General features: G+C 42.7%; 1 protein-coding gene across 2 annotated transcripts; it reads right to left on the bottom strand.

Annotated features, from left to right (window-relative positions):
• Window positions 1-47,697: 47,697 nt before the first annotated feature.
• STIM2 (stromal interaction molecule 2) lies at window positions 47,698-129,443 on the bottom strand. Of its 2 annotated transcripts, XM_038752353.1 has the most exons (11): window positions 98,534-98,574; window positions 92,317-92,369; window positions 75,328-75,439; window positions 73,309-73,424; window positions 69,764-69,941; window positions 69,006-69,183; window positions 61,855-62,022; window positions 60,986-61,086; window positions 60,470-60,708; window positions 54,855-55,146; window positions 47,698-49,419 (listed from the first exon to the last, which is right to left on the bottom strand). In XM_038752353.1, exons 4-11 carry the CDS (start codon window positions 73,397-73,399, stop codon window positions 48,942-48,944), a joined length of 1,725 nt encoding a protein of 574 aa, XP_038608281.1. In that variant the 5' UTR covers window positions 73,400-73,424; window positions 75,328-75,439; window positions 92,317-92,369; window positions 98,534-98,574; the 3' UTR covers window positions 47,698-48,941. The 2 variants fall into 2 exon arrangements, with proteins under 2 accessions (XP_038608281.1, XP_038608282.1); XM_038752354.1 differs by lacking the exons at window positions 47,698-49,419; window positions 54,855-55,146; window positions 92,317-92,369 and adding an exon at window positions 129,316-129,443 and having other exon boundaries at window positions 60,526-60,650; window positions 98,534-98,648.
• Window positions 129,444-144,179: the final 14,736 nt, after the last annotated feature.

Here is a 144,179-nt window from a genome sequence, read left to right as displayed (position 1 = left end):
CTACCCAACAATGGGCTCACAGTCTAGAAGGGGAGACAGACAACAAAACAAAACAAGTAGGTATAAATGCCATCAAAATACCACTCAGTTCCCCTCCCCAGTCTGGGAAACGGGAGGGGCTTCCCAAGTGATGGAGTCAGTGGCAGGATGCTTGGAGCTTCAAATAACAGGAACAGACCTAAAGCCATCTTGGTCCTTATCCTTTCAGTGGCCGGGGTTGGTTGGCATATCCCCCCACCCTCTTTGGCTCCCCTGAGCCAACGTCTGGACCTGAATCATGGAATTAGATAAGTCGCAGTCACGGAAGATGAATTTTAGTCCCTCACTTTAATCCTCTCACAAAAACCTTGTTATTAATTGTCCAGACGAGGGAAGAGAAAGAACACTCAGCAGGCTGGGGAATTTGGATTACACTCAACCCCGGAGAGACGGGCCAGAGAGGGCTCCGGGCGGTGACCGCTGTGACTGCTTTCCTGCAGGCAGCGTGTTTGAAACAGCGATGCCATTTAGACAAATCCAAGGGGCCAGACCAGCCAGAGAAGGCTGCTTAGAGACAGCCTGGTGGGGGAGATTCTCCTTTCCTAGAGAGTACCAACCCACTGATGCCATGTCTGCAGGACTACTAGGGGCTCCCCCTCAGCCTTCCACTGTGCCTGACAGCCAAGCAAAACCACCGGGACCCTCGTGGTCCCTCTCATGATACCATATGACTGGAGGAGCAGTGTGACCTACTGGAAAGAGCATGGGCCTGGAATTCAGAGGAACTGGGTTCCAATTCTGGCTCTGCCAATTTTTTTTTAATGGTATTTGCTCAGTCAGTCAATCTTATTTATTGAGCACTTACTGGCTCCAGAGCACTGTACCAAGAGCTTGCCTCCTGTCTCTCCCCATTCCAATCCATACTCCCTTCTGCTGCCCTAATTATTTTCCCACAAAAATGTTCAGAACATGTTTCCCTACTTCTCAAGAAACTCCATTGGTTGCCCATCTACCTCCACTTCAAGTAAAAACTCCTCACCATTGGCTTTAAAGCACTTGATCACCTTGTCCCCTCCTACCTCACCTCTGTATTATCCTACTAAAACCCAATTTGTTCCTCTGGTGCTAACCTTCTCACTGTACCTCAATCTCACCTAGCTCGCCTCGCCCACATCTTACCTCTGATCTGGAACACCTGCCCTCCTATATTAGACAGAGAATTGCTCTCCCCCACTTCAAAGCCTTAATGAAGGCACATCTCCTCCAGGAAGCCTTACCTGACTGAGCCCTCCTCTCCTCTTCTCCCACTCCCTTCTGCACCACTCATACTTATTCCTTCATTCATCCTCCCTCCCTTCCCTATAGTACATATGTATGTATCTGCAAATATCTGCAATTTATTTATCTATTTATTTATATTATTGTCTGTCTCACCCTCTAGAGTGTGAGCTCACTGTGGGCAAGGAATATGTCTGATGTTATATTGCACTCTCCCAAGCACTTAGTACAGTGCTTTGCACACAGTAAGAACTCAATAAATTCGATTGAATGAATGAAGTGGCAGAGATGGTCCTTCTGGGTCCTTCTGACTCCCATGCTGCCTGACTGTGGGCAAGTCTTTTAACCTTTCTGGGCTCAGTCTCCTCATTTATAAAATGGGGATTAAATATCTGTTCTCCCTTCTACTTTGACTGTGAGTCCTATGTGGGACAAGACCGATGTCCTACATGACCAACTTGTATAAACCCCAGCACTGAGAACAGTGCTTGACACATAGTAAGTGTTTAACAAATATAATAATAATAACAATGATATAATACCAATAAGGAATAATAATAACACATTGACTCAAAAGGTGCGGTAGTGACAGGAAAATTCAGATATACTACAGACTGTCTCATTTTCCCAAACTCAAGGCCCTGACTTGAGTTCTGCACTCCTGACTTCCAAAGTCTGAAACCTGTAGCCTTCTCTCCCTCAGTAGAAACCTCAAGCCATTCTTTGAAGTAATTTGAAGAACTCTTAGAGAGATCAATTTTCCTAATGCAGCCACAACACAATAGGAGTTGGACTGTAGTGAAAGGATTTTTTTTTTTACTGGGGAACAAGAGCAGACATTAAAGATAGGGTTGGAGCTCTGGAAGTGAGGCAGCATCCCTGTGGATTAACATTTCCTGACTTTGCTCGTCATGCAAAGGTTACAACTATTTATGCTATGTGTCGGCGATGCATAATAATGAGAAACAGCCACCCGGTTTAAATCATTACACTTGTTAGTGTTTCAATGCAGATATTTTTATTCCCTGAATTTCTAATGACAGCAGTAGCCTCGCAAAATTAGCTGCGAGATGTTTAACTGAAGCAGTTCATCTGGGACTGGAGAACACATTGTTCGAAGGATTAGGACTTTGTATTAGAGATTTCTAAACTCCAAACAGACATTCAGTCACATTCTCAAATAGCCTTATGGTCTAGCAGTGATTAACTGAGATGCGGGAACCTAGTTTAATTAGAAAGCAGATTGGCCTAGTGAAAAGAGGATGGGCTTTGCAGTCAGATGACATGGATTCTAATTCCAGCTCCACCAATTTCCTATTGTGCAACCTGGGGCAAGTCACCTCCTCTAGACTGTAAACTCCTTGTGAGCAGAGGACATATCTATATAATAATAATAACTGCGGTATTTGTTAATTGCTTATTATGTGCCAAGTATTGTAGTAGATACAAGATTATTGGGTTGGACACGGTACCTTGTCCCACGTAGTGTTCCCAGTCTCAATCTCCATTTTACAGATGAGGTAACTGAAGCACAGAGAAATTAAATGACTTACCCAAGTTCACACTGAAGATGAGTGGCAGAGTGGGTACTAGAACCCAAGTCCTTCTGATTTCCAGACACAGAGCCACTAGGCCATGCTGCTTCTCTGTATCTACCAGAGAATCTGTATCTGTTGTATTGCATCACCCAAGCTCTCATTACAGGGCCCTGCACTCAGTAAGCACTCAATAAATAATAATAATGGAATTTATTAAGTGCTTACTATGTGCAAAGCATTGTTCTAAGCACTGGGGAGGTTACAAGGTGATCAGGTTGTCCCTCAGAGGGCTCACAGCCTTAATCCGCATTTTACAGATGAGGTAACTGAGGCACAGAGGAGTTAAGTGACTTGCCCAGAGTCACACAGCTGACAGTTGGCAGAGCCGGATTTGAACCCGTGACCTCTGACTCCAAAGCCCATGCTCTTTCCTCTGAGCCACACTTCTTCTCAAATTGACTGATAACTTCTCTGTGCCTCAGTTTCTTCATCTTTAAAATGGACATTCAATACCTGTTCTCCCTCCTTATTAAACTATGAGCCCTGTGTGGGACAGGACTGGGGGTGACTTGATTCTCTTGTTCTACCCCAGTACTTGGTACAGCCTTTGTCACATAGTAATCACTTAACAAAAGTCACTGCTGTTATTCAATGAAAGGCACTGGACTTACTTAATCTTCTATTTGAAACAATTTAGCAGTGAAATAAAAGCTGGAAAGGATGTGTTTGGCCGGATTTGAATCATCAGGAAACAATTGAAAATATAAAGGGCTCGCCTACCCTGAAAATAGATGGTGGGTTGGGAATCAATGTTTTGTGGCTCTTTCCTTAGTAATAGGTGATCCCCTGAATTTATACCAGCACTTTCATTTTCCCCAAGAGCTCTCACATTACATATCTCCTTTTCTCCTTCCACCATCCCAGGGAGACAGGAAGAGGCATGGAACATTATCCCCACTGAACATAGAGAGAAACTGAGGTCCCGAGAGTTTAACTGAGAGGTAAAATGTTCTAGGGGCTAGAGCCTGGGCCTGGAAGTAAGAATGATCTGGCTTCTAATCTCGACTCCACCACTTGTCTGCTGTATGACCTTGGATAAGTCACTTCACTTCTCTGTGCCTCAGTTACCTCATCTGTAAAATGGGGATTAAGACTGTGAGCCCCATGTGGGACAGGGACTGTGTACAACCTGATTAGCTTGTATCTACCCCAGTGCTTTGAACAGTGCCTGGCACACAGTAAGTGCTTTATAAATACTGAAAAAAAAAAAACCTGACTTGCCCACGATCACCAACCAAGTCAATGAAGTGGTGGGAGTCGCACCCAGCTCTCCTGATTCCCTGACCTGCGCTCTTCCCACTAGGCCCCCCTGCCTGAGCTCTCTTGGTCCCAATTTAAAATTTCTCAGTGGAAAAGTCTGGCCTTGGATATTAAAAATACATTCAAATTGACCTGCCAAAAGATAAGTCAGATGCTTGCCTCGGCAAGGCACATTCAACCTTCCATATTCTAAAGGATATCATTTGATAAAGTACAAGTCCAGAAGACCATCACTTCTCCCCAAAAATTATGACTGTACTTGATGATAGAATTATCTGAACAGGCTCAGCCTTGAAGACACTTCCCGGCTCACACTAGTTTTTAGATTTGAAAACACCACCCCCTTTCCCCATACCTCCGAAGAAGGGCAAGACCGTGGAAGGCCTAATTTGAACATCTCAAAAGTGTCTTTTCCAACTTCTGACACAGAACAGGGTTTCCTCATCCTACAAAGTAATGATGTTTCTTGCAATAAAAGTAATAATAATAAGGGAATGTGTCAAATGCTTACAATGTTCCAAGCACTGTGTTAAAAGCTGGGGCAGACACAATACAATTGGATCAAACGCAGTCCTTGCCCCACATGGGGCTCACAGTCCAAGCATGATGAAGAATGGTGTTCTTCTCTGCATACAACAAATGCTCAATACATGCCATTGATTGAGAACAGGTATCAAATTTCTATATTACAGAGGAGGAAACTGAGGCCCAATTGGGGGACTTGCCCAGGGTCACACGTTAGGTAAGTGGCAGAGCTGCAATTCGAACCTGGGGCTCTTAACTCTCAATCCTGTGTTCTTTCCATTAGGCCATGCTGCTCCAATAGAGAGAGGTTGCCACATGGCTCAGATAGATATCATCATCAGTGGTATTCACTGAGCCCTTATTGTGGGCAGAGCACTGTGCTAAGAGCTTGGGAGAATCCAATATAACTGAGTCGGTCAACACATCCCCTGTCCACAATGAAGACACAGCCTAGAGGAGATCAAATCAGGGACAGGTGGAGCATCTCCAACTAGAAACTGACTCATTTCCTCAAAGGCAACCAGTTAACTGAACCAAGAGCCGTCCTCCAAATGAGCCTGCTATTCTCTTCTCAAATGAAGAAATAGACCTCGAGTTCCACATCATGCAACCCAAAGCAACAATGCTTGAGAAGATTTGCAGATTTGTGATCTAGAAGACACACCTAGAAGACACCTCTCCCCCAAAATTATGACTGTACTCAATGACAGAATTATCTGAACAGGCTCAGCCTAGAAGACACTTTCCGGCTCACACTAGTTTTTAGATTTGAAAACACCACCCCCTTTCCCCATACCTCCTAAGATCTGTCCCCGGATCTTTTCTCTCCAAATACATAAAGCCCTTAAAAATCAATGGCATTTATTGAATGCTTACTGTGTGCAGAGCATCATCCTAAGCACTAGAGAAGAATACAATTTATTCATTCATTTATTTATACATTTATTCATTCATTCATTAATTCAGAGAAGCAGCATGGCTCAGTGGAAAGAGCCCGGGCTTTGGAGTCAGAGGTCATGGGTTCAAATTCCAGCTCTGCCACTTGTCAGCTGTGTGACTTTGGGCAAGTCACTTAACTTCTCTGTGCCTCAGTTACCTCACCTGGAAAATGGGGACTAAGTCTGTGAGCCCCACGTGGGACAACTTGATTACCTTGTATCTATCCCAGCACTTAGTACAGTGCTTTTCACATAGAAAGCGCTATATAAATGCCATCATTATTATTATTATTATTCAATCATATTTATTGAGAGCATACTGTGTGCAGAGCGCTGTACTAAGCACTTGGGAGAGTACAATATACCAATAAACAGACTCATTCCCTGCCCCACAGTGAGTGCAAGGGAGTTGGTAGATATTCATTAGTTCATTCATTCAATAGTATTTATTGAGTGCCTACCTTGTGCAGGGCACTGTACTAAGTGCTTGGAAAGTACAATTCAGCAATAAAGAAAGACAATCCCTGCCCACAGTGTCCTTACAGTATAGACCGGGGGATACAGACATCAAGACATGTAAACAGGCAACAATAGTTTCAATATAAGTAAATAGAATTATAGATAAATACACATCAAACAAGTAAACAGGCATTAATATAAATAAATAGAATTATAGATCTATACATATATACACAAGTGTTGTGGGGTGGGGGGTAGAGCAAAGGGAGCAAATCAGGGCAATGGGGAGGGGAGGGGGAGCTGAGGAAAAGGGGGACTTATTATGGGAAGGCCTCTTGGAGGAGGTGAGCCTTCAGTAGGGCTTTGAAGGGAGGAAGTGTGACTGGTGGATTTGAGGAGGGAGGGCATTTCAGGCCAAAGGTAGGATGTGGTCCAGGGGATGATGGCGGGACAGGTGAGAAAAAGGCACAGTGAGAAGGTTCCCTGCCCACAAGTACTTCACAGTCTAGAGGGGGAGACAAACATTGATATAAATAAATAAGTTATGGATATGGACATGAGTGCTATAGAACTGAGGGTGGGGTGATTCCTACCAGGATACAAATCCAAGTGCAGCAAAACAAAAGGAATAGATGGAGGGATAGGTGAGCCCATTGTTGGGTAGGGACCGTCTCTATATATTGCCAACTTGTATTTCCCAAGCGCTTAGTACGGTGTTCTGCATACAGTAAGTGCTCAATAAATACGATTGAATGAATGAAAGAAGGAGGTTTGGTTAGAAGTGTGTTCCTTTTACAGATGCTTTTTTTGTGATCTACATTTATTAGACACAAAGGGTTTGTTTGGGTTTTTTTTTTTATATATTCTCCTAATTCCCCGATCCTAGTTAGATTGATTGTTATGGGGGTAATGCCCATATGAATGCCTTACTGAGAATTAAATTTAAAATTCAAGATCTAGAGTGGCCAGCACTAAGCCATTCAAGCGGCAAAGATTCCACCTCATCTAGTCAGGCCTTTTTTTTAAGCTCAGTGGGTGGAAAGAGGCGTAGTTGTTGTCAGAGAACAGTACTACCTCTGTCTGTCCTACCTCTGTGAGATCACCTTTTGGGGTTTCCCCTGCTTCTCTGCCCTCTGCTTTTTGAAAACGTTATGTTGGTGATGAGGTGTTAAAGGCATTTGGGGAGACAGTTCAGAGACATGCTTTATGCATTACTTACGAGACTCCACTGAAATGTAAATCCACGTGAGTTTAAGGGCTCCCTTGGTCTTAAATGGAATCATGAAGCATTCATCGGCCCAGCGAATCCCTTTCAGAACTCAAACTCCAATTGAATTCTACAACCGAGGAAGGTTGCACCAATAAAAAATAAATAAATACATGTCCAGGAAACTTATGCTTTTTGCACCCTAAAACTGCCCATTCTGTAGGTATTAATGTTTAAGATCCAGTGCTTAGAACAGTGCTTTGCACATAGTAAGCACTTAATAAATGCCATTAAAAAAAAAAGACATTTGTAAAAAAAAAACCAAAAACCCAACCCCCGGCCCCAAGAAAACAGTACTCTTTTGCCAGAGCATGTGGACTAAAATGCCCTGCAAACCATCTGTACTTAAAATCTCAGCAGGACTCCACAATGCTTTGTTAGAGATGAGTTATCCATGTCGGGTGCGGGGGAGAGGAGAGATAAGTAGCTCTATCTATTAGAGCTACATTAAAATGCTCCTTCACTAAATAGGAAATGGATAAGGGAAGGGAAACACAGCTCTGTGGGAGTTAAAATTAGCCACAGCATATCTTTCGTTTGACTTTTTCGTTTCTTTTAGACTGTGAGCCCACTGTTGGGTAGGGACTGTCTCTATATGTTACCAACTTGTACTTCCCAAGCGCTTAGTACAGTGCTCTGCACACAGTAAGCGCTCAATAAATACGATTGATTGATTGATTGATTGACTGGCTTATAGTGCTCAGGAGAAATGTCAATTGGGCCTGTTAAATGTTTTCAAAACTAAATCTCTTATGACCTAGAAAATGTTTTCAAAGAAACTGGCCAGATATCTGATTAAATCAATCAATCAGTCAGCACTTTCTGTGTGCCGAGCACTGTACTAAGCCCTCGGCAGAATACAGTTAGACAGAATTGGTAGATACTTGCAGGAAAGAAGTGGGATGCTTTCTGAATAAATGTGATGATTCACACCAGAGCAATGAAGGAACTTTTTCCCTCAATTTTTTCTTAAAAGTATTATTCCGAATTGGGCTAATTGTTCGTTCAGTAGTCAACCTGGATTTCCTTCTTTTCACAGTCACCAACTTGCAACACTCTGCAGCTGCTGGAAGAAGAGAAAGGCTTTGAATCCCCATTTTGTGGATGAGAGAACTGAGGGACAGAGAAGTGAAGTGCTTTGCTCGAGGTCATACAGCTGACAAGTGGCAGAGTGGGGATTAGAAACCAGGTCCTCTGAATTTCAGGCTCAGATTCTCTCCACTAGACCATGCTGTGTCCTGATCATCCCACCTTCTAAGCACTTGAGTTCTCCTCCCTCCCCCCTAGAGTTTATGGACCGTTCAATGCTGTTGCTCCCCGCAACCCATAATGTATTTTCATGGTTTTCACCACCCCCTAGACTCTAAGTTCCTTGTGGGCAGGCATGTGTCTACCAACTCTACTGTACTGAATTCCTTTAAGGGCTTGTCGACGGCCCCGTGGTGTAATGGTTAGCACTCTGGACTTTGAATCCAGCGATCCAAGTTCAAATCGTGGTGGGACCTAAAGTTTTGAGAAGCAGCGTGGCTCAGTGGAAAGAGCACGGGCTTTGGGGTCAGAGGTCACGGGTTCAAATCCCAGCTCTGCCAATTGCCAGCTGTGTGACCTTGGGCAAGTCACTTAACTTATCTGTGCCTCAGTTACCTCATCTGTAAAATGGGGATAAACACTGTGAGCCCCCCGTGGGACAACCTGATCACCTTGTAACCTCCCCGGCGCTTAGAACAGTACTTTGCATATAGTAAGTGCTTAATAAATGCTATCATTATTATTATTAGTGGTAGTAGTAGTGCAATGCCCTATACCCCTTAGCACTGATTAACTGATTGATTACCAGCTCCATTGTACTCTTCAGGGTGCTTACTACAACACCGGTCCCAGGGAAAGTACTCAATAAATCTACTGATTGATTGATTAATTGAATGATATCCCAGATACCGCAGGAGAGGCAGGAGATCCCGCTTCAGTAGGACAGCAGGACTAAAACCCACCTCCTAGCTCCAACCCCATAAACTCAGCAGGCAACCCTGAATGAGAAAGCAAAAAATGTCTTACACCTCAGTGTGCAAACTCCAAATTCTCAATCCTAAGGATCGTTATAGAGAAGACTGCAAATACCGCAAAGTTCATTTTCTCACCTGGAAAAAGCAGAGAAACAGCATTGAATCTTTTTGAGAACAAGAATGTTCCTTTCCTTTGCCTGTTCCACTTCAGGAAAATAGTCTCTGAAAAAAAAAATAACACTCATAGAAATTGAATCACAGTTTCTGCTAAATGCATATTTAATTCCTTATGCATTTTTTATATTTTGTTCGGAACCGGACTGTTTACCTAGTTAATGATGAAGTGGAATCGGTTGACAGGAAGGCTCCACGTTTCCTTCGTCGGTCTTGAAGCGCCTCCTTGTGCTTTTATTTGAAACAGTTGAGGAACACGTGGGAGTTTTACAGGGCTGCGGAGAAAATCTGAGAGCCGGATTTAGAAGCAAGAATGGGGGAAATGTGCTCCTTTGTCTCGGATGGATTTCGGGAGGATTCAGTGAAAATCCACTCCTCCACCTTTTGAAGACCTACTGACAGACCCATCCCAGATACCTGGGAGATGGGGGGGACCCTCTGGGCATTGATGATACGTGAAGAAGATGGAGAGGACATCAGCAAGTGCTAAGGGCAAGCAGAGCAGGGCTAGTACTTACAGCTCCCCAGACAAGCAAACTCTTTATCCACTGAATGGAAAAATCCCAGCCAAAACATCACCCCCGTACATCTTTTTAGCAAGGGTACGTTGCACGGCGGAGATTCCAGTGGGGCCTTGTTAAGGAGGCTTATCGTAGAGAAAGCCGGCAACTTTTGGTTCCCCTCAAGCTCAGGTAATCAGAAGAGGTCTTCCCTCCACAGTCACGAGCCAACATTAAGAAGTCAAATATGTGGCTTCGGTATCAGTTCCTGAACCTGGCTGACTTCAGAAGACAAGTTCAGGGGTTGATGTTTTCCAGGAATCCAAATAGACCTGCTTGGTTTTGAAAACAGAACAACCAGTGCCTCCTGGACACTTTGGAGGGGTGATGTTACCAGTGTAGTATGCTTGATGAAATCCCCACATCTGATGTGAAGAGCCTTAAGGTCCTTGTGGACAGGGAATGTGCCAACTAAAGCTGTTGTAGTGTATTCTCCCGAGCCCTTAATACAGTGTTCTGCACACAGTAAGCGCTCAATAAATACCACTGATTGACTGAGGCTTGAGACCAGGGATGCCCACATTCCCCTCAGGTTCTTCCACCACTTCAGAGATAATCCCCAGAAGGAGAGGCTACCCAGAAGTCAGGGAGTGTGGCTATCAACTCGGTTGCATTATACTCTCCCAAGTGCTTAGTACAGTGTTCTACACATAGTAAACGCTCACTAAATATCATTGAGGATGATGGTGAAGTCAGAATCTGACTCTGTGGATGAGGGCACCGAGTGAGCAGGAAAAGAAAAAAGCTGTAATCTGTGAAGATTTGACTTCACCCTTGGTCTGTGCTGAAAATGAATAGTCCATCCCCATAGACAGATCGGGGCAATGCAGAAAGGAGCTGCTCCCTTTGAGCGGAAGCCTTGTAAGGCCCATGAAACACGGAGGACCATGACACAAAGCAGTTCCAGGACCTCAAGCTACAAACATGTGGGCACAACAAAGGACAATCTTTGTGAGTGCACAGTGCTGCTGAAATTCTGGGGCCTGCATTTTCCTGGTAAGATAGGCACATACCCATCTGTGAATTTCACTTTCATCAGCACCTTCATCAAACACAAAGAATTCTACCTAAAGAGGGATGCCAAAAAGTCGTGTTGGGTAAATAGAAAGTGTGCTATTGCTACAGATATGAGGTGTGCACAAGAGGGGACAGAATCTGCAGGTTAAAAAGTAATCAAAAACAGACTCAAAGCTAAAAGAAAGCTGACATTTCCTGTCTTGACTTAGGGCTTGGGGGCCTTTTTTAAAAATGGTATTTGTTAATCACATAGGACATAGGCACTGTACTAAGCTCTGGGGAAAATCCAGGTAAATCAGGTCGGACACCGTCCATGTCCCACATTTGGCTCACAATCTTATCCCCATTTTACAGGTGAGGTAAATGAAGCAGAGAGAAGTGAAATGATTTGCTCAAGGTCACACAGCAGACAAATGGCAGAGCTGGGATTAGAACCCTCGTCCTTTTGAGTCCCAGGCCCATGTTCTATCCATTAGGTCATGCTGCTTCTCTTGAGAAATCTGAGTAAAGGTCTGGGTCTATGAGAAAGATCCTATGACCTTGTATAGTCTTCAGAGCAAGGAATCTGGGTAGCTCAGTGGCAGCAGCAGCAGTGCAATAGGTGCCAGGTGCCTTTAGAAGTAGTAGTAATAGTAGTACCACCACCACCATCATTCATTCAATCATATTTATTGAGGGCTTACTGTGTGCAGAGCACTGTACTAAGCGCTTGGGAAGTACAAGTGGGCAAAATATAGAGACGGTCCCTACCCAACAACGGGTGAATCTGTCCCTGCTTGGGTATTATGAATAAATACTGCTATTTCTACTACTACTATTACTACCACCAGGCCTGGAATGTTCCAAAAACAGACATCCAAATCAGTCATTTGTAGTTCAAACCTTGGAACCAGGCCCAAGCTCCATAAACTCCTGAGGATCCATCCCCTCCATGTGAAAATACCCCGACCCACCCTGCCATCTTCTGCCAGCCTCCGAGAGCAGGGAGAGGGAGTTTCCCAAGGCCTGGAGTCCAGGTCTCAATCAGACGCCAAGCCTGGCAGTCTATGAGGCTCCTGGATATTAACCCCGCCACCTGCGTAGGGGAGAGACTGATCCCCGACAGCTGCTGCAGATCTGTTTAAGCGCTACCCGGCTTAAACGCCGGTGATGAACTTGAAACTGTTCCTGTGCAGGAAGCCAAAGAAATCAATCACCCCCTGGGCCCCCTTCCACCTCCCACAGGAGAAACAGAGCAGAGATGAACGGGTACCGCCAGCACAAGCCCTACCAGCTACTTCTCTCCCATATGAGCCTCCGTGGATTACACCTTAATCTCAGTGAGCAGTCACATCCTCCCGAAATGCTCAGATTTGGCCACAAATGAACAAGCATGAGGAGAAAGGGGTTGAGGAGGCTTTGTGTTTAATCTCCCAGCTGCTGCTGGGGCGGGGAATTCCTCACACACAAAGGTGAATGTTTTCTACATGCTGCTTCACACTGGCAAAATTTCCCTAAGCCTTGCTCAGATAAAAATGTGCAGATGATCGCAGCAGGACATTCAAAATGGCCCATTGGGTTAGCGACCATCAAACATACACAGTCCAGATGAAATGTAATGCCTGGGCAAGCATTTTCCTGCCCTGCCTTAACCAATTTCTCCACCTTGAATGTCGAGTTGAAGGGAATGGCCAATTACCAGAGGCAAAGTGGATATTTTTGTCATTGGGTTAGAGAATGGAATCAATAGAGTTTACTGCCTGATGCCCCGACTTACAAAAATAATCATTTCTACGTAATAATAAAATGCCCCAGAAAATGCCTTCCCCCAAATTAGCATGGGACTCTGCCTAGAATGGGAAAACAAAACAGAATCAAAGTATCCTTTTCTGTGGAAAATACTTAAATATCTTTCAGAAAAGATTGTTCCTTTTCCTCACTCCAGGTGATTTCCCCGTTCTTCCTCTTCAGTCTTGCTGCCTTCACCTAATTCCAGACTCAGTTCCTTCCCTTTTTTTTTGTAATGGTATTTGTTAAGCACTTACTATGTGCCAGGCACTGTACTGAGCACAAGGGTAGATACAAGATAATCAGGTTGAACAAGCTCTTAGTACAGTGCTCTGCACACAGTAAGTGCTCAATAAATACGATTGAATGAACACAGTCCAAGTCTTTCATGGGGCTCACAGTCTTAATCCCCATTTTATAGATGAGATAATGGAGGCACAGAGAGGGTAAATGACTTGCCCGAGGTCACACGGCAGACAAGTGGTGGATCAGGGATTAGACTCCAGGTCCTTCTGACTCCCACCCCTGTGCTTTATCCGTAAGGCCACGCTGCTTCCCTTCTGGTCCAACCTGTGTCTCTCTGGAAGAGATTGTTCTCAGATAATTTCACATGGGGCCATTAACATTCCTTCCCCATAGTGTTGGCGAAAACCCATGACAAACTATCAGGACCATAAACTTGGGGTCTTCTGGTAACCCACCCCCTGGCTTCTCTTGTCAGCACAATAAAGTTCCTGGAACTTAATCACCCCTGGAGCAGCCAAAGTCTCTGTAGAGAGGCAGTGTGGTGTGGTGGAAAGAGCACAGATTCTAGGAGTCAGAGAACATAGGTTCTAAGTCCAACAAATACGATTGAATGAACTCTGACACTGGCTTGCACTGTAACCTTAGGCAAGTTAGTTTCTCTGCTCTTCAGTGTCTTCTTCTGTAAAATGGAGGGGTAACTACCTACCTCACAGTGGTGTTGTGAGAATGAAAATAAGATAAGCAACACGGAAAGTGCTTTGGAAAATTAAAATGCTTTATAGAATTCAAAGTGTTAGACTGACTTTATTTCCCACGGAAGGAGGAAAGACCCCAGCTGAGTTGCAGAGGCCACCAGGGTTACTGCCTTCACCAGGAGAAAGGAGAACGCTGAGAGGGGAATCAAAACTTGAAAGTTCAAAGGGGAAAACAACCCACCTGAGTGCAAACCTAATGTACTTAAATTTTAAGTCACTGTTAACTCTGCGCCGGCCCCATTAGGACAAAGGTGGGGCTTGGGGAAAACAGTTTCTATTTTGACTCAGGCAAAGAAAGCCAGTTGACTAATATAAGTTTGTGATTTCTGATCCCATCTGTCTGCAAGTTGGTATTCATGGCCAGAAAACAATTAGGCAGCACAGACTCTTTGGGTCTCCTGGAGTGGATCAAGCGGAGTTCCTGCAGCCTCGCTGTGGCTTTTGTCAGCTGTGTGACTTTGGGCAAGTCACGTAACTTCTCTGAGCCTCAGTTACCTCATCTGTAAAATGGGGATGAAGACTGTGAGCCCCACGTGGGACAACCTGATCACCTTGTAACCTCCCCAGCGCTTAGAACAGTGCTTTGCACATAGTAAGCACTTAATAAATGTCATTATTATTATTATTATTATTAAAGCTGGGATTAGAACCCACGTTCACCAGAGACCAGGAAGAGTTTCTCCCCTCAGTCTCCAGGTACCCCAGGGAAAACAGGCAGAATGAGATCCTTTTTACTCATGAGGAAACCAAAAGCAAATCAAACCAAACTGTCAGATCGCTAAAGGATTTGGATGGGAAAATTCTGGGAACCAGAGTGGGAGATTCCTCAGACACTGCTCCCACAGGCAAAGCTGCTTTGAAAGGAATTGATCTCAAAGGCGTACTTAGCTCCTGTCATGTTAAAAGCCCCTTCAAAAAAAAAAAGAGGCAGACGGCTCGTGTTCGAGTGCAATGAGATAGCCTGGCAGTAGGCTTGTATTTAGTTTGCTCAAGTATTAATCTTTACATTCAACCCAACCTGGCTATGGCTGAGTCAGCACTGTTCCTTTAAGTGACCTGATTCTGTAACTCCATTATTAATATTATGAAAATGGCTTCCCTCTACACTATTTTGTGCTATCAATGGAAAACCACACTACAAAAATGCATTAGCCCTTGCAGGGCTCCCGCAAGATTACTGGCATCAATACAAACCGAATTAATCATAGGCATATTTGAATAATCAGGCACAGAGCCGCATCTAAACCATGTTGGTGGCCGGTTCACCCCACTCGTCAGACGTTGAATCTCATCTGTGGCTCTCCTTCTTCCACACACTGCAGATTCTCAAACTCTCAATCAGGGCGGCACCTGGCCTTTCTTTTTAACTTTTCCATTTTTCTCCCCTCAGTCCCCATCGGAGATGCAAGCTCCGTTTCACGCTCCGCGATCGACAAGTCGGAGGTTATCTGAGGCACATGTTGAAACCTATCTGCTGAGCAGAAAACGTTCATCACAGGAAATAAGCAGGAGAATAATAAATGTCGGAATGGTGGGGGATGGGGTGAGGGGGATCTTCTTTTTGCCAAACCTTAAAATGCCATTGATAGCTTCTGGATCCTCTACTTTGAAGAAATTATTTTGAAGTGGTTTGTTTAAAAAAAAAAGAGGGAAAGGGGAAAAGAATACATTTCAAAAAGACTTCTCTGTTTTTCAACCCAGGCTGCTGAAATTCCTGAATTTTCCATTGACTGATTCAGATTATTTCCCCCATCTCTGTCATAATATAGACTTCTGGGGTTGTAGATACTGTCAGTAACTAGGTGGAATAGAAGCCAGAATGCCTGGTATTAATCCTCCTGATCTGCTTGGGTATAGTTCATGGATATAGTTAACCATGTCCTCTGCCAGCGTATGCTGTGCCGACATAACGACTGGGTAAATGAAAGACAGTGAGAAATTTCGAGGAGGCTGTTCCTAGTGTGGTTTCATGGCAGAGACCAGTATCATCCTCAAGAACAGCATGGAAAAGCAGCGAGGTCCAGTGGATAGAGCACGGGCGTGGGAGACAGAAGGACCCGGTTTCTAATCCCAGCTCTGCCACTTGTATGCTGTTTGACCTAGATCAAGTCACTTAACTTCCCTGTGCCTCAGTTACATCATCTGTATAATGGGGATTAAGACTGTGAGCCCTATGTGGAACAGCCTGATTAGCTTGTATCTACCCCAGGGCTTAGTGCAGTGCCTGACATATAGTACACACTTAACAAACACCATAAAAAGTCAAAAAAAAAAGCCAACAAAAAAAGCTAGAGAATTGTAAAAAGGCAAATGCTTCCAATTGTCAAGCATGTACAATTCCACAGAAGTCAATGCAAGCTACAAGCAATATTAAAAGAAAACTGTTTCTGTAAATGAGGCCATATCTCCCATAGAAAGGAAAATCTAAAAAGCCTTCCTACGACACAATGGATGGAAGGATGAAGCCAGCACTACATATGTACGGGAACAATGGTGTGCTGGAATGGAAAGCTTTTAGCAGATGTAATTAAATTACAGCAAACAGACACTGAACGTACAAATGCAAGAAAGTGCTGTGGAAAACTCAACATTCAGAATTCACGAGAAAGAACCTGATGCCTTAAAAAAGTTACTTCAGGCACAAATCTCAGCCGCTGAAACACACAGTGGAAGACTGCCAAGAACTAGAAGGGGAAGTATCGGAGGCAGCCAAAGGAAGGGAAATACAGGCAACCCACGTTCATAGAATGATATCATCCATACTTCGGAGGGGTCGGGCCACCATTTATGAGTAGCAAGATGTCTCTTCAAAGGACAATGGCCAGTTTACATAAACGTTCAGCAAGACTACTTTCTCATTAAATTTTCTCCCCCACAAATGTCTTCCTTCTTTGTGTGTGGAAGACATTTCACAAAGACCTTCACAGGAGAGAAAAAAAAATTTATTCTTGTGCCAACTCCACTTCTCATAAGAACCTGAAGTAACTTGTTTCATGATTGATTTAGCATACTGAAACCATATAAGTCATCTTTAAATATCTGGCAAATAGGCAGGGGGGTGGATGGGGTTTTTTTTTATAGTATCTGTTAAGCGCTCATTATGTGTCAAACACTGAGCCTGCTGTTGGGTAGGGACCGTCTCTATATATTGCAAACTTGTACTTCCCAAGCGCTTGTACAGTGCTCTGCACACAGTAAGCGCTCAATAAATATGATTGAATGAATGAATGTTTTAAGCACTGGAGGAAGGATAAGTTAATAAGATTAGACACAGTCCCTGCATGAGGCTCACAGTCTAAATAGCAGGGAGAACAGGTACTGAATCCCCATTTTTAAGGCAGATAGAATAATAATAATGATGATGATGAAGTTAAGTGATGTGCCCAAGGTCACACTGCAAGTAATTGGCAGAGTCAGGATTAGAACCCAGGTCTTTCTGACCCCTAGCCCATTGCTCCAGTGGAATCTAGCCATACCCTACGGGATCGAATGGACTTAGTGACTTCCCAAAGGATGACACTTTAGTCTTCTGTAGCCTGTGGGATCAGGTGCTAAAAGTGGAGACCTTAAAGCTCAATTCATTTGCCCCAATGGCAGCCACTGCACTCTCCTCAAAACCCACTTTTCTTTGCTTTTGTTATCCTTTTAATTCATTTCTCATTCACTCAGTAAGGTTCATTCCATTGGTGAGGCTCTACCAACCCTGTCGTATTGCACTCTCTGTCCCTTTCTTGCTCTCAGATATGGATAATCTGTTGGGACTGAAGGGAAGACTCACTCTGGGCCCAGCCTCAGCTTCTCTGATCACATTGCCTTTTTCTCATCTCTCCAGACCCAATCTCTTGCTCACAGTCTCCCTCCTGCTGGATCGCCCTCCCTCTTCACATCCGGCAGACCAAGGCCCTCCCCATCTTCAAAGTCCTCCTGAAATTACAACTCGTCCAGGAGGCCTTCTCTGATCAATCTCTCAACTCCCCATCCTATTTCACCCCCAACTGCCACCTCAGCACTTCTGCACCTCCTAAGCACTTTGGATGCTTAGACACCCTCAGCATCACACTTAAGTACATATGTTTTTGCACTATTGCCTGTTCCTATCTGTAATTTATTTTATGGTCTGTCTCCCCAACTAGATTCTAAGCTTGTTGAGGGGAGGGAATCACATCTACTAAGCATTTGCTATCCACTCCACCCCCCAAGCCCCACACCATTTATGTACATATCTTGATATTCTCCCACTTCCCTCATCTGTCATTTATTTTATTGTCTGTCTCACGCTCTGTACTGTAAGCTCTTTGTGGACAGAGAATGTGTCTACCAACTCTATTGTACTGTATTCTCCAAAGTGCTTAGTATAGTGCTGTGCACATGGCACTCAATAAATATCATTGATAGATTGATTGATTTCTAACTCTATTGTACTTTCCCAAGTGCTTAGTACAGGGAGCTGCACACAACAAGCTCACAGTGAATAGGATTGACTGATTGCTTGATAAAGGCCAAACTTGGAAGACAGTGGGCTCTGGTTCAAATACTTCAACAACTTTCTGGTTCTTTCAGCATAGTTCTTCTGTGCTCTCCATCTCAAGTCCCTTGCTCAATAGGAGGATTTGTGGAAATTTCACATTTGGTGGGCTGCCTGTTTGGCACTTCAAGATGAAAAGATAGTGTCTCTGGGGACTGTGAAAACTCCTGAATAAAGGTGGGAAAACAGGTAGGAAAACTCATTCTTTCAATCATCCATTCATTCGATCATTAGACATACACACACATGTAACCCCATCAGCCAGAAAGTGCCTGGCACCTAGAAACGCTTAACAAATACCACAATTACTATTATTATTATTAGGGAGCAGTCCGATGGACTTTCCATCTGCTTCAGAAATCCAGACAGGAGATCACAGAAGCCGGGGTTGCTATTGACAAGATTTGAAGAGTAGCAATTCTCCCTGCCTGTCAGACGCCCAGGAGAGAACTGTGGGTGGAGAGGTAAAGAGCAATTGGGGATTCAAAATGTCTGTCATCGACAATACTTTTCTTCATCCTAACTGACTGAATTTGCTGAATTTGAAAGAAATTCAGAATCATTGATTAACTGCCCAAACAGCAGCATTTTCAACAGGAGCCAAACAAAAAGGAGATTTACAATCCATTCTTTTGTCACAAGCCAGCAAGAAATGGTTGAAATTGATTTCATCGAAGTCCAGTTGGGAGGCCAATTTCTCTGTGCCAGTTCTCGGTTCTGAAGTCTCAGGACAGATGCTCATCCATTGTTCCTAACGGGAGAGACTCCATTATCATCACTGTGGATGTAACTTGGGGATCTATGCCATGCCATTTGTTTCTACTCTATGTTCACTGTCCGTGTCCACCTGTCTCCCTCATAAAATCATAGAAAATTTAAGGGCACAGACCATCACTTCTATTTCTGTTGCTACTCCCCAGTGCCTGTACAGTGCTCTATACCCAGCTGATGTCCAGAACAATGCACTGCAGTGTCCTACCCACAGTGTCATTCAGTACAGTGCTCTCACACAGTTGGGGTGCAAAAAATATGAATAAAGGCAATGATAATGACGATTAATCAATCAATACCATTTATTTAGTACTTTGTACTTTGCACTTGGGAAAATACTATTGAGTCAGAAGAAAAACCCCTGCCCTCAAGAGCCTACAATCTAGCAGATGTTATGGAATGTTTTCATCCAGTGGCTAAGGGGTGATACATGAAATGGAATGAAAAGACTACAAAACATCTTTTAAAAGGGCACAAAGGGCTTTTTTAAAAGTGCAATTTAAGCTTTTGATTTTTGTCTCACTCACTGCCCCTCAGTCCAAAGAGCAGTAGGTCTGGGGAGACAGGCACTGATACCGACTCTATTTCCAACACAATGAGGAACTTGGCACGGGCTTCCTGGGCCTCCATTTTCCTCCAATAACCCAGCCTCCTGTTGAGGCTCTGGAATGCTCAGGGGAATACTTACTCCACAACAGCCCCTCCTTTTCTGTCACAAATCCAATTGTTGAGGAAAGTCACCAACAGGAGAAGCACAGTAGCACTTCATGCTGGATTACTGTAAAACGAGCCCCAACTGGAAGCTAAGCACAATGAAGAGCTGAAGAGCTGATGAGGCTCCGGTATGTAAAGGTGGCTACCTAAATCGACACTTCACAATTCCCCCTCCACCCCTGAATCCTCAACTCCCTAGCTTAAAAGATGGCAAGTCCTCCATCTTCATCCTCGACCATTGTCAGAATGAATACTCTGGGATAGCCCAGGGGCAAACATAAAAATCCATTTAAATTCAATATGAATAATTATGGTACTTGTTAAGATCTTACTTTGATCCAAGTACTGTTCTAAGCACTGGGGTAGATACAAATTAATCAGGTTGGACACAGTCCCTGCAGCACATAATAATAATAATAATAATAATAGCATTTATTAAGCACTTACTAGGTGAAGAGCACTGTTCTAAGCACTGGGGAGGTTACAAGGTGATCAGTTTGTCCCACGGGGGACTCACAATCTTCATCCTCATTTTTCAGATGAGGGAACTGAGGCACAGAGAAGTTAAGTGACTTGTCCAAAGTCACACAGCTGACAATTGGTGGAACTGGGATTTGAACCCCTGACCTCTGACTCCAAAGCCCAGGCTCTTTCCACTGAGCCACGTTAGGACTCACACTCTTACTCCCTGTTTTTACAGATGTCGCTGAGGCCCAGAGAAGTTAAGTGACTTGCCCAGGTTCACACAACAGCCAAGTGGTTGGAGCCGGGATTAGAACCCAGGTCCTTCTTACTTTCAGGCCCATGCTCCATCCAATGTCCAAAAGCAGTGTCCAGCACAGGTCCTGTGGTCACTTTCAAAAAAGTTGGCATCTTCCATTCAGGCTCCAAATATGCTTAGTACAGTGCTCTGCACAAAGTGCTCAATAAATGGTATTTATTGAGCACTTACTCCATTTAAAGCACCACACTACGCACTTGGGAGAGTATAATACAACAGAGTTGGTGGACACATTTCCTTCCCACAAGGACCTTACAGTCTAGAGAGGGAGACAAACATTCAAATAAATTATGGATATGTATAGAAGTGCTGTGTGGCTGAGGGAAGGAGGTGAATATCAAGGGCTTAAAAGGGTACAGATCCAAGTGCACAGGCAATGCAGAAGGGAGGAGTAGAGGAAAATGAAGCCTTAATTGGAGAAGGCCTCTTGGAGGAGGTGTGATTTTAGTAAGGCTTTGAAGATGGGAAGGATAGTGGCCTGTCACATCTGAAGAGGAAAGGAGTCACAGGCCAAATGGATTGATTGAATGGTCCCTAGGATCCAGGTGCTGACCTCTCCATTATATTTCAGCTTCACTTACAATTTTGTTTACAGCATAGCAAGCACGGGCTTAGACCCTGTCTCTTCAACTTGATTAGATGGTGATGCAAACAGGTTTGGGGATGAAAATAGACCGGCAAGCTTAAATGTGGCCTGGTTGACTATTTGACGTCAGCAGAGAAGTGCAATTGTGAATCATATATTACCGCATTGAGAGCAATTAGAAGGATGCTCATTTGGGGATGTTTATCCACTGCATATTAGGTCTTTCACCCACCACCCTAGTAAAACCCAAACCTCCTTCACTACTCTAATATTCAGCCACTTCCTCTCAATCAATCAATCAATCTTATTTATTGAGCGCTTTCTCTCAGAACCCTTGTGCAGAATTACTGGAACCAAGAGGGCCGGATAATGACATCTATTTCCCATTTGTTTACGATTTTACTTTCAGTGTTTGAAAAAGAATTCCCAAGTTCCATGAGATTTTCCTATTGTGTGATATCGTTAGCACAAGTAACGAACCAGACTCTCTTTTCCTTGCATAAGGAAGAGAAGGGTCGCATAGGCGAAGGATGAATAGTCCTTCTGAATTTGTGGGGAGTGGACACTGATGCCCAGCTTGCATCAGTCAATCAATCATATTTATTGAGCACTGGGTGTAGAGCACTGTACTAAGCGCTTGGGAGAGTACAATATAGCAATAGACACATTCCCTGCCCACAGTGAGCTTACTGTCTCAGTTACAGGAACTTGGCAACAAAGCCACGGCCGAAGAAGGTCGTTTTCTTCCATAGGTAGTAAGCTTCATGAGGGCAGCTTCATCAGTCAATCAGTGGTATTTATTGAGCACTTACTGTGTACAAAGCACTGTTCAAAGCGCTTGTGAGAGTATAGTATGACACAGTTGGTAGACATGTTCCCTCTCCACAGTGAGCTTATAGTCTAGAGGGAGAGACAGAAATTAATATAAATAAATAAATTACAGCTATGTACGTAAGTGCCATGGAGCTGAAGGCAGGGTGAATAGCAAGTGCTCAAAAGGTAAATGCTTGAAATAGTGCTCAGCACCCAGAATAAGTGCTTGGGAGAGGACAATATAGCAACAGACACATTCCCTGCCCACAACAAGCTTACTGTCTCAGTTACAGGAACTTGGCAACAAAGCCGCGGCGGAAGAAGATCGTTTTCATCCATAGGTAGTAAGCTTCATGAGGACAGCTTCATCAGTCAATCAGTGGTATTTATTGAGCACTTACTGTGTACATAGCACTGTTCAATGCGCTTGTGAGAGTACAGTACGACGCAGTTGGTAGACATGTTCCCTCTCCACAGTGAGCTTATAGTCTAGAGGGAGAGACAAAAATTAATATAAATAAATAAATTACGGCTATGTACGCAAGTGCCGTGGAGCTGAAGGCAGGGTGAATAGCAAGTGCTCAAAAGGTAAGTGCTTAAAATAGTGCTCAGCACCCAGACTAAGTGCTTGGGAGAGTACAATATAGCAATAGACACATTCCCTGCCCACAATAAGCTTACTGTCTCAGTTACAGGAACTTGGCAACAAAGCCGCGGCGAAAGAAGGTCATTTTCACCCATAGGTAGTAAGCTTCATGAGGAGAGCTTCATCAGTCAATCAGTGGTATTTATTGAGAACTTACTGTGTACAAAGCACTGTTCAAAGCGCTTGTGAGTGTACAGTACGACACAGTTGGTAGACACGTTCCCTCTCCACAGTGAGCTTACAGTCTAGCGGGAGAGACAGAAATTAATATAAATAAATAAATTACGGCTATGTACGTAAGTGCCGTGGAGCTGAAGGCAGGGTGAATAGCAAGTGCTCAAAAGGTAAGTGCTTAAAATGGTGCTCAGCACCCAGCAGGCGCTAAGTACGAATTATTGATTAATTGACTGAAAACAAAAATACAATACTGGTCGAGTAACTACCCTTTTCCAAAACTCATCATATCTCCATCTTGTCTAGCTCATCACTGACCGCTGGCCCACATCCTGCCTCTTGCCTGGAACTAACTTTCCCTTCATATCTGACACACCACCACTCTCTCCACCTTCAAATCCTTACTAAAATCACACCTCCTCTAAGAGGCCTTCCCCAATTAAGTCCTCATTTCTCCTCTCTCCTCTCCCTTCTGCATCACCTATGCATTTGGATCTGTACCTTTTAAGTATTTAATATTCACCCCACCCTAAACTGCACTGCACTTACGTACTTATCCATAATTTTTTTAATGTCTGTCTGTCTCACCTTTTAGATTTGATTGACTGCGGGCAAGAGGTCTACTAACTCTGTTGTAGTCTCCCAAATGCTTAGTTTGGTGCTCTGCAATTAGAAAAATGCTCAATAAATACCACCGATTGATTGATTGATCTGGACTCTCCCAAATCTCCCATTTTATAATTTTTCATATTGAATTTAACATTTGCCATGAAGTACATTTATCATCCAGTTTAGTACTTTATTTTAAGCCTCACCGAGCTGTTTTCACAGACATGAATTATGTAACCACATATTGCCAGAAGATGTGAAATTATTCAATATTTCATGTACACTTGGAGAAATCATGTGCTGTTTGCCCTCCTGGACATTCATCCTAATGATTTTAGATTGTATGGATCATCATACACCGAAATTTCCCTTTAATAACCCATCATCGACCGTATGTCTATGAATCTGTCTTCTGAGCCTTTTTCAATCAAAAGCATTTATTGAGAGCTTACTGTGTGCAGACTATTACGTTAAGCACTTGGAAAAGTACACTATAATTGAGTTGGTAGATGTAAGCCCTGCCCACAGTACACAGCCTCCTGAGGAAAAGGATTTCATAGGTGAAACAGCATGTTTTAGTGGAAAGAGAATGGGCTTAGGACTCAGTGGACATGAGTTCTAATCCTGGCTCCGCCACTTGTCTGCTATGTCACCTTGGACAAGCCGCTTGACTTCTCTATGCCTCAGTTTCCTCATCTGTAAAATGGGGATTAAAACTGTGAGCCCCCCTTCGGACAACCTGACTACCGTGCGTCTACCCCAGTGCTTAGAGAAGTGCTTGGCACCTAGTAAGTGCTTAATAAATACCATTATTACTATTATTATTATTATTAATGATCACTTTCCTCTTTCCCCAGAGTGGGTGATGGCTTAAGTGGATATTGAACAAACATAGGAAGTGATGCCACATACGCCAGCCCAAGAACACTCCCAAGCGCTTAGTACAGTGCTCTGCATACAGTAAGCACTCAATAAATATGATTGAATGAATGAACACTACTTAACGTGATGATGATGTCAAACACACCATCAGGGAGCCATCTTTCCCAGGGCACCCGAACCTAGAGTGTTTCTCCTGGGGGAATCCGCTGGTTTCCCAACTTTGTCCCACACCCTCGGATACACCAGCACAGCTTCCCAGCTGTGGAACTTGAAGACAAGAGCCAAGGTGGAGGGAGACCGAATCCGTAAAATAGAGACACTGGACATGAAGGCAGCTCGGGGTCTTTCCATGTGGGAAAAGGACTGACCAACTAAAGACTTGACTGTGTGGAATAAAACCAGACAAAGAGTTTTCAGCCACCTCCCTAAAGTCATTATTGTGTCACTGCCGGCTAGACAAGAATCAGATGGTAAAAATGATTTGCCCTTGAAAAATGCCTTTCCCCAGAATAACAGAAATCCATTTTCTAATTCATCCCCAAGCCCATGAGAAGCGGGGATCAGGAAAGGCCTAAAATCCTAGAGCTGGAAGGGATTCATAGAGGTCAACTGTCCAGTCCCCGGCCTCCAATCCAGTTAAGAAAGGCGGATGCCCCTACTCAAAGGGCAAAACAGGGCCGGAAAACAGGGAAAAACACCACGTCCACTGGTAGACAGTTCCGTTCTTTAATCTTTCAATCAATTTCTTCCTCTGTCTAGCCAAATTTTCTCTTCCAGGGAGTCCAGCTCATTTTGTTCTGTTATCCCGATGTGGACTGAAAAACAATTGGTCAGTGTCCTTTTCTTTCATGACCCTTCACAGACTCAAAGGCATAGCTTTCTCTGCCCCAGGCCAAACAACCCGTGTGGTTTAATGCATCTTTGAGGCTGAATGACATTGAAAATGCATCCAAGTTCCCCTAGCAGTCAGATTCGGAGTGTAAATAATCCCCAATCTCCTGACCCATTAGAACAGCTAGCCCTCCTCCCAGAGGCAGGACCATGGGGTCAGACACCGCTGATATTTTTTTTAAAGAGATAATGCTCTCATATCTAAGGTGAAGCTTCATCTGAAAGCATTCATTTTGCACTTGGTTCGTACAAACAAGACTTCGTTTATCTTCAGGGGGATAAAAATACCACTCTTCCCCAAGCAGAAACTAGATGCAGTAACAGCTCAAAGAGTGTGAAAAAGGGAGCTGAAGAAGGAGAAGAGAAGCTGGCATTTCCCTCACTGGGTCTCTGTGTTTTTACAGCGTGGTCCACAGTTATGAGACAAATGGAAATTTGCTTTTCCAAACAAAATGAACTTCCTGCTGCACTGACAGTCCCGCAGCCTGAGGAAAACATACAATTTCTGGGGAAGACATGCTAGTTGTAGGCAATATTCCCTGCTGGGGGCAGGATGAGAAGAAGCAAGAAAGAGGGAAGGAGAGGGAAACCCAGAGTGACTGGCAAAGCTTGCAGGAGAAAATTTCAAATTAACTAGGGATTTGCAGAGTTCAGCTTCCCCGAGGATCCCTGCCACAACGCAGAAATACTAACTTGGGGACCTAGAGAGTTGGTTTCTGGAAGGTTTCCATTATCTGTGTTTACCATACCATTACCACTTCCTTAAAAAAGAATTATGATCATTCATAGCTTACGCCCAAGAATGGTGGGACTTTCCTTAAGAATGGGAACATCTGAGGAAATATAAAAAGGATGGAATAAAAGGTTAAAATGCTAGGAAATAAATCAAAATCCACTCTTTCATCAATAGAGACTATTACCATCTCTTACGAATCAGTTTCATTCATTCTTTCATTCAATCACGTTTATTGAGTGCTTACTGTGTGCAGAGCACTGGACTGAGCACTTGGGAAGTACAAATCGGCAACATATAATAATAATAATAATGATAATGGCATTTATTAAGCACTTACTACCTGCAAAGCACTGTTCTAAGCACTGGGGAGGATACAAGGTGATCAGGTTGTCCCACATGCGGCTCACAGTCTTCGTCCCCATTTTACAGATGAGGGAACTGAGGCCCAGAAAGTGAAGTGACTTGCCCAAAGTCACACAGCTGACAATTGGCGGAGCCGGGATTTGAAACCATGACCTCTGACTCCAAAGCCCAGCTCTTTCCACTGAGCCAGGCTGCTTCTCAGCCACGCCGCTTCTCATGGTCCCTACCCAACAACGGGCTCACAGCCTAGAAGGGGGAGACAGACAACAAAACAAAACAAGTAGACGGGTGTCAATACCATCAGAATAAATAGAATATAGCTATATACACATCATTAATAAAATAGAGTAATAAATATGTACAAATATATGCAAGTGCTGAAGGGAGGGGAAGGGGATAGGGCAGAGGGGCCGGGGGGCGATGGGAAGGGGAGAAGGAGGTGAGGAAAAGGAGGACTCAGTCTGGGAAGACCTCCTGGAGGTGGTGAGCTCTTCTTGAGGACTAAGAACTCCAGTACTCGATGTGCTTTGGTTTCTGATCACGTCTTTGCCGGAGGCTCAGTGTCCGATGGCCTGCAAGATGCCAAGCATCCTTTTTCATTTCAGGGCCCTTGTCTTTCGGCCACTGTTAGTGAAGAGGCTGAGGGCTCCTGCCATTCCTCTAATATCTCCGACAGAGCCAAGTACAAAATCGAGCTTTCACTTACAGTCCCCTGGGCAATGCTGTGCGGATTAATTAAGAATTGTAAAGGCTTTGGGAATAAGGAACAGTTTAAAATCCAGAGACCAGAGGAGCCCACAGCTACTCTTCCTATTACAAGAATCATGGAAACTAAGAGGCTGAGACAGGCTGGAAAGTCATTTTACTAAAAAGAAAGTGCCTCTTTTTCAGTTTGGAATACAGGTGGCTACAAAGGCTACAAAAAAAATCAGCATTATTTATTAAGTGCTACACAGGAAGTACTGTGTTAAGCACTTATGTACATATCTGTGATTTATTTATATTACTGTCTGTCTCCCCCTCTAGACTGTAAATGTGGACAGGGAGTGTGTCTATTTATTGTCATATTGTACTCTCTCAAGTGGTTAGCACAGTGCTCTGCACACAGTAAGTGTTCAATAAGTACGATTGAATGAATGAATGAATGAATGAATGAGGCTCTGGGGTAGGTGTAGGATAATCTGTGAAGCAGTGGAGAAGCAGCATGGCTCAGTGGAAAGAGCACGGGTTTTGGAGTCAGAGGTCATGGGTTCAAATTCCGGCTCCGCCAATTGTCAGCTGTGTGACTTTGGGCAAGTCTCTTAACTTCTCTGGGCCTCAGTTACCTCATCTGTAAAATGGGGATTAAGACTGTGAGCCCCCCATGGGACAACCTGATCACCTTGTAACCTCCCCGGTGCTTAGAACAGTGCTTTGCATATAGTAAGTGCTTAATAAATGCCATCATTATTATTATTATTATAATCAGATTGGGCACAGCTTCTGCCCCACACAGGGTTCACAGTCTAAGAGGAAAGAGAGAAAGGTGAGGGAAATGATAAAGAAACTGAGGCTCAGAGAGGTTAAGTGTCTTGCCCAAGGTCACGAAGCAGGGACGTGGCAGAGCCGGGATTAAAATCCATGTCTTCAAAATACCAGTCCTGTGCTCTTCCCATTAAGTCACGCTGCATCATGGAAGCAAGAAAGCACAAAGGCATCGCTGCCTATAAAATTATCGTGCTGCTCAGACTCAAAAAATTCTGTTTGAAGGGGAAGAACAAATTAAGAAATATGATTATGCGCAGCAGGATTCAGTGCGCTCTAACCTTTCTCACCGCGGCTGTTGTATGAATGATCTGCGGAAACACCGGTCTTGTCGTATTAAGCAGTGCACGGCAACTTTAGTACCGGCAGACCTTCAAGGCTTCCACGATGATGGATAGTCGCACTGCCGCAGAAATAGTTAGCATGCAGAGTGTCAAAATCCCCCGAGCCCCCATATCCCCTCACCATATATCACAGATTACAATGTAGTAAGGCAAATGAAACAGATTTCATTCGGATCAACTGCACAACTGGGAGAAGTGTTTAAATTTTACTCAATTACGAGGGCGGCTTTATTCTTCCTGATTCCGAAGGTCGAGGAGGTGGTGGGATTCCTGACCGACAGGGAACGGGAACTGATGATGAAGCCAGCCCTCCGGGCAGAAGATGGCTTCTGAGCTTTGGGAGGAAATAAGGAGTTGGTTGGAGATGGCCCATCGGCTCTGCTTTACTCTCATTCAGCCAAACCCAGTCACTCGGGGCTTAGTGGCTACTCGTGGCACCCATAATCAAAATAATAATACAACTGTGGTATGTGTTAAGCATTCACTGTGGGCCAATCACTGGGCTAAGGCCTGGGATAGGTACAGGACAGATTGGACGCAGTGCCTCATTGTCAGCGAATCAAATAACAAGCACTCTGTCTGCAGGAAAATAGCCTTTCAGGAGGCCCAACCCATTAGAGGGATCTTCTAAACCCAAAGCGAAGAGCCCCATCCCAGTCTCCCCTGTCCAACCCATAGGTGCCCGCTTTAGCGGGCGATGGTCCTCACAGTGGTCTGAGCGGCACTCCTGGACTTACCCATCACAGTTCTCTGACTCGAGAGTTTCCAATGTGGGTGAAAAAAAGAAAAAACACAAAATTGAGGTTCTTCTAGCCTATTTGCCCCTAGAAATCTGTCCACACCCCTGGCCCAAGAAATGTTACCCCCTTTCCATTCCCCAAGTTCCAGATGAGACGTTGGCGTCTCTGGTCCCAGCCGCTGAGGATGAAGATGATTCTATGGCAAGCAGAGTGCTCCCAGGTAAAATCAGTTTCTCCTGCACCCTGGAAATCAGCACCACGGGAACCCTGGGTTAAACCCACACAAGACAGCTTCCCAAGCGAATAGCTCCAAAGGAACTAAATGTTAGGTGGAGGCGGGGTGGGTGGGGGGCAAGGTGCTCTACAGCTTCTATCTCTACACGCCTCTACTCCATACTTTATTCTTACACTATGAACCCCTTGGGGGGTCAGAGATACTATCTACATCTCATCGGTGACCTTCTTTCCCAGCCCTCAAAACAACTCTGTTGTATTGTACTCTCCCACATGATTAGTACAGTGCTCTGTACACAGAAAACACTCAATAAGTACTATTGATTGATTGGAGTTCTTTGCAAATAATGTGTTTAATTGATACTACTATTACTACTACTAATATTAATAATGATGGCATTTATTAAGCACTTACTGTGTGCAATGCAGTGTTCTAAGTGCTGGGGAGGTTACAAGGTGATCAGGTTGTCCCACAGGGGGCTCACAGTCTTAATCCCCATTTTACAGATGAGGGAACTGAGGCACAGAGAAGTTAAGTGATTTGCCCAAAGTCACACAGCTGACCATTGGCAGAGCCGGGATTTGACCCCCTGACTTCTGACTCCAAAGCCCGTGCTCTTTCCACCGAGCCACACTGCTTCTACAACTACTATTACTGGTGGCTGGGTAAACTGTGGTCCTCACTTGTCTTTGGAACGAGGTTGACAGTTAATTCTCTAAGTCCGTGAAGGCTGTTCTGAGCCAGGTGAGAGAAGGTGTGTGTGTTGGGATACAATAATAATAATTATGGTATTTGTTAAGTGTTTACTATGTGCCTAGCATTGTTCTAAGTGCTGGAGTAGATGCAAGATAATCAGGATGTCCCATCTACGGTGCATAGTCTTAATTCCCATTTTACAGAAGAGGTAACTGAGGTGCAGAGGAGTTAAGTGGCTTGTCCAAGGTCACAGAGCAGACAGGTGGCAGAGCTGGGATTAGAACCCACATCTTCTGAGTCCTAAGCCCGTGTTTTTTCCACTAAGCCACGCTGTTTCACAGGCCTCCTCTCCACAGGCAGGAATTTAGTGTGTCCTGCCCCGACCACAGACTCTCAAGATTAGTGTCTCCTCACCTGGTGTACATCACTCTCCATCCTACCATCCCGATTAGGCTGTAAGAGCCTTTTTTTCTCTTTGGACCTTCCATAGCACCTGACAGTGCTCAGCCTGAAGAAGGGGACCCTGAGCATTCTTGAAAGAATATAGAGTGAGTGTGAAGCTCCTCTCTCATGTTTGTTGGAACCGAAGGGAACAAGAAGCAGCAAAGCCTATAGTTGAAAAAGCAGGCACTCGGGATTCAAGAGACCTGAGTTTGAAATCCCACCTCCACCACCGGCCTGCTGAGTGATGTTGGGCAAGTCAGATGAATTCTCTGTGACTCAGTTTCCTCATCTGTAAAATGGAGATTTGATACCTGTTCTCCCTCCATCCTAGATTGTGAGCCCCATGTGGGACAGGGATTGTGTCTGACCCTTATTACTACAGTGCTTGTGCAGAGATGTTTGTACATATTTATTACTCTATTTATTTTACTTGTACATATCTATTCTATTTATTTTATTTTGTTAATATGTTTGGTTTTGTTCTCTGTCTCCCCCTTCTAGACTGTGAGCCCACTGTTGGGTAGGGACTGTCTCCATATGTTGCCAACTTGTACTTCCCAAGCGCTTAGTGCAGTGCTTTGCACACAGTAAGCGCTCAATAAATACAATTGAATGAATGAATGAATGAATGAATTATAATTCTGGGCTAGTCCGGATAGGGTCAACAGGTTGGTTTGACTTAACGCTTATATGATTTCCCTAGCCTCAATCATCCTGGGGATGAAATGAGGAAACTACATATCGCACCTCCCACAGGTGTTAAACAAATAAACAGATCAATGAAATCACGGTCCTTGGAAAACCTAAAGTACCAAATTCTCCGAGTAAAAGCAAGGAAATGAAGTATTACCGAACGGCCCTGAAGAGAAAATTGAACACTTAATATTTCCCTGCCACATACCAAAGCATATTATATAAAATAATTCAATATGAAATATTTAATTAGCTTCTCTGAAATGGATTCGTTCTCAAACCATTAATCGAATTAACACACACATCATTTTGCCTCTTGTAGCATTTTCCATGTTTATATAATGAACCTAACAGAGCTTCTTCCTATCTCATTTTTATATAGATCGGGGAGACTTCTCCCCATCTCCCAAGTGGTTCCCAGAGCCCCACCACCTCTAGCCCTTGGCCCTGGCCCTTCCCTCTTCCCACGTTAGAACTCATTTTCCATATGACGGAAAGATATTGCCCAGATGAGACGTGTTCAGCTTTGGGAACTGGATGGAGCGAAAGGAAAAGAAAAGCTTGGTTTTCCACCCGCGCTGCAGATATGACAGCTTAATAATGCACAACAAGTTGGAAGCAACGGCCAACGTGACGGTGGCACAATGTGTTCAGTTTCTCCTAATCGACAAGGGCAGCTTGGACAACAAGTTCTGTCCCTTTTCCCTTGTAGAAAATGGAGCATATGGATCCTACCTGCTTGCTGATACATCTGACATTGTTGGAGAAATAAGGGGGACGATTTAGAAACAATTCACATGGAAAAATTAGAGATTTAACTTTGGTTTTGGTCCCTGAAACCTTCTGCCATCAACACTATCTCCTGTGCAATTCTCCCATCTAGTGGCACATTAGGAGGGAAACAACACACCAGAACCTCTTCCTTTGGGAGACTCCAACGCGCCAAAATTTAAAAAAATGTATTACTGCGCTTCAATCAATCAATCAATCGTATTTATTGAGCGCTTACTGTGTGCAGAGCACTGTACTAAGCTCTTGGGAAGTCCAAGTTGGCAACATATAGAGACGATCCCTACCCAACAGCGGGCTCACAGTCTAGAAGGGGGGAGACAGAGAACAAAACCAAACATATTAACAAAATAAAATAAATAGAATAGATATGTACAAGTAAAACAAATCATTTCAGTCCTTTTATGAGCTCACTGTATTACCTATAACTTGAATGCATATCGGTGTCTCTCTCCCTTTCCCTTCTCATAGTAAAACATTTGCTATTTAGACATCTATCGCAGCAGGGTCCTGGATGTGGGGCTATTTCTTTCATTCATTCAATCGTATTTATTGAGTGCTTATTGTGTGCAGAGCACTGTACTAAGCGCTTGGGAAGTACAAGTCGCTAACATATAAGAGACGGTCCCTACCCAACAACGGGCTCACAGTCTAGAATAATAATAATAATGGCATTTATTAAGCACTTACTATGTGCAAAGCACTGTTCTGAGCGCTGGGGAGGTTACAAGGTGATCTGGTTGTCCCACGGGGGGCTCACAGCCTTAATCCCCATTTTACAGATGAGGTAACTGAGGCCCAGAGAAGTTAAGTGACTTGCCCAAAGTCACACAGCTGACAATTGGCAAAGCCGGGATTTAATAATAATAATGATGATGACATTTATTAAGCGCTTACTATGTGCAAAGCACTGTTCTGAGCGCTGGGGAGGTTACAAGGTGATCAGGTTGTCCCACGGGGGGCTCACAGTCTTAATCCCCATTTTATAGATGAGGTAACTGAGGCACAGAGCAGTTAAGTAATCCCGGCTCCGCCGACTGTCAGCTGTGTGACTTTGGGCAAGTCCACTTCTCTGGGCCTCAGTGACCTCATCTGTAAAATGGGGATGAAGATTGTGAGCCCCACATGGGACAACCTGATCACCTTGTGGCTCAGTGGAAAGAGCACGGGCTTTGGAGTCAGAGGTCATGGGCTCGAATCCCAACTCCACTACATGTCTGCTGTGTGTTCTTGGGCAAGCCACTTAACTTCTCTGGGCCTCATTTACCTCATCTGTAAAATGGGGATTAAGACTGTGAGTCCCACATGGGACAACCTGATCACCCTGTATCCTCCCCAGCGCTTAGAACAGTGCTTTTCACATAGTAAGCGCTTAACAAATGCCAATGATTATTATTATTATTATTATTAAGTGACTTGCCCCAAGTCACACAACTGACAATTGGCAAAGCCGGGATTTAATAATAATAATGATGATGACATCTGTACTTCCCAAGTACAGATGAGGTAGCTGAAGCCCAGAGAAGTTAACTGACTTGCCCAAAGTCACACAGCTGACAATTGGCAAAGCCGGAATTTGAACCCATGACCTCTGACTCCGAAGCCCATGCTCTTTCATTCTTATTGAGCGCTTACTGTGTGCAGAGCACTGTACTAAGCGCTTGGGAAGTACAAGTTGGCACCATATAGAGACGATCCCTACCCAACAGCGGGCTCACACTCAAGAAGGGGGAGACAGACAACAAAACAAAACAAAATAAATAGAATAGTAAATATGTACAAGTAAAATAGAGTAATAAATCTGTACAAACATATATACAGGTGCTGTGAGGAGGGGAAGGAGGTAAGGCGTAGGGGGGATGGAGAGGAGGAGGAGAGGGAGAGGAAGGAAGGCTGCTTCTCTGCCAGTAAATGCAAATCAGTGAATGAATCAATCATATTTAAAGAGCACTTACTCCGTTCAGAACACTGTACCAAGCGCCAAGTGTTTGGGAGAGTACAAAAAAAAATGATTAGAGATGACCCCTGCCCTCAAAGAGTTTACAATCTAGTGTGGGAGACAGACACTCAAATAGATTTTGGGGAGACGGAAGCAACAATGTTTAAAGATATGAAATTAGGTTCTAAAGGAAGTGGGGGATACAGAAGTGCTAATGTGGCAGTGCCAGAGGAAACAGAGTAAGGAGATGAGACCTTGATCATGAAAAGCCACCTGAAGGAGATGTAATTTCTGAAAGGCTTTAGCAATTGAGAGAGCAGTGGCTGCCTGATTTTTTTTTTTTTTTTTGGTCTGTTTTAGTCGCATTTGATAATGATAATAATAATTTGATTTAATGGCACTGTACTGGCATGTAGTGGACACAAACAGTTCGTATCCCACATGGGGCTCACAGTCTTAATTCCCCTTTTACAGATGAGGTAACTGAGGCCCAGAGAAGTGAAGTGACTTATCCAAGGTCACACAGCAGACAAGTGAGGGAGCTAAGAACCCAGGTCCTTCTGACTCCGAGGGCCATGCTCTATCTTCTAGGTCACACTGCTTTTCTGTGGAATGGGCATTGCATATGGGATATTACTTCCTGTCAAGTTTTCTTCAATTTAAGCTCCAGAAGGGCAGGGACTGTGCCCTGCTTGAAGCCTAGCTCGTTGTGGGTGTTCAGTCAGGAAACAATTTCTGTGTACTAAAAGTTCGTCATACTGTTCAAGATCACACGGACTCATGGTGAAAACAGGATGGTTGAAACTAGCTCAGCTGTGGAAATATTCAGAGTTGGTGTGTAGAACCCACGGCAATTCTGTTTTGTCAGCTCAGGGCTTGGGGGATTTCCCAGAATCCCTGACAAAGTGGGGATGTCGTGAGAGAAAATATGCATATGGTTGGCCTTTGTTTTCCAACTGAAAGCCTGTGGGAGAATACAATAAAATTTCTGGCAGTGACATGACCGCCAGTGAAATCCTCCCCCTGGGCACAGGCATGGCTCAGAAGACCAACACGCAAAACAGATATGGTGTGTACATAAAAATAGTTCCTGGGTCGATATGCTCTCCCTATTCAGAGTCTTTCTGTTTTTAAAACCCGTCTCTTGGAATCCCAGCCTTTGCCTCTCCCCAAGAAGAGCAATCCCTCTCCCCGTTGCCACCTGCTAGACTGCTCGCTGCAATGTCCCTGACAACAGCTCACTGCTGGGTCACATTGTTTGAGGATGTGTTCTACTTGTGTCTTTTGCTCACTTGTCTGGCCCTCCTCGCTCACAGTGCACCACAGTCCTTTCTCTGATGTGTGACCTTGGGCAAGTCGCTTCTCTGTGCCTCAGTTACCTCATCTGTAAAATGGGAATTAATCAATCAACTGCATTTATCAAGCGCTTATTGTGTGCAGAATGCTGTACTAAGTGCTTGGGAGGGTACAACAGAGCATTATAACAGTTACATTCCCCATCCACAATGAGCTTACAGTCTAGAGGGGGAGACAGACATTAATAGAAATAAATAAATTACCAATACGGACGTAAGTGTTGGGGGGCTGGGGGAGCAGGTGGAGAATAAAGGAAATAAGTCAGAGAGTTGCAGAAGGGAGTGGGGAAAAAAGGAAATGACAGCTTAAGTGGGGGAAGGCCTCTTTCAGAAGCTGTGCCTTCAGTAAGGTTTTAAAGATTAAGGATAAGACTGTGAGGCACATGTGAGACAGGGACTGTATTCATTCATTCAATTGTATTTATTGAGTGCTTACTGTGTGCAGAGCACTGAACTAAGCGCTTGGGAAGTACAAGTTTGCAACATATAGAGACGGTCCCTACCCAACAGCGGGCTCACAGTCTAGAAGGGGACTGTATCCAACCTCATTATCTTGTATCTACCCCAGTGCTTAGTTCAACGTCTGGCACATAGTAAGCACTTAATAATAATAATAATGGTATTTGTTAAGCACCTACTATGTGCCAATCACTGTTCTATGCACTGGTGGGGGAGGATACAAGGTGACCAGGTTGTCTCACGCGGGGCTCACGGTCTTCATCCCCATTTTACAGATGAGGGAACTGAAACAGAGAGAATAATAATAATAATGGCATTTTTTAAGTGCTTACTATGTGCAAAGCACTGTTCTAAGCGCTGTGGGGGTTACAAGGTGATCAGGTTGTCCCACGGGGGGCTCACAGTCTTGATCCCCATTTTACAGATGAGGTAACTGAGGCCCAGAGAAGTGAAGTGACTTGCCCAAAGTCACACAGCTGACAAGTGGTGGAGCTGGAATTAGAACCTACGACCTCTGACTCCCAAGCCCGGGCTCTTTCCACTATACCACACTGCTTCGCTTAACAAATACCATTTATATTTGAGTATCCTGCTACTGTTCATTCTCCTCAAATACCCTGCCCAGCGGTGAGCATCGCTTCAATGTAATTGTGCCATATGCTCTCTAGGATGCCACAGTTGTGATCTTACCCTGCCATGTATTGCTGAGTTCTGTTTTTTAAAAAATGGTGTTTGTTAAGCATTTACTATGTGCTGGGCCCTGTACTAAGCACCGGGGTAGATATAAACTAATCAGGCTGGGCACAGCCCACATCCCACATAGGGCTCACAATCTTAATTCCTGTTTTACAAATGAAGTAACTGAGGCAATGAGAAATGATCTGCCCAAAGTCACACAGCAGACAAGCGGGAGAGTCAGAATTAGAACCCATGACCTTCTGATTCTAGTGAAATGCCTCGGTAAACTGGCTGGGTCTTCTTTAGACGGTCCAAGTCTCACAGCCAAAATTTTGAACAGCAGAACAGTTTTATCGACCTTGAATGTTTCAGGAAGCTTGCTGCCCCATCATCCCCACACTCCATCAATCTGCTAAAAGCCATGCTGCCTTGTTTTAATTGTTTTCCACTTCTTCCTCTATCTGTGAGCTGCCTCTGAGCGAAATTTGGTGAAAGCATTAAATTGTGTGCTGCTGATGAAAATTTTGGCTTGCGTGTAAGATTTCCCTGCCGTCAGCTGGTAGATAGCCTCAGTTTTGCCCTCATTCATTTCCGGTCCCTGGTCCATGCTGGAAGCCTCAAAGCCTTTTGATGAAGCTCACAGGTAGCATGGTCTAGTGGGAAGAGCAGGGGACTCAAAATAAGGAGACCAAAGTTCTAGACCCAGACGGTCCACTCGTCCTCTAGACGGTAAGCCCATTGTGGGGACGTGTCTACTAACAGTTGTACTCTCTCAAGTGATTAGTACAGTGCTCAATCAATCAATCATATTTATTGAGCACTTACTGTGTGCACAGCACTGTACTAAGCGCTTGGGAAGTACAAGTTGGCAACATACAGAGACAGTCCCTGCCCAACAGTGGGCTCACAGTCTAAAAGACTATAGCAAGCACTCAATAAATACCATTGATTGATCGACCTGCCTGTGGTATCAACTTGGACAAATCACTTACTCTCCCTGTGTCTCACTTTTCTCATCTGTCAAATGGGGATAAAATATCTCTCCCCCACCCCCTTATCCCTTTTTTACTGCAAGTCCATGAGGGACTGGAACAGTGAGTATCTAATCTGATTATTAGATACTGAGGCCCCTCCTTCTGAGCCCCCCCCAGACTGAGCCCCCTCCTTCCTCTACCCCTCCTCATCTCCCCACCTTACCTCCTTCCCCTCTCCACAGCACCTGTATATATGTATATATGTTTGTACGTGTTAATTACTCTATTCATACATATTTATTCTATTTATTTTATTTTGTTAATATGCTTTGTTTTATTCTCTGTCTCCCCCTTCTAGACTGTGAGCCCACGTTGGGTAGGGACCGTCTCTATATGTTGCCAACTTGTACTTCCCAAGTGCTTAGTACAGTGCTCTGCACACAGTAAGCGCTCAATAAATACGATTGAATGAATGAATGAATGAATCTGTATCAACCTTAGCACTTAGATCCCTGAAGTTCTTGGCCAAGATTATCTCTTATGCAATTCTGACATCTGGAGGCAAAACAGCACATTCTTCTTTTGGGCATCTCCAGTAGGCCAAAATGAACAGAATTGACACAATCCATGCTGCAACTTCAAAATTTTTAATCACATCTTTAAACACAGGATGTAGACTCGGATTAGATCAAATAAATCAGGCTCCTAACATAAATCGCCACTTGATCTTAATCAGAGGAATAGATAAGTGTTCCTTGTAAAAGTTTACTTAAGCCAAGACGAAGAAGCTCTTTGGAAATATTTGTTCTGGTTTATCAAAAATACGGTTGTCCCTTGAGGTGTTGAAGAAGCTTACTAATTAATGTATGATGCAAGATACCTCTCTATTTGCATGAGACTGTTAATGTTAGCAGATTTGCTAGTTGGTGAAAATTTGCCAAGTTGCTGAACCAGAAATATTTGATAAAAAGAATTTGCATGTTCCCCACAGCACATGGGTACTCTTCTTATTTTTATGGCTGCTGCTGTGATGATGATGGACATCTATTAATTAATTACTCTATTAATTATAATTAATTGCTATTATTATTATTCTGGTGACTTGACACCTGTCCACATGTTTTGTTTTGTTGTCTGTCTCTCCCTTCTAGACTGTGAGCCCATTGTTGGGTAGGGACCATCTCTATATGTTGCCAACTTGTACTTCCCAAGCGCTTAGTCCAGTGCTCTGCACACAGTAAGCGCTCAATAAATACGATTGAATGAATGAATGAATCTACCACCTAGACTGGCTTTTTACTGACAGTGACTGGAAAAGTATGTGTCCACTCGGACATGCCAAATAAGCCTATCAAGCCAAATATCCTTGTGGCGAAATTTGCTGCAAGTCGAATGTTCTTAGCATGTACCGGTGCTCTGCCCTGATGTTTTTGGCACATGCTTTTGACAGGCCTCAGAATACAGACCATTTCAAGGTCTGAAGTGGCTTCCTACACACATCTCCTGTAGCCATCACGCTGCAAAGATCATTTCTGCTGGGCTGGTTCGGGAAAACCGGTTTCTTGGGACTCTCAATCAATGACAGGCAGGATTATAAAATAATAATAATGACATTTATTAAGCGCTTACTATGTGCAAAGCACTGTTCTAAGCGCTGGGGAGGTTACAAGGTGATCAGGTTGTCCCACGGGGGGCTCACAGTCTTAATCCCCATTTTACAGATGAGGTAACTGAGGCCCAGAGAAGCGAAGTGACTTGCCCAAGGTCACACAGCTGACAATTGGCGGAGCCGGGATTTGAACCCATGACCTCTGACTCCAAAGCCCGTGCTCTTTCCGCTGAGCCACGCTCTGCTCTTCCCGTGGGCAACCACACTCCACTAGACCTTGAGTTTCTGGGGCTCAGGTTATGCAGAATTTGGGGCTTAACTAGGGATTTTATTGAGGCTGGGCAACAGGCTGGTTTTATTCTGATGGGCTTGTCTAGTTTTAGGTCAACAGCTTGACTTTATTAATAATATAATGAAGGTATTAACTAAATGCTTACTATGTGCTGAGCACTGTGCTAAATGTCAGGGTTGTTAAAACATGATAGATCAAATGCAATCCCTTACCCCTGTTAGACTATGTCTAACAGGAAGAGCGGGCATTTTCATCCACACTCTTATATGAGGAAACAAGCACAGAGAGGTTGTGACATACCGAAGGTCAAACAGCAGGCAAGAGCAGGATTAGAACTCAGATCCTCTGAGTGACAAGCCCACGCTCTTTCAACTAGGCAAAACTGCCTCTCGATGTTAAAGAGACCTGAGACCACCACCACCAAAAGGATGATGTCTCTAGCAGTATCACTCACCTCACTACCTCACTCCAGTGTGGAATACTCCACCTTCTTTCTCCAGGTTGAGGGAAATCTAAAGCAACTGTGACTTTTGATCATCAATCGTATTTACTGAGCACTTACTGTGTGCAAAGCACTGTACTAAGCGCTTTTGACGACATCTGTGCATCTTTCAGTGGCCTTCGCTGAGGCTTTTTGAGGGAGAAATGCCCCATAACGCCCTGGATGGTTCTCACTCATCAATCATCATCATCAATCATATTTATTGAGCGCTTACTATGTGCAGAGCATTGTACTAAGCGCTTGGGAAGTACAAACTGGCAACATATAGAGACAGTCCCTACCCAACAGTGGGCTCACAGTCTAAAAGGGGGTCATGGCAGTAGATCAGAGATGCTGGGACGCCCCTGGGTCTGTCCTGATGGAAAGAGGTGAGGCCTAAGGGAAAGACACTATAGGATGGCAAGGCTGTTCCAGCTTTCTTGCTCAGCAGCAGCAGCAGTGTCTGACAAAAGACACTCACAGAGCCATGCTGGAGTCTGAAAATCCAGGGGAGGATTTGAGGGGAGCTTTATTCCCAGGTTAAAATTACAACACAAAAAACAATTGTTCATTTCCCCAGCTACAGCCTCATTCCTTACAGAAAGGTTTTCTCCTATGCCGCGCTGACTCTGTTAATGTTCTTCTCCAGGGCTAGATATCATCCTCTCCTTCTTCAACCAGCCCCTCCAGCCTCAGTTCAGCCCTGCTGGTCCTTTTAGGGGCATTCATTTCATTTATTCATTCATTCATTCAATCGTATTTAGCGAAAACTTACTGTGAGCAGAGCACTGTACTAAGTGCTTGGGAATACAATTCAGCAACAACTAGCACCCAAGAAGGTCAGTCCTGGCCACAACAATTTCCTAAGGAGAAGAGGTTCACACGGGTTACTGTGCGGCGTTCAGATCTATGTAGGCTGGTGGCCAGAGAAACTGCGAGTCAAAATACTGGGGTTCTAGTCCCAGCTCGTTCTCTGGCTTGCTGTGTGACTTTGGACAAGTCACTTAACTTCTCTATGCCTCAGTGTTCTCTTCTATAAAAGGGGATAAGATCCCTGCTCTCCCTACTCTGAGACTGTGAGCTCCGGGTGGGACCGGGACTGTCTCATCTGATTACCTTGCACCTTTCCCACTAGCACTTAAGTGCTTGAGAAATTCCATCATTAAGAGAATTAAGTGCTTGAAAAATTCATTAAGAGAATTAAGCAGAGTTCTGTATACAACACGGCACCCAACCTGCTCCACTTGTTCAATTCTGCCTCAGTGGTCAGAGTGAGGGAAAAGCCCAAATTCTTTCTTCAACTTCAACTCAATCTTCCCTTCTAAGAATGATCCCTATATGTGGGCACTGTCTGTCTGGAGGCTCCTTTGGCCTCTGCATCCTGGGAAGAACCCAGAAACACCAGAGAGGGTCTAGAGAAGGGCAAACCATGATAAGCAGGGGGAAGGAGAGACTGCCGTATGAAAATAGAAGCTTTCAAAGCTGAGATGGTACGATTCGTTCTTCAAAATCATGAAGGGTATGAAAGGGGTCAATGTAGAAATTCCATTGGCCAAATCCACCATCTCCAGGACTTCCTACAGAAGTTTCAGGAGGGGAAGTTCAAGACAAATAAATAAAAACCCATTTTAACTCAGTGGTGGTCAGCAGAAGGAATCTGTTCCCAAAGAAAGTTGTGCAGTCGGCCGTCAATAGGGTCAAGAGGGGTTTCGATAGATTCATGGAAGAGTGGACCGTGATGGATTACTTGGGGTTACTAATGGAGAGAACACGAGACTGGGAGTCAGAAGACCTGGGTTCTATTCCAAGATATACCACTGGCATGCTATATGACCTTGGGCAAGTCATTTATCCCCTCTGGGCCACAGTTTCCTCATCTCTAAAATGGAGATAATAGTAATGGTATTTATGATAGCTCAGTCCAGAGCTTGGCACATAGTATTTACTATCAGTAGCAGTAGTAGTAATACACACCCATTTCAAAGTCAAGCGCACAATTTGTTTCTTCTGATACCAGTGTACCATACATAATAATAATAATTGTTATTATTTTTATTATGGTATTTGTTAAGCGCTTACTATGGGCCAAGCAGTTCTAAGTGATGGGGTAGATACAAGGTAATTAGGTTGGACACAGTCCCCGCCCTACAATCCCTATTTTACAGATGAGGCAACTGAGGCATAGAGAAGTGAAGTGACTTGCCCAAAGTCACACAGCAGACAAGTGGCAGAGCCAGAATTAGAACCCATGGCCTTCTACAAATAAGCTTGGGGCTGTCAGATGAACAGGCCGTAATTCCCTAACAGCGACCTAGTGGGAAAAGGACTGCATTGGAAGTTGGGAGACCTGGCTTGTTTTGTGACCTCGGGCATGTCACAACTTCTCTGTGCCTCAGTTTCCTCATCTGCAAAATGTAGATACAATATCAGTGCCTCCTTCCTCTTAGCCAGTGAGCCCTGCAGGGCTAGGGACTGCCTCAGAAGTGATTATGTAGTATCAACTCCAGCACTTAGTACAATGCTTGGGACATGATCAGTGCTTAATACCACAATGATTATGAATTCTTATTATTGCTATTCTAGCCCAAACAGCTAGTTAAAACCTATGTTGGGTCAGAATTGAGTGTATTGTTGAGAAAGTCACTGTTTGGCAAATGTATATCAACCATTGGTTTGGTTGGCATCTATAAATGATATATACAGACAGCAAAAGGATTAAATGGGGAAACTGAAGAGAAATAAGCACTCTATACCAAAAGCTTACTTTAAAAATGAAATAATAATAACAATGGTACTTGTTAAGCGCTATGTGCCAAGCTGTTATAAGCACAAAGGTAGATACAAGTTAATCAGGTTAGACACAGTTCCTGTCCCACACTCTTATTCCCATTTTAGAAATGAGGTAACTGAGGCACAGAGAAGTTAAGTGACTTGCTCAAGGACACACAGCAGACATGTGACAGAGCCGGAATTAGAACCCAGCTCCTTCTGACTCCCAATCCCGCACTCTATCCATTAATCAATCTATCCACTAATCAACTACGGAATATTGCATTAGTTCTTATGGGGTCCTGCACCTTCCAAGAGCTCTATGGATTGACTGGCTACAAAACCCGCTGATTTTCTTGGTCCCCTACAGCTCAATATAAGAGACCCAAGGGAGTATGAGAAGTATGGCTAAAACACGGGGCACTGGCCTTTTAGGGGTGCTATGCATGATATCAAGAAACTCTTCCAGGGGTCACATACCAGAGGGAGGCAGGTAGATTTTTCTTTTTAATGGTATTTGTTAAGCGCTTACTGTGGGCCAGGCACTGCATTAAACCCTGTGGTGGATACAAGATAATCAGGTCAGACATAGTCCCTGTCCTATGTAGGCCTCACAGTCTTAATCCCCATTTTACAGATGAGGTAATTAAGGCACAGCAAAGTTACGTGACTTGCCCAAGATCACACAACAGACAAGTAGCCGAGTCAGGATTAGAACCCAGGCCCTTTTGACTCACAGGATTGTGTCTATCCACTGGGCCACGCAGCTTCTCTATTCTGATTCTGGATGTATGTCACTCAGCACGTACCGTGTGCAGGGGACTGTACTAAGCACATGGGAGAGTAGAATAGAGGAAGTAGATACAATCGGTATGCAGTTTACAATCTTTTGGGATTGAGGACCAACCTCGATTGGATCCTGGGATCCGGAATCCATTTGATGGCTTGGAGGCCCTTGAGACGGCAAAACAAGGGGGGTTTCCCTGATCACCCGGGGGGCCTAAGTAGCCTGGTCTCCCAGGTTCTTCTGAAATAGCAGGGCCAAACTGGGCCTTCGGTATAAAAAAAAATGGTATTTGTTAAGCACTAGGCGTCAGGCACTGTACTAAGCGCTGGGGTAGATACAAGCTAATCAGGTTGGATCCAGTCCCTGTCCTACAAGGCTCTCACGGTCTTAATCCCCATTTTACAGATGAGGTAACTGAGGGAGAGAGAAGTGAAGTGATTTACCCAAGGTCACACAGGAAACAAGTAGCAGAGCCGGAATCAGAACCCAGGTCCTTCTGACTGCCAAATCCATGCTCTGCTAGACCACATTGCTTCTCCTGGTTGGACTCCTACATCCTCAACCAGATGGAAAGGACCGCGTGTGGGGTCCACCGGTCCAAGGAATTCCACAATGGTGACAAATGTTTGGAGTTCCTGCTTCCCCGTCCCAGAAAATGAGACAGCTTTCTTTTGTACAAAATGGAGGGACAGCCTCACTGACAAGTGCGAACATCACTGCTAAATGGCAAGTTGACCAATTCACCATTGTCTGGATCCAGTCCCGGGCCCATACTCCCATTAGACACTCCAAGCACTTCCACAAATGTAGCATCTGATCAACTGAAAAGACCCTAAATGGATCCCCAGTGAGCCACCTGTTATTCTGTATTCTGCTAGCCAAGCCTGTGGTTTAGCAGACCCTCAGCCAACCTCCAGGAGTTATGCGGAAAAATATGAAGGAGGGATCACCAGCAGAAGTAAAAGGAGAAATTGTTTCCACTCAAGGACCGAGAAAGGGTGGCAATTGTAGTGTGTCAAAAATGCGTGGCTTAATATTACACTACACAATACTACTTAAAATATTTTCTTTTTTTTCAATTCTTGTTCTAATATTATTGACGAATGGAGGTTAGGCCAAAACTCAGCTTGCAGATGAAGAAGAAGACTATCTTGAGTGAAAACATTCAATAAATCTCAGAGGAGCATTTCGTTACCAGTCTTTGAAAAGCCTTCGAGGGGTGCAGGAAACAAGGCAGAGGTGGCCCCAAATGAATTTTCAGATAAAGCCATTTGGTAACAGAATACAATATAAACCTGTAATGGGAAAATGGAATTTTGCAAGCAACAACAAAAATACTAATATCTCCCAGGTGCATCTGTGGGTTGATTTACAGAACTGAAGGCTAATTAACTTGATGATGGTGATGATGCTAAAAGAGAAGCAGCGTGGCTCAGTGGAAGGAGCACGGGCTTTGGAGTCAGAGGTCATGGGTCGAAATCCCGGCTCCGCCAATTAGCTGTGTGACTTGGGCAAGTCACTTAACTTCTTTGTGCCTCAGTTACCTCATCTGTAAAATGGAGATTAAGACTTGTGAGCCCCATGTGGGACAACCAGATCACCTTGTAAGCTCCCCAGCGCTTAGAACAGTGCTTTGCATGCAGTAAGCGCTTACTAAATGCCATCATTATTATTATTAATCAATCAATCAATCAATCGTATTTATTGAGCGCTTACTATGTGCAGAGCACTGTACTAAGCGCTTGGGAAGTACAAATTGGCAACACATAGAGACAGTCCCTACCCAACAGTGGGCTCACAGTCTAAAATGATGATTATTAATGATGACAGTGATGGAAGAAGAGTCTTGATCCAGGCACAAAGACTCAGGTGACTGACAATCTGATCAAAGGAAGGGGTTACAGTGCTAGGGGTTTGCTCAGGACCCCGAGGGAGGTGGGGAATGGGCAGGCAGTGCAGCACATTGCAAAGTTTATACAGATAAAACTCGTCTGGCAGTGGAAAATCTAATATTCACCCCACCTGTAACCTCAAAGCACTTATGTACTTATCTTTATATATTATAAATTAAGTATTTATTCACACTGATGTCTGTCTCACCCTCTAGACTATAAGCTCATTGTGAGCAGGGAACATGTCTGCTACTATGTGCTTTTCCAAGCAGCACATAGTAAATAGTACATACAATTGATTGATTGAAATGTTCACCATCCTCACCTCAAAAGCTTATGAGTGAGAGGGGAGAGTGGGGAATCTGTGGAGTAGAACTTCTCTTCTGGCTGGCTGTTGCAGAGGCCTCCTCCTGGGTTTGCGGAAGTTAATAATAATAATGCTGGTATTTGTTAAGTCCTTACTATGTGCCAAGCACTGTTCTAAGCACTGGGAAGGTTACAAGGTGATTATGTTGTCCCATGTGGGGCTCACCATCTTAATCCCCATTTTACAGATGAGGTAACTGAGGCCCAGAGAAGTGAAGTGACTTGCCCAAAGTCACAGAGCTGACAAGTGGCGGAGCCGGGATTTGAACCCATGACCTCTGACTCCAAAGCCCGGGCTCTTTCCACTGAGCCACACTGCTTCTCCACTGTCCCTAGCCCCACCCCCAAACTTAGGCAGCGGTTTGGTAACACGCAAGAAATCCTTGATTTGGCTTCTCTAGGTCCCTTTCAGGAACTGCTATATTGTTGTGTTGACCCCTCCCAAGTGCTTAGTACAGTGTGATGCACACAGTAAGAGCTCAATAAATACAATTGATTGGTTTTGACTTGGTTATTATAGGGCCACCTTGGGATATGGCGCTGAGTATCACGATGCCAAGCCACTCACGCCCCTTGCATTAGCGGTGCCAACTGCGGATTTCCTCCCCACGAGGCTCTACAATAAAAGGATCTCCTTTAGAAACAGGGAAAATGCTATTCTGCATTAGACTTTGGAGAGCTAAGTCATGATCGGGGTCTACTGCAGCTCCTTACATGGAGGATAAATTAATTAGTCCATAAAGCTTTATGCATCTTCCATTTGGAGGCTGGCACTGGGCCAGAGCATCCTTCCACAGGGATTACGAAAGGCAATGTTAATGGAGCCAGGCTTCACTGTTGCCAAACTACACTCCAGCCACTTCCAGGCATGGAGGCCAGGGGCCCTGGTTTCCGCTCTGGGGCCGGCCAACTGGATTGGGAGGTTCTGCCTCTCCCCATCCCACAAGGCTTAAGGAGTCCAGGTAGGAAAGGGGGAGAGGGAACAAGGAGGTGAGGAAGGGGAAAGGGTGGGGTCACCAAACTGGGAAGGAGCCCTTTCTCTTCTCCCATCGTGGCACTGTCTGCCAATGACCACTGGGTTACTAGCTGATTCTCTCTCTGTCTCCCCCTTTTAGACTGTGAGCCCACTGTTGGGTAGGGACTGTCTCTATATGTTGCCAACTTGTACTTCCCAAGCGCTTAGTACAGTGCTCTGCGCACTGTAAGCATTCAATAAATACGATTGATGATGATGATTCTCTGCCAGACAGCTGGCAGCAGGGTGAACCACTGCTCTGCTCTTGGAGACTACTGCAGAGGGCCTAAAGTAATACTTTACTTACAGTTCCTGAGAACTCTTCTTCTTCGGCCCTTGTGCCCCTACTCTACCTGGTAGCTGGGGGATCGACTTTACCCCAACACTCAACCATCATGGATTACCTTTCACTTTCCCCCTCCCTCAGTGAGACCTGCACAGCCCAAACACTTGCAGATCAGACAACCTTTCACTCTCACCTTCAGAACAGCCTATACCATTCCCAGTCCTTAATAATAATAATAATGATGGTATTTAAGTGCTTACTATGTGCAAAGCACTGTTCTAAGCACTGGGGGGATACAAGGTGATCAGGTTGTCCCCCATGGGGCTCACAGTCTTAATCCCTATTTTCCTGATGAGGTAACTGAGGCACAGAGAAGTGAAGTGACTTGCCCAAAGTCACACAGCTGACAATTGGCGGAGCAGGGATTTGAACCCGTGACCTCTGACTCCAAAGCCCGGGCTCTTTCCACTGAGCCACGCTGCTTCTCTGCTTCCTTGGCGGCTTTCACTACGATTCCAAAGCCTTCTGCCAACCCAGGTCCAATGCTGCATATGTACAGGACTGGGAAACAGCCTTCCCTGTTTCTCAAATTCCCTGTTTCCCTAACATTTCCCCAGGGCCACAACAGGGGATTTTCGTTTTCACAAGCTGAAAAAGAACCTGAAACACCATGGAGGTCCACGAGAGGAAAAGCATTTCTGTTGAGTGACCTTCAAAGAAAAGTCTTCTTTACCAACTGGAATTCTCATGTGGTCTACAGTAAAGCACTCAGACACGTCATGTTCTCCGCACTGTTCAAGGACTGAAAGGTGATCAGTTTTTGCCCCAGCATGCACACTGGGCCCGTGAAATACACTGATGTTTCGAAAAGTGGTGAACACTAGAACCCCTCAGATACATGATTTCATACAGTACTTGGCTGTTGTTCCGTGACAACAAAAGCCTGTAGATGATGAAAAAATACCCTTCTGTTCAAAAATCATTACAACTGGTCTGGCAGTTTGTAACGAATCTTAAAATTACACCAAACATTTATTACAACACAATTAAGTTAAACTTCTTGATATTAGAACATTGAACAGTTCAAACTACATAAAGAATATGACAAACATTATAAAGAGAACATTATGGAAGAGATCCATTAATAACCATTACTTAAAAAATACAACTATTATTTCTATTGCAATAAAGCAACAATGCAGCTTACCACAGATTTCAGGAAACCGGATCAAGTGCTTATAACGGAGTGGGATCGTTAACTAAAACCAGTACAATCCCAAACACAATAAAGTCTCCAATTTATTATCTTTTCCACAGTATATAAAGTTTCACAAATCATCTTGCCTTTGCAGTTATTGAATGTCTGTAAACAAGTGTCCATATCTCTCCCCTCATCTCGCAGTTCATGCTTCGGTCGAGTTTCAACTCTCCAACTTGCATGAGGAATCAAGAGCCCCGGCTCGTTAAATTACCTATCCAACCTTATCACACAGTCTGCAGCACGGTAAAATCACAGTGAAAGCCCTGGGGAAAAACATGATCTTCACAGCAGGACTTGAACCTTTATAATAATAAATGCACCTAAAGAAGCTTCCCATAATAAAAGCGTGGGTTTTCATTTCCAGAAATCAAGTCAATTAGAAATCCTAGGTTCTACTTATAAACCCAATTAGATCTAAAAGTGAAAACAGACCCCTGGCCCCCCCCTTCCCACCCTGTCCTCTGTCATTTGATGAACCCTAGAGAGTTTCACTTGCAGAGATATTTTTCCAGCCTGGAAAACAGTAGTGCAATTAGTTTTCATTTCTTTTAAGATACTAAGTCCAGTAGTCAATAGCTCTGTGGAAAGATAAGAAGATGCTTGGTAAACAAGAAACTCGGACAAGCCCATGCTGGCTTACTAGTCCATTAAAGCTCTGTAAGTCCAAAGTGGCTTAAAGAAATGCTTTATATACACAACTAAGAATAAAGCAGAAATAAATAGGCAGAAATGACTGTAAACTGTCTCAACTTTTTAATGATTTTGCTCGGGGACAGTTGGCCCGACGGTCCGACTCTAGAGTCACTTAAATAGCAGACATTAGACATAAAGGGCGTTCCCCATGGCATCCAGTCCGGAACGTCAACAAATGGGAGTTACATTCCTAAAATTAAAAAACAAACGGAAAAAAAAAAACAAAAGGAAAGGAAAAAACGACAACAAAAAAGAAAAGTAAAAGAAAAGTTGAACAATGCCTCCGGAGAGGACTCTTTTAGTTCACTTGGACTTCTTCTTAAAAAGGCTTTTGATTTTGGATGGCTTTTTGCTTTTCTCTCCATTCTGACAGAGGTCCTGGGGGATGCTGCTTATCCGGGGGACATGGGTGCGTTCCAGGGCGGGCTTACTTTCGCTGCCAGTGGAAGAGGAGGAGGTGTGGCGGGGTTTGGGCACCGAGCCGCCACTGGAAAGCTGGTTCATGCTGCAGGACTTCTCCAGGATGCCATTGTACACTTTGCTTGCGGGGCTGAAAATCATACTCTTAGTTTCTGTCAGGCCGACACAGTCGGGGGATCCCCGGGAGATATCTGCAGTTACTGGGGAGTCTCCCCTGGATGACTCCTCTAAGGACAGTTCATCTCTCGATATCTTGCGGGGAGACATGGTGTGGTACATCTCAAGGCTTGAAGGAGGAGACTGCTTCCTTCCAATGGATGAGTTTAAGGAGTCACTTTCTGAAGCGGTGTCTGGTACTTCCCTGAAAAAAAAAAAGATCAGGAACAAAATTTACTCAAGGGGGGATGGCCATGGATTCTCTCTCCCATTATTTTCCACGAGCCTGTAAGCTCCCTTAAGCGTGGGAAACATGCTTCCAACTCTGTTGTATCGTGCGGGTAGGGAACGTGCTGCCAACTCTGTTGTATTGTGCTCTCCCAAGCACTTTGTACAGTGCTTCATACACAGTAAGCCTGAATAAATAACACTGATTGATCAATTGAATATTTTCCCTTCAGCCACAAGGGTGGGCCAAAATTCTTCATGTGAACTGGGCTTTGCTTCAAACTGGCAAACTAGAAAGGAACTTTGAGTAATTAGCAAACAGCCATGTGGTTTAAGTTACACGGCATGCAATAACGATCCCGACAATCCTTTTTTGATCCAGGAAATGATATAGCTGATAGTATGTAGTCTTACTTGTAGAACTACTACTAGCTGAAAATATTTAGGTTAAACATCTAGAGAGAGATTGTGATGGATTACGCACCCTTATTTTCACATTTTGGCCATTCTTAGGTTTTAATTTCAAACTCAGCAAACTCGTAATGTGTTATCGCTGAATTCCCATTTAATGCGATTTATAGCACACTGAAGAAGAGTACCACACTGACTGTGAATAAGAGCTCTCTTCTTGCTCACACAGCTCTGGGGGAAGTGAATGTAGTTCAATTTTCTCTTGTGCAACCTTTTGTTTAATTACAGGCTAAATGCGGGAATTAAGAGTAGATGATGTGAAAGAAATGACCTATATATATATAGATATAAAAAAAAACAACCTAAAAGAGAAACATGCTTAGGAGCATAATCAGTAATGTTCTTCTGACCTGTATAAATCTCTTTGTATATTAAACTGCCGCCTCGGAATCCTTATATTCAAAGACTATATTGCCTTATTAATCACACAAATTTTTTGATTTGATGCTCCACATCTGACTTTTTTTCATGTCATTGGCTTGTTTACTATGTGCTGTTCAAAGCACTGGGGTAGATGCAAGGTAATCAGGTTGGACACAGTCCATGTCCCACATGGAGCTAACTGTCTCAATCCTCATTCTACAGATAAGGTAACTAAGGCACCAGAGAAATGAAGTGACTTGCCCAAGGTCACACAGCAGACAAGTGGCAGAGGTAGAATTAGTCTTTCTGGCTCCCCAGGCCTATGCTCTATCCATTAGGCCATGCTGCTACTCAATTAACTTAATTCGCAACCACAAAACAACCTGAGCGGAGAGGTGATATTTTAAAGGAAATTAACTTGAGTTTCCATTCCAATACGAAAGACAGCTGCAAAGAGGCAGTTGTGTGAATCCCTTTTGGGAAATCTAATCTCCACTGCAGATAGGCCATAGCTTTAATAATAATATCCACCCCCACTCACAAACTGTTTCAGTAACACAATGAAGGGGTTGAGACAGAGATTTCTCCCCACTCCTACATTTCTGACGGCAGTAAAAGGAGCCATGGCCACTCATAAACTTCAAACTTCAAGAGCCGTGGTTCTGGTGGTAAAATATTTCCAGCAGAGACGAAGAAAGTCACCTTCACCCAGATAAAGCTATCTTTCTGGGCATCCTGTCAGTCAATCGTATTTATCAAGCACTTACTGAGTGCAAAGCATTGTACAAAGCATTGACAATTGTAATTGTCAGCTGTGTGACCTTAGGCAAGTCACTTAACTTCTCTGGGCCTCAGTTACCTCATCTGTAAAATGGGGATAAAGACTGTGAGCCCCCTGTGGGACAACCTGATCACCTTGTAACCTCCCCAGTGCTTAGAACAGTGCTTTGCACATAGTAAGCGCTTAATAAATTCGATCATTATTATTATTATTATTACTAGGCTCTTGGAAGAGTACAATACAACAATAAACATACACATTCCCTGCCCACAACAAGCTTATAGTCAGAGAACCAGCATGTCTCAGTGGATAGAGCACAGGCTTTGGATTCAGAGGTCATGGGTTCAAATCCCAACCCCCGCCAATTGTCAGCTGTGTGACTTTGGGCAAGTCACTTAACTTCTCTGGGCCTCAGTTACCTCATCTGTAAAATGGGGATGAAGACCCCCTGTGGGACAACCTGATCAACTTGTAACCTCCCGAGCGCTTAGAACAGTGCTTTGCACATAGTAAGCACTTAATAAATGCTATTATTATTATTATTAGAGACGAGCTTACGGGCAACTCATGCGCAAGGCTTATCCATTACATACTACCTACATTCTAGTTTTCTCTCTTCTCAAATGGGATTTCTTTTGTCAAGAAAGAACATGCAGCCAATTCTCAATCATTCGGGACTGACTCATTTGGTCTATGAGTGGTTTGGGAAATTCTGGTACCTCAGATCATACAGATCAGCTCCAACTGAACAATGTCCAGAGGGTGTACTACTAATGTAAATATTCGTATAGTCTACTTTTTCCACTGTCCTAATCTATTTTAATATCTGTCTCCCCTTGTAAACCATAAACTCATTGTGGACAGGGATGGTGTCTACCAACTCTGTTTTACTGTACTTTCCCAAGTGTTTAGTACAATGCTCTGCACACAGAAAGCACTAAATAAAGCACTCCACTGATTGACTGATATTAACGCTGACAGACAAAGGAAGCTACAGAAAGCTTGTTTTCTAGGATTTCTTTGTTTTCTAGGAGAGCAGAAACGGGAGGGGGTGTTCTGTTTAAACTCTTGCTAGCTCAAAATGCTGGTAGATTGCAGGGTGAAATCTGGGGTGGTTTTTCATAGCCAGTTTGTTGGACTATAATAGGATAACAATACTGACCTGGGAAAAATGGGCCATCACCACTGGGGCCACCTGAGAGAGCGGAACAGACACTTCCTCTCAAAGTTTCCCCACTGCCTGGGATGGGATAGGTGCAGCCCTGACAAGAGGCACAGGGTGAACTAAATACCTTTCAGAGGACATGCCATAGGGTTTCAGTTTCTCTCTACTTCTAGGTTCTGAGAACCCAGAAAATGGCAATAGCACCCTTTACTCTCCAGTGAATGCTAAAAAAGCACCTCTCGGGACTCCACTATTTTCTTTATGGGTCAGAGTGAATGGAGACCTTGCTACTTGCACGGTTCCCCCACAGTTCACCCTCACTCCCCAGGGGAGGGCCAGGAGCCCCCTTAGGAGTGCCACAAATCAGGATTGGGTCTAAAGATGCACCGCAGGTAGGGTAAAGGTGTGAAAATAATTACCAGGCACTGAGGGCCACGGTCTGCATGGAGCCAGGGGTAATTTTTCGTCCAATTTCAATCCAAATCTGTAAATGCTGCTAAGGGAGGATTAGAGCTCAAAGCTGCCAATACCCAGGCAGCAGCTGTCAATAGGCTGGATTCCTGGTGCTACTAGGATGCTCACAGGAAGATGAAGCCTTACAACCCGCTGCCTGATCCCAACCAGATGCTTTTCACTCCTTCCATCATAAACCGCTGAAAAACTATTCATTCAATCGTATTTATTGAGCGCTTACTATGTGCAGAGCACTTTACTAAGAGCCTGGAAAGTACAATTCAGCAACAGAGACGATGCCTTCCCACATCATGCTTACAGTCGGGTTTGATGACTATTGAGAAAGATTTCATTAAAATATTTAAGAAACACATGCACTGTACACGTTGGGGGTTAGGATAAGCACTTGCACCTGCCTCCTGGGTCACCATCAATGGTATTTACTGAGTGCTTATTGTTATGTAGAGAAGCAGCATGGCTCAGTGGAAAGAGCACAGGCTTTGGAGTCAGAGGTCACGGGTTCAAATCCCGGCTTGGCCAATTGTCAGCTGTGTGACTTTGGGCAATCCACTTCTCTGGGCCTCAGTTCCCTCATCTGCAAAATGGGGATTAATGTGAGCCCCCCGTGGGACAACCTGATCACCTTGCAACCTCCCCAGTGCTTAGAACAGTGCTTGGCACATAGTAAGTGCTTAATAAATGTCATCATTACCACTATTATTATTATGTAGAGCAACGTACTGACCCCTGGGAGATTACAGTACAACAGAGTTGGTAGATATGTTCCCTGCCCACAATGAGCTTACAGTCCAGAGGGGAGGCAGACATTAATATAAATAATTCGTAATACAATATATAGATATGTACATAAGTGCTGTGGGACTGGGGATGGGGCAAATATCAAATGCCCTAAGGTTTTGGATCCAAGTGCATAGATGATGCAGAGGAGAGAGGAAGGCAGGTTCAGATTCTTCCTCTGGAATGGGCTCGTTCAACAGAACTCCTTGTCTTCTGGGATAGGAGCTGGCTAGCCTCTTCAGCACCCTCATCCTGTTATTGATTTGGTTACATTTTCTTCATTTCCCTTTTGTTCAGTTACGCGACACAGCTGCTCTCCCACCCTCGGCTATTTTAGGTGGGAAATTTTAATCTTGGTTAAAAATATTTCACAAAATGTTCTCCAATTTAAAACTTACTCAAAACTAAGCTGTGTCACAGCCACAAGTGTTCCTTCCCCCTCTCCCCAGTCATGCTTGGGGAGTCAGGGGCGATAAAATGGCCAAGACAGACTGCTGCAGTTTGATTTCCTTCAAGTTATTTCCCAGTGTATATCACTAATTATCCCCGCAGCTAAATGACCACCCCCCCCATACTACTACTGCTACTACTATTATTACTTCTACTACTAATAATAATAATAATAATTGGGGTACTTGTTCAGTGCTTACTATGGGTGAAGAACTGTACTAAGCGCTAAGGTAGATTTCTGATAATCGAAGCTGCGTAATAATAATAATAATAATAATGGCATTTATTAAGCGCTTACTATGTGCAAAGCACTGTTCTAAGTTGCATGGTGTAGTGGACAGAGCATGGGCTTGGGAATCAGAAGCTCATGGGTTCTAATCCCAGTTCCCCACTTGTCTGTTGTCTGACCCTGGGTACTTCACTTAACTTTTCTGTGCCTCAGTTACCTCAGCTGTAAAATGGGGACTGAGACTGTAAGCCCCACATGGGACAGGTATTGTGTCCAATCCGATTTGCTTTTCTCCACCCCAGCGCTTAGTACAGTGCCTGGAACATAGTAAGCACCTAACAGATACTACAATTACTATTATTATACGACCTGCTGACCATGGGTTGAGAACCTGATCACTGACTGCAATTTCTTGACTGTCGATACGCTAGATGAAAACCGGTATCGTTTCAATGCACCAAAGATCTAAATACGTTTAGGCCCCAACTCTGCTTTCTGTTTTTTTTTTACGTAAGGATCTGAAAAGGCAAACAGAGTACCTGCTCCTGGCTGATAGTACCATTCTCCTGGCCTCCAAATTTGGAGGCCACTGGGGGTGGGTGTGTCAGGAGACAGATGGTTTTGGAGCCTGTCTTCTGGGTTGCTGGCACGTTAACTCCATCCTCTAACAAATGTCTACTAAAACCAGGGGCTTCCCATTACCATTGCTTGTCAGCAGTGAAGTAAATGGCCTCTTCCTCCTCCTCGGTGCGGTAGAGAGCGGGGCAGCTCGAAACTGAGAGGATGTCGGGATCCGGGGAAGGCAAGGCATGCTGCAGGGGCGCTGGGTGTTGAGAATGTGGAGGATGCCGCGGATGGGGCGGGTGCTGGGCGTGGGGAGGGAGCGGAGGAAGCGGAGTGTGCTGAGGCTGAGGAGACGAAGCCATGATGCTCCGACGAGAGCGACAAAGGCTGCTGCTTCTTGCTAGGGTGCTGGGAGGCTTCACAATGGGCCCTGGAATAATCAAAAAAGAACGCAGCTCAATTGACAGGTCCACCACGCTCTGTTCTCAAGGCAAACGTCACCCCCACACATACATGCTGTGCAATATCCTTCAGATGGAATTGTAAAACCCTCCCTAAAGTGTTACCATCCCCTCCACCACTCTGAAAACAACTTCATTACTCCAAATGCCAGTGCAGCTCTCTGGAATATAATTCACTTAATAAAGATAATAGGATGCTCTTAAAGTAGGGATAAATACAGTTAGAATTGGAAGGAGGCCCCACTAGAACGCTCTTCACCAGATGCTCCTTTGAAATAGGGCTACTGAATTTTAAGACGGTATTGCTTAGAGTGCACTCTCATTTCGTAACACTCGCAATCACCTGGGTATTTATTGAGCGCTTACTGTGTGCACAGCCCGCGGTAAAGTACAGTACAAAAGGCTTGGTTGGTGCAATCCCTGCCCACAAGCAGCTTACAGTCTACAGAAAGCCGAGTAAAGTTTAACGTGGCTTGAACACTTCCCTCTTTTCGCTTTTTCCTTCTCCCCCTTGGAAGTATCTTGACTTGAATTAGAGAAATGACAAGCCCCCTCCAGCAGCTGCTTGTTCACTGCTTAATATTAGAAAATGATGGACTTTAACTGTTAGCACAAGATGCCACTTGGCTGAGTAGGGTGTGAAAGATAAATTCCTGAAAATTACATTTTTATATATGCATGCAAAAGGGAAATTCACATTTTATTAATGCTATATATTTATATTTTCATTTGACCTCTACTTTTATTTTGCTTTTTATCATTGTATTTTAATATATTAATATTGTTTTGAATCTTGGGAATTCACTGAAGCATTTTATATTAATTTCAGGGGAAACCCATGCTTGGTTTAGGTCTTTTTTGCCTAATAATACTTTCATGGGGCCAATTAAAACTAATAACTGGAGGGGTCCCTGTGATACATCAATATTGCCTCTGAAGCCTTATTTTAGGTCCCGTTCCCATCTTGGTATGCATCTCCTCTGAACGGATTCAAATTTTCCTACCTCCAGCTCGCCGGGACAAAGATGCACGGAGGCGTTAAAGACCACCAGCTCAGAGTAGCTGAATAATTCCCTGACCCCTGAGGCCACCGGCATTTTCCTGCTTTCCTCAAGGTCCCGATTCATTTACATTATACTCCATAATTGTGTTCCTTCTACCTGAACCAAACCAAAGTCAATTAGAAGGCAGTTTCACTTTTTAACACCAAGAGAAGACATAGCCCTCCAGTTGTCTTCCTCTGAAGCAAGTAAGCCTCTCTTTGGGGATTAAAAGCAGCAAGGGCAACCGGCACATTTCAACAAGATTATCGTGTCATTATTTATGGCATGGGCTCTCGTCCCACCTTCCACCTAGCTCTCTCTTTCTCTGACTGTGTTCTTCCAATATCACCTGTTACAATGGCTGAGAAACAGGATTTTAAGAGGTCAGTAGGACTGTGAGCCCCTTGTTGGGGAGGGATTGTCTCCATCTACTGCCAAACCGTACTTTCCAAGCACTTAGTACAGTGCTATGCACAGTAAGTGCTCAATAAATACGACTGAATGAATGAATATCTTACAATAAGAGTTCCCAAAATTTACCAACTACCACTAAGAGCTTACAATACCCTATTGATTCAAGGAACTCTTTGGTGAGGAAATTACTTTTCCTTACCAAGAGTGAATAGATTGGGAAGACTACAATTGTTGGTCTAGGGAGTGGCAAGGAGCCTGAAAACTTTATTTCGGCAAGAATCTACCGCAGATTCGATTATTATTGTGGTTCTTAATATACTGCTTTGGCGGTATTTGTCTTGTTCTGTCCTTGCGTGACAGCTGGGGCCCGTATGTGAATTGCTTTTGTCCCTGAACCCTTCTCCAGAGCTTAAAACAGTGCTCTGCACAAAGTAAGCACTTCATAAATGCAATACACATTATTAATGATAATAATGAAGAACAAAACTCACAAACTTCGTCAAGGTAGTCAACACACATCAGTGTTATACTAGTTATTAAGGAATACCTGGCTGTAATGAAGGAGCACCCTGAAGCCGCCAAAGCAGAGGCTCCAGCTTTCAAAGACAAGGATGGGTATAAGGGGTGTTAGCTCTTCTGGTGAGATTACATCTCTAACTCCACACGAACCCCAGTTAGTAATTTTAAATCGCAGAGAAGGGGTGAATTTGGCCATTATTACAGTTAAGAGTTTGGCTTGAGAGGGATATTCCACTGCTTACTGCCAAGAGAAGCAGCGTGGCTCAGTGGAAAGAGCCCGGGCTTTGGAGTCAGACGTCATGGGATCAAGTCCCGGCTCTGCCAATTGTCTGCTGTGCGACATTGGGCAAGTCACTTAACTTCTCTCAGTTCCCTCATCTGTAAAATGGGGATTAAGACTGTGAGCCCCATGTGGGACAACCTGATCACCTTGTATCCCCCCAGAGCTTAGAACAGTGCTCTGCACATAGCAAGTGCTTAACAAATACCATCATCATTATTATTATTATGTTGCCAGATTACACAGCACAGGAATGTTCACGTGAGGTTACTTAGGGGGTGACATCCATTAGGTTCTGTTAATATGGATGGAAACTAGACCTGGATTGCTTTGAAGGACAAAGGGGTTTAGTCAGAGCTAAACAGATGTGGGCTTAGTTCAAACAATTATCGCTGATGGATGTTCCTTATCTCCCCTAATGGTTTACCTACTAGCTCCTTTCTTTGATTCTTCTCTTGCCTCAATACTATCACTCTTTTGCTAAGAGGCATTCCAGGCCCCCATATGATTTTCTCTGGAGAGGCAACATCTGTTGATCCCTGCTAACAGATTTGCAAACTGAATGCCCTACATCTGAAATGCATTAAATCATATATTAGGAGTGCCAAAGAAGTTAAGAAACAGCGTGGCTCAGTGCAAAGAGCATGGGCTTAGGAGTCAGAGGTCATGGGTTCTAATCCCGGCTCCGCCACATGTCTGCTGTGTGACCTTGGACAGGTCACAACTTCTCTAAGCCTCAGTTACCTCACCTGTAAAATGGGGATTAAGACTGTGAGCCCCACGTGGGACAACCTGATCACCTTGTATCCACCCCAGCGCTGAGAACAGTGCTTCGCACATAGTAAGCGCTTAACAAATACCATCATTATTATTATTATTAAGAAGAAAACAGGAATTAGTTTGTCGTTAGGGTTTCTGGCCCCTCAACATCAATGGCAGAAAGGCTGGGGAGAAGGGGGCAACCCTCAAGCCCCGTTCTAATGGCTCTCTCTGGCCTTCACTCCTCAGGTCTCTCATACTCTTCCCTCCGCCATCATCTGATGGGGCTTTGGGCTTGTTGATCCACTCAATCCCTCCAAAAACAGAATAACCTTGTAGAAAAGGAAAACTTACACTGGATGGATCACTCATTCAAATGCTTCAAGTGTCCATTTAGCTTTATAACCAATGTGAGATTTAAAATGTTAATTTAGCGTGTGTATCTTTCCCATCTCCCCCAGCACTGGTAATAGCAACAGCCGGCACAGCCAAAAGAGACAGACAGGAAAACTCTAACAGGCCTTCTTCAGTTCTTCAATTGAAACTAATCCCAGTTTTTCTAACAAAATCTGTTTCACCAAGCACTGTTCTACTCATTTCTATAGCTAATCCATCTCCCAGCTTCGACATATTATACATGTGTGCACGGAAAAAAGAAAAATTAAGTTATCAATAAAAATCCAGAATATATGCATTAACAACAAACTTGCCAAATTCCAGTTTCTAGAACACATACTTCGCTCTCATATCCTCATCATTTCAGCTGCATTTACTAAGCTTGATCAGTCAATCAATGGTACTTACTTAGTGCTGGCTGTGTGCAGAACACTGTACTAAGCACTTGGGAGAGTACAACACAACAAATTTGTATTGATCCAATCCTGTCGGTGGGTACAATAAGCTAAGACAACCTTTGAGTTTCAACTCATTGGAAATTTACTCAGTTCTGCCAGAATGTGTGTTTTCACTCTGCATTTTGACCGGAAAGTCTTTAAGGAATGAGGAAACGTTCACCCTATGGTGCTGTGGCACTGGAAGCAATAACTTGCCCATACAAGTGCAGCGTCAGAATGGGTGAGTTCTGCAAAGCGAGTTTTCTATGAGACAATGTTTTGCAAGAACGCATCCCCTTTGTCAGAGGAGAACTGGGCATATTCTACCAGATCCAATAAAAGATACCAGTCCCTTAAGTTTCACATCCTTTTAAAATAGGTGTCCTTTCCTCACACTGCTGGAATTCCATGATACGCAACCATTCCACCAGACTGCGAGGCCTAGATGTGTCCAGGCATTGGCTGACAAGACCTAGATGAAGCACTTTCCCAGCCAAAGGACAAGGGTTAATCCAAATTTAAAAAAACAATTCAGGAGAAAACATGAGACACCTTTTTTCTAGGTATTCCGGGAATCTACAGGTAAAGCCTCACATTTCACATATCTCAGAAGAGCATATTTCTCTGAAATAAGTGCAAACTTTATATTCTGTGACTAGAAAACATCCAGTAGGAGTAGGTTTCAATTTTATGCAAGGTCTCAGAGTGTTCATGGAATGAAGAGCAAAAAACTATAAAATGTTATTCACCTGTAAAGTTTTATCAGAGCACCAAGGTATCACGGGTAAGAATATAATGAAATACAGAGGAAATTCCAGCTAGCTAAATCCATGTTTAGAATTAAAAAAAAAAATTTTTGGTTATCACATTCAATAGCACACTGCTTAATAATGATCTTTGCTTAAGAGAATACATCCTATCAGCAAGCTGGAGTCCAGACTATATTAATACAGACCCATGTTGCTCAGTATTTGGTTATTATCATCATCATCATCATCATCAATCGCATTTATTGAGCGCTTACTGTGTGCAGAGCACTGTACTAAGCACTTGGGAAGTACAAATTGGCAACATATAGAGACAGTCCCTACCCAACAGTGGGCTCACAGTCTAAAAAGGGGAGACAAAACCAAACATACTACAAAATAAAATAGAATAGATATGTACAAGTAAAATAAATAAATAAATAAATAAATAGAGTAATAGTTATTACAATTAGATTTCTTTTTAACTAAAAAAGAACTGAAAAACCGTTGTCTATTTAGGGAAGGCGTGTCAAAGGCAGTTGAATCACATTTCCTAGGCATTGTATTCTTGAATACAGGATGGTTATACGGGAGCAAGGAGAGAAGAAGAGTTAAGAGAAAATTCAAAAAGATCATCACAGATGCTTCCTTGGTCAATGACAAATAGTAGTAGTCCCGTCGACAGCAGGCATACCTACCAGAAAACTGGGACACTATTGGAGGTGTATCTTCGTCCAAATCATCAACTCCCCCAGCAATTGGATAGGGTGGGATGGAGACCCTAGGCATCACCACCCAACTGTGATCTGAGTAAAGCGAAGAGGTCAAGCTTGGCAGGCCAGAGTTATGAGCTATCTGAAAGCCACAGATCTTCTCAATCTGTTGCCAACGAAAAAGACGTTCGCGTAAACAAGTTGTCAACTCGGAGAGAGCTTTCCTGGAAAAGTAATACAATAGTTACTTGTTGCCTCAATGAAGGTAAAGTGAAATCATGAATGTTGGCTAGGAACAGGGTACAGCAGAATTTTCACTGCCATACGCTTACTGCAAGTTTATTTCAAGAAATCCCCACTCCTAAAGGAGTGTTCCACTTCACATCACTGAATCTGATGATTACATTATTAATGCCAAATTTGGATGGTTTTTTTTCTTTGCAAAGCAGTCTGAAGAAAAATCACAAATCACAGTCAGGCAACTGAGTTTAATGTTCTTACTTTGCTTCAAGAATCTTGTGGTCCACTTCATCTAGGGAGGAGCTGTGTGCAACATGTAAAGTCCCAAAGACTGTGCTTCTTTTTTTTTTTATCTTCTCGGCCTAAAAACATGACAGAGAAATGAGCCCCACAGGCTAAGCTTGAAAGCTTAAAAAAAAAAAATCCACATACAAATGAGAGTTTGTGCTGGAAATGAGTTTAGTAGACATGAAAGCTGGTTCAGGATTAAAAGCCTGGAAAATGGAATCTTCCATTTTCCAATAAAAGAGTAGAATGTGAAAATAGCATGCTTTCCCAATTTGCACAAATCAATGAAACAAAAAACCCTGGCTTCGAGCATTTCTCTCTAATCTCTATGGCCAAAGAGACCTGGACTTTGCTACTGGAGACTGTCGAAGACTATCGCCTAGGCCCTACTGCAATGGAGGTGTTAGTGACATGAGCACTTGGTTCACTAGAGTCCAGATTGAGACCTCATCATACTGCACACAATTAATTGTTCGATATTAATTTCCCGTTACTACTAACCTGGATCAGATATGAAGCAGCGACCTGGAGGAGAAAAGCTCCGTATAAACACTTCCAATAATAATGGTGATTTTTTTAAGTGCATTAAAAATTCCTCTTGGACAATTGTATTTCTCTGAAATAAGTGCAAACTTTACAGCTTTTGAACACGGAATGAAAATCACAAACACTGCAAATCATGAAATGAAGCTAATTTCTAGGCAGGACTCTAGTTTCCAGTTTGCTACTCTATTCTCTAGCAGGCCCTGGCGCAAAGAATATATTCTTTTTATTCATCACAAATGAGAGCTTTGTAAGATTATTACTATGATATAAAAAAGATCAAATATAAAGCGGAATACCTCATCTTTAGCGATCGCTAACTGCATTTCTGCATTTTGTCTCTTAATATTGTAATATTGAACTTCCACTTCGTGGGTCAACTGGAGCCATTTTTGCAGTGCATCTGGAACAGACCAATTGCTTCTTAGTTCAAATTCCTTCTCGGCCTTCTTTAGAGCCATGCGAACCTAGAAACCAAGGATATTGAAGATTGCTAAAATCCTATTTGGCAAGTTCTGAACAAGGCATGAGGGAGAAAATTTCATTGCACTGCAACTTAAGATAGAAAAGTGTCCCTCTGGAGACCCAGCCCAGGCAAACCACAAGATTCTGGTAAGGTATTTCTAACACCAAATGTTAACAAGAAACCACACCTTGTTTCTGAAATCCAAAAAATGCTTTTGGAAATGAGGAATGTATTATTTTATAAGACTATTTCAACATGAGATTATTTCACTAAAATTCCACACATCGGTTTTAGTAATCAATCAATCAATGGAATTTCTTGAGCACTTTGGGCAGAGCACCGTTCCAAGAGCTTGGGAAACTGCAACAGAGTTTGGTTTTTTGTGGTTTTTGTTTCTAAATGATATTTGCTAAGCATTTTCTTTGTGCCAGACACTGTACTAAGCACTGGAATAGATACAAGGTAATCAGGTTGGACACGTCAATGTCCCACATGGGACTCACAGTCAATCTTCATTTTACAGATGAGGTAACTGAAATCCAGAGAAGTGAAGTAACTTGCCTAAAATCACACAGCAGACCAGGGGCAGAGGCAGGATTAGAACCCAGATCTTTCCAACTTCCAGGCCCATGCTCTATCCACTAGGCTGTTCTGCTTCTCTGGTAGACATGTACCCTGCCCACAAGGAGCTTACAGTCTAGAGTCACGACTATACATAATGATGGCAGTTAGGACTTAGTTACTATCGTGAAGGAGGTCACTTTTGCTGAAGACTGTAGAAATTTAACTTTTCTCGAGGGGTTCATCTGAATCAATAATTCATAGTGCTTCGGATTGGAGGAGGATGCACCTGGTCATTGTTACTTTAAATAATTAATTCCATGTAGATAAATCCTTGAAAAATGCTTAGTGAAGGCATCACTTGGGTTACCAAGTGATTTTTCCTTGAGAAAGGAAAGTTTGATTTTATTTAATTTTTTCAACATATGCCTCATATTGACGAACCAGAATGCTGGCAGAGTTATCCAAGTTGTTAAGCAAAATCTGTACAAACACATTTCAGGAAGCCAAGCTTTTGTAACTACAGGCTCTTCCTAAATGATCATCTGGGTCGATACCCTAAATGAGCACAATGCTTAGCTGCTCAAGATCTAGTATGGGAAAAAGTCTGACATGAAGAAACTGCATGTGAGTCCCATGTGGGACATGTCCAACCTGATTAGCCTGTAGCTACCCCATCGCTTAGAACAGTGCTTGACACATACTAAGCACTTAACTAATAACAACAATAATAATAATAATAATAATAATAATGGCATTTGTTAAGCGCTTACTATGTGCAAAGCACTGTTCTAAGCACTGGGGAGGATACAAGGTAGATACAAGGTAATCTTTTCTCCCACCATTATTATTATTATTATTATCTAAACAGAACTCAATATGTGAGTGTCTCAATATGAACAGAACTCTATAACGTGACTACAATCATCAATCATCAATCGTATTTATTGAGCGCTTACTGTGTGCAGAGCACTGTACTAAGTGCTTGGGAAGTACAAGTTGGCAACATATAGAGACAGTCCCTACCCAATAGTGGGCTCACAGTCTACAATGAAAGAGGAATGCTTGTTTTGTAAAAACAAATTCATTCCAACTTCTGAAAAAGCCCACTTATACAGAGTATACAAAACTACATTCGGAGAATGAAATACACAGCTGCCAGGTAAGAAGATAAAAATACAAACTGCCTTAAGAATACAATTAAAACAGGAAATAAGAAAAAGAGGGAACAAGCCAGGGAAAAGAGGAAAGAGCTCTACCTACAAATCCCAAGCAACACTTGCCTGGCAAAGAAAGACTCTTTATGTAACACCCTTTGGGCAATAATGTATAATAAGACTATAAGGTAAGCTGTGTGGCTTCCTTGCTAATCTTCCAGGAAGAGAGGATTTCACACTGGGTCCTGTGACAACCTCTCCTAAATTTCTAACATGACCTTCAAGTGACAGCACACCACTAACAAAGTACAGAGAACTTCATTAACCATCCTGATGCAGGTTAATAGACCAAGACAGTAGCGGAGGAATTGGGTATGCCTTTCTTGAAGAGTTTCCACACGTCTTCAAAATCCAATACATATGTGACATTTGCAGAGCTTCTCTAAGTTCTTAAACTTTAAGTTAATGTATCCTTTATTAACCATTGCGAACCTTAGTTCACTAGACCACTTCCCCTGAAGTAGATGAGAAGTTTACCCAATGCACAGTAGAAGACGCATATTTTTCAACGGTGGACTCCTTTTCCATTCATGGTTTGAAGTTGATGAAAAAAGAGTCAGGTTTAGATGATTTTATCATGTATTTCCTTGGGGTAGGACTCTTTTCATGTTTTTTTTTTAAATAAAGCACTTATTATAATTTTTTGCCTTCAGTATTCCATTTTGCAGTTTACAGGGGAATGTGCCAAGTGAGTTCATAAAAATAATTTCTCCAGGTGATTAAAACCCCCCCAAAACACTCAAATATCTGATCTCCAAAACTACTTATTGTAAACATATCAACTCCTGAAAGACCCTATTTATACTCATAACAAGACAAAAAGAAAATTAAAACCATGACAAATACAAATGGTTTTCTTTCCCTGTCAGGTTTTGAAGTGCTGCTCCTCATGAGACAACATGATTAGCTATGGCAAGGCCAATTCAAAATTTAATCTGCTTAAGGGAATGCCAGAGAGCAAATAACCACTAAATGTGAAGGAAAATGTACAAACTCCCCTCTTTAAAAAATAATTTAAGAAAGTTCGGCAATACTCTGGAGAACTACACTGAACATCATTACAAAACAATTGAAATGTCGAGGAAGAAAGACATGGATTTCTTTTTTTTTTTTCTAGTTAGGATAAGATGAAATCATTCACTATAAAAGGTCCAACAGCTCATTAACAGCTTGCCTCCTCAGCTTCGCTACGGCTCAGAGGAATGTCAGATGGCTTTCATGGTATCCAAACCATGGTGTCTGCACTATCCCTCTTTGGGCACACCCATTCGTTGTTCATCATATTTGAAGATGTTGTCACAAATGGATGCAAGCAGGGCTTAATCAATGATACTTACTCAGCAGTAAATTCAATCGTATTTATTGAGCGCTTACTGTGTGCAGAGCACTGTACTAAGCGCTTAATGTGCAGTAAATGTGCAGAAAGCACTGATTTGGCCCTTGGTAGAATACAGTGTAACAGATGTAGTACACAAGATCTCTGCTCTCTGGAACTTTACAATATAACGGAAAAATGTACCTGAAAGAATCAACGTGGAACTAACAGTCCTGACTATACTACTACTACTACTAATAATTATGGTATTTGTTAAGGGCTTACTATGTGCCAAGCACTGTTCTAAGCGCTCATAATGCTGGCATTTGTTAAACGCTTACCATGTACCAAACACTGTTCTAAGTACTAGGGTAGGTACAAGGTAATCAGGTTGTCCCACGGGGGGCTCACAGTCTTAATTCCCATTTTACAGATGAGGTAACTGTGGCACAGAGAAGTTAAATGACTTGCCCAAAGTCATACAGCAGAAAAGTGGCAGAAGCGGGATTAGAACCCACAACCTCTGATTCCCAAGCCCATGATCTTTCCACTAAGCCACGCTGCTTCCCCTCAAGAGTGTCTTATGTTGTGTAGTCATATCTGTTGTTTGAATTCACTGAGAATGTAGTCACTTCTGCCTCTGTTTCATGATCTGGTCATAAAGAGTCCTGACTGGAATGCACCATGCTGGTTTGTCTACTGAACTTTTCTCCCAGTTTTCAACTGTGCTGCCTCATTTTGAGGCTGCAGTTTCTGTCCTTAAAGTGTTTCCTCTGCCTTCCATGCTTTCTTGGTTGTCCCATCTCATCCCACCATATGACAGCTGTCTCAGAAGCCTACTGACATCCAGAGAAGCTGTGCTGAGACGAATGTAGTCTTGATGCTAGTAGAAGGAGTTTGTTCTGACTTTGTTGTCTGAGACGTTGTTTGGATGCTTGATGTTGAGTACGGCCCATAAGTAATACAGATGGAATACCACAAAGAGTCAGAGAAGGCATTGTGGAAAGTCCCGGCCCTGGTCCCACCCCTTATAGCACTAGAGCTCAACAGATCTTCAGTTTGGTCTCAAACCTAATGCCGTGTTGTGAACTTGTCTATCAGAAAGTCTCCCAATGGATATACTAGCCTCTTGATTTGAGACTGTGTGGAGAGTGTGTTGCCTAGGAAACAGAATGCTGCAATGGCATTTATTTCCATGACAACTACTCAGTCAGTTCTCCTATAATGCAAAGTTTATTTCCTCAAAGAACTTCACATTGAGGAATACTTGCGCTATAGTACTCCAGCCTTGAATAATGCCACAAACATCCACTCTGCCATTTCTTCCAATGTCGCACAGCATCTTAACCAGACAGCTACACTTGGCTTTCATTCATTCATTCATTCATTCAATCGTATTTATTGAGCGCTTACTGTGTGCAGAGCACTGTACTAAGCGCTTGGGAAGTACAAATTGGCAACATATAGAGATGGTCCCTACCCAACAGTGGGCTCACGGTCTAGAAGGGGGCTTGAAGACCATTCCCTAATTCGGCAATGAGGTTTCATGAAAAATGCATGCTGAAAACCTATGTTATAGGAGAATTGACTTTATATATGATATATAGGAGTAGTCCTCTCTGGGTCTCTGCATTCACGGGCTATGACTGGCTAAAAGACAGCAGCCCATTCAGGAAATGGCAGCAGCAGAGGGAAAGGAAAGAGAAGGAAGAGTATCAGAAAAGAAAGGGAAGAGGGAGCTGGGAAGAGAGTGCTCAGAGTCTGGAGTTATCAGGGCAACTGTAGAAGAGAAGAGGAACAGAGCTAATGCCCTGGAGAAAGAGTCCAGCTATGAAGGGAGAAAGGGCAGAGAATCACTGTGTGAAGAGGTGGGGGCCTAAACTGGACAAGGGACATAAGTTCAGACTAGGTATTTCTGCTTAATACCTATTCCAAGCTGAAAAAGCAGAAAGCGCTGCTCAGTGAATCTTGTAAGAGCAGCAAAGAAGCTCTCTTTAAATAACCTGCACACACTCATAAGACGAACAAAGGACTATGGGAAGCATTTAGAGCCTCTCCATTAACCTAGACGTTCTTAGTTGGGGGATTCATTTTGATATAAATGAATTCCACAACTTCAGAATGTGACAGAATGAGTGTTCCTCCCACAAAGAAATTAAAGGAAAATGGTCCACCTGTCTGTATATAAACAAAGACAACTGGAAAACAATAAAGGTGACAAATGTTTGAGTACGGAAATTATTCTGGACTATTAAGAGATGATCATAAATACCCTTTCAAGAAAAAAACAAATATTTATGACAAAGGCAAGCAATAACGTCTGATGCATTTCCTTGAACAAGAAGAATGATGAAAAAAGGGAAAGTCATTTCGAAAATGATGTTCAGTAGCCAACCACAATATTGAGCTGGAAAATCTTTTTCACAGTGGAATAAAGTACTAGCATATGCACCCTTCTCAGAAGCTAAAAACTAAATCATAAAACATTTATCAATAGTATTTGAAACATTCATGCCAGCATAAAGCACCCACATTGCCTATAGCATATCCTGCATGGACTTCAATCCTCTAGAGAAACCATATTCCAGTGCTAATCCCCATACCTCTAACAGGCTCTGAAAAACTTCTCTTAAAATCAAAGCACCAAAAACAATGGCACTGTATGAATAAATGATCATGAGCCCGAAGAGTTACTTTAAGACCATTCCAATATACAAAACTGAATTGAAAGAGATCACTCACTCCTAGCCTTGACAAGCTTTTCAAGTATCAGGAGAATTATTAAATGTATTTTTTCTTTCTTTCGCCTCTTGTGGCTGTGATTACTGTTTAGAATGGTGGGTGGAAGTTTCAGAACTAGGTTATTTGCCTCCAAAAGTATCTCCGCTACAGAGACACGCTGTAGGATGTCTTTGCTTCGCTGGAACGCCTACACTGAACTGTGAGGAGCTGAAGAGGAGGAGCAGATGTCAAGAAGGATAACTTTTAGACGTCGTTGAACTCTCTTAAAAGCCATGTCCTAAAACACTCACTCTGGGAGTGGGTGCTTAGCAAGTGCCCTTACCTCTGGAGAAAATATAATAACATATGTATTTGGATAGAATGAATTCAGTAATCTATGGGACAAATGCTTCCGGGAAAGTAGCATGGCCTAGCGGATAAAGCATGGGCTTAGGAGTCAGAAGGTCATTGGTTCTAATTCCAGCTCCGCCACTTGTCTGCTGTGTGACCCTGGGCAAGTCACTTAACTTCTCTGTGCCTCGGTTCCCTCATTTGCAACGTGAGGATTCAATACCTTTTCTCCCTCCTCAGACTGTGAGCCCACATGGGACATGATTATCTTGTTTCTACCAGTGCTTAGGACAGTAAGCACTTAACAAGTACCACAATTATTATTTATCCTATGCATACATCCAGGTGGCAGTTTGAATTTATCGGCTGTAACCATGCTTGGCACATAGTAAGCACTTAACAAATACCATTATTATTATTTACATGCCACATGACTTTGAATGGTAATGGATTTAAAGCCTGTTCCTCAAGAGGGGGTCTTTGCAGTTTGGATCTTTGTTTGATTATCATCATCATCAATGGTATTTATTGTGTGCAGATCACTGTACTAAGCGCTTGGGAGGGTACAATACAACAGAGTTGGCAGGTAGGCTTCCTGCCTCCAACGAGCTTTTGATTAGCACTTTGACTTCTTGTTTTTCTACCTAAACCTAAATGTTCATTATTAATATGTAATATAAATTATTGTTCCATGACTGAAAAACTGCATTTAAATACATGCAATATGTGGTGATTGATAGAAAATAGTCCTTCAGATTTTATCTTCACAGCAAATGCCCTAGGATTTCAAAATAAGAGGAAAAAATGGATTTCACATACCTGCTCTAGCTCCTGTTCTGCATACTGGCGCCTGCTCAACTCAGATTCTGCCCCCTCCCTCAGTTCTTTCAGTCGACAAGCCTCCTCCTTTGCATAAGTGATTTCATCCATCATTTTGCGCTCCAGATTCTGCTTTTCGACAGCAACGTTTCTGTTCTCCTCCTGTGCCTTTTCAAGTCTGAGAATGGAATTAAAAAGAACAACTATCTTAATGATTTTACAGCTTTTTTTCCACTGGTAGTCGTATTAATAACATATGTAAACTGTTCGATAAATTTCTATTGAAATTGCAAATATTTCCAACCCCTGTACATTGAGACTATGAAACGTAAGCGGCATTTTGCTATAGAGTGACTGTGAATATGGCAGCCTTAAAATATTGGCGTGGGAGTATAAAAAGATTCCCTTTAGCAAGACAGTGTATTAGAACTCCAGGGAATTACAACCAAGGTAAAACTTTGAATAAAGCCACATACTTCCTTCTCGACTGGCTACTTTTTCCTTTTCATCCATTTCTTTCTCCCAATCTGGTTCCAACCCCTCTATTCAAATATTTTCATAGAAAATGATCTTTTTAGCATATGAAGTGAGAAATTCACAAGACCTGTAGTCACAAGTGTGCTACACTTTCTAAATTATGATATACATTCTTTCTTTTCCTATGCAAATTTCAAAAGTCACTCTGGGACAAATACTTCGGTTAGAAAAGCATAGTCTAAAATGATGACAAAAGTTATATACTGTCTTCTCAAACATACCTTTCTTGTAGGTCAAGGAGGCTTTGCTCTGCAGTCTGCAGACTCTCCAGGTCTTTCATCATTTTTGCAACGTGTTCTTTTGATGTTTTGTTCTGCGTATACGCAAACCAGCAACCTCCAACACCAATCACTATAGAAACCGTGAGGATAAAATCCTTCATCCAGTTGTGTGGTGGGCCTATTGAAATAACGGCATATATGGAACATAGGAATTGGCCTGACTAGAGAGATTCAGTCTACAGATCAGAGCCAGGATTTCGGTATGGGGTAGGGGGACATGACACACTTACTGAGAAGCACAGCACAGCAACTCCAAATGCCCTCTCAAGCGAACATTCGTAAAACTATGTCACCAAATAACCTCCACTTTCACCATATAAAAACCATAACCAAGGAATGGGCAAGAATACCTTCTTAGAATTCCCACTATGTGGCCTTGGGCAAGTCACTTCACTTTTCTGTGCTTCAGTTACCTCATCTTTAAAATAAGGATTGAGACTGTGAGCCCCGCATGGGACAGGGACTGCGTCCAATCTGATTTGCTTTGTGTCCACCCCAGTGCTTAGTATAGGGCTTTCTTGCTTCTATCAGCTGGGTGGGCTATACAGCTACTGTCTATTGTGCTGCCTCTCAATCAATCAAGGGTATTTACTGAGCGCCTACTGTGTGCAGAGCACTGAACTCCACACATCCGCCAAACTAGCTCTTTTGCTCCCTTCAAAGGCCTACTGACTGAGCCCCAGACTGAGCCCCCTCCTTCCTCTCCTCCTCCTCCCGCCCCGACTTACCTCCTTCCCCTCCCCACAGCACCTGTATATATGTTTGTAAATACTTACTACTCTATTTATTTTACTTGTACATATTTACTATTTTATTTATTTTATTTTGTTAATATATTTTGTTTTGTTGTCTGTCTCCCCCTTCGAGACTGTGAGCCTGTTGTTGTGTAAGGACCGTCTCTATATGTTGTCAACTTGTACTTCCCAAGTGCTTAGTACAGTGCTCTGCACACAGCAAGTGCTTAATATGATTGAATGAATGAATGAGTACTGAGAGCTCACCTCCTCCAGGCCTTCCCAGACTGAGCCCCCTTTATCCTCTCCTCCTCCCCTCCCTATCAACACCCCCCCCGCCCTACCCCCTTCCCCTCCCCACAGCACTTGTATATATTTGTACATATTTATTACTTCATTTATTTTACTTGTACATATTTACTACTCTATTTTATTAATGGTGTGCATATAGCTATAATTCTATTTATTCTGACGGTTTTGACACCTGTCTACTTATTTTGTTTTGTTGTCTGTCTCCCCCTTCTAGACTATGATCCTGCTGTTGGGTAGGGACCGTATCTATATGTTGCCGACTTGTACTTCCCAAGAGCTTAGTACAGTGCTCTGTACACAGTAAGCGTTCAATAAATACGATTGATTGATTGATAAATACGATGAATGAATGAATGAATGAATAAATGAATGAACTGAGCCCTGGGGAGAGTACAATATGACATAGTTGTACTGGCAAGCAGCACAGCACACTAGCTAGAACGTGGGCCTAAGAGTCAGAATGTTCTAATCCCGGCTCCCCCACTTGACTGCTATGTGGCCTTGAGCAAGTCACTTCACTTCTCTGTGCCTCAGTTATTTCATCTGTAAAATGAGGATTGAGACTGTGAGCCCCACTTGGGACAGGAACTTTGTCCAACCTGATTTGCTCGTATCCACGCCGGTGCTAAGTACAGTACCTGGCACATAATAAGCACTTAATAAATACCACGATTATTATTGTTAAAGCTGGCAGACACGTTCCCCGCCCACAAGGAGATGAGAGTCTCCAACACCACCGGAAGGACCCCCTATCTTTAGCTCCTATTTGGATTGTTTTTGATGGGAAGAGGTGCGCTCCAGGGCTCCAGCTCTGGGCAGCACAACTAAATGGGGATCCTGACTGTTTCTGCAGCCTTCCCTGTAAGCCCTCTTCTACAGCCCAAGGGTTCCCCCATATCGTTAGAAAAGATTCACCTTCTAGCTTTGATGAGTGGGCTGCTTTGTCAGGTCCTATCATGAGGCTCAAATTGATGTCAGCTATGAGCCAGCGACAGAAAATCTGGAGCCCTGATTATGTCTGGACTGGTTGTTGTAAACCACCTTACTGCAAAGCTTTTGAAGTTTTGGATAGCTGTGCTTATGACATACTATGTGGGAGAAATTAAAGACTATAAAAGCTTAACCAGTGCAGGGGTTTGGGCTGTGAGATCACTCATGCAAATAATATTCCTTAAACCTAAGTCATCGTAGAAAGAGATACTGCATCACAAAATCTTTAACTGAATCCATTATTAAAATGCTCCTCAAGGATGGTTATATCACTTTCCAAATGAGATGTTAAGATAATTAGCAGTTCAATGACTTTACATTTACTTTGAACTACTTTCATTTCCTCGTGATCTGCAAGACAAGGAAAATACACCCACTCTGAAAAGTATGTAAATAGCTACTATTCTCCAGAAGCTTTCTGAACAAGTCGGAAAGAATGATGCTAGCTGTCTTTTAAGTCAGTTACTTTGTCAACAATTGCTTCTGCCACCACCCTCAAAGTCATGTGAGACCAGTATCTGGTGAAGACTCACAAAGACCCACTTTCAAAACTTTTCAGGTTTGCGATTTAATCAGCTTAGATGGTTACTGGAGAGTAATAAAAATAACTCTCCCACTGCTGGGAAGGAATGTGCTGCCTTCACAGGGATCGAAGCTGTCGCTAGCTGGGAGAAAGACAAAGGCTGGAAACTGAACACAAAGTGTTATCCAAGGACCAATGAATGGCTTCCCATCTTCTCTGCCAACGATGGCTCTGGCATCTGGTGGAATTCCACGGATGCTGTCTGCCCACAGCTCTAAATCAACAGACCCGAGAAGCAGTGGACAGTGGATGGAGAATGAGGCTTGGAGTCAAAAAGACATGGGTTCTAATCCCGGCTCCACCACTTGTCTGCTGTGTGACCTTGGGCAAGTCACTTCACTGTGCCTCAGTTACCTCATCTGCAAAGTAGGGATTGAGACTGTGAGCCCCATGTGGGACAGGAGCCGTGTCCAACCCAATTTGCTTATATCTACCCCAGAGCTTAGTACAGTGCCTGGCACATAGTAAGCGCTTAACAAATACCACAGATCCCATTTGAATTCTTTAACTCAATTTAACACTTCCCTTACTCTGACTTCCTTTACTATCACAGGAGTAACCTGCTAGTAAGCACTTAACAAATGCCACAGATCCCATTTGAATTCTTTAACTCAATTTAACACTTCCCTTACTCTAACTGCCTTCCTTTACTATCACAGGAGTAACCTGCTAGTAAGCGCTTAACAAATACCACAGATCCCATTTGAATTCTTTAACTCAATTTAACACTTCCCTTACTCTAACTGCCTTCCTTTACTATCACAGGAGTAACCTGCCCTTTATTCCTCTCCTTTCCCTTGAACTGCCACTAGTCTCCATAGGTACAATCTGCCCTCAGGCAATAATAAATCAGCAAGAATACTAACGTGTTAGTGGGCCAAACAGAACAACATCCAGTGCCTTCAGCTGAAGCTTCTGCCTATGGCTTCGATCAATAATTTTCAGTTGAGAGGCCATGAACGCGAAGTCATTTACCGCTATCCTGTGGGAAATAAATCACACTTTGAGCTGATGTGTCACACATACGCAAACATACTTGCATCACCTTATAGTTTGTAACACCGGTTATTCATCATTTGGCACACATACACTTACAAAATTGAAGCGAATATAATTAAGTAAGCTACAGAATGGAGTAATAAGTGAAGATGGCAACAACCACCCATCTGCTATTTCACATTTTATCTTCAAGAACCCAAAGCAATGCAGCCATTAACATTTTTATTACAGGTTTGCTTTGTTCTTTTCTATTATTATTAAGCATGATATAATTTCAAACAGCCATCCTAAGAGTGATTAATGACTGCATAGAAGCCAAAATGCTTCAGTTTTTCTGGCAAAAAGCTAAACAGCATGGCCTAGAGGAAGGAGCACGGGCCTCCGAGTCAACACACCCGAGTACTAATCCCACCTCCACTCCTTGCCTATTGTGTGACCTTGGATAAGTCACTTACCTTCCCTGTACCTCAGTTTCCTCATCTGTAAAATCGATTAACGACATTCATTGAGCACTTACGGTGAGTAGAGCACTATACTAAGCACTAGGGAGAGAACAATACAATAAAATTGGTGGGCATGATCCCTACCCACAAGAGCTTACAATCTAGGGGCTGGGGGTTCGATACCTCTTCCCCTTCCTCCTTACCCTGTGAGTCCCATGAGGACAGGGACTGTATCAAACCTGATAAACTTTGTATGGCACATATTTAATGCCTGACAAATATTACAATTGCGCAAGACAAAATGAAGTGCCTTACAAGTCAGCAACAAGGCTGGGTTTAGAATTCAACAGTCTGCTTCTGAGTCCCGCTACTGTATCACCGGACTTCCCAGAAAATGGCATCTTCCTGCGAATGCATTGCAATTTTGCTGTATTTTTCAAGCTGTGATGCCGGAATGTTCATGCACTGTAATGGGGGTGTGAGGCAAGGGGCAGGATAAGGATAGGGACTAGGGATAGGTGGATCTGGGCCTCTCGGATCCAGCTAAATTCCCCCTAGTAGTTGTAGTGGTAGTAGCACTTATTAATTAATCAATGGTATTTACTGAGCACTTACTGTGAGCAGAGCACTGTACAAAGAGCTAGGGAGTGTGCCATACAACAGATTAGGTACAGACTCTTCTTGCCCTCAAGGACTTCAAAGACTAAAGGGGGAGGCAGACATTAAAATCATAATAATAATAATGACATTTATTAAGCACTTACTATGTGCAAAGCACTTTTCTAAGCGCTGGGATGGTTACCAGGTGATCAGGTTGTCCCACGTGGGGCTCACAGTCTTAATCCCCATTTTACAGATGAGGGAACTGAGGCACAGAGAAGTGAAGTGACTTGCCCAAAGTCACACAGCTGACAATTGGCAGAGCTGAGATCTGAACCCATGACCTCTGACTCCAAAGCCAGTGCTCTTTCCACTGAGCCACGCTGCTTCTCAATTGTAAATCCATTACAGACAGATATGTACATAAGTGCTGTGGTGCTGGGGGGAAGGGTGAATATCCAAGCACCTACTCTGTGGCAACTTGTGTGTTCTAATCATTCAGAAAAAATACATGGCAAGAATTAAGGCACAAGCTAATCAGGTTGGACATAGTTCAGGTCCCACATGGGGCTCACAGTCTTAATCCCTATTTTACAGATGAGGTAACTGGCACATAGAAGTGAAGTGACTGGCCCAAGGTTGCACAGCAGACAAGTGGCGGAGCTGGGATTAGAACCCAGGTCCTTCTCTCAGTCCTGCACTCTATTCACTATGGCATGCTACTTCGGGACAAGGGGGTCTTTCCAGTATTTCAGCACTTACAAAAGAATCTGACGCATCTTTCACTGTAAAAAGGCAAAAGGAAAATGCAGTGTGTCGGAAAATGAGTCAAGACGACTTCACCTGGGAAGAGTTGTTCCTTTGACGTTGTTATCTCTAAAAGTCTTCTCATACTGCGGAAGTTCAACAAATTCTATCAACCACTGAAGGGTGTCTTCGAGAGTCCAATTGTGAACTGCAAGAGACAAAAGAACTATTACACTTGCTTGAAAGAATACTCATTATAAAATGAAAAAGGAAAACAACGACGTAAGACAATTCAGTTCTATCAAACTACCACATAGGGTCTGGCACTGTATTAGACATCACGAGGTACGATTCTTAACAGAAAGATAACATAATCCTTATTCTCAAGAGGCTTACCATCTAGACCAGAAAAGATGCAGCCAAAATGGTTAATATATGTATAGGGGCTAGGTTCTAAAAATAAAAGTGGGCATAAAAGCGGGAAAGAAACCATCAAACAGCTCCTTTTTGGGGGAAGGAATGTGGCATGAACTGGGCTTTAAACAATGAAAGGGACATAGTCCATGGTGGTAAGGGAGAGGAAATGGTGGCATGGAGAAACATCAGAGATTGAAGGGAATTGATCTGGTTGGAGTGGAGAGAACACATAAGGCACCGAAGAGGCATATACGGTGGGAGATAATGTAGGAGGAGGAGGTAAAGCCATGACTGAAATACTAGTGGTAACACCTCTGGGGAACTTTATCCAGCAAAGTAAAAAGGTCCAAATGTACATCAACAGGATGACTTGACGATTACTAAGGACTACTAAGTTTATTCCTGGGGCAGCAACTGAGGAGGGGACAGTGCAGTTCAAGTTAGAAGAGAGAAAGAACAGTGGATTCTGGGAGGAAGAGTTTGCCTGAAGAGGAGGAATGATGCAGCCAACAATATTAATCATCAACTTGGTGATGTGAGAAGGCAAAGCACAATATTACCCTAAGGATCTGGGCTTGACTGGCAGGGAAGGAAGACCAAATCAAAGTAGATATGATGGCGAAAGGGTAAGTAGGAAGGAAAAATTGGTTGAATCTTACTCTCAACCAAGTTAATTAGAAAGCCCTTATAACCTGTGAGTAGGAGAGGCCCAGAAAAAATTAATAATTATGGTATTAAGTGCTTAATATTATGTTGCAGGCACTGTACTATGCGTTGGGGTGGATACAAGCAAATTGGGTTGGCCACAGACCCAGTTCCACATGGGGCATACACACTTAATCACTATTTTATAGAGGAGGTAACTGAGGCACAGAGAAGTGAAGTAAGTTGCTTAAGGTCACAAAGCAGACAAGTGCCAAGCCAGGATTAGAATCCATGACCTTCTGACCCCCAGGCCTGTGCTCTATTCACTACACCATGGAAAGAGGAGAGAGATCAATGCTGGAAAAGTAGATGTACTTTATCATTTCTTTGCAGATGAATCTGGGTAAAGAGCTTTTCAGATGAGCTACAGAAATAAGCAATCCCAGTGACCGGCATAGCTTGTTTCAGGCATTCTAACTTTTTCATTGCATACTCCTTATTTCAATTAGAATGAAACAATCGACTAATAAAAATCCTCCATTACAAAGTGTGTAAGATCATTTATCATTTTTAGACACAGGCAAAGCTTAGGGGGCGGGCTCTGCCTCTCACTAAATGTGCCCTCAATACAGCAACTCAGTTCTCCTCCTCATGTGGCCCAACCACAATTCTGGCCTGGTGTCTGTGTTTGCTGAACCTGTTCAGCCAAATCTCAGGAGGGCAGCCAAAGATCCAGGTAATGGCAGAGTGCCAGTGATTCTTTGCATTCAGAGGCCCATCTGGTTCTTGTGTTTCTTCCTACTCAACAAGAACCTGCAGAGAGTCACCCTGACTTGGTTGCCAAAAATCCCACAATGTAGCTGCACTACGTGTACGCCCCCCCCACAGACTCTGATCAACAGAAATACGCAAGTCAGGCTTTCTTTCTAGCTCGCTGATGATTTCCTTACAAATCTCAGCAAAAACAAAACACAAAAACCCAAAAACCTAATATGGTCTCCAGCTACCCTAGACTTCAAAACGCTCCCACAATCTCCAAAAGGGTAGAGTTGACAAGACTTGCTTTGCAGCTACGGCTGTACAGAAATTAGGGCATTTTCCATAGCAGCTTTTGAAATACATTCATGTCAATTTCTACATAGACAAACCTGACTTGGTCAACTTAGGAACTTTAGGGCAAATCCGAATCAATGGTTCGACCTCTACAAATTGGGTCTGTTGATAACCTGTGCTGAGGTTTTACTCCAACAGCTTCACTAGTTCAGAGACCGGGCTTCAAAATCAGAACGGTGAATATACTTCGAACTAGCAACGTTTGCACAATTAACCACAGACACTTGGTAATTTGAAGAAGGAAGGCATGCCTCCTGCACGATACTTCCTCCATGGCAGAACTCTAAAGAACGAATCAAGTTGTTCCACAGCAATACACTTTGCTCCTCTAACGCCAACTTCCTCACTGCCCCTTGATCAGTGAATCAATCAATGGTATTTATTGAGCATTAACTATGTGGACAACACTATACTAAGCACTTGGGAGAGTACAAAACTACAGAATTAGAGGATTATACGTTCCCTGCCCAAAACGAGATTACAGTCCAGAGTCTTGAGCTCATATAGCTCACTGCCTATCCCTTGCCCAGATCCTGCCTCTAGCCTGGAAACTCCGTTTCCCTTCATATCCAACAGACCATCACTCTCCCCACCTTGAAAGCCTTATTAAAATCACATCTCCTCCAAGAAGTCTTCCCCGACTAAACCCTCATTACCCCTACTCCACCCTTCTGTATCACTTTTGCATGTGAATTTGGCCCCTTCACTCAGTCTACCCTCAGTCCCACAGAACCTATGTACATACCCATAATTACTTTATATTCATATCCACCTGCCCCTCTAGACTGTACGCTCCTCGAAGGCAGGAAACATGACTACCAAATCTGCTATACTGTACTCTCCTAAGCATTTAGTACCTTGCTCTCTGCACCGTAGTGCTCAATAAATATAATTAATTGATTAGGTGTACTACCAGGTCTAACTCAGTCATACCAACAAGGCAAAGATTTGAAAATCCCTCTATTTAACTGTCTCGAATGAAGTGGTCAATTTTGCAGAATGAGTCGGTTAAGTCGTTAACTCACTGGATGTTCAACTGATCTCCTTGCCCTTGCCCAGTAGAGGATGGGACCTCATGAGGAAAGCAGAGCAACACTGAACTTCTTTGGGTCTGCTAGCCTGAAATGTAGAGAGGTCCAAACTCTGACGATCAGTAGTATTTTTTTTTTAGAGGAATTTGGTAAATGCATATTTTGTGCCAGGCACTGTACTGAAAACTGGAGTAGACACAAGCTAATCAGGTTGGACACATTCCCTGCCCAACATGGGGCTCACAGTTTTAATCCCCATTTGACAGATGAGGTAACTGAGGCACAGAGAAGTGAAGTGGCTCACCCAAGTTCACACAGCAGACAAGTGGTAGAGCCAGGATTAGACCCCAGAAGGACTCCCAGGCATTTACTGAGAGCTCAATATGTGCAGAACAATGCACTGAGCACTTGGGAAAGTACAACACAATCAGTAGACACAATCCAAACCCACAGTCTACAACCAAGCCTACAGTCCAAGCTTACAGTCCTCCTAGAGTGGGGAAGGACCAGACGGGCTTTAAAACATGGGGCTTTTAAACTGCTGGCCCATTTAACTGCCCCCAAAATATAGGTGCTTATTAGGCTTGAAATCTGGATAAGGGAGAGAAAATGGCAGATGGAGAGAAGTAGGATAGCAAGCTATTTATCTGCTCCTCTTACTATAAAAACTGTGTTTACCTATAAACCAAGCTACATGTCCTAAACTATTCAAGTGCTCTCATGTCTCCTTTCCATCATTAATAAAACTGCATGTGGCTTAAACAAAATGAAACTACATATGGAGGATTCTTCCAATGTTCAGGTACCTGTGGGGAGAGGCAGGCATTACGATCAAGCATCAAGTATTTTTTTTTATATATATTATTACAACTGAAGCACATGACTGCTTTCACAACATAGCTGGTGACCACTTTCTAATCCACCCTATATTTGGTTGAGAAGTCCAATGTTTCAGCTCCTGGATTTATGTTCATGAGAACCTTGGATCTTACAGTCTTTTTTAGATAAACATTTCTGAATTTTCTCTTTCCCAGAGGAGGAGCAAATTCTGACATCCATGGCTGTACGACTCACAAACTGAAACAAAGTTACGTTATTTATAACCATATCAGCGATGTAACTGCAAAACCAAAAAAAAATGGTAATGACAAGAACAATTACAGCAGGAAGAGAAACTCAAATGAACCTGTCACCCGGGTGACACTGCATTTCACAGGCAAACCCAATTTCACCTTTACGTGCCACTGTCATGCACCATGACACGATATCGCAATATGAGATGACTGAAATCTATTTTGCATATGAAACGACGAGGCTTAGCCCCACAACGACGACTTTCAGTGGAAAGGTCCATTTCACTCAAGAATCGTATGGGCTTTGAAGAAATTAAAGATGCCTTAAAGTCATCAGGGTTAGATTTCACTGGGAACACGCTTCATAGACTGAGCGGTGCCACGTCTGAGCAAGACGATAGATGATCAGCTGCTGGCCACAGTCACAGGGGCTTATCTTTAGAACAGTGCCAGGTTGGGAGGCTCTCTCTCACTTCGCAGGATGGTTAGTGGGGGCATGCCTTTGTGACACGGCTAAAATTCCTGTAATGCCCTCTATATTTGGCCACTCACTAGTCAGACCCACTGGCTGCAGCAAGTTCAGAATGTGCTATCTGGTGGTGCTAGGTGGGCAGAGGGTGGGGGCGAGAGGAAGAAATCAGTTCATACTTTCCACTGCCCGCCTGTTGTTATGCCAGGGTTTTGCCTTCAGTTTCTAGGAAGTGGGGATACATTCATTCAATCGTATTTATTGAGCGCTTACTGAGTGCAGAGCACTGTACTAAGCACTTGAGATACTGGTTGGCTATAGGTGATGAAGATGATAGCTGAACTATTATTTTAAAAATCAGAGTAGAACACCTTACTTCGGAGAGGCGAAGAGAAAACCAACGGGGTCTTGGGACAAGGTTATAGATTTTTAAATCCCACATTAATATAATAATAATAATAATGGCATTTATTAAGCGCTTACTATGTGCAGAGCACTGTTCTAACCTCTGGGGTAGATACACAGTAATCAAGTTGTCCCACGTGGGGCTCACAGACTTAATCCCCATTTTACAGATGAGGTAACTGCAGGCCCAGAGAAGTGAAGTGACTCGCCCAAAGTCACATAGCTGACAAGTGGTGGAGCCGGGATTTGAACTCATGACCTCTGACTCCAAAGCCCGGGCTCTTTCCACTGAGCCACGCTGCTTCTCAATGACTCAAGCATATAAATCCAATATGGTTCATTCATTCATTCACTCAATCAAATTTACACGGGACTTGCCAACAAAACAAAAAACTCACATGTGAGGCTTATGAATCAGAAGCTTCATTTCTGGCTGAGGTAAACCATTCAATTGAGTGTGAGAATTATAAACTGGCATCTTTATTTTTGACCTGAGGCAAATCATTCAACTTTTCTGGGCCTCCCTTCCCTCATGAAATTATTGATTCCCTCATTATGAAATAAAAACACTTTGCAAAAATCTGACATGTTGAAGAAGCAAAACCTATCAGATGAGTTTTTTTATGTTTTAAAGGGGTTAGGCTGAAGGGCAAGTATCAAAATAGGAGAAAATATTCCCATCCCTTCTTCATTTAAGCTAAGTCAAATCAAATATCAATGACAGGAGAGCTTATCAGGGCAAGGGATCTGAGGCACACTCAGGGTGTCAACTGAATCTGATCCAAACACAAGAAAAAAAAATGATAGTTTGATGGTTTTCAACTAGATAGAAGTGCATTCTATGTATATGTAAAAGTCTCAGTGGAATAATCTGAAAAATGTACTAACATGTAATGTAGATTCCATGGCCCACAAAGGTACTAGGCACTTGAGGTATATTTTAAAAAACAGATCACATCTCTGTTCTTAAGGAACTTCCTTCTAATGCAAGTAAATCAAAACATAAGCTTTCTTATCTTGTCCACATGGATTTAGATGAAGGAGCTAATGTAACAAAAACAGATCAAAGGCAGTGATTCTTTTCCTTTGAGTACCTCTTGGAAAGATAGAAAACCTACTGAGAGGTAAAGCTACTTCAGACAAACTTCATTTCTTCCTCTTCTCTTAAAGCTTTTTTCCACAGGAAGATTTATCTATCTAGTTACAACCAGCACTTAGAACAGTGCTTTGCACACAGTAAGCGCTTAACAAATACCATCATTATTATTATTACCAAGACTGCTGCATATTCAGGGACCTTTGGAATCTTAAAGCTTGTTTCCCTATCAATATCTGTCTTCATGAAAAAACATTTTAATGTCAGAAAAGGCATATGAATTGCTCATTATTCGGTGTTATGTGGAAGTCTACAATTTTGGGAATTAATGGAATTTGTCTCCTTATAGGGTGAGTCACAGTACTACGAAGGGCCAAGTTTGTGGTTTAGGATCTGAGGCCTTTACATTCCCCAAATATCCAATTAGGTCTCTTTAAGGTCAAAACACACACAAAGACACACACACACACACACAAAAAAAAAAAAACCACACACTCTCACTCTCTTTCTCTATGGCACTAAGTAAAATGTCACCCACCCTGTTAGTGGAAGAGCAGATAAATCTCCAGTCAGCCATTTAACCCACTGAGTCATACTGGCCTTTCAATCTCTCAAAACCCCACATGCCCTTTTGGTATGCTGATCTTGAAACAAGGAAAGTGAGTATCATATCCCTAAAGACCAAACTATCTTGGCAAGCCAGTCACTGGGCCTTAAGCAGCATCATTCACCCCTTCTTGTTTTGCCTCGGGCTGCCCAAGTTAACTTTTCAAAAGCATAACACACTTTAAAAGAAAATAAATGTAGGAAGACAGCTTCCTATTTTCCTCTTTTTCCCAAGAATGCTTCATTTTTTGATGGGTTCCCTTTCCAGGAGCCTGATCAATTTCTTTAGACTTTCCAGCTCCATCACAAATATCACCACAGCATTTCTGGGATTGGGATCTGAGAGTTTCAAGACAGTCCCTGAAACAGTCTCTTCTGAAGGAGCTAAGGCCAAAAGCAGGACAAGGATGGATGGATGGATGCCTCTGGGGACCAAACATGAGTAAGGGCAAGCCCTGCAACTCATTCACACTGGAATCTTAGAATTCACAACTGCCTTGAAAAAAATAAAGCAACACAAAGATGGACAATGGATGCAAGTTTCCTTAGTTGTAAGGTGACAAAGTTACATTCTTTCAGCAGGGAAAACAGCCCTAAGGATTGTGGCTGTTTGGACCCTCCCCCTGAAGATCTCCCCCCCCACATTCCTCTCCCATTCACCCCTCTTCCCCCACTACTCTGCCACCCCTTCAAGGAACTTTGCATTTGGTTTCTGAGCGAGAAGTTGATTTTTTTTTAATTCATACTTAATTTGTGCATTTTTCTTCTAACCATAGCATGCAGAAAAAATATCCCCCACGATATTCATGCTTAATCTAATGCACTGAAAATCATTCACCTATATGACTTTGAAAGTATCAAATCAATCAATTGTATTTAGTGAGCGCTGAGTGTGTAAAGCGCTGTACTAAGCATTTCGGAGAGTACAATATAACAGAGTTGGTAGCTCCGTGCTCACAAGGAGTTTACAGTCTGTAGGGGGAAACTGACATTAAAATGAATTACGGATATGTACGCTCGACAGCATAAGACAAGACATAAGTGCTGTGGGGCAAGTAAAGGCTACAAATCTAAGTGCAAGGGCAACACAGAAGGGAATAGGAGAAGAGGAAATGAGGGATAAGAGGGGGAAGGCCTCTTGGAGGAGGTGTGCTTTTAATAAGGTTTCGAAGGTGGGGAGCATGATCGTCTGTCAGATATGAAGGGGGAGGAAGTTCCAGGACAAAGGCAGGTCGTGGTCAAGGGACAGGGTAAGTGGCAAGATAGATGAGACAGATTTACAATGAATATGTTGGTGCTGGAGGAGCAAAATGTGTGGGCTGGGTTAAAGTACAAAATCAGAGAGGTAAGGTAGGAGGGGCAAGGTGATTGACTGCTTTAAATAATAATAATGGCATTTACTAAGCGCTTACTATGTGCAAAGCACTGTTCTAAGCGCTGGGAAGGTTACAAGGTGATCAGGTTGTCCCCCGGAAGGCTCACAGTCTTAATCCTCAAGCGCTTAGTACAGTGCTCTGCACACAGTAAGCGCTCAATAAATACGACTGAATGAAATCCTTATTTTACAGATGAGGTAACTGAGGCACAGAGCAGTTAAGTGACTTGCCCAAAGTCACACAGCTGACAATTGGTGGAGCCTAGATGTGAACCCATGACCTCTGACTCCAAAGCCCATGCTCTTTCCACTGAGCTTCACAGCCAGTGATACGGAGTTTCTTTTTGATGCAGAGGTGGGTGGGCAATCATCGGAGGTTCTTGATGTGTGGGGAGATGTGGACGGAACTTTTTTTTAGAAAAATGATCAGGGCAGCAGAATGAAGCAGACTGGAGTGGGGAGACACAGGAGGCAGGGAGGTCAGCAAGGATGCTGACGCAGTAATCAAGGCAGGATACGATAAGGATTTGGATCAACATGGTGGCATCTTGGATGAAGCAGACAGGGCAGATTTTAATTGATGGTTTGAAGGTAGAACAGACAGGATTTGGCGACCAATTGAATAAGTGGATTGAATGAGAGAAATGAGTAGAGGATAATGCCAAGGGTATGGGCTCTTGAGACAGAAGGATGGTGATGCTGTCTACAGTAATAGGAAATATATGGTTTCTAATCCTTTCTCCACCACCATTTTTTAGGGGATTTTTTAAGCACTTACTATATGTCAAATACTATTCTAAGCATTGGGGTAGGTACAAGTTAATTAGATTGGACAGGGTCCCTTGTCCTGCATGGGACTCACGGTCTAAATAAGAGGGACAACAGGTATTCAATCCCCACTTTAGGAAACAGACACAGAAAAGTCAAGTTAATTGCCCAAGGTCACACAGCAAACAATTGGTAGACCTGGGATTAGAACCCAGGTCCTCTGACTCCCAGTTCCAGATTCTTTCACTAGGTCATGTTGCTTCCCATTTTTCTGTGTGTGTCCTGGGGCAAGTCAATTAACTTCTCTGCGTCTGAGAAGCAGCATGGCTTAGTGGAAGGAGCCCGGGGTTGGGAGTCAAAGGTCATGGCTTCTACTCCTGGCTCTGCCACTTGTCAGTTGTGCAACTTTGGGCAAGTCACTTAGCTTCTCTGTGCCTCAGTTATCTCATCTGTAAAATGGGGACTAAGACTGTGAGCCCCACATGGGACAACCTGCTTACCTTGTATATCCCCCAGCACTTAGAATAGTGTTTGGCACATGATGATGATGGCATTTATTAAGCACTTACTATGTGCAAAGCACTGTTCTAAGCGCTGGGTAGATTACAAGGTGATCAGGTTGTCCCACAGGGGGCTCATCCCCATTTTACAGATGAGGGAACTAAGGCACAGAGAAGTCTAGTGACTTGCCTAACATCGCACAGCAGACAAGTGGCGGAACCAGGATTGAACCCATGCCCTCTGACTCCAAAGCCCGGGCCCTTTCCACTGAGCCACGCTGCTTCTCCTTAAGTGCTTAAGAAATACCAAAATTATTATTATTATTATAAAATGGGGATTAAGACTGTGAACCCTAAGTGGGACAGGGACAGGGTCCAACCCTACTATCTTGTATCTACCCCAGAACTTACAACAGTGCCTGGAACAAGTACGTTAAAGAAAGTCAGGGGGAGGTCAGGGTTTGCTTCTATTAATCCTGTTAGAGCATGAAATCATAAATCAATAGTTCCGTTGGAGATGCAAAAAGGAATCTGATCACAATTAATCACAGCTTTAAAATGTTCCTTCTAAAAATGAAGCCGCCATCATTAGCCCCCCTTCTCCTTTCACTCCCAAACCAATTCTGTAACCTGCCAACCACGGGTCCAATGTGCCAGTCTCGATGTCCCTGACCCACCGCCTCCCTGCCCGTGGGTGACCCAAAGTCAGGGAGTCAGGGTTGGGAGGAGAAAGGGCAGTGGAGGAAGGGGAAGTGGATGGGAGAGGGCCCCAAAAGCCTTTCCCAAGCTTTTTCTACTATCCCTCATCTCCCCGTCTCTGCTTGCCTTGCCCAAGCCCCAGCCCCAGTGGGCAAGTCTTCCAGGTGCAGAAGAGATTGGGGCAGAGGAGGCAGCAACTGCCTGGAGCCGAAGGAAAAAACAAGTTTCTGAATCAGAGTCAGAACTGAGGGAGCTGAGGGCAGACTGAGAAGTAAGCCCTCAGAGCTGTGAGGGGGGCCATGAGACCCTCAGGAATGGGCAGGATCTGGCATTGATAAATTTACTAAAGATGAGTGAGCCCACTGTCACTTCAAGAAATGACAAACGTGGAGCTGGTTAATTTTACAGCCTCAGCAACTCCAACAGTTGATCAAAGTGCTCTGGCCATCAATCCCAGGCCTGGACTCCAAGTCAGTAGCTGAGGACCTCCTTTAAGGAAATGATACCCCAAATTATTGCCTGTATAGTCATATGTTCCAACACCAAATTCTGCTCCTTCTTGACATTCAATGATTTTAATATTAGTCATATTCCTCTTAACCTCTCTCCTTCAAATCAGTATAGGTAGTTAATTCTCCCCCCTCTCCAAACACCTCTATCCCAATCCTCTTTCCCACACCACTTTCCCGGGGCTGTCCCCCCATTTTGACTGCTTTCTTGGACTTGGTCCTCAACAGCTAAATAAGGAAAGAAATTAACTCTGCTTACTTCGCTAAAACAGTTTTGGAGCTAAATCTACAGCAACTCACCCTCAAAAGATTAAATGAACAGAGTGTCCCTCTAAACTTATAAACATAGCACCTGTTCTTCTTTCTGGCATTCAAAAACTCAGTATGGACAAATGATCTAATTACCTAAAAGCTGATTCTCTCCACATTTCACTGCAAGTTGCTACAAGAGTAGTTGTATTCTTTGAACCTTGTTAAACCGGTTCCTTCCAGAATATTGACGTCTGTATTCACCAGAAGACAATCAGGAAAACTTTTCAGCCATTTAATCACTTACATTCATTCCTCCTTTGCTATTGTCAGGTGGACTAAGCACATCATTGGCTAGAAAAGAATTCACATATGCTAGGCAAATACTGATCTTATTAGTCCATGGAAATGTATCAAGGGATTTCCAAATTGGCTAAATGCAAAAGTCAAATCCCCAACTACTTTAATATTTAATAAAACTTGTTTTTTAAACAGGCCACTCCCCAAGGAAGATCTCTGTATCCTTCTGGGACCCATAACTAAGTTCCCCAATGCTATTCTTGGGCGCCCTGGCTTTCCACTAGTTGCCGTTTCCACATCTGTTGAGGCCTCTGGGGGATTTGCATCAATGGCAGTTCATGAATATTCTGTTCTTCCTTTCCCTCACAGCACTGGTTGAAGGCAGCAGTGGCATAACTGCCAGCTGTATTACTGTGGAAAAGGGGAGATGACAGGGCCTAAATCCCCAAACAGGGATAACTTAAGGGGCCACTAGGCCTGATGGAAAGAAAAAAAAAAAACCCAAAACCCAAAAACCCTGTTACTTGGTCATGGTACTGGTGCTTGTAAGCCTTCCTCCAAGAGATCACATGTTTCAGGATTTACTGGCACCTACAGTCCTGAAAGCACTGTTGGGCCATGTTCTAAGGATGCCAAAATGAAATGGAAAGAAAAGCCTGTTCACCCAGAGAAGGGAAATGGGTAATACTTATTCTAATAAATGAACTAAGTGGCTCTTATTTTCACTTGGTTTCCTGGTGGAGAATGGCAAATGGGTGAACCATGGAAGGCGTAAACCCTTGGGCTTTTTCCAGGGGCAGGAGGAAAAGGCGGCCCAACTGTACGCCTTGATACAGGAGCCCTACTGCTAGCCATTTTGTCACCACGTTTTCCAGGCTTAAGGTCCATTTTGGGCTGTGGAAGCAGGGTTAGCACTCTGGAGCTCATGCTGCTCTAACATTTCCCGATGTCTCTTCACATCTCGAAACTGCACGCTGATTTTTGATGGTAAAAACATGATTTTCCTTGCCCACTACCTAACCTGGAATCATGATCAGCCTGGCTCAGAGAACTTCCAGGTACAACTGAGCAAAACCTAGGCCACCTCAGAAAATCCAGGATGGACCTGGGAGAAGCATTTTCTCCTACCATATTAGCCAGGTGAGTCTGCTGAGCCTGGAGGAGAGAACTGGCCTTCCTCTTCCACAGTCTCAAGAAACAAAAAAGCTAAATAGTGAAAAAAATCCACAGTGCCCAAGTCCAGCAATAACAATAATAATAATAATAATAATAATGGCATTTGTTAAGTACTTACTATGTGCCAAGTACTGTTCTAAGCACTGGGATAGATACAAGGTAGTCAGGTTGTCCCATATGGCGCTCACAGTCTTCATCTCCATTTTACAGATTAGGTAACTGAGGCACAGAGAAGTTAAGTGATTTGCCCAAAGTCATACAGCTGACAAGTGGCGGAGCCAGGATTAGAACCCACAACCTCTGGCTCCCAAGCCCAGGCTCTTTCCACTACTGCTTCTCCAATACAAGGCACACCTAAAAATCAGGTACTGAATGGTAGCACATTAATCATTTAAAAACTGACAGTTCTATTTAATACAAAATTAATTTTCTACAGACTCCAGGGAGGCTGCAGAGATTATCCACTTTGGCACTCCTGTAAACTAATCCTGATTCAACAAGGAAAAAAAAAAATCTCATCACAGCCTAGAAACCAACTCACTAAATTAAAATCCCCCCCTCCTTCCTTTAAAGCTTCCAGTTACATTCCCATACACAGTAGTATATTTAAAATGCATCCCATATTGTCAGATTCATTCAACACAGAAGCTGTATTACAGACAGATTATTAATGAGGAAAGCTACTGAGGTCACCAGATGTAACCTCTGACCAACATTAAAGAACTCACCCTGCATTCTAGAGTAGGTTCTTCTGTACTACGGCCAAAGGTTGACTCAGAAATCAGGCATAACGAACCCCTTACATTTTTATTTTTCAGATAACTCTGATATTCAGACATTTTAACAATAAAGACCCACCCCAGAATATATTAATCCAAGGAAACATTCTAGAGACTGTTTGCTGACCTACTCCAGTATATGTAAGCTCCACCTCCGATATTATGTCCAATCCATGCAGATAAATCAGTTCCTTCACCACCTCGCCTCACCCCATCCCGTTTTTCCCTGTTCCTGGTTGCTTTTCTGCCTCTCCCACCCCACCACCAATTCTCCCTCTGCACTGACCAGCAAAGTATAGACATTATTATGGTTCTTTTTTCTTCTTTAATCCTATGTCACCCCTGACAACCTCTCAGTGACCCGCCCCCAAAGTCACCAGGACAGAGATAGTGACATATTGGGGTGGGATGGCATCCCATCTCTACTACAGCAGGGGTGATAATAATAATAATAATAATGACAATAATAATAATGGTATTTGTTAAGCGCTTACTATGTGCCAAGTATAGTGCTAAGTACTAGGATATACACAAGATATACGGGGCAGATACAAGAGTCCCTGTCCAAGAGAGGCTAACAGTCTACATTGGAGGGAAAACAGATATTTAATCCCCATTTTATAGATGAAGAAACTGAGACACGGAAAAGTTAAGTAATTTGCCCAAGGTCAGCACATAGTAAGCGCTCAATAAATACCACTGATTGAAGTGGCAGAGCCAGGATTAGAACTCATGCCTATAATGTAGATTATAAGCACTCCTCTAGACGGTACGCTTCCCTCTAGACGGTAAGGTCACTGTGGGCAGGGAACAAGTCTTCCAACTCTGTTATACTGTGCTCTCCCAAGCACTTAGTACAGTGCTCTGCACACAGTAAGTGCTCAATACAAAAAATTGATTGATTGATATCTGCACTTAGAACAGTGCTTTGCACATTGTAAGTGCTTAACAAATGTCATCATTATTTATTATTATTATGAAAAGCTATACTTGCTAAGACGTGCTGGTAAGATTTGCCTCACCGTCACTTTCTAATGCAGTCTGAGGCCTCACATTTTGACATAAGCTTCCCCGCCCTACCTCCTTCCCTTCCCCACAGCACCTGTATATATGTATATATGTTTGTACATATTTATTACTCTATTTATTTATTTTACTTGTACATATCTATTCTATTTATTTTATCTTGTTAATATGTTTTGTTTTGTTCTCTGTCTCCCCCTTCGAGACTGTGAGCCCACTGTTGGGTAGGGACCGTCTCTATATGTTGCCAACTTGTACTTCCCAAGCGCTTAGTACAGTGCTCTGCACACAGTAAGCTCTCAATAAATACGATTGATTGATTGATTGATTGAAGATGGAAAAGCAAGGCTGCTAGCCCATAAACGGGAAGCAATGAGGCAGGTGGCAGCAGCCGTCAGGTCCGCCACAAAGGAGGAAACTGAAGACGAAAGGACCTAACCACTGTACTACACAGTATAGTTCAGGTTGAAGGTAATGTGGGAAGGGGAGGGGGTGTGTGTGTGTGTGTGTGTGTGTGTGTGTTGGCATGAAGGGGGTGGGGAGGAGGGGGAAATGTCACCAGAAACAGTTTTGGGAGCAAGGAGGGAGCATGGAGCGGAGGAGAGAAGCGAGGCATGGAACTACTGACCTAATTTACACCCTAGAAGCAGCTCCCACCCTCAGCAAGATCTGATTCATTGTGATACCTTGAAGATGAGGGGAGAGATGGTGAGATATTGCAGAGGCTGCAGCTAGAAATAGAACCCCGGAATCCAGGCCTCCACACTTGTGGGCAGTAATCTGTGAGGCCCTGAGCAGCCTTCCGGGTAAGGAGTTCAAAGGTGCCTAGTTGTTTGCTACAAGGCACTTTCTGAAGACAAATTCTTCATCAAAGTCAAATAACCGCTAACAGTCGGCAGAACAAACTTCAACTTTGCAGCCTCCTGCAGTAGTACTAGTAACAGTATTTAAGTGCTTACTGTAGGCAAATATATCATATTACAGCTCCTCATTGATTTAATGTTGTGATGCCACACTGAATTCTTTTAACAAAAATTAAACAATAATTGATATTTAACAATCCAGTAATGCAAAGGAATTGCATATTATGGAACAGATTTCCACCATCCCCCACCCTATAACTCTTACATATTTATCTTTTCTATTTTTTTCCTTTTTCCCACTTGTAATTTAATTTAGTGCCTGTCTTCCCTACTAGATTACAGGATGTTTGAAGGCAGGGATCCAGTCTACTAATTCTATTGCAATCTCCTAAATGTTTAGTACAGTGGGCACTCAATAAATACTACTGACAGATTCTCATTGATAGCACAGATGTTTATGGGAAAATATACCCCATGGCGTGACCACTCACAATATAGCCATATTTTCAAGTATCATAACCACACTGTACCACATGCTGGACCCGTGCAGACGTTACCAAGTGCAATCACCTACTGAGGTTAAAAACCTCCTAGTTACCTTTACTCGTAGGTTTGAACTTTGTAACATTTCCTGTAAATTCACTTGAGAGCCTTTCTCTATTGCATAACCCTATAACGTGTTTAAATATGGCAATCTATAAGTATTATGGCATTTTTGCAGCAGACACCAGCATATTACTAACCATTACTAGTCAAGTCACGAAGACTGTATACGAGTCCTACTAAATGTGCATCAGATTATAGCCATCAGTGCAAGGATGCTAATATAATTTAGAAAATATCTACTTTCTCTTACATCAAATATTAGATTTTTTTTCTCCCACTGTCACTTTAGAATTTGTTCCACACCTGCTTGGCTTAAAGGAAAAGATGACCAAACCATGGAACTGCTACAAAATTAAATTGCACTGTAACAAAGGTATCCAAATCAAACCTACCTCTTTCCAAATGTATTAAGGATTAAAATTGATACTCCTGGCTTACTCCTTACTCCTTATTCTTACTCCTGACTTCAAGGCTTTCATTCACTCTGCCGGACTTAACATTCTCCCATGCTCTTGTTACCTCGCAATACATATATATTAGTTTTTCCTCCTGCTTCAGCTTGCTGTAAATAGTATATGCCCGTCTCCCCATTCGACTGCAAGCTCCTTCAGGGAAGAGCCTGTGTCTCTGATTCTCTCCCAATCATTTAGTACGGGGGTCAGTGCACAAGAAATTACACTGATTGGCTGATGCTACAGAAGGTAGATTAACAAAAATACAGAAAAGCCAACTGCTACAAGGCTCGTGATGAGGAGCCTTTCATTTCTAAATAGCTGACACGTCACAGAATTCAGAAAATTTGAACTTTCTGAATTATACTTCACATGGACAAGTGAACACTGTCAGAATTGAAAAGAAAGATCTTCAGGTATTTCCATTCTTTAGACTTCTGGAAAAACTAGTATGTTATCTTGGAAAAGTTCTGCACATTCCCCTCCAGTTGGCCGAGGTCCTTTGAAATTCATTTAGTTGCATATTCACAGCTTACAAAATTTCAATTATCAGAAGATACAAAAAAAACCAGACAGGCCAGAAAACTTACACAGAAAAGAAGGGAAAAAACTTAGAACTGTTAATATTTGGGGGAATTATTATACATAGGGAAAGTTCTTTTTCTCTTCTTAAGGTATGGGATAAATGATTAGTCCTATTTGGGAGAGAACTCAACGTTAATAAATCTCTTGCAATGTTTGGCTAACATGCATTTCACTAAATAGAAACTGACAGCAAATGCCTCCCCAATGACCAAGAAAGTCAGGGCATATCTCTGTGTGGCCATTTTCCCCCTGATGATAAAGGAAGCACCTCCTGATTAGTGTCAGCCCTTCATAACTAGATTGTCCCATCACAAACAGTGACAAGTGGCTAGCCCTCAGTTTTTACCTTCTGGGCAAGGTTCTGCTACTGTACTTCCAAACTGGAGGTCTCGTTTGAGTCTGTGAACACAGCAGAGGAGAAATGTAGAGCAATTCAGGTGGGAGAAAAAGAATACTTAGAAAACCATACTGATGCAGTTCAGCACACACACGGAATTCAGGAAAATGGCTGTTTTTAGTAGGAAAAATGAATACATGGACTAGAGAAATACACCCTGAAAAGGTCCTTGGAAAAAGCAACCTAAAAACGTGACAATTTTCCAAGCTCCTTGAGAGGGTAAAGCCTCAGAAATATTCTGGAGAACAAGATTCAAAAGAGATGACAAGGTTAATTAGGCATCTGTTCTCGGCTTTCAATCTCAACGAACTGATACATTTCCATTACAATATGGCCACTAAAAAGGAGAGATTAAGAGAAGTATAAAAGGGGGACCAAATTCAAATATGCCAGGCTTAATTTTTGAATACAATGGTCAAATGACATACTGTACATCTAAGGTGTGGGTCTTTGGTTCTCTAACTTTGGACCTGCCAAACTCCCTCAACTGTGCAATATCCAGCCAGCACTGAAAGAAGAGAAAGAAGGGGAAAGACGGAAGTAGGACAGTCAAATCAATTAATCTACTCGCCTGGAAATAGCAGAGACAGAGGCTTGTGAGCAAAGGAAGACCAATAAGTCCATTATTAAGTCTTTGAAACCACTGACTTGACTGTATTGGCTATGCCACAAAGTGAATTATTTGGTTAGAAAGAGCAAAAATTTTCAAGTACCAACATGGAATGTTAACCCAATTTTGCTTATTGAAATTACGGAGTTTAATTCACTCTGAAATGTTTTGGATCAACACTTTTGCTACTGTCCTAATATCAAACCAATTTAAGACCTAGAAAATATTTGTAGATAGCTTGATTCCTTCAAAAATGTATAGTATCTATTCTTTCTACTGATAATACTACTTTAAAGAGAGAACAAGGAATACTAGGGATTGTAATTTTAACATCACAGAGCTGGACACTACTTCAAAAACTCTCCTCACTTTAAAGCAAATATATTCCGAATACAATGCTGAGCTAGTGAGAGCTAACGGATGATTTCCCTTCATCTAAAAATATCATACTAAGGCACACAACAACAGCAGCCAGGGCAGGCTAACAGCATAAAGGTAAGCAATCCCAGGGAGAACAACAAATCCATTAAACAGTTTAAAGAAAACTGTCAGTCGTATCCAAGTGGTGATATTCCAAGAGTCGAGCAAAACCCATACAGAACCGTGGTAATTGACAATATCTTCAAGACTTCTAGGATTTGGAGAGTGTTTACACCTTGTTAAGTCCTGAGAAGTTTACAGAACAGGTAAGATTTGAGGCGATTATAATAGTGGCATGTTAAGAACTTACTATACGTCAAGCACTGTACTGAGCGCTGGGCTAGAACCAAGATAATCAGGTCCCATCTGGGGATCACAGACTAAATAAGAGAGATAAGGAAGCCACATATCTAACGGTGGGAAAGAGCAATAAGGGAAATTTTAGAATTAGAATTTCCAACAGCCTCTTAAAAATGAAGGTTTAACAATGAGTTCTGAACACAGCTTCGAAGTAATGGTCTTGGTCTTGGCCTGACTGCTTGCTCCCAAGAAATGTTGGTGTATCTGCTTCCCCAGAGTTGCAGGAAGAAGGGAAGGCCCAGTCTTCGGGTGTTGGGGAAGGGATAGACGGAGCTCCAAGGCACGTGGAATGGCAAGCCAGCCTCCCGGATCCACAGGGAAAGTGGGGTTTCCAATCGCAGCGTAGCACAGAGATGGAGAAGCAGCATGGCTTCGTGGAAAGAACACGGAACTGGGAGTCAGTGGGCCTGGGCTCTAATCCCGGATCTGCCACATGTCTGCTGTGTGAATTTGGGCAAGTCACTTAACTTCTCTGTGCCTCAGTTACCTCATCCGTAAAATGGGGATTAAAGCCGAGAGCCCCTTGTGGGATGTGGATGGTGTCCTACCTGATGATCTTGTACCTACCCCAGTGCTTAGTACTGGGCCTGACACAAAGTACGTGCTTAACAAATATTATGGAGCTGTGCCCTTGAGTCTTAGTTGCTTGAGAAGGAGGACAGCCTAATGTCCACCAGAATACAGGCCAGAATCAATCCATCTGCTGGCTGCTTACTACGATGGCAGCTTGTAACTGGGATGGCAGCACTCAATCACCTTGCCCCCTCCTACCTCACGTCACTACTCTCCTACTACAACCCAGCTGGCACACTTCACTCCTCCAATGCTAATCTTCTCACTGTATTTCAGTCTCATCTATCTCATCATCCACCTTTTGCCCACATCCTGCCTCTGGCCTGGAACGCCCTCCCTCCTCAAATCCAACAGATAATTACTTTCCCTACTTCAAAGAGTTATTGAAGGCACATCTCCTCCAAGAGGCCTTCCCTAAGACTATCTTTACTTTTCTCCCAATCCCTTCTGCGTCATCCTGACTTATTCCCTTTATTCATCCCCCCTCTGGCCCTACGGTATTTATGTATGTATCTGTAAATTTTTTCTATGCTAATGTCTGACCTTATGTCTGACTACTAGCATAATGTCTGACATTATGCTAAAGTCTGACCACTTTTATGCTAATGCTACTGTCAATAAATACGATTGATTGAGGTCAGAGTAATTCCGAGCCGTACCCTGGTTTGATCTAGAGACCCCCTGCAGCCACACAATGAAGCAGGTGGCAGCCTCAATCCAGAAAGCAACCGAATAGGCAGATGGTTCCCTTACTTCCCTTCTCTCTTCCTTGATCTCTTCCAGCTCCACCATGGTTCCTCCATGTCCTCATTCTTGGCTCCTTTCCAAGCAGCCCGGAACAACCAGATTCGGACCCATCTTAACGGAGCACTTCACTATCCTATACGTGGCCCTAAAATATAACTCCCTATGGGAAATGGAACAGATATAGCTCTTTTGCAGACTAATTAGCAGTAACCAAGAATTTAAGGTTCGACTCATCCCACTACAACTCCACTCACATTAAATGGGCCAGATGAAGGATATGCTTTGATCTCATTCCTTGAAGAAATGACCGAACCAACTGATCTTCGCGACTAAAGAATCCATTTTAGAAAAGATGCTTTGTTATATCTGTCCCTGCCTTACTGGGACATTCTGTCCTGCAAACTAGGGCACGGTTAGCAACAGGATTTCATTTTCCCCCGATGAACTGGCATTTGCCTTTAAGAGAAGTGATGGGAAAAATTATTGCTCTCCATTTAAAATGGGAACATCTTCTACTTGGGTCTACCCTGGTGTACAAAGCGTGTGTGCTGGCATGGAAGGGAGCGATTATATGTGCACACTGCGTTGCGAGTCATGGGAAGATGACCTGGGTGACTATTAGCCTTGGTCTCTAATGTCTGTTCCCATTCCTGCCTCCCTAACCCCAAGGGAGGCTAAACAACTCTGCTAGTCAGTAATAAACACTGGTCACAGCCTTTGCCACTGGTTTACTGGGTCCTCTTGCGTTGAACCTTGATCACTGACTACTTCCTTTTTAAATAGAGACGATAGTTGCCCCCTATTTACCTAATTTTTACACACCTGCATACGCTGCACTTCCTTCTCCCAAATATCTCCTGGCGGATAGGGAATGGGCCTGGGAATCAGAGGGTCCTGTGTTCTAATTCCGGCTCTGCTACTTCTCTGCTGTGTGACCTTGGGCAAATCACTTCACTTCTCTGTGCCTCAGCTTTCTCAGCTGTAAAATGGGGATTAAGACTGAGTCCCATGGGAGACAGGGACTATGTCCAACCCTATTTTCTTGTATCTACCCCAGCACTTAGTACAGTGCCTGCATAGTAAGCACTAAGAAATACCACAATTGCTATTATTATTACTTCCACGTGTATTTTATTTACTCTAATACTTAAACACCAATTCTTTTACATATCCACTTTTCCTTCTTCCTTTTATCTGCAAATTATTTTGGTGTCACTCTCGCCTAACAGTTGGGTACTCCAAGTTCTTATTTCCACAGTTTATTGATGAGTGTGCCACAATTCGGCCAAGTTACTGTCAAAACAGATTACCTCTTTCTTTCTCTTTGATCAACCGGTCTTGTTAATCTGCCTTGGGAGGAGATCAAATACATTTTCCAAGCTGTATTCCTCAGGAAACCATGTAGTTTGTTCCTCAGTCTCCAGTACTTTCGAGGGTGAGAGCGCTAAATTGGTGAGTTTAACTATTTTCAGAAATGGGATTTATTATTAATCTATTAAGTACTTATTAATTGGAGTAATTAATTGGAGTAGAACTGGAGTAGAGTCCACTACACTGGAGTAGAATCAAGATTATCCAACTGGCTCACAGGGCTCACAGTCTATTTTATCACAATTCTGAGGATGAAAAAACTGAGGTCCAGAAAGGCTAACTGAGTTACCCAAAGTTACAGAGGGGGCAAGTGGCAGAACTGGGTTTAGAATCTGGATCTCAACTCCGAGTCCTGTGCTCCTTTCATTAGGCCTCACTGTCTCCTGCTGCTACTACCAATTAGCAGCCCTCAAAAACTTGGCAAGCACTGCAATTACTGTCTAAAAATTTTGTGGATTGTCAGGAGATTTCACTTACAGTGCCACTTGGTTACACACGGATGCTCATAGGATCAAGAGATTTATGTTGCTAAAAAACCAACCAACGTTTGGGGGGAAAACTCAGCTCCCTGTGATTTGGAGGGAGGGGATCCAACTGAGAGTGTAAAGTGTTTGTCTGGCCCTGGCAGTGGCAGTGAGGGCTGGGGCTTACCAGCCAGCTTGAGCTCCCGGGTTGCCCAGACTCCTCCCACAGTAAGGAAAAGAGGGAGCAGGGCCTGGGAATGCCGGGGTCACTGGGCTGGAAGCATCGCCAGTACAGTGGGGCAAGGATTTTTGCTGAGAATGCACCTCTTGCCACCAGGCCTGAACAAATCTCCTTTCATGCATTCAGAGGGAGGGATTGGCAGGTTCTTTGGCTTCACTTCCCTGACAAAGGCAGGTTTTATAGTGGTTCGGGCAAAGAGGATGAAGTGTCTGAAGTCACGCACGAAGCTGCTGGAGGGGAACAATGAGTAGTTTTTGTACCATTTCGGCTTCCAAGACAAGCTGTTTTCCAGCAATCAGCATCCAAGCTGTCCAGCTTCTCTGTCTAGGGAATGGGTTCAATCTGCTGCATGAAAAACTGGGAATGGGGGGAAGGAGGCGAGACTGCACAATCCAGGTTCCCCACTGCTTTAAAAAACGGGAATTTGTTAAGTGCTTACAATGTGCCAGGCATTGTCCCACATTGGGCTCACAGCTTTAATCCCCATTTTACAGATGAGGTAACAGACACAGAAAAGCTAAGTGACTTGCCCAAGGTCACACAGCAGGCTACTGGTGGAGGTCATATCAGAACCCAGGTTCTCTGATTCCCAGGCCTGTGCTCTTTCCACTAGGCCATGCTGAAGTTGTGAGTCACAGCATCGTTAGTCGAAAGTGGGTGGAGTTTTCAGCCACTCGGAGGCAGGGTTCTGCTCCTGTCCTTCCCCTCCACCCTCCCTCAGACCATTTGGGAAAAGCAAAGTGTGCGTGTGTGCACATGCGTGTGCTTTATACCTTTTCCCCGATGAGGTTCAGAGAGCATCATTATTCAATGGTGGAACTGAAGGAGTCAGAGTTGGAGGATTGTTTTTTTGGTCATTACTGCCGCAGTTTACAAAAAAGGGTCAGTTATTTAACTGAAGGGAAGTATACTTTATCTGGAGACTTCGCTGGAACACAGAAATGGTTTTGTTTCAGTCACTGAAGCATCTACAGCCAAAACTCTATATGGCAAACTGTATTTTGTCTATATTACACCTACTTCTCATAATCATGAAAAAGAACCAAGAGATAAGCACAGTACAAATTGTTAACCTAAACCGGGAAGTTTGAATAAGCTCACTGTGGGCAGGAAATGTGTCTACTAACTCTGTTGTACTGTATTCTCCCAAGCACTTAGTACAGTGCTCTGAATACATTAAGTGCTCAATATAAATCATCGATTGATGAATTGTTTCAAAGGGCTACATCTTACAGTAACTCAAGTAATAGATCACTTTTCTGATAAATGTTTGTAGAAAACTGTATTTAATTTCAAATGCTTCACAGAATCAATGGGGTAACAAGACTGAGTGGGGTACAGATGGGGATGAACCACTGCACTCTGAATTGATCTTCTTACCTTCTGATGTTTTCCAGCGTTTCCACAAATCCTCAACCGTTATATGCTTGTCTTCTCGGTGCAGGTGGCTGTGTTTATTAGTGGCATCTTTATATTTCATATCTTCTCTGATAAACTATAGAAAAGAAAACATTAGGTTACAAAAATTTGTTCCAAATAAAGTAGATAAAAAATCCAGAGAGATTCTATTTTATAGCTATCCATAAAAAGGGTACCCCAGGTTTTTAATATTCATGGTCCCACAAATTATTCATTCTTATAAAATTAAATTCATATCACATAAAGTAATACTTCTAGAAAATGGTTTACTAGTATAATGGCAAATTAAGCTTCCCACTATGGAAGCACAGGTTCTTTAAGAGATTTCTAGTTTATTTTTACTTTATTGAATCAATAATGGCATTTCTTAAGTGCCTACTAGGAACTCAAGGGTTAGATACAAGATAATCAGATCAGAAAAAGTCCCTATCCCACATGGAGCTTGTGATCTAAATAGTAGGATGGGCCGGTATCTTATCCCTGTTTTACAAATGAGGAAACTGAGGCCCAGAGAGATTAAGTGACTTGCCCAAGATCACACCACAAGCAAATGGCAGAGCCAGGATTAGAATTCAGGTCCCCTAACTCCCAACTCCACACTCTTTCCATGAGGCCACCCACAAGTATGTCACAGACTTTTACTGTTATTTCATCCTCCCCAGAGCAAAACAATCAATAAATTAACTGCATGTGTGTTTATTGTGTGCAGAGCTGCTATAGTAAGCACTTGGGACAGTACAATAAAACAGAGCTGGTACACATGATCCCTGCCAACAACAAATTTACAGCCTAGAGGGGGAGGCAACCATTAATATAAATAGCTTACAGTAACATATAAAAATGCTGTGGGGCTGAGGAAGGAATGAATATCAAGTGCTCCAAGGGGGCAGACCAAGTGCTTAGAGGACATAGAAGGGAAAGGGAGTATGAGGTTTGGAAGTAGTTTGGTATTTTATAAATCTGTAGCTTACTCCAATTGAAATGTTTTTGGACACAAAAGGTCAAATTAGGACAACTGAACACTGTCTTATCAGTCCCTCTCCCTATAAGTAACTTCTGTGGTTACAATTACTGGGTCTTTAAATTAATCTGAAATCTTGTGATAACAATCAAGGTGGTGAAAATATCAGAAGCAGAGAACTTTCTTGTTTCTTGAATTATAAGCAATTATATACGCCAAAAGTTTTAAACAGTACAGCACAGTCCTCTAACAAGGGTTTCTTTCATCCACATCATATAATTACATGGCACTACGGAACGGCTACATTTTGTGAAACTTTAGATGACATAAAGAGTTGTTCGCCTCCCTTTCAGAACCCGGGTAGCCAACTTGCACACTGTCGACAGCTTCTACCATTTCCTCTTCTTCCAAACAAAAAACCTCAGCAACAGCTACTTCTTCTTCTATCTTGTCTATTTACCAAATCAGTTTGTTTCTTCCTGTACACTAAGTACCCACGGGCTGCTAGCTCTCTCTCTCCAGTCTCACAACCAAAAACCTTGCCCAGATCTTGTTCATTTCTGATTTGAGTTTGCACGACCTACAGTATTGAAAAGTCAATTTGGGACACCTGCATCCTTGTCCCAGTTTACTGTGTGACCTGGGGCAAATGGCTTAACCCCTCTGTACTTCAATTCCCCTATCTGCACAATGGGGATAATCCACACCCTCTCCCTGCCACGCTCAATCAGGAAACCTGAGATAATGATTCTGAAAATACTTTGAGAGTTCTTAGCAAGAAAGGAATGATAGACAGTCAGTCAGTCAGTCAAAGGCACTTATTGAGCATTTATTGTGTGCAGAGTCCTGTACAAAGTGCTCGGGAGAGAACAATGTAACTGATACGTTCCCTGCCTGCAAGAGCTTACAGTCTAGAAGGAGATTACAGTCTAGAATGATAGTAAATCTGACATTCGAGAGAGTAGCCTGGATAAAAACCCCAAGCAGTCCTGGCACCCAACTAACTACCAACTACCTCCTTGCTGACCTTCCAGTATTTCCTATCTCTCCCCACTCCAGTCCATACTTCACTCTGGGCCATGAATCATTTATCAACAAAAATTCATTCATTCATTCAATCATATTTACTGAGCACTTACTGTGTGCAGAGCACTGGGCTAAGCACTTGGAAAGTACAAGTCGGCCACATATAGAGACGATCCCTACCCAACAACGGGCTCACAGTCTTGCACACGGTAAGCGCTCAATAAATACTTTTGAATGAAATGAATGAATGAACAATGGGCTCACAGTCTAGAAGGGGGAAACAGACGAAAAAACAGAACAAGTAGACAGTTCATTCATTTATTCATTCAATCATATTTATTGAGCGCTTACTGTGTGCAGAGCACTGAACTAAGCACTTGGGAAGTACAAGTTGGCAACATATAGAGACGGTCCCTACCCAACAACAGGTTCACAGTCTTCATTCATTCATTCATTCAATTGTATTTATTGAGCGCTTACTGTGTGACAGCACTGTGCTAAGCGCTTGGGAAGTACAAGTTGGCAACATATAGAGACGGTCCCTACCCAATAACGGGCTCACAGTCTAAAAGGGGGAGAAGTTGTCAGTACCATCAGAATAAATAGAATTATAGCTACATACATATCATAAATAAAATATAATAAACAGGTACAAATAAAATAGAGTAATAAATATGCACAAATATATGTTCAGTCCATGTCTCCCCCTTCCTTAAGAACCTCCAATGGCTTCCCATCTGACTCTGCATCCAACAGAAACTCCTTATCATTAGCTTTAAAGCACTCAATCATCTCGCCCCCATCCTACCTCACTTCACAGATCTCCTACTACAGCCCAGCCCACACATTCTGCACACCGGCATAGCTTACTCACTACGCCCCAATCTCAAGTATCTCGACGCCGACCCCTTTCCCACACCCCCCTCTTAGCCTGGAACTCCCTCCCCCTCCATGTACTGTTTAAGCCAGACCACCATCTTCAAAACATTATCCTCAAGAGGCCTTCCCCGATAAAGCCCTCTTTTCCCCAGCTCACTCTCCCTTCTTTGTCATCTATGCACTTTGGACATTTGATATTCATTCCACCCCCAACCCCACAGAACTTACCATACATATCTTGAAATTATACACTGCAAATTATTTGTTCATATTAATGTCTATCTCCCCATCCAGACTTACAGCTCACATGGATAGGGAATGTGTCTGCTAATTCTGCTGTATTGTACTCACCCAAGCACGCAGTACAGTTCTCGGCACCTAGTAAATGCTCAATAAATACCACTGATTGATCGTGAAGAATTCAGAAACCAGATAAAGAGCTATCACTCAATGGTATTTTTTGGACATCAGGGTGTGGAGCAAGCCTGTTGTTGGGTAGGGAACGTCTCTATATGTTGTCGTTTTTTACTTCCCAAGCGCTTAGTACTGTGCTCTGCATACAGTAAGTGCTCAATAAATACAACTGAATGAATAATAAGCACTCAAATACCACAGACTGACTGATCCTGAAGAATACAGAACCTGAAAAGAGCTATGAATCAATGGTTTTTATTGAGCACCGGGGTGTGGAGCACTGTACTAGCAAGCAAGGTACACGCTCCTTGCCCTTGAGTAGCTTTCATTTCAGTGAAAGTGTTTATAACCCATAGGAAAAAACCACCGCAGCCCTTTCACAGCAAGGTCACCAGTGTGAAGAGCACATGTGTCTCTCTCTCCCAGGCAAGTATTAGGACTGATTATTGTTAGAAGGGTTTCCTTCACATTTCTAAAAATTAGATTTTGAATACAAAGACCACACTGCTTTGAAATTATTTTAAATTGATTTAACATCAATAAACCATTTTAGGAGTCTACACCCTGTAAATGAAACACACCAAAAATCTGAGAGTATTTACTTCACCCTGAATTTCTTCAAGGGGAACATCTGGCACCTGGGAGAATGAAAGAAATTCAACACCAGAAAACTTTTCCTTTCCCTTGCAGACTCAAATCTCGGAGAGTCTAAAGCAAAGCACATGGTGAAAAGAAAGCTGGCAATACACACAGAGTTTCAAAAGGACACTTGTCATCAAAACACAGTGCCATCCAAAGGTCTGGGGGATGAGTCAGTTGAAGCAGATGGCCTCCTACAAAATGATTTCTGGGCCCTGGAATCTCATTTGTATTTTTTTTTAATCTAAAGTGTACAGTTTTTTCTCAAATTACTTGCTCACATTTGCCTATACCTGAAAGGTTTTCAGCACCTAGAACAGTAATAACCACATAGTAAGCATTTAACAAATACAATAACAATAACAGGAGTAATAATAACCTCAATTTATGCTTTTAATCTAGAAATAATAATAACAGTGCTATCTGTTAGGCATTTACTATGTGCCAGGCACTAAGCGCTGGGATAGATAAAAATTTGTCAAGTTGGACAGAGTCCCTATCCTGAATGGGGCTCAAAGTCTTAATCCCCATATTACAAATCAGATAACTTGGGCCCAGAGAAGTTAAGTGATTTGCCCAAGGTCACACAGCAGACAAGTGGCAGAATTGGGATTAGAACCCACATCCTTCTGACTCCTAGACATGTGTTCTATCCACTAGGCCACATTGCTTCTCTAAGGGAAAGGGATTAGATTTATGTGGGAGGAATGAATTGTCTGCCTTAAGTATTTATTACTGAGAACAGTTTTCTAACACACATGTCTATTGCACACCATCTTTCAGATTAAGATATTCAAAAGAAAGTTCTGAATAGAACCAATCATTTGCTTGAGGTAATTAAAAGTCTTTAAAACAGCATTAGGTATAAAAAATGGCTTGATAACATTGTCAGTTTCTGGCAAAGTGTATAATGGTAGTATATTGGTATTCATCATGAGTTGAGTAATGTTGGGGACTCAGAACAGTTCCAAGAAGTGGGGAAACTGCCTGTATCCAAGTTTCATCTTGAAAGTATGACCCAGCTGTAATACACTGAGCTACGTCAGAAGAAGAGTGTAATAGTGTTCTGCAACAGCAATAGAGGCAAAGGGTTCTTAGAAATCAGTATCTCCAAACTGACCTAATAAATGGTGTTTATTATTAAGATCAAACATTAATGAACCCGAATGAAATGTCATAAAAGTTAGGGTTTTGAGGCCATGAATGCTATAAAAGTCTTCTAGAACAGCATCCCTACAATAAAGGACTGTCCTTCAAAGCTGATGCTGATACTCAAGGAATTAAGGAAGGACACATAAGTAGAGAAAAAAATCTTCAAACATTCCAATGGAATAGAACAATGGCTGAAAAGAAGCACGGCTTAAAACTCTGTGCAGCAAGTTTAGTAGTTGGATGAAAAAAATACAGTAGATCAGGGAATGACAACCTTTTAGGCCAGAAAAGTCTAATCTAATGAAATCTTTGAGCAGTGGGCATAGAAAGAGCCTTAGAAGTTATGCTCCAGTCATTTGGGGTGATTCTAACATCAAGGTACAGTGCCTGGCACATAGTTAAGCGCTTAACAAATACCATTATTATTATTATTATCATCATGTATGATGGCATTGTATCATTTGGTCTCATCACTGCAAGAGGTGCTGCTACCACACGGGATGAGAAAGGAGAGAGGGGAGAAAATCAGAGAAAGGAAAGGGACAGGGAAGATGATAGATAGGGAGAAAGAAAGGGGAGAGGGGGAAGAGGAAAAGAAGGTTAGGGAATGGAAGCTGGGGGAAGAGAAGGATGTCAGATGCTTTGGCTCTAACCGGAGCTGGGACGGAAACAGAGAGGAGAGACTTTGCGGGCAGACCACAACCCTCCTCGTGTCTACAGCTCACCAGGCCAACCCTGTTCCTGCTCCTGCCCTTCCTGCTGCTTGGATAATGGGGCAGTTTTCTTCAGGGCCAACTCAAGGGAAACATTCTGTCCACCAGCAGAAGCTGAGTGAGGAGGAGGCTGAAAGAGAGAGAGAAAGAGAGAGAGAGAGAAACACACACACACACACACACAGAGAACACAGAGATCTATCCCCACTAAGAGCAAAAACTGATTTTAGATTAGGGGTGATGAAACACACACACACACACACACACACACACACACACACACAGAGAGAGAGAGAGAGAGAGAGAGAGAGAGAGAGAGAGAGAGAGAAAGAGAGAGAACACCTAGAGATCTATCCCCACTAAGGGCGAAAACTGATTTTAGATTAGGGGTGATGTGAGAATCAGTTTTACATCACGTTTTATGCAATACTGTTATTAATGATCCGAAAAAGATACTGACCAGTCACGAATGAATTCTATCTATAAATGCCTGCTATAAATACTGGAAAGAGCAGAGAAACTATGTAAATAGAAGGGGGGAGGGGGGAAAGTGTAATAATCTGCATGAAAAAAAGAACTTAAAACTTTCAGTAAAATCAGAGGAGAGAGAAAAGGAATTGAGAGCCCCTACCCGGACACTAGGAGAGCTCAGGGTAGCATCTTGCCTGGTCAATCTTTTAGGACTGAGCTCCCCCTCACCCTTCCCCACCCTACAGTGGGGACACCGGGGAATTATGGTGGCATTTAGGCACTCGCAGATGGGAAGGGTGGATAAAGAGGGCACGGGTGGGGCAAAACTTTGGAGATATTAGTCCTAATATTACTCTTGGAGGAAGAGGAGGAAGAGGAGAAGGAGGAGAGCTCAGAGTACAGTTCTCTCCCTTAAGTGCTTTTCACTTTGTAACCCAAAATCCTGGAAAACAATGCTTGAAAAACCTTGACTGGGGAGAAGAAAACTGGAGGGAGAAGGCACTGACTGACAAAGGTCAAACAGACGAATGAAAACTGATGATAATAATATTTAGGTGCTTACTAGGTGCCAAGCACTGTACTGAGAGATAATTGGGTTGGACAAGAGCTAGCAACTTGTAGAGCCACATGGGTCTCTCAGTCTGAGAAGGAAGCAAAATGGGATTGATTCTCCATTTTACAGATGAGGAAACTGAGGCACAGAGAAGTCAAGTGATATGCCCCAGGTCACACAGCAAGTAGCAGAGCTGCAATTAGAATCCAGAGGACCCCCAGTCCAAAAGGCCAAAATCTCCCAGAGGCCAAGCCCCTGCATGCAGTGTTGACTGACCACCTCAGTGAGATGCTGGAAACGTGCGGGAGTCTGGGTGTCAGTGGACAGTCTGGCCCAGTGTGCAAAAAGCACCGGGGGCCCTTCACAAGAAGCCGAGCTCCGTGCAGCAGTGGAAATCTATGCGGCATATACAGGGACAAGCCACAGAGACCTGCAAATTCACGTGGGTGTGGGGAGTCAAGATGGAGCATATGGCCATGCTCAATGTGTCCTCCCACGTCGTGTGCTGATCTACGCAAAACTCACAGCGGCCAGGGTGGAAACGTGTAATGGCAGACAAACTATATGCTCCCAGATGGGTGGCTGTAAAACTAAGTGAGCCACAGGGAGCCACACAATACGCACAAGCCAGCGTCTTCAAGCAGGCTGCAAATTTGTGCAAGTTTATGACTTCCTGTCAACTGTCAACTCTGATGGCTGACACACTCTTCCAAACTGTCAAAATTTTGGCCTGTGAGGTGACAAGGTGCCCTCTGTAGTATCTGATACCTGCTTCCAGGGCTAAGGCCTATACAGAATTCTAACATAGTCTTAGAATTAAAGGCTGACTACATGGTTTTGAAGCAAACTGTGAAGCTGCCACCCTGATCGCCCCTCAGGTAGAGACAGCACTACTTAATGCACCCTTGGGGGTCCTGGCTGCAAAATTGAAACCCCCACTTGTAGAGCTCACTCAAGCAAGCTGCAACCTGCATGCATATTGCTGGAGGAAGCAACTGAAATTTGTGTAGGGGTGCAGGTTCTGTAGGACATCACCTAAATAATCAAGAAAGGGACAGAATGACGAGTCGGAAATCATCCAATTGTACCTCTGGTATAGATGCAGAAAAGCAGAAATTCAACAGTACTAGCCATGCTGCTAATGCCTGCTCAAAAGTTCAGTGTTCAAGTCTTTTCTATTTTTTTTTTTTAGATTAAGGAGCATAGACATAAAAATAAGCTGTCTAAAGTATTCAGGGTGACTAGTATTTGTACAGGTTTGGTCATAGTCATTCATTCATTTGATCATATTTATTGAGCGCTTACTGAGTGCAGAGCAGTGTACTAAGCACTTGGGAGACTAGAGAAGCAGTGTGGCTCAGTGGAAAGAAGATGGGCTTGGGAGTCAGAGGTCATGGGTTCAAATCCTGGCTCCGCCACTTGTCAGCTGTGTGACTTTGGGCAAGTCACTTAACTTCTCTGCGCCTCAGTTACCTCATCTGTAAAATGGGGATTATGACTGTGAGCCCCACTTGAGACAACCTGATCACCTTGTAACCTCCCCAGCACTTAGAACAGTGCTTTGCATATAGTAAGTGCTTCATAAATTCCATCATTATTATTATTATTATTATTACCTAAGTCCCACTGAGCAAGTAAAGGGCAATGGGAAGAAGCTAGGGCCATACATTTCTGACCAAGAGAACACAGGCGGCCAGAGACTGATAATTAGACCCTCCCCTTACCCCTTCGGGCCTGTGCCCAAACCTTGCCCACTGTTGTCGTGGGGAAGCGGCAGGTTTTTACTTTCTGGGACACTGAGGTGGTTGGGACCAATCTTACCACCTAGACTCTCGAATAGAAGGAGCTACTATTCAGCCCCATTGGGGCTGCTCCAGATCCTACCCCTGTCTGGGTGGTGTGGTTTTAATGTTTCTTATTACCATTAAAGGTTTTTAATGGTTTGCTCCTGGGCCTATGTAGTGTAGTGTCTTCTTCCTTTGCATTTATAAAAGCTTTGTGGTTTCTTCTGAATAACTCACTGTAGCTTCCCCAGTGTCTGGATCCATGTAATGGACAAATGAACCACCCCAGATAATAAATCAATGCTGGTCCTTGGACTAGTGTTTTCGAATGGTGTATGTTTCTGAATAATGGAGATGCGAAAATGTAAATATTTCATTTGAAGCTCCACTAAAGCAAGTTTAACACTGGGAAGGTTTTGTTTTTATGGGCACCAATCATTTTCTGCTCAGATGACTACGGCAATATGCCTTCAAAAATGAGATCTTTTAAAGAAATCTGAAATGTGGCACTAAGGAAAATATTTACACTTAAAAATACACATTTCAGTTAAGTCTTTTCCACCACCATCCACAAATATAATGCAGGTATGCCCATTCACAAGAAGTCTAATTTGTTCAGGCTGACATTTGTTAAAGTAAGGGGTAAATACACCATATCGTTATACTAAAAACCAACTTTTTGCTATAAAGTTCTCAATGTTCATTCCCCCACCTTCCAAAGGCAACAAATGCTGCTACCTTTAATATTACACTGTATCCCAACAACGTGTGTTCCAGAGGGATGGAATGCAATGTCAACTTTGTGCTTGCTAACACTTAGTTTTTTACTCAAAAAACATGCAAAAATGACAATCAGCTTCAACTTTAAATCACAGCTCTCCCAAAGGATTTTTAAATACATTTGGGGTAAATTGCTCCCTTTAAAAAACACTGTCTTTTAGGTAACTGTAAATTGAAAAGCTCAAGGGAATTTATGTGAAGAAATTACGGAATCTGAGTGAGAACTCAACCTTTAGAAAAACAGAAATTCCTTCCATACGCTGGATAAATCTACTACAGTGTGCCTTATAGCTAGTAGTTCACTCTGCTACAGAAGATGTCCAAGATAATAAGGAAGCGGTGATTTCAGTGGGCAGGGATTTCTTTTCCTGCTGACAGTGGTCTTGAAGAGAAAAATAATAATTACGATTTTAGATTTAACTAGTTTGGAAAGGGAACATAAGAAATATTTTACCTTGCAATAAATATTACTGTTTTTTCCTAAACATTCTATTGTACTTTAAACTGCAATATTTAGACTTGAGCATGAAATACGTATTCAGTAAATCAAATTGGCAATGAGACATCAGTTTTCCTATCACCCATAAACTGGGAGCAGTGAACTTGTTTAAACACAATTTTAATTTTGCGTTTCACATTTGAACTGCAATAAAGCTGACATGTTAGGAGTAGTCACCAAATATAAGATAACAAAAAAAAATTCCCAAAAGGACTGGACAAATCTCAGAGAAAACATAAGGTTGATTTTGAAAAAAATCAACATTTAAATCATAACCTGAAGATTCCTTGCTTTTTTTTCTGGAATTCTACCCCAATAGTTCATTTTCAGAGATAGTCCAGAAGGTTCAACCAATTTTGATGAATGGGAACAGAAAGAAATAATAAGGAGACAATAGAAATAGGCAAAAATATTGCCCATATTTAATAGGGATATACTACTATTAAATATAATGCAAGTATTAAGAAAATTAGAGATGTGTTGGCCAGTACTATAGCCTACTCCTTGGAGTTTACAAGACACCACCTTCAGAAATGGTAAAAAACAGTGCTGAATTCCTTTACAATGAACAATTAAACAGGTTGCTTGGAACTTCATCAGAAATATGTTAGCAATTTTTTGATTAGTGCTTTAATTCTGCTGATCAATTTTGGCCTCCCATGCTTCTGGAATGAAGAAACAGCTAAGCTCTTAAAAACATTTTAATCCTTTTACAATTTACAATTCACACCATTTCCCTATATGTTCACTGTCAGGCTTTTAAAAAAAAGTTGCCCCAAAGATTCTGAACATTGTTACTTCCTAAATAAGCAAAGAAAATCTGCTTCTTTTTCCTACTTGATTTATATCAAATAGAAAGATCAGATTATATCTTGAAAACCTCTAATGTGTTTTCAATAAAATGATAATTAGGTATTTAATAACATCTGTCTTAAGAGTTGCTGAAGGTCTCTGTGGTATATTGTAACACTAATGAAAAATCTACCTAAGTATCCATACGACTGTTACATAGCAAATGAGCCCAGATGAAAACCATGTTATTAAAAGTGTGTGTATGGGTTTTTAATTCAGGACTAAAAGTTTCCTTATAGCAAGGGCAAATTTGAAGGACAAATAGCCAGCTAGGAGAAAGACTTCAGTTTCCAGTTCGAAGGAGTTCCAGGAAATGAAAAACCAGTCTACCAATTTGAAGCAAGTCTAGCCAGGAAATAAACCTCTGACATTTCCTTGCCCTGTGATGTGATCATTAAGAGCTACAACCCTGGAAAGAACTGTTCAAACTGTAATCTAGTAGGAACAGTTAGAAACTTCACAATGGATTAAACAAACAGGCATTTATTACCTCAGTCATCAAGGACTCCCCTTTTCCAAAAATAAAGTATCTGGCTTTTCCTGGATTATTTAGTCAGTATCAAATATATCCTTTTATTTCTGCTGTTGTGACACATGCTGTCTTCAAATTATTTCAAAATATAGGTTCTAGGAAACTTTTCCCCATGATTCTAACAGCAGACTCAAAAAGTTGGTGAGTCAACTGGCTAGGTACATATCTATAAGTTATATTTTATAAATCATTTATTTATATTAATGCCTCTCCTTCTGGACTGTAAGTTCATTGTGGGCAGAGAACGGGTCTACCAACTCAGTTGTACTGTACTCTCCCAAATGTTTAGAGCAGTGAGTGCTCTGGGCATAGAAGATATTCAATAAATCCACTGATTGATTAAGATGTCAATTTCCAAGCCTTTATTCATTCATTCAATCATATTTACTGAGCACTTACTGTGTGCAGAGCACTGTACTAAGCGCTTGATCTACAATATGTTGTATTCATTCATTCAATCGTATTTATTGAGTGCTTACTGTGCACAGAGCACTGTACTAAGCGCTTGGGAAGTAGAGAAGCAGCATGGCTCAACGGAAAGAGCACGGGCTAGAGAGTCAGAGGTCATGGGTTCAAATCCCGGCTCTGCCAATTGTCAGCTGTGTGACTTTAGGCAAGTCGCTTAACTTCTCTGTGCCTCAGTTACCTCATCTGTAAACTGGGGATGAAGACTGTGAGCCCTCCGTGGGACAACCTGATCACCTTGTAACCTTCCCAGCGCTTAGAACAGTGCTTTGCACATAGTAAGCGCTTAATAAATGCCATTATTACAAGTTGGCAACATTTAGAGACAGTCCCTACCCAACAGTGGGCTCACAGTCTAGAAGTATCCGTCATCTTCAGTTATTTTTGTTGACATTATTGTAACATTTTTATCTGCCACCCAATCTTCAAAACTGCTACCTTATGGGCAAAAACTGCTACTGTTCAACAACCCCCCTCACCTACAGAGAAGCAGCGTGGCTCAGTGGAAAGAGCCCGGGCTTTGGAGTCAGAGGTCGTGGGTTCGAATCCCGCTCCGCCACAAGTCTGCTGTGTGACCTTGGGCAAGTCACTTAACTTCTCTGAGCCTCAGTTACCTCATCTGTAAAAATGGGGATTAAGACTGTGAGCCCCACGTGGGACAACTTGATCGCATTGTATCCCCCCCAGCGCTTAGAACAGTGCTTTGCACATAGTAAGCGCTTAACAAATGCCATCATTATTATTATTATTATTACTACTTCAACCACCTTCTTCGGAGTCACCAGTGATCCCCTAAGGCACACCAAGCATCTGTGTCTGATTAATGTCTTTGTGGGTGTATTATTCAGGTCCCTTGCTGCTATTATACTTTTCCTTTCTATCTTCTTAAAAATAGCTAATGTACGGGGAATAGAAATGTAGATAATTTACATTGAAAAAAAAAGTAAAATAAAATCCATGAGTGCTTTACGTCCTCCAGGAGATTGACAGTGGAGTTCCAAGCCTCAGACCAGACTGAAGGTATGTGAGGAGTTGTGGGCAGGTTAGGATGGGTGCATTTTAAAATAGCAACAGCATCATAATGATGATGGAATTTCTTAAGCGCTGTGTCAAGAACTGCTCTACATGCATGACAAAGTAAGGCCAACAGCAAACAGTGTCAGTCACTCAGGGGGCTTTTCTGTCACACACACACACACACACACACACACACACACACAGGTGGGGAATTCCTCACCAAAGTAGCAAAGTAGCAAATCTTCTACATCAAAAGGCAGCTCCAAATAAAAGTGTGAAATTTCTTACATAGCCAGGAAACCCAGGCATAACAGAGAGCAGACATCCAGTTTGAATAATATCATCTGAATTTCCGGTAATCCCTCACTGCCATCATCATCCCACAGTTCCTTTCCCTCTGCCTTCAAAGTGTGTCCAAGCCCTCTGGGAAGGAGAGAACAAGGCACCTCACAGATCTGAAGGGAAATGGAGAAGTAGGGAGAACTCACTCTGTCACTATTGGTGAAGCTGAGAGAGGGAGGGAGAGAGATGGTGAAAGTGAAAGGTCTGTTCAGATCTGCTTTTAGAATGATAGTCACTCGCTTTCTCAAGGAGCATCCAGTTCGGAATTCCAGGCTGTGCCTTGCTGGCATTCCTAAGACCTCTGTGAAAGATCAGAAGCCTAAGTCAATAGTTGGATGGAAGACCCCGATATATAAAGAGCCAAAAGCACCAGCAGCTGGTCAGTGTAGGGATTAGGAAATGAAAACAGTTGAGGCAGCAGAGAGGTATGTAGCATTTTTTTCCCTAGCAAATTAGACAGGGAGGAAGTACCAAAATGTGCACTTCATTATGGCGAGTTTCTTGGGGCAAGCAGAGATATACTGTCTTACACTGGAAATCTGGCCAGCAGGAGACTGTTTCCTTGGCGAGGAAAAGCAAAGCCTTTGGTTGAGCCCGAAATCAATCAAATCGATGGATTTTGCTGAGTGCTTACTAGGTGCAGAGCACAATATGACAGAGTTGATAGACACACTCCCTGCCCACAGCTAAGATCAGTTACTAGTTAGCTCTGGAATAGAAATTCCTAGGTTCTGATATTTTGTCAGAGCTAAGAAATTTACACATATTTGCTTTTGCAAACGTGAAAACTGGTGTCCATTCAAAATGAAGTTTTTCAATGCTTCTTTATTTTCAAAGAAAAAAATTAGCAGGGGAATGAAAAACTGCAGAGCTGTGCCTATACCCTCACCACTTTTTGAATTAGAGAACACCTAAAAGAGGTAAGCTGCACTTTGAGGCTTCTTCACTTGTCTTCTGGCAATCTGCCCTTTTAAAAATTACTCCCTGACTCAACCTGCACAAATTTCTATTTGAAGCTTGGGATATAATGATGCAACAGCCATAATGGCACAAATCTCACTTTAGAACAACTAGAACCGCTCAATATGTGGAGCTTGGGTCTCTCAGTCTCTAAAAATCCTGCAAATTTCCCTTTGGGAACTGCATTACACATAAGCAAGTCCACAACATTTTTGACAGCAACACCTTTGCCTCACACAATCCCTGGTCACTAAACTCAAGGGCTCTTTAAAACAAGGCAGACAACTTTGAAATTCAAATATTTAAATATTCAAATAGAGAAGAAGCTCAGTGGAAAGAGCACGGGCTTTGGAGTCAGAGGTCATGCGTTCAAGACCCGGCTCTAACAATTGTCAGCTGTGTGACTTTGGGCAAGTTACTTAACTTCTCTCTGCCTCAGTTACCTCGGCTGTAAAATGGGGATGAAGACTGTGAGCCCCCCATGGGACAACCTGATCATCTTGTAACCTCCTCAGTGCTTAGAACAGTGCTTTGCACATAGTAAGAGCTTAATAAATGCCATCATTATTATTTTTATTAAATATTGTGCAAATAAATTGGAAATTCAGAGTACGACCTATTTCAACTGAGAAATGGATCAGTCAATCATATTTAATGAATGTTTATTGTGTGTTGAGCACTGTACTAAGCTCTTCAGGAAAGTAAAATAGAATTGGTAGGCATGTTCCAGCCCACAATGAGCTTATCGCCTAGAGGATCTAAAAAAAGTGCTGTTACAGAGATGAGCATAAACAAATATTATCCTCAATACTTCTCTCCCTCAAGATGCTTATTAGATTGTAAGATTCCGAAAGCACCTCAAGATTGAGGCAAATTTCTAGTTAATCTGAAGGCCATAAAAACCTTCCAAATAATTGGCTAAGTTTTAGAATTCTGAACCCTTTGCTGCAGATGCTTCACTGTGATGATGATGGAGGCACGCAATAGAAACAACAGATAAGCCCTGATCCTGAGATTTTAGGACTGAGAACCTGTACGAAGGAAATGATCATAGTGTCAGTGTTTTTTGAGGTTCCACTTGCACTTTTTCTTCCCTTCCTCTCCTGCTCTTGCTGCAATGGAGGTAGATCTGAAATTTATTTCTTAGCTATTAAATCTAGTCAATATCCCTTTACTAAACATTTTTCCTACCCTAGGCAACCAGCCCTTAAAGACGCAGGCCCAAGCCTTGGCCTCCAATGTAGATCCAGTTTGACATCTGCTGAACTGTTTAGTGGATAATGCCAGGCAGGACAGACTAAAATGGGCATGGATTTTGTACTGCAAAATAAAACATAATGCAGGAGGGCATTAATTCCATGAATTTCAGAGAGCAGGCAGTCATAATAAAACTGCTGATGATGTCGATTGAAGGTCGATTAATCAATCAATATGGGTTGATATGCTTATGTGCGAGCACTGCACTAACTGCTTAGGAGAGTACAATAGGAGAAATGACTTGCTTACAATCTACTGGGGGAGGTTAACCAAGGGGATTGTTGTTATTTACTATTATTATTATTATGGCATTTGATAAGCACTTATTATGGGTCAAGCATTGTTCTAAGCACTGGGGTAGATACAAGTTAATCAGGTTGGACACAGTCGCTACCCTGCACATGGTGCAGAGCAGGGAAAAGAGATAGATTTTATAGATGGAGATACTGAGGCCCAGAGAAATGAGATACTATGTCTCTTGACTTAGTACAGTACTTTGCACATAGTAAGTGCTCAATAAATACGATTGAATGAATGAATGAATGGCTGTGCAGATCCTACAGGTTAAAAAGAGTTTTTCTAAAATATGCTTAGTATTTCAACATTCACAACTAACAGATGATGATTCAGGTATTGCGTGGTGAATAGAGCACGGGCCTGAGAACCATGGATTCTAATCCTGGCTCCGCCACTGGTCTGTCTTGTGACCTTGGGCAAATCACTAAACTTCTCTGTGCCTCAGTTACCTCATCTGTAAAATGGGGTTTGTGACTATGAGCACCACATAGGAGAGGGACTGCATCAAACCCCATTTGCTAGTATCCAACCCAGAGTTACGTACATTACCTAGCACATAATAAGCACTTAAATACCATAATTATTATTAATTATTATTAATTTCCCAAAACAGTCCCCATTAAAGATCCAGGATTGGCATTACCTCGTTACAAAGCATTCCAACACCACAGGGTACAACGCAACACTCCCAAGCATTTAATACAGTGCTCTGGCACACAGTAAGCACTCAATAAATATGACTGAATGAATGGGAAAAGAAAGACTGCATTAAAAGGAAAACACAATTGCCAGCATTCAAAAAAAAAAAAGGAGGACAGCCAATCTGAAAATCAATATTCTCAATTCTGTCGTTTGCATTCAGGAAGGTGTTTGTTGGTCAAGCTATCTCAGACTTGGTTCAGGAGGAAAATGAGATACTTACTTTTGGCAGCTGATGAAGTGAAAGCAGCTCATTAGTGTAGCCACTGCCCCGGGGGGTTGCTTGAAAATTGCCACCTTCACCCAACTACACCTCTTCTCCCAACATGCCAAAGCCCCTCCACTTTTAGCCTCAACTGGGCAGGATATGGGTTTGGCAGCCAAGAGCAAAGCCTCCGTACATGTGCCCAGGGAACAAAATATGAGACCCTCTCAGAGAGAATTCCCAGAAAAATACCGGACGGATTCATGTTATCCTGGTCCTACCAAGGAAGATGGAAGAGATGAAGAGCTGAAGAATGGAGAGTAGGATTCAATAGGAAATTAGACTAACTATATGCAGAGATATCACAGGATTCTTCAAGTGTCACTGGGCAGGACTCTACATGAGGACTGAAAATGAAATTTTGGCCCCGGAAAATCAAAAAATGTTTTTCGACAATCAGGCCTATGCAAAGCTGTAAAAATTTAAGACTTAGTATACACATAAAAAAAGAATATTCAGGGAAGGTAAAACTGCTTACCCAATTTTCTTCCTGAATATCCCTTGCAGGACAATGTTTTCACAAATTTACAAAGAATTAATAGACACTACACTGATTCCAAGGCAGGTTTAGATGGGTGCGCTATGGGCAGAACTTGAAGCTAAACTACGCAGGGACCATGTTTGGAAAGTTTAAAACTCAGTTCTTTATTCATGAAAACTGCTTCTCAAAATTCATATGCAAAGAATGGAAAAGTAAACCTTTTGGAGTTGAGTTTTGAATTTCATTCTATCACTCAGTCTCATCCTTCTAAGCTAAATCTAAATTCTGAATTACAATGCAGTTTCTACAGGACCATATCATTCACTTAACATGGCCTGATAAAAGTAATATGCACTCAAACATTTTATTTAGAGGCAGTTGTTAACAGCATTAGAGTAATTCAGTGCATTAAAAATGTCTTTGACTGACTCCAAAACCAAATCAAAAATTGTCCTAGCATTCATCCTATGGTCTGGAGACCTTGGTTCTTCCCCATACCTGCCACTGGTTTGTGCTCTGCCCACTGGAAAATTACCTTTTCTATTCCTCAATTTCTTTTCTCATTAAACATGAAGAATGCCTGCCATTTAATAATAATTACAAGAAAATTAAGGCCTTTGCAGGAAAAGTTCTACAAACACACTGATTGCTATGTATATAGTCCCTCTTCTCAAAAAAAAAAAAAAAAAATCACCTGTATGCACAAATAGTGCCTGCTATCTCCAACGCTTGTTTGCCCAGCTCTACTGAAGGTTCTGTAATAAAACATGCACAGGCCTATAAACCTGAGGATTGGAGCTGAATACATTTTTCATAAATGACAATAAACCCCAAAATTTCATGGGAGCAGTAAAAGTTAATTGCCACTGTAAAGTATCAGTAGAGAATTTTTATAAAAGATTGAGCTCAGCTCGCCCATATTTGGAAGGGCTAATAAATCAAGAAACATATGGTTTAGAAGGGAGAAAATGTCTAACTAAAATACAGTGGTGATTTAAATCTGCTAACCACACCATTTCCCCCATGAAATTTCTCTGGACTGAATTTACATGCATTTCAAAATATGGGAAAATTGAAATCATGTTGTTTTAAATCATAAATGGCTATATTTGTTCATTTAGGTCATTACAAAGGTAGAAATATGAACTCCAAACCAATTTTATATAAATGCACTGCATATACCACATAGGCTATAAATCAAAGGTATATGGATGGATATATATATATATATATATATATATTCATTCAATCAATTGCATTTACTGAGTGCTTGCTGTGTGCACAGCACTGTACTAAGCGCTTGGGAAAGTACAATACAACAATAAACAGTCACATTCCCTGCCTACAATGGGCTCACAGTCTAGAGTGCGGGAGGCAGGCATCAGTACAAAGAAATAAAATAGATATGCATATTAAGTGTTGTGGGGCTGGGAGGGGGGAAGAGCAAAGGGAGCAAAGTCAAGGCAACGCAGAAGGGAGTGGGAGATGAGAGAAAGTGGGGTTTAGTCTGGGAAGGCCTCTTGGAGGAGATGTGCCTTCAATAAGGTTTTGAAGGTGGGGAGAGTAATTTTCTGTCAGATTAGAGAAGGGAGGGTGTTTCAGGCCAGAGGCAGGATATGGGCTAGGGGCTGGCAAGACAGTCGAGATCAAGGCACAGTGAAAATATGAATGTGTAGGTATACACCTGCAAAATTAAGGTTTGTTCATTTCATCTGTGTCACTTGGAGTGCCTTCCTAGATCCTACAGTATCAAAGGAGACCAGCCTCCAGAACTTTTAACATAGAACAGAGCTTTAATCAAATGGCGATTCAAGGGGTTTGGTGCCAGTGTAGAGTTTGGCTTTCAGGGCCCAAATCTAACCTCCAGAAGGGATGAAAAAAGCCTCTGGATAGCCGGGGAGTCTTCAGAGAGGGAGAGGAGGGAGAGGACAGAGAGCTCTGACACAGCCCTGAAACCCAGAGAGAGAAAGAAGAACACTGTCACATTCCCAAAACCACGGCCTGCCAGTAGAGGAAAAAAGGGGAGTCTCCATCTCGGTGCTATCTGATTTGCAGGGCAGAGGGGTGGGCTAGCTATGGCTGCCTGCCCTGCCCTAAAAGCTGGGGGAAAAGGGACTAGTTTTATCGCTCGCAGTGCCAATTCTATAGCAGCCATGGTGCTTCTCTCCACGGAGCTGGAGCCTCCCTCCAGGACTAGGTCGAAACAAGCTGGACCGGAGATGCAGTCCCCTATACTACCTGGACAGACGATCAGGAGATGCAGAATAGCCACTCGGCTAGCGCTGAGCTCGTGATTGCCGTTTCTACAAGCTGGCTTACTTGCTCATCTTTGTGAATATTCTTTAAATGTCTTCCCGTAACCAGGCCCCTCTGTCCTCCCTCTGGGCCTCTTACTTCTTCAATCAATGGTATTTATTGAGCGCTTTCTATGTGCAGAGCTGCTTTTATCTTGCCAAGGACCAGTGATTGCTAAAGTACTGAACACAGAAGGGGATTAGACACAATAGAAGAAAGTGTAAGGATATATATACTCTGTGTACTTCAGGAAAACAGTCCTGCCACAGATACAGAAATTCCTAGGCATTCTCACCCACCAGATGGTAAGCTCCCTGGGGACACAATGTCTATCAATTTTTTTTATGGTATTTATTAAGTGCTGATTACATTCCAGATACTGTTCCTAGCGCTGAAGTAGACACAAACTAGTCAGGTTGCCCACAGTCCATGTCCCACATGGGGCTCGGAATCTTAATCCCCATTTTGCTTGTATTCACCCCAGCACTTAGTACAGTGCCTGACACAAAGTAAGCACTTAAATACCATAATTATTATTATTTTATAGATGAGGTAACAGGCACAGAGAAAGGAAGAGACTTGCCTGAGATCATACAGCAGACAAGTGGAGGAGCTCAAATTAGAACCCAGGTCTTTCTGACTCTATCCACTTTCTCCTTGTACTGTCCTTTCCCAACACTCTGTACGGTGATCTGTACATAGTAAGCACTCAACAGTACAGCATTTAGCACAAAATAAGCGCTCAATAAATACGATTGAATGAATAAATACCACTGATCAACTGACTGGCCATGTCCTCATCAGTCTCCTTTCTTTTCCCTTTACCAATCCGCCTCTTCCAAGTGCTTTCTATCATCCTCTGATTCTCTTCATCCCCTGTCACTTGCCTTAATCTGTCCATGGCCCACTCAGGACCTACAAACTAATCAATATACTGCCACCCCTCCCACCCCTGTCAAAACCTGGCTCACTTTGGTAAACACAGATGTTGCTATGGTGTGCAGAAGTACACAGGAAAGTCGTATTACCCTGGAAGTCCTTTAAAGCAGCGCTCAAATAAACTTGTCTTCAAGATTAACCAGATAACCATCCCCTAATCTTATAAGTAATAATCCTAGGTATAACTAGCAAACACAGTGGGAGGCAGAGAGGTATTGACAAAAGTTAGCAAATAAATTGAAACATAAATCAAACTCCGTCATATTTTTACCTTTTCCTAAATGTTATTACCCACTGGATCTTCTATATTTCAGGTAGTAATCATCCACCACTGGGTCAAAAGGCCCCGCACAGTTCATATCAGACACGTGAGAGACAAGCAGAATGAGTCAGCAATGGAATGGCATTAAAAATGCTACCAAGGCACTGTAACATGCTAACAGGCGTATGACACACGAGAGTCTGAAAGGAATCTTTCCACCGGGCTCCACATCGGTCCAGCCTTATAAAAGTATTATGTCTAGTCTTGATCAGCCTACTTTGAAAGGAGGCAGAAAAAAGGGGAGCTCTGAAAAACCTTAGAGGAATGATTAAGGAAATTAGGTTTAATCCAGAGAAGAGTAACTAATCTACTTTAAAAAAAAAAGATGGTGATTTATCTGACTTCAGTCTTCAATTCCCTTTCTCAAATAAGCGGACTTTTTGAAGAGGAAGGTGGCCAGAAGTTCACCATATGCACAGAGAGGTAGCGAGAGGAAAATTAAAAGGGTGTAAATGGGCTTAAACTCAAAAGAAGAGATTTCAGTTAGACCTACAGAGGAGCTTCGTGACTGCTATGGTGATAAGGCACTGTAACCCTATTACCAAGAGACGTTTGGAGTCTCCTAGAAATCTTTACAAAAACAGACAATTTTTCAACAGCATGGAGGAAGAGGGCTCGACTAGGCTCTAAGAGAAGTAGTGTAGCCAACTGGAAAAAGCATGAGTCTGGGAATCAGAGGACCTGGGTTCTTATCCTGGCTCCGCCACTGGCCTGTTGTGTGACTTTAGGTAAGTCAAGCAACTTCTCTGTGCCATGGTTACCTCACCTGCAAAATGAGGATTAAGACTGTGAGTCCTATGTGGGTAGGGACCGTCTCTATATGTTGTCAACTTGTACTTCCCAAGCGCTTAGTACAATGCTCTGCACACAGTAAGCGCTCAATAAATATGATTGAATGAATGAATGCATGAATGTGGAACAGGGACTGTCTAACGCGATTATCTTGAATCTACCCCTGTAGATTGAATCTCCCCCATTGCTTAGAACAGTGTCTGGTACATGATAAGCACTTAGATACAATTAAAAAAATAAAATGCAGTTTTGTACAATACCTTCCAGGTCTGCAATTCTATTACACATCCTAGATAAATTTATACACAACTGATTCTGAGCTGTTTCCAAACACAATATAGATATGGACATTTAAAGTCTATCCAAAATTCACACACAGAGCCCTAACTTCACAATCTGGGAGACACTATCTTATTTATTTCTCCCCTTGGAGAAAAAGTAATACAAAATGCATGGAAAGGTCAATTAGAAATTTTATATATTGATCTGAAATAGGAATGTAAAACCACCTCCGGGAGGCCTTCCCAGACTGAGCCCTTTCCTTCCTCTACCCCTCCTCTCCCTCCCCATCCCCCCACCTTACCTCCTTCCCCTCTCCACAGCACCTGTATATATGTATATATCTTTGTACGTATTTATTTCTCTATTTATTTTACTTGTACATATTTATTTTATTTATTTTATTTTGTTAATATGTTTTGTTTTGTTGTCTGTCTCCCCCTTCTAGACTGTGAGCCCTCTGTTGGGAAAGGACCGTCTCTATATGTTGCCAACCTGTACTTCCCAAGAGCTTAGTACAGTTCTCTGCATACAGTAAATGCTCAATAAATACGATCAAATGAATGAATGAATGAATTCTACATTAATTCTAGAACAAATTAAAAGACTTCTTTCTAACCATTTCCTTTGAGAGCAAGGAATAGAGAAATTTAACATGAAACATTCTCTAAGAAACAAACAAGTACAGGGAAGGCAAAAATACACAAGTCATCATCATCAAGGTTTTTATTGAGCACTTACTGTATGCAGAGCACTGTACTAACCACTTGACAGAACAGAAGGGACAAACCAGGAGTCAACAGATTTGAGATCTGCTGATAACATGATGACCTGAAATAAGATGCTTCATTTTATTATTCTGCACAAAAGATAATGTTTACCACTGCCTAAATCAAAGGTGCTTAGGAAGCATAAATGAGATCACTCAGGTATCCTATTCCGAACTCCTTGGGGAAAAAAAAAATAATTCAGTAGTCCTAAGACATTCATGGTTTTGTTGGGTTTTTATTTTGCAGTTTTGCCTATCTGCAGTTTGAGGGATGCATTGTCATGGCTGCACTGGTGGCAGGACACAGCCCTTGCTGTCCCTTTGGTCAGCAGCAGTTGCAGTCTCCTTTAGACTGTAGGTTCCTTGAGGGCAGGGAACATGTCTAAAAACTGTGTTGTGTTTTACTCTCTCAGGCACTTAGTAGAGTGCTTGCACACAGCAATCACTGAATAAATACCACTGTGACTGAAACCTCATCTGGCCACCCCTACTCTCCAAGGAAAGCTCAGATAGGCAGCTGTGAATTCCTGGATAAACTTTTGCCACTGTTCCCAAATGGTATTCACAGCTTCCTTGCATTTGCAGGGGATTCTCTAACCAATCCCCCACCAGAATTGAGGAGGCTAATATTTTAAGTTTGAAGTACCACTGGTTTAATAGGGGGTCATACCGTATATTCAAAAGCCCTGGCAGTACTCACTTATTCTTGCTGCTTAAATTTGAAATGTTAAATTTTTCTATTTTTTAATCTCCTTAAATTATAAAAGCATCTTGAGGGTGGGGGCCCAAGTCATATTCAGTCTACAGAACTTCTCAGGCCCTAATGCAGTTCTTCTACTTTCCAGAGATTGATGCAAAGCCCAAGGAGAGGGAAAAGCAAGACAGCCACAATAGGCAGGCTGGAAACCAAATGAAAAAAACGTTCCAGGCTTGCATGCATCTCCTCTGTCCTCTCCCTGCCAGTAGTTCTAGATACACTCTGATTTCTTTAGAAAGACCATTTATAATCCTACAACCACACAGAGGAGTCCTTCTGTTGACAAACAAGGGGGCAAATCAATTAAAGCTAACCATAGCTTAAGTCTGAAAAGAAAGGTGGAATATAGATAAGTTTGACAAACGCCCCCTTCGCTGCCTCCTTAAGCTATTCCTTCATGTCCACAGGGAATGGGGTTGGAGACTGACCAGACCAATATGGATTTGTAGGAAAGAAAAGGAGTTCCTGGTGATTAGAGATTGAACCTATAAGAGTCGCTACGATTAAAAGGGACAACCAAAAGCTCCCTACCTTCTGAACAGTATTCTGCACACTAAGCGCTCAATAAATACAAGTGAATGAATGAACAGCCTCCATTTCTCAGTTAATCACTCCAAACCAGATAGGAAGAAAAGAGAAGCTACGACAGTGGACCAATATGGGACATGGAAGTCAGACACTGTATGGCTCATTTTGAAAAGGTAGAGTGCATACTGGGAGGCAAAACGGCCGAACTTCAACAACCAGATCAGATTTTTTTTTTTTCCAATGGAAATACCTGCAAAAAGCACTTCATGTAGGCAAAACAAATCCCGCTCTTCCAGTAAGCAGAATGCAGGATCAAATGTATGAAATAAAAAGTTAAAAAAATTACTGACAGAAAATATATAGTCCATATTGGAAGGGCTTTTTCTACCACCTGTGCTGAAGTCAGCTATTAGATATGCTTATGTGGAAAAGCTATTCTGATGTTTTAGGCCAGCAAGATTTAATGGACTCATCTGAAAATGGGAATTTTCACATTACCCCACATAACATGTTGCTATATGTCAATACTTCCCAAATGGAGTGCACACTGTGATTTGGGACACTTTGAAGAGGGCCTTGAAATGGTCTGCCTTTAATCTCACAACACCTATGCTAATTGCACCCTTGAGAATTATAGCAGGCAGTGCATAACTAATGGCAAAGAAGATACTGACCAGACAGCATGCTCCAACAATCAATCAATGGTATTTACTGAGTGTTTACTGCATGCAGAGAACTGTACTAAGCGCTTGGGAGAGTACAATATAACAGATTTGGCAGACATGTTCCCTGCTCACAGAGCAGGGGGAGACAGACAAAAAATAATTTACAGGTATGTACATAAGTGCTGTGGGGCTGACGGTGGGGTAAATAAAGGGAACAAATTGATGTGAAAGGGCAACGCAAAAGGGAGAGGAAGTATGGAAAATGAAGGCTCAGTTGGGGAGAAGATGTAATTATCACCACCAGTAATAAATAATAGTGATGCAATTTATTAAAGGCTTGTCCAATGCTAGGTGCTGAGGTCGATGCAAGATAATAGGATCGTACACAGTTTCTGTCCCAAATGAGGTGGCATCTATTGCGTCTTAAGATCCTGGTCTCACAAAAAAGTTACTCAATGCTTAGTGTGGTTTAGCTAGCAGTAGAGCTTTGCACAGCTGCTCTCACACATTTATCTTCATGCCAGAACTCATATTCTTCCAGCTGAGAGGCTCATAATCATTCAGTAAGGAAAGTGATCTGAAAATGTACGTTTATGTCTGTGACTAATTAAGAGGCACCTCTTTAACTGTGGGTTCATTTGGCAATTAATCCTATGATTCCAGGCTGTAAAACTACTGAATTTTTCTTAACACTTCAAGTTAAATATTATCTTCCAAGAGTAGACTTAATGGAGGTCAATATCAGAAAGAGACTTGGAGAATCTATATCCTTCTAGAAGTGCTTAAATAAAAACCCTCCATTCATGCTGCTTGGTAATCTCCCACTAAGTATCTCTTTCTGGTACCTGAAAAACAAAGAGATATTTGAGAAAGGGAATTTTAAACAGGAAAACGTTACTAGAGATACCATTTTTTAATGGTATTTGTTAAACGCTTACTAGGTACGAGTCACTGTTCCAAGCGCTGGGGTACATCAAGATAATCAGGTTGGACACAGTCCATGTCCCACAAGGGACTCACAGTCTTATCTTAATTCCTATTTTACAGATGAGGAAACTGAGACACAGAGAAGTGAAATGACTTGCCCAAGGCTACACAAGAGACAAGTGATGGAGTCAGAATTAGAACTCAGATCCTTCTGACTCCAGGCCCAAGCTCTTATCCAAGGCTTCTGATAAATGGGCCCAAACACCTCTAAAATTTTAGCTCTAGGCAAAATATTGGCTGACATAGGACTTACGGCTAAATATTCTTTTACGTATTTCTTTCAAGTGTTTTTCCTTGTTCCTCATACGTTTGCCCACTAAACAAACTTTTCCAATAAGACGTGGCTATATATGCATAAATATTGACACAGGTGTTTCACAGGCTGGGACTCTGCTAATAAAAAGAAAGCTGCAATGGCAGATGGTATGCACCAATGTTACCTACAGCAAGCTAGCTTTGAAACTGGTTGTGTTGTAATCAAACCTTATTCTCTGAACAAACATCATAAAACAAATAACTTTTTTAAGTGATATTTTAAAGAAGGGAGGCAAGGCAAGATAACGGGGTAAGTGAAATAGGCAGAAACAGATAAGGGAATCAAAAAGGGCGGGGGGGAGAGAGAGAGGGACAGAGAGAGAGAGAATCGGAGAGAAATGTGAGGGAGAAAGAGAGGGAGAAAAAGATAACCATGCCAGTAAATGTGAGTGGCCAATATCATTCATTCATTCGTATTTATTGAGCACTTACTGTGTGCCGAGCACTGTACTAAGCACTTGGGAAGTACAAGTTGGCAACAGAGACGGTCCCTACCCAACAACGGGCTCAAAGTCTAGAAGGGGGAGACAGACAACAAAATATGTGGACAGGTGTCAAGTCATCAGAACAAATAGAAATAAAGCTAGATGCACATCATTAACAAAATAAATAGAATAGTAAATATGTACAAGTAACATAAATGGAGTAATAAATCTGTACAAACATATATGCAGGTGCTGTGGGGAGGGGAAGGAGGTAGAGTGAGTGGGAAGGGAAGGAGGAATATCAGAATAAATGGGAAACTCCTAATGCTACAAGATACTAGAAGCAAAATAAGAAATATGTGACTCCAACATCACCTCTTCAATGCAAAGTTGTGGTGGAAGAGGCTGAGACCTCATAACTATGCAATTTAGAATTCTACTACGGTGCCAAGTTCTCACTGTAAAACTTCTTGGTGTAAGAAACTTTACATCCATTCATATATGCATAGATAGCTGACCATTGTTTAAAATGTACTACTGATGAGATCCAAACCACATTTGCGGATGTGGCTGAAAGGACTGATGTACAGTTGGCATCAACTAATAACTGAATTTACACAAGCCATTCATCAAAGTGCACAGAAACTGTGTCCCTACTGACCTTGGTTCAAAATTCAACTACTGACCTAGAACTGAAGAGATTTCTGCTCTCATTCCCCAAACTAAATTTCAACATCGCCCTGGACTATTACTCCCAAATTGCTACACACTCACTCACTCATCCCTTGTCTTTTTTGTACGTACTTGGCTACTCTTTAAACTAAAAACCAACATTTTCCAAACATTTGGAAAAATGTGAAGGGATGAAAATTACAGTAGAAATACAAAATGTCCAAAGGTTCTAAAGCAAATTGAAAATTTTAAAAGTTTTTGAAGGTGTTAAATAAGGAGCAAGAAAAGCAACCAAGCCCTGTATTATGCAGTTGTTATCATTATTAGTGTATTTTTAAGTGCCTATTATGCACTGGGGTGTATAATAGGCACAAGATAATCAGATTGGGCCCAGTCTCTGTCCCACATGGGGCTCACAGTCTGAGGAGGAGGGAGAACAGGTATGGAATTCCCACTTTACAGATGAGAAAACTGAAGCACAGAGAAGTTAAGTGACCTACCCAAGGTCCCACAGCAGACAAGTGGCAGAACAGAATTAGCACCCGGGTCCTCTGATTCCCAGGGCTGCACCAGTGGGCCACACTGCTTCCAAGATTCATTAAAAGAAAGGCAGTCTAATGTGCTTTACTAAAAAGCTTTAACATCTTGGGAAATTCCCAAAGTAAAGATGGGCTACGCCTATTGGGAGGATAGCATGGTTACTGCTGGACTAAGATTCCTGCCCCAACCCCTATTTAACCTACCATTAAATAACAACGAGGCAATTATCCCCAACTGTAAGTTCTGTAACCTACCATTTCTTAAATCCCAATATTCCTTCAAGCATTAGTTCTAAAATGCATGAAACAGGAACAGCAATACTCTGAAAACGTGCATGGAAATGCCTCCACCTTCTACACTGTAAGCTTGTTGGGGGCAGGGAACATATCTACCAACTCAGCTGTACTGTACTCTCCTAAGCACTTAGTAGGCTGCTCTAAACACAGTAAGCACTAAATAAATATGAGCCATCATTGCTTGACTGGTAAAGAGCAATGAAATGATTCCATAAGACCCCCTCAAATCCTCTTTCCAAAAATATTTTATTTCAAATTTCCAAAATGGATTAACTGCAGAGAAGACATAAACCTGGAACATGAGGTTCTCCTGATGGTGACTGATAAGGATGAAGATAACTTATCAGGCATAAATTTTGGCTTTTAAAACCTAAGAATAGAATACAGCAAGTTCAGAACAGCACAGCCATCTGCCTCCAGACCCCAAGATTCTGCTAGCAAGCTTCTCAAGCTCCCATAATTAAATCAATCCAGGCTGCACACGGGAGACCACAAAGTGGCTGCTCATATATTGTATAATTTGAGACTACGAAGGGATAACCTGAAATTCAAAATGTCACACCAAAGGGTTAATACTGTGTTCTAAAAATACTCAAAAGTTCAAACCCAGAAGGCACATAAAAGAAATACGTTAGTAATTCAACTTTGAAATCTTTCTTATACTTTGAGCACCACATGGGACAGGGACTACGTCCGATCCAATTATCTGATGCCTACTCCAGCCCATAGAATGGTGCTTGACACATAGTAGACACTGATTACAATAAAAAAAACTAAGAACTATTAAGTAACCATATTATTATTATTAAATAACAATAAATTTTCTTGATTTTATATAGTGTTTTTATTCCCAAAGCCCTTTCGTGCTACTTGGGTCATTTCTGTCCTCCCATCATCCCTGGAAAGTATAGAAAGGCTGGTCTGATTTCCATTTGCAGATGATAAAAACTGAGGTTTAGAGAAGTTGTGATTAGTCCAGAGTGACCCAGCTGGCAGTGGCTGCGTAGGGACTAGAACCTAAGACTCTCAGTCAGGTAGTCTTGTCACTACACCATGCTGGTTTTCTACATTTCTCCCACTCTAGATTGTAAGCGGAAAGGGATTGTGTCTCACTGTTGTACCAGATTCTCCCAAGCGCTTAGTACAGTGCTCTGCACACAGTAAGCACTCAATAAATATGACTGACTGAATGAATGCATTCAATTTGTCATCAAATATAGAAGGGGAATTTGATGTGGCAATTTAAATGAAGCAACTAAAACTGACCTTTTCTTAGAAGAGAGTACTTCGAAAGACTCCAGTTTGTTTGAATCTACCACTTCAGGGAGTAAGATACTGGCGTAGCTCAGCGCTCCCTCTAAGCCAGGGGCTGGGAACATAACTCACGTGCCAGATTTGTCTCTTCTTCACTGTAGAAGTGGCATTCAGGCGCTGGCATCATCATCATCATCAATCGTATTTATTGAGCGCTTACTGTGTGCACAGCATTGTACTAAGCGCTTGGGAAGTACAAGTTGGCAACATATAGAGACAGTCCCTACCCAACAGTGGGCTCACAGTCTAAAAGACTGTCTAAAAACAGTCTAAAAACACAGTCTAAAGGCATCCTCTATGTGGACAAACTCAGCAGTGGGAGGTCCCCTTACCTTCTCCCTAATAGCTTTCTGGGCAGGAAGGAGCTTGTCTAGCTCCCCATTTTGGGCAGGAAAGGGGCCAGGGAGAAGTCAAATGGTGACTGCCTTCCCTCTAGACACTAAGCTCAGTACAGGCAGGGAACTTGTCTGTTGCACTGTACTCTCCTATATACTTGTACAGTGCTCTGCACATGGTAAGCGCTCAATAAACCTGATCGACTGACTGCACTCATTGCATTCAGCTGGAAGGCCAAGGACCGGTGAAGTGTCATCTGGCCTCGTCAGGTAACAGGGCAACCCAGAACTGCTCTCACCCCCATCCCACTCCCTACAGTGCCCATACAGACTGCAGTGACACAGAGGTGGGCCAACCAAGCCACGCAGAGAAGGGGAACGCTTACCCACCATGGGCACCAGCGCAGGGAGCTGAATGCCAGGCTGGGAACTGTGAGGTCGGAACGCTAAGCCCGCCTTCTGCACTAGGCCCCATGCTCCTCCTGTGTGTGGGAGGAAAAGATCTGCTCACAAGCAAACACACACCGGGTCTTGCCTCCTGTCGTTTTTACGGTATTTGTTAAGCGCTTACTACATGTCACGTGCTGTTCATTCATTCATTCAATCGTATTTATTGAGCGCTTACTGTGTGCTTGTTCTAAGCTTTGGGGCGGACACAAGTTAATCCTTTTGTAGAAGCAAAGGAGAAGGAGGAGGAGGACCTTAGTGGGGGGAGGGAATGAAATGAGACAGCAGGCATGGAGCTTTCTGTTTTAATTACATTGTTTTAAGTCATGGTATCTGTTAAGCATTTAATATGTGTCAAGCACTGTTCTAAATACGACTGAATGAACTACCGGGATAGAGACAAGATAATCAGGTTGGACGCAGCCCCTGACCCACATGGGGCTCACACTCTAAGTAGGAGGAAAAACAGGTACTAAACCCTCAATTTACAGATGAGGAAATTGAGGCACAGAGGCATTAAGTGACTTGCCCAAGGTCACGCAGCAGACAAACGGCAGAGCTGGGATTAGAATCCAGGTCCTCTGATCCCCAGGCCCATGTGCTTTCCACTAGGCCACTCTGCTTCCCACTCTGCACTCTGGCATTCACTCTTCCCTATTCCCAAGTGAACCAGGAGTAAATTTGTCTTCTCATACTCTCTCCTCTTATCCCTCTTCCTTCCCCCTTTTGTTCTCTCCCACCCACTTCTGTTCAAATTGTATGAGCGGTTCCCTGTTTGCTGACTGTTCAAAGATTACATTGGCTCTTTTCCATAAAAAGGTTACAGACCCCTGGCTAGGCAGATAGCCATAAAAATCTCAGCTGGGAGCCTCCAATGAGAAATAAAGACAGCACATCAAGGAACATAAACCAAGATAGTTGACTCTGGAGCAAGTTTTGACTAATTCACCTTCGGTTAAGATCTTGGGAAACCCGAGAACAGTAATTTTTAAAGAAAAAAGAAAACATCCAACCCATTCTCCACCTACTTCATCACTTTCTTCTACTTCGATGCCACCGTCTTTGTCGTCATCCATTTGCTTGTGTATTGTACGGAGGGCTTCTAGACTCAATCGATCCTCTTCAGTAAAGCAAGGAGGGTTTAACGAAATGCAGGGATCTGAAAGAGGAAATGAATAGTGTTGACTACAATTCTAAAACATCAGCTCCCATTAAATCATTGGCAGTGTTTGAGGTAATACGAAACTAATTTTCGGGTTGGACTAACAACTGTGAAGTTTTAAAACACCTAGTGGAGAGTTCTATGGAGTTCTAGGGAAGCGGCGTGGCTCAGAGGAAAGAGCCCAGGGTTGGGAGTCAGAGGTCATGGGTTCTAATCCTGACTCCGCTGCTTGTCAGCTGTGTGACTTTGGGCAACTTCTCCATGCCTCAGATACCTCATCTGTAAAATGGGGATTAAGACTGTAAGCCCCACGTGGGACAACCTGATCACCTTGTATCCTCCCCAGTGCTTAGAACAGTGCTTTGCACATAGTAAGCACTTAACAAATGCCATCATCATTATTATTATTCTATAAATGTCAATACCACATGTCCTCCCAATCAATAGAAAAACATACAGTCCAAATTAAACAAATTGAAGTTCCTTCCCCAGAAGAGGCTTCAAAGGTCACTTTCTCCCCAAGGTATTTGACCCATTTGAAAACTTGTAGCCCAAGTCTTTTTTTGGGGGGTGGGGTGGGGTGAGATATGGTATTTGTTAAGTGCTCATTATATGCCAGACACTGTACTAAGCACTGGGATAGATACAAAGAAATCAGGTTACCCACACTCCATGGCCCACATGGGTTTCACAGTCTTAATCCCCATTTTATAGATGAGGTAACTGAGGCACAGAGAAGTTAAGTGGCTTGCCCAAGGTCACACAGCACTCAGGTGGCAGAGCCGGAATTAGAACCCAGGTCCTTCTGACTCCAAAGCCCATGCTCTATCCACTAAACAACGCTGCTTCTCTCCTCTCTTCAGAAATCTAGTTCAAAATGTATTTAACATGTGTCACAACCCTCTAGACTGTAAGCTTCTTGTGTCTAGGGAGGCACAGAGAAGCAGGATAGCTTAGTGCAAAGAGCATGGGTTTGGGAGCCAGAGGACGTAGGTTCTAATCCTAGCTCTGCCACTTGTCCGCTGTGTGACCTTGGGCAAGCCACTTAACTTCTCTGTGCCTCAGTTACCTCATCCGTAAAATGGGGATTAAGACTGTGAGCCCTACATGGGACAACCTGATTACCCTGTATCGACTCCAACGCTTAGAACAGTGCTTGGCACACAGCAAGTGCTTAACAAATACCACAATAATAACTCTGTTGTATTGTAATTAATAATGATGGCATTTATTAAGCGCTTACTATTGTACTCTCCCAAATATTTAGTACAGTGCACTGCACACAGTAAGCACTTAATAAATACCACTGAATGACTGACTGATCCAAAAGCAGGTTTGGTCCCTACAGACGGTTTCCCAAATTTGTCTCAGTGTTTTGCAGAGGGTTCTAAGATTGTCAGAGCTGCAGGAGAGGGCCTGTTTGTTTGCAGACTTCTCACAATATCACCACTTCTCTCCTCTCCAGGTACTTTTGATGCCATCTCCTTCCTTTAAAACACAAAACTAAAAAAGCCCTTTCTGTAAAGCTCATTATGAGACGTTTGTGGATTATCCACATAACAACGTGTTTAGTCACCATCCAACAAGATTCTGGCCATTAAGAGTCTACAGCAAAGTGAGCAAGATGACTAATTTGGAATTCTATCACCACCTTTACAAGGAAATTGATACACCTAAAGTTCAACTCTCATTTGTCATCTTATACAGTTCAAATTATTTTTAATAATACCCAAAGGTTGGTAACTCAAGAAAATGAAATCTTTCCCCCAGGAAAATGACCTGCTATTTAAAACTTGAGCTGCCCCATACTAAACTGAGTAGTTTACATACGGGTTGACGGGTTGACCACACATCCCAGTTAAGCTGGGACACACCTGGAACTTTACAAACTGTCCCAAGCAATTTAACATCCAAAAATTGGGACCATGCTGGCTAAACTTTTCAGTCTAATTTGCATTGACTAGACTACTTGTGCTCCGTTTAAATACTTGGACTGCCCCATCCAAGCTGAAGCATGCTCATTTAGGAGGCCTTCCCAGACTGAGCCCCTTCCTTCCTCTCCCCCTCGTCCCCCTCTCCATCCCCCCATCTTACCTCCCTCCCTTCCCCACAGCACCTGTATAAATGTATATATGTTTGTACATATTTCTTTACTCTATTTATTTATTTACTTAATTTATTTGTACATATCTATTCTATTTATTTTATTTTGTTAGTATGTTTGGTTTTGTTCTCTGTCTCCCCCTTTTAGACTGTGAGCCCACTGTTGGGTAGGGACTGTCTCTATATGTTGCCAATTTGTACCTCCCAAGCGCTTAGTACAGTGCTCTGCACATAGTAAGCGCTCAATAAATACGATTGATGATGATGATTTTAAGTCTCAAGACATTCTGGGGGTTTTGTTCTATGCACACCAGAATAGTGAAAGGACTAACTCCTCACCCCTCTCCTTTCATCCACACAACACTTACAGTTGCTTGGAGGGAGGGGCAAGGTATGAAAACTGGGAATGGAGTCAAACCAAAACTCCTCACCATTGACTTTAAAGCACTCAATCACCTTGCCCCCCTCCTATCTCTCCTCACTACACTCTTACTACAATCCAGCCCGCACATTTCATTCCTCAAATGCTAACCTACGTACTGTACCTCGATCTCATCCATCTCACCGCAGAGCTGTTGCACCCATCCTACCTCTGGCCTCGGTGCCCTCCCTCCTCCCATCCGACATGTAATTGCTGTGTCCCACTTCAAAGCCTTACTGAAGGCACATCTCCTCCAAGAAGCCTTCCCTAAGTAGTCCTCTCCTCTTCTCCACTCCTTTTTGCATCACCCTGACTTGCTCTCTTCATTCATCCTCCTTCCCATCTCATGTATATACCTGTAATGTATTTATGTATATTAATGTCTGTACCCCCCTCTAGACAGTGAGCTCGTTGTGGACAGGAAATGTGTCTGTTGTTGCACTGTACTCTCCCAAGCGCTTAATACAGTGCTTTGCACACAATAAGTAATCAATACGATCGAATGAATGAATCATACCAATTTTCAACAAAAATTTGGGCAGCCTATTCATATGAGAAGCAGCGTGGCTCAGTGGAAAGATCCCGGGCTTTGGAGTCAGAGGTCATGGGTTCGAATCCAGGCTCCGCCACATGTCTGCTGTGTGACCTTGGGCAAGTCACTTCACTTCTCTGAGCCTCAGTTCCCTCATCTGTAAAATGGGGATTAAGACTGTGAGCCCCACGTGGGACAACTTGACCACCTTGTATCCCCCACAAGGCTTAGAACAGTGCTCTGCACATACTAAGCACTTAACAAATGCCATTATTATTATTATTATTATTATGACAACCTCATCTGAAGATCTCATCCATTTATCAAGAACAATATTAATATCCATGAAATTAGAGGGTTTGGGACAGTAATTCACAAATAGGTCACATGTTTTAGGAACACACTACTACTAATAATAATAACAATACTGATATGTGTTAAGCACTTATGATGTGACAAGCACCAAACTAAGCCCTGGAGTAGGCACAAGATAATCAGTCCCTGCACCACATAAGACTTACAGTCTAAGTAGGAGGGAGAACTGTGAGACTGTGAGATTTTCTAGACTGTGAGCCCATTGTTGGGTAGGGACTGTCTCTAATGTTGCTAATTTGTACTTCTCAAGCACTTAGTACAGTGCTCTGCACACAGTAAGCACTCAATAAATACGACAATGAATGAATGGAGAACAGTTATTTAATCCCCACTTTACAGATGAGGAAACTGAGGCACAGAGAAGTTAAGTGACTTGCCCAAAGTCAAGCAAGTAGCAGAGCTGGAATAAGAACCCAAGTCATCTCTCTCCCAGGCCCGTGCTCCTTCCACTAGGCCAATGCTGCGTCTCTAAAGCGAGAGCCGAACGTTAAAGTTTGGTGAGCCGAAATTTTCCCAAATGATTCATTCACCATGCATTTTTCCAAGGACTGTTTGCCCTTTTACCAACCAGCTCACCCCTTCTGTGCCTGAACTCTCCCTCTCCTGCCAAGATTATCTGACAAGACTCTTACCAATTCTACACCCACAGGATTATATAATTGAAAGCTGTTTTCCAAAGATATTCTCTCTCAAGGATAATAGTTTGAAAAGTTAAGAAAAAGAGTAGTTTCTACATGGCCAAAATCAACAGCCATTATAAATTCAGCAGTTACCTCATATTGAGGCTCCCAACAGCTTCAGAGATCTGTGATGCTACTCAAAGGATCAAAGAGATGACAAATGACAATGGGATAAATGCTTGTTGGGGTTTCAAGTGGACAACAGGAAAGGCCAACAGGAAAAGAGCTAGTGAAAAAAGAAATGCACTGCCAAACCTAGGTAGCGGCCTTGACGGGTTTCCTGAAAAAGGTGTAAGCAAAGTGTAATTTCCATAAGAAACCTTTAAAGTGCACTGGTGAATTCCCAAGATTCAAAACATTAACATACTAAATGTACTTTAAAACAGGGAATAAAAAACCAAGGTACATTATCAAACAGCAGCATACATATACCCCAAATCGTAAATTAGTTGGAATTTTTGTTCCATCCACATGAGAGAATGGAGACTGATGTACCTTACAAAGGTGCTGGAAATGCTTTTCAAGATGAATTCTAAATGTCAGGGTTATAATCTTACTTATGAATCTGGGGATGTAGGATTACTAGGGTTTAATACTAGGATGAACAATGCCTTGGACCTTGAAGACCCCAGCTAAGACCCTAATCACCTAAAACCTGTGTTGGCTCATGTCTGTGTTTTCTGCTTCCAGGCATTTGCAAATGAATGGAGCAAAGAAAGTACCTAAATATTATATCAACAGATACCATAAAAACGCAGACGGGGCATGCAATTCCCTTGTGCATCATCTCTCTGGTTATTAAGGATATATTTGTCATTGATAGACATGCTTTAGAAGGAGGATGGGATACCACCAGTTGCCATAGTAAGAATCTGCTCTAAGCCACTCCAGGGCTGGCTCACCTCTTCTGAAGCCTAAAGAAGGTACTACCAGTCGCCACGACCAACCTCTCAACCAACTGAGCCAAAGTAGGTTGAAGTTACAGCAAGGAGGAACCAAACACATTGCGATCAGGGAGAGAGGTTGTTTTCGGCTGCATTTTTAACTGTTGCCTTGACTGGATTGTCACCACTCAGTTTGCCCTTGCACTTGGATTTGCTCCTTTTGTTCACTCCTCCCTCAGCCCCACAGCACCAATGTACGTATTCGTGATTGTTGATACTGTCTGTCTTCCCCTCTAGAATATAAGCTCACTGTTCGCAGGCAAAGTGTCTACCAACTCTTTTATACTGTACTCTCCCAAGCGCTCTGTACAGTGCTCTGCACATAGTAAGCACTCAATAACTAAGATTGATTGATACTGTAATTCAATGTTTTAAAACACCCCTGTCGCTCTCTCCTGAAATAATTCAATCATATTCATTGAGTGTTTACCATGTGTAGAGCACTGTACTAACAGCTTGATGTGGACTTCATTCAATTATTCCACTACCAAGATAAAGAGGCCTGACTATTTTTAGCAAAGTAATCAGAGGCCCATTTTGGATTTGATACTGAAGAAAATCCAAAAGGTCTAGGAAATCCCATCACTTCCCCAAATCTTCTTTATTAAGAGTGACAATCACTTCAGCCTGGGCAGCTCGGTACTGTCCGGACTCATTTCCTTCTGCTTCCTGGCTACCCTTTTTCTTCCTCTCTGCAAAATCTCCCATCCTAGAAGGATCCTTTGAAGTCAGAGCAGCTTTAGAGAGAGTTGTTCTAGGCCACACCATGGCTCCGCTCCCTCTTTAATAATAATAATAATGGCATTTATTAAGTGCTTACTATGTGCAAAGCACTGTTCTAAGTGCTGGGGAGGTTACAAGGTGATCAGGTTGTCCCACGGGGGGCTCACAGTCTTAATCTCCATTTTACAGATGAGGTAACTGAGGCACAGAAGTTAAGTGACTTGCCCAAAGTCACACAGCTGACAATTGGCAGAGTCAGGATTTGAACCCATGACCTCTGACTCCAAAGCCCGTGCTCTTTCCACTGAACCACGCTGCTTTAACCAACTTCGGCTACAAAGCGGCCGATTCAAGAGGGGTTTGGCTCGATTCATGAACTAGGGAGTACATAATGGGCAACTTGGAGAAAAATTAGAGATGCAAAGAGGATAAACTGGGGATGTTAGATGGTTCATCCTTAACTGTGAGGATGGATGTAAAAGAGAGCATCCATCAAATGGTTTCTCCCAGGGCTGGAGAGGCCAGTGACTTTTCTCAGAAATGGCATATGGTGCTCACACTTTCTCCAGAACAGCCAGAGTGAATAACCTTTCCAGTTATTGTGTCAGCTGCAGGAGAACCTAAGATCAAGAAGTATTAACTATAAAGAGTAAAGATTCTGACCGACGGACTGGCGAACAACAGACAGAGCACTTATCTCTGTGCACTCCATGAAAGAAGAAATGGCATCTTTTATTTCTCCAGTATATCCCCCCTCCATGATATGAATGTTCAATAAAAGGGAAAGAAATGGATGAGGATGAAGCATAGTAAGTAAACTAGACTTTCAAAAGAATGACTAAAGTGAAATTTTAGACTTGTCCCATTTCCTTCCTATTAACGGAAAAGATTAAGTTACTTGAAAATTAGCAATATGATTTGCCATATAAACTTGTTTTTCTTTGGAAGCACCCAATTTCATGTGATCATCCCAAATACTAAGTCAACTTGATTTTAAAACAATTTGGTCTGTTCAAACCTGCAATCAGGTAGATACTACAGATTTAGCAAACAAATGCATAAATTACCCAGAGGAGCAAAAGGCACTAAAAAGCAACCAAGACAGCTCTGTAAACAATGCATCATGCCAGACCAATTTAATTTCCCTTCCTTGAGAAAATGATAATCCTGGAGATAAGAGGGAAGCCAGAGATATGATCCAAAGGGATTTTATGAGGCTTCTGACTCTCCCATATAACATTCTCATCAATGAGCTAATTTTGGTCTAGATAAGAGTTACTCATTTGGTTAATGGACTCGCCCAATATGGGACCCATGGCTAGTTGGCATATCAATCAATCAATCGTATCGAGGGCTTACTCTGTGCAGAGCACTATTTCCCCCTTCTAGACTGTGAGCCCGCTGTTGGGTAGGGACCGTCTCTATAGGTTGCCAACTTGTACTTCCCAAGTGCTTAGTACAGTACTCTGCACACAGTAAGCGCTCAATAAATAAGATTGAATGAATGAATGAATGAATGAATAAGCACTTGGGAAAGTGCAGAAGAGTTGCCAGACATGATCCCCACCCACAGGACCTTACTGTCTCATACTGCCTCACCTCCCCTATGCCTTTTCCTCACTTTCATTCAATCGCATTTATTGAGTGCTTACTGTGTGCACAGCACTGTACTACGCGCTCGGGAGTTTAAAATAGCAATAAACACACACACTTCCCATCTCCCAGCAGCTCACGGGAGAGAAGATAAGGCAGGCTTCCCAACCGCCTGTCAAAATGGAGAAGTCCTTGGATTGGATAGGTTTCCTGCCCCTTCTGTTTATGACTTGCAAGCTTCTTCCTTCCTCTCCGTCCCTTCTTCCTCATCCCCGAATTCCGCAGTTTTCACCCTCAGCCTGAGTCTCTTTCCCCGTAGCCCTCAGACTGCCCCATCTTCTCTCCCTGCCACTCCCTCTCTGCAGCCCTGTTCTCTTCCCGGAGGCTCTGGGCCTAGAATTCCCTCCCTGCTGCCCCTCATCATCATCATCAATCGTATTTATTGAGAGCTTACTATGTGCAGAGCACTGTACTAAGCGCTTGGGAAGTACAAATTGGCAACATATAGAGACAGTCCCTACCCAACAGTGGGCTCACAGTCTAAAAGACTCTGCATCATCCCTGGCCAAATTCTTCCCTGCTCTAAGGCAGTCAATCTCTCCCTCAACTGCTGCTCTCCCCCTATTGCTGCATATTCCAGCAATCTTGTTGACTGTCCTTAAGCATGAACAAGCTGTGCCTTGTAACCACAAACACCACAGGTCCATTACTTGATTAAACATATGTCTGCACTCTGATTTTTTCGTCTAAGTCTTTCATTGCACCAGTTAACTATTTCTACGACTGTCTACTCTGTCTATTCTAAGCTCAGCAAGAGAAGGGGCCATATCTTGTTTTTCTTTTGTCACTCCTCACAGCTCTTGGCATTGTGCTCTGCACTCTGTAAGTGCTAAATAAACACTGCCGATTGACAGCCCCTAGCTTCTACTAGCATTTCATTGGTCTTATAAAAAGACATATAATGATCTAATATATCACTTGGAAGAGTAAATCCATCATCACTGCCGAAATGATTTCATAGGCTCGAGAAAAACCTTTTACCACAGGGAACAGATGATGTAGGCCACGTGAAAAAAAAGATCTGGAGGAGCTATAAAAAATGCTGTTTGTGCATTATCTCACCGTGAGCAGGGAACATGTCTACCAACACTGCTATATTGTACTCTCCCAAGCACTTACCACAGTGTCCTGCTCACAGTAAGCACTCAATAATATTGATTAAAGCACTTTTTTAGTATTCACCCCACTCTCAGCCCCATAGCCATTAACCACATGTCTGTAAATTGTTTGTTTATAGTGTCTAGACTGTAAGTTTGTTGTGGGCAGAGAACGTGTCTACCAATGCTGTTGTATTGTACTCTGCCAAGTGCTTAGTACAGTGCCCTGCATACACTCAGCACTCAATAAATACCACTGATGTACTGATTTTAGTATCCCTATTGGCTAAACTATACATTCTCCTAAGTGCAGAAAGGGTTTCTCCTATATGATAAGAATCAAACAAGATAGCCATCAAAAATCAATCCTACACTGAATTATTAGACACTCCCAACAGTTGAGGCATTACAAAGTACTGAATTATAATTTTAATTATGTGACATTTTTTAAATAACACTGTTGCAAGGTATCTGCCTGAAGGTTCTTAGTAGTATAGGCAATGTTCCTATAGGCTGCATATATTCAAACAAGTCCCATGGTTAATACCGGTGGGGTAGACATACCATCACGCTCCACAAACCAAACCTACAGTCTACAGAGCGGTGGGTGATGGTTGTCAATCACTTTCACTACAGCTGTAAGCAGAGATGCCAACTTCTTATCCTGAATGCAGGGGTGGAAGAAGAACCAGGATTTTAAGGATCATGCAGACTGGTCTTTTCAGCCCTGTTTGGAAAAACTCAGGTCTTAGACAAATAGGATGGGCAATTCCACGAACTGCCCCTATTCCCTCCTTGGAGTGGGCGCTTATGGCTGTAATGCTTAGATTTACTGCTTTTATTGGCATTAGTAGTCACTGCCATTGATGGCCATTTCCTTAATTTCCCTTAGGAGCCACACTTAGGATTAATAGGCTGAAAGGAACACAACAAGGAGCACCTGGAAGTGCCCCTCAATAAACAATATAGCTCCTCAGAGATTATTATTATTATATTTGTTAAGCACATGCTATATTCTAAATGCTGGGTTAGATACAAGTTAATCAGATTGGACACAGTCTCCGTCCACAGGGGGCTCACAGTCTAAGTGAGAGGGAGAAGAGGTATTTAATCCTCATTTTATAGGTTTAGAAAATGAGGCACAGAAAAGTTGAGACTTGCCCAAAGGTACATGGCAAGCAATGACGGAGCAGAATTAGAACCCAGGTCCTCTGATTCCCAGGCCCCTGTTCTTTCCACTAGGATAGTAGTAATGAATGGCGGTTGAACATATAAACAGCTATCGCCTCATGAGACAACAGTTAAGTAAGATCAAAAAAGAAACATTTTGTATTCCTTGCTGAAGTACGACTTCAAATGGACCTAACCAGCTATGGACTATATTTAATATAATACATGGCAAATAAGGGACTCAGTAAACACAACAGATTGTTTGCCTAACTCCTGAGAAACCACAGAGGCAGGTGGAATAACTAGAAACACAGCCTTAAGAGATGGGGAGACTGGTTTAGAGACACTGAACACATAGTGAGCCTAAAAACAAAGAGTTACAAACAGACACAGGCTCTTCAGAGTAGTTGTAAATGAAAGAACTGTTTTGACATTTATAAGGGTGGCAAAGACTGGTGGTACTGCTATGAGGAGAGAAGGACTGAGAAATTTACACAGGAGAAATTTTTGGTGGGCTTAATTACTTACAAAGAGGGCAGAGGGGGAAAAGCATATACCTGCATGGCTGAATTACCAGGAAGCCTAATATTTTTCAAGAACCTAAATTCTGAGGCAATCTCAAAAAAAAGTAAGCAAAAAAGTTGCCACCACAGAAACTAACCTCAATTAAAGCAGATGGAGGAAAAGCAACCATGTGTTAACGGAACAAATTTGGAAAGCCCATTTGAAGTAGATAGGGTAGGCAAAGCTCACCATAGATGAGCAACTTTCTTGCTCACTGTCCATTTGTTTCACTCTTTAAAAAAGGATCCAATCAGATAAATACACAAAATTAAAGAGATACTAAGTCTCAAGATCACACAAAAAACCAAGTGCAAGAATGTATAAAGCATACGGTATAGGGGCTGTGCCTCGTGCCAATTAAATTAAATACTACAGACAAAGATTAGCTCAATTTCTGTTCACGATGAATTCCTAAATTTTAACCTGAAAGGTTTTGAAATTATTTTTCAACAGGCTATTATATAACTTGACACAGTTTTAGGAAAACTTTTGCCATAGTACATGCATGATAAATCCTGATGGAGCCTCATGTTAACAATGATGACAAATGGTAACTACCCAGAAAAGCTCCAATATTTTTTATGGTATTTATTAAGCGCTTACTATACTCCAAGCACTGAACTAAGCTCTGGGGTAGATACAGATAATCAAGCTGGACACAGTCCCAGTCCCACATGGGGCTCACAGGCCAAATAGGATCTAATCCCCAATTTACGGATGAAGAAACTGAGGCATAGAGAAGTTAAGTGACTTGCCCAAGGTCACACAGCAGGCAAGTGGCAGAGCCAGGATTAGAACACAAGTCCTCTGACTCCCAGAGCCCTGCTCTTTCTACTACGCCACGCTGCTCTGATTTTCATTCCTCAGATTCAGCAGTGAAATTAGAGATATAAAAAGACACCAAATTACTAAAACAGTCACGGCCATAATGCCAAACTCTACCAATAATCTACCTCAGTTTCCTACTTTTTTTCAAACATTATCCAATATTAACAGGTAGACTCTGTGGTGGGAGACTGATGCCAGAGTGATATCAAGTTCCTATTGCCATGTGGATAAAAAAATAATGCCCGCTGATAAGCTAAATTTACCGCTTCCTCTCCATTTTTCAGGTCTGCACTTGCTTTCTTCTTCTCCTTCCTGTTGTTGCCTCTCAGCAACTTCACTGCTCATTAACCCTTTAGCCATAAAGTCGGTAAAGAGAAAGGCAGGAATCGACATCCATTAGCTCTTGTACTTCTTAGCTTCTCTGGAAAGGCGAGTTAGTGTCTCCGGAGGTTGACACACTTTGCCCATAATGATAATATAGCTGACTGCACTTCCAAGTGCCCATTTAACCTGTAATGTAATGTTTTTAATCAAAAATGAAGAAAATCACTTTGGGTATTTGCACAGTCTCACTGCATCTTTTGGGATTGTCCTGCTCTATTAAACCCTCCCACACTGAATGGTAGAAAACTGGCAGTGAGTCAACAAGTCCACCTCCGTATCTAGTCATACTTTGACTCCACTCCCTAACCCACCAGTGCTGGAAATAGTCCAGCAGCCAGAAAGGAGCGTGGTCTGGTGGATAAAACATGGGCCTGAAAGTCAAAAGGACCTGGATTCTAATCCTGGCTCCGCCACTTGTCTGTGTGACCTTGGGCAAGTCACTTAACTCCTCTGTGCCTCAGTTAACATCTATAAAATGGGGATTAGGACTGTGAGCCCCGTGTGGGGCATGGACTGTGTCCAACCTGATTTGCATGCATCGACCCCAGCGCTGAGGACAGTGCTTAACAAATACCATTTTTTAAAAAATGCAGCAGAGTGGCTGAATCCCTATGGAGCTCAGTTTATATCTAGAGAGGACAGAGTGGCCTGTCTGCCCAACCCTCTCACTTCAACAGCCCCCTTCAGGAAAGGAAGAGCAGGCTTAGGAGAGATCATTTAGGAAGGACAAGGGAGATGAGTAGGAGAATTGGAGAGGCAAAGGCCATTAATAGTCTGTAAAAATCAGTGCTGCCCTGCTAATCCATTTAATTGGTGCTGAGTTCCTCCTCTGGCTCCCACGTACGGAACCACTCCATGGTTGTAACTATTCTAAAACATCAGGGTGGCCAGCCTGGAGCTTAGTAACGATGCAAGCTCAGAAATACCAAGTGGCAATCCCCTGGAGATTCCACCGCAACATCAATAAAGCCCACCGCCCATTTGGGTTGGGTCCACTGTTCTGTGTGGTGACTCCATCAGCAAGTTTTTTTTAACAAGACACCACACTACCCTCAGTAGTGATATAGCTAAACTCTTATATAGTACTATAAGTGTCCCTTCCTTTCCTGGCAACTTCATTCTATTCTTAGCCAAAATCACAATCCGATTGGATATTATATGAATCACATCCACTAAGTCCAACGACAGAAAATTAATATTCATTATTAAGCCTTAAAAAAAGGCATTCATTTAGGCTAGGAGGCACAAATGTGAGAAAATAATAATAGTAAAAATAATGATGATGATAAAATAATAGTAATAGAAACTTGTACTGTGTGCCAATGACTGAGCAAATTGCTAGGGTAGACACAATTTAATGAAATGGGACAATCAGGTAGTGGCAGAGCCAAGGCAAGAATCCAGGTTTCCCAACTCCCTGTCCCATGTTCTTTCTCTCAATGAAGACTAGTGGGGCAACTTTATAGTAAAATATTCACTATCCTAAGGCATCAAGACTCACTCTCGTCTGGGGAATGACTAAACATGAGCCCAAGATGTACATGGGTGAAATAGTCAAGCTATTTGTTATCCACCCAGCAGTCTTCACTTGGAGTCCTAAGTTCTACCAAGAGTCACTTAAAAGAGACAATCAATCAATCACTGGTATTTATTGAGCACTGTTTGCAGAGCACTGTACTAAGCGCTTGTGAGTGTACAAGAGAGTTGGTAGACATGTTCTCTGCCCACAAAGGGCAAGAGGAGGAGCTGATAATACCATGTCCAGTTTTCCATGGTATAAAATGTATCACCCATAGTACACCCAATTAACCTTATCTCACGAAAGGCTCAAATAAACAAAATTCTTTTCCTAATTGCATTGGGGTTTGCAATCATTTCCTGTGTTTATCTCAATTCATAGACATCTTTTGCTAATAAAATGTTACTAGTTGCTCTGAATTACAGAAGGAAACCATTAAAACCCACAAAGAAGGTTTCTTTTTACTCAAAACTGTACATTTAGAAATTAAATGTGCTGGGATCAGACCTGGGCCAGATGCCACTTGTACATAAGTGGGTGTCAAAAGACAAGTGATCTATGTGGCCACCCACAAAAGGAAATAACTATCAAACTGTGACTCTCTCCTTTCACTTTTAGTCACCTTGCCATTTCCCCCTATTAGAACTTTGGCACTGAGTTGTTAATGCTAGCTAAAAAATAAAGATTTAACAAATGGGTGAAATATCACTCCACTTGAGAGATCTCATCCTCACTAAAACATAATAATGATAATAGTAATACATTGTACTTAAGTGCTATGTAGCAAGCACTGTACTAAGTGCTGGGGTAAACACAAGACAATCAGGCTGGACACAGCACCGGACCACAAAAGGCTCACAGTTTAAGTAGGAAGGAGTAGGAAGAAATTTAATTACTTACAAAGAGGGCAGAGGGGAAAAGCACATACTTGCACGGCTGAATTACCAGGAAGCCTAGTATTTTTCATGAACTTAAATTCTGAGGCAATCTCGAAAAAAGGTAAGCAAAAAAGTTGCCACCCCAGAAACTAACCTCAATTAAAGCAGATGGTGAGGGAACTGAGGCCCACAGATGTGAAGTGACTTGCCGAAGGTCACAAAGCAGACAAGAAGCAAAGGCAGGATTAGAACCCAGGTCCTCTGACTCCCACGCCCATGGTTTTCCCACTAGGCCATTTTGCTTCCAGGCCTCATCCTTAAATCTCATCCGGTCTTTCCCCACCCAATTAATGCTGAATAGCAACAAGACCCATGACGCACACTCAGTGCTCTTGCCACCTCCATACCCTCCTAGTGGTGCTCTGGACAGCCCCATGGCCTGGCCTTCAGGACTCCCTTCCTTCCTGGCGAATGGGAGCTACTGCCAAGCAAGAATAAGGAGAAGGAAGAGGACTAGAATAGTTGCACACCCAGGCCTCTGGCATCTGTACTTCCTCTTCCTCTTCCTCCCCCTCCTCCATACCAACCCACCCGACAGCACCTCCCTGGAATCCCGCTCACCAAAAAGTCTGGGAGTCCCTAACACACGGGACCTACGGCGATTGCCCCAATTCCTCCAATCGTGGGGATGGCCCTACCCAAAAGTACTTCTGCTAGGTTTAGTGAGGCGATAGCAGGGTTCAGTCAAAGAGAAAGTACCATGAAGGTGGCCTTTAAGGTTAGGAGCCAAGAGAATACTGGAACCATGAATGTTACTTGGAAAAAGAGAAGGAATCCATACACAGGAAGAGGGAGGGAG

The sequence above is a fragment of the Tachyglossus aculeatus genome, chromosome 10 (genome assembly GCF_015852505.1).
Source record: "Tachyglossus aculeatus isolate mTacAcu1 chromosome 10, mTacAcu1.pri, whole genome shotgun sequence".
NCBI lineage: Eukaryota > Metazoa > Chordata > Mammalia > Monotremata > Tachyglossidae > Tachyglossus > Tachyglossus aculeatus.
The sequence above is the reverse complement of the archived record's forward strand: the minus strand, read 5'-3'. Positions and strand labels throughout refer to the sequence as shown.

Coding starts and splice junctions, on each gene's coding strand:
- STIM2 (XM_038752353.1), bottom strand. CDS start 73,399: ATGGCCTCTCAACTGAAAATTATTGATCGAAGCCATAGGCAGAAGCTT. Junction 62,023..69,005: donor CAGAACAGGAGCTAGAGCAG/GTATGTGAAATC, acceptor CTTGGTTTCTAG/GTTCGCATGGCTCTAAAGAA. Junction 49,420..54,854: donor TTCACTGCTGACAAGCAATG/GTAATGGGAAGC, acceptor TTTTTTTTTCAG/GGAAGTACCAGACACCGCTT.